Here is a 144179-nt window from a genome sequence, read left to right on the forward strand (position 1 = left end):
AAATGGTGGAAAGTGGGGAGCTGGTTTGTAAGTATGATAGAACAATAAAAAATATTATGATTATGGACAAAAATAAGTAAGGTTATGAGTAACTGCAGAAAAAACAAACCCATGTTGCTTGTGGTTTAAAGTGGTATTAATGTAACGACTAGTGGAACTTTTGTTTGTTGTGATGTCATACATCGAACGACGTTGGTAAGATGGTAGATGTAGTGTGTCTCATGTTGGGCGGATACTGCACACTCACATACTGAATGAGTGTACTGCTTTAATGGTTGGGCCATGTGCACTGGAACCAGTATGCACTGTTCAAATATTCGAAAACGCTCCAAGATAATTAACTTTTTGCTCATCAGTTTCTAATCTTTGCCTGTTGTATTTAGTCTATCATTTGTCTCTGTTTTTGTGTTTTTCATTGTTCAAGGTTAGTTCCTGGTTTGTTTTTGTCTCTTTTATCATTGTCTTAAGAGTTTGGGTTTTTTAATTCATTTATTCATTCATTCATTGTCTAACCGCTTTTGCAGTTCAGAGTTGTGGTGGGTCCGGACCCTACACTGAATCACTGGGTGCAAGATGGGAACACACACTGGAGGGGGCACCAGTCCTTCACAGGGCGACACCCACTCACACATTCACTCATACACTCACACCTGTGGACAATTTTGAATCACCAATCCACCTACCAGCATGTGTCTTTGGACTGTGGGAGGAAACCGGAGCACCCACCGTGCCACCCACTGTGAACATAATTTTTAATATTTTATATGTCTGTTTGATGTGAACCAAAGCAGGTGGGTAAATTGTGGCAGAACACCTGTTGTATAAAATGGCTGCCTGTAGTTTTCAACAACATAAACCAGGAACATCCAATTACATTTTTCATTTCTAAAATGTCCTAAAATCTGTCCAACTGATCTGAATTGTGTTGAGAAAAGTTCTGTGGATGTTTTTACCCCAAAAATCTGTTAGTCACATTAGTCTCGTAGCTGATATGTTTGGACACAAAGCATGTCTTGGTTGACTTCCTCTGTTGATATTTCACTGAACCATTATTTTAATAACTGATCTTATGTTTGATGCATGACACACTCTCTCTCTAGTTTGTGTGTTTTTATATTAGGTAATTTTGTGATAGGCAGCCATTCTTAAGCTTATAAAATATTTCTACCAATTACAGCTGAACAAAGGTTTTCGCTGCTGGCTGTCAGAAGATAATCCTATGATGTATGGACTCATTGTTCTCTTAAAGTAATCACAGTACAGGTCTAGTTTATATTGTGTAGACTTATGCTGAGAGCATCTAATGAAGCCCTGATAAATTCCACAAAGCACTTCGTGCCTTGCCTCAGATTGAGTTCTTCCCAAAATAAAAGAACATCCAATTATTTACGGTGCTCCTAAAATAACCACAATTTCTTCTATAACACAAACTCTCCCATGCATCACATTCACAAATAAATCTTGATATAATTCATCACTTCACACAAACATGAATAATGAGTTGCATCTGTTCAACCATGGACAAACTTCATTTTTTTCTGTGTATATGATATTAGGATAATTATAATGAGGTTTAACTCATAATAAATATAAAAATTTATCATTTCAGATGTTAAGTCAATTATGAGGAATTTCTTCTTATTACCTGTTATTCGCAATGGTTGGATTGGACTTATTTACTTACATTGGATCACATGAGGGCTAGTGTTCAAAAGTACTTGTGAACTAACATCATTTAAATTGCCAATAATAAATTAATCTAATATGACATGATGACATTACAACATAGTTTGTTGCATTATTATATTCTCCCACAGTGCTGATTCATGAATGAAACATTGTCTTTTGGCGAATCTTCCTAATTGACCCAGAGAGAAAAACTTTGCATATTTAAGTGAGATGCGTCAGCCAAGAAAATGGAATGTCACTTTTTTTAAATACTTCATCACTGCTCCACAAACATCAAAGAGAGTTTACACTTAAAAGTAATTGCAAACTGCCAACTCAAAGCAATTGAAAGAGAAGCAGTTTTCATTTACTTTGGTAATGATAAGATCTCAAGGCTTAAGGCAGTCATGAGTGTGTGATTTGGAACAGAACATGTTTGCAAAATCGGGATAAAAAAATTACAATATTTGATATCTGGAAATTTAATATTGGTATTTTCTTTTTCTTTTTTTTTATATTGGTGACAGATGATGTTTTCAAATGATGTAGAATAACATATTTATATTTTTGGGCAGCAACAAAATATCCATTCTAAAAAAATCAAAAATGTTACAGACATTTCATTGTTTGTGTTAGAAATACCTGCTTATTCCTTCCCAAAAGGTTTCTGAATAACTGCACAGTCTGTGCCATTTAATGAGTTCCCATGTTTATTTTTATGTATTGAGTGCACTCAGGGATGTCTCCTTTTTTAATTAATTAATTTATTTTTTAACAGCAGGAAAGCCAATATTTAAACTTTCAGCAAAATAAGCAGCTATTTGCAACACTTTCATCATTTCTAACACAATTAAAAATATACAAGTTTTGACACACATTCTGTATGAGATTTTTAATTTTCTGGCGCTTGCATCACCTTTATAAAAGGTTCAGATACAATCTAGAATATAAAAAGCAGCTTGTGCATTGACCCATAGTGAAAGAGCTCTCTTTGACGACAACAACAAAATCTCCTGCTGCTCTGATGTTTCTTCTGGAAAAGAAAGGGCACCAGGAATCTTAAATGTGTTTTGAGATTTAGTAGATATCTTAGTGGAGCCTCACACTGTGCTCAGGTACCACTTTGCAAATGAGCTAAAGATGGAAACTCTATGATATCTCACCCAAAATGGAGGCATGCTCTTAAATGATGCCCTTATTTCCTGTATATCCCTTAGGGAGTGGCAATTTGTTATCATCATTGTCCATTGTGTGGGTGGATGCAGGAGCCCGTATGTCAACTGAGGATAACTAAGAGCCTAAGAGTTTTTTCATTTTTATGCTGTGAGGTACTATTATAATTTATATCTTGGCCAGATTTATTTGATGCCTCCTTTTTTGTCTAATGCTGTTTCACCTTAAGTATTCTACCCCAGTGAACAAACAATGCTATATCAAGCAGAGTTCTTGTGTGAGTATAATAACACTACATTCATCTATGCCTTGATTAGAGATTGTAATGTAAATGAATTGTGCATGTAAATGCATGTAAACTGTGAATTACCGTTAAGTCTTCTGAGCCATCGACGAGCAAGTATTGAGCAATAACCAGCTACAATGGACACACAAGAGAAGAGGACACTGCAGTGACATTGCCGATCAGTCATCAGTTTCTCTTCAGTGACAGTGGCAGCACAAAATGCTGCAGAGACAAACTGACCTTCAAACCATGGAGCTGTCAGTGTTGCTAAACGAAGCAGAGCATTATTATTAATGAAATCCCATTCGCAAAGAATGTGTCCTATGTACAAAACATTCCTGCAGACCAAGCTGTGATTAAAAAAATCGAATACATCATAAAAAATAATGGAGGAGATAAAATAATTAACCCGACTGGATGTTTGATCAGCAACGAGCTGTCTTCACTGCATCAGTCCAGCATGAATGAAGTTAATGATGTAGAAAAACAAGCTCAAGATGGGCATGGCATGATCAGCATGAATTATGTTTTTTTTTTTTTTGCAGTCTGACAGTTTTAGAGCTTAAGGCCATGCACTTCATGGACTTGAGGCATTACAGAAAATGAGGGTTCATAAGCATCTATCTCCAAAACATCAGACTCTGATTTACAGTCATTTACATTAATCAGCCACAGCACACAAGTAGGACACGAGGATATCCACAGACTGCTTGTGGTTTTCTATGGCAATAGCAAATCAGAACAAACAGATATTACTTATGTAGTAGTTAGAGCAATGTTAAAATTCACACTGTTTTTTATTGTGTCCATTTTGTCAACTACACTGACCATACAGGAGCATTTTGTAGTTGTACAATAACAGATTGAAGTCCTCCTGCTTCCCCCACAGGACAACCATAGAGCAGGTATGATTTGGTTGGTGGATCATACTAGGCACTGCAGTGACACTCACTTTGTGGTGTTAGTGTGTGTTGTGCGTGTAATTCTCAGGTTTCTGCAATATATATTTTTGTTTAGTAAATCTACTTGAGTAAATGTAACTAGCTACTACTCTCTACTGTCAAATAACCTCTATTTTGATTGGCTGCTCTAAAGTCTGCCACATTCAAAAAGCATTCAAAAGCTAAAAACTTTGGACCTCAGAAGCTTTTAAAGTTTCTATGCTATTCAGAACTTCTTTAGAATTACTTGAATGGGCAGGCTATTGCCTCTGCATCACATCATACAATAAAATGGTTTAGAAGAGTAGACTAGGCTAGTCACCTGAAGACAATAAAAGTACTATATGGTAATACATGGGTCACCTGCATTTCAAAGTTGTTATAGAGCTTCGGCCACATTTTGATTTATCCATAAACAATTTGAAGTAGACTCCAGTGAGCTTGAAATTAGCTTCAAATAAAATAAAAAAATTAAAAAAAGAGGCACACTTTTAAAACACATGAAAGAAGCTCTAAAGAAAGTGTTATAAATGCAAGCTTTCTTTAGAAGTACAAACATAGGCTAGAACCTAAGGACATGGGAATTGAAGTTAAAAGAAAGCTTTGACAGAAGACGTGACTGTTAATTTTAAGTTGTTTTCGAAAGGACTATTTGATGGGAAGGTCATTCTAAGACTAGCAGAATTAATCTAAAATCTTCTATACTTAATCTCACTATTTAGGGCATGGTAATTACAATGCCAGTTTTTGCTGGAAAACAATTGTGAAAGGCACAGTACAGTAGCATATTATATACATGAGTCATAAGATCATACTGCTCCATCAAGGTGAACCAATAATTGAGTGATAGCCAGGAGAAATGAATCCAGGGTGACACTTTGAGCTCATACTATAGGAAAGATACCCATCAATTTATAAATTGCATTTCTGTGTTAACATAACAAGGATATTGGAGCCTACAGTAACTAGAACGACTTATTTTTAGCTGCAGAGAACTTTGTACCTCTTGCTGCTTTTTTGATATACAAATAATATCATTTTTCAGCACCCTTTCTGAAAGAACAGGAATTATTCTGCTGTGCAAATAGCTTAGAAATACCAGATGCTTCATTGCACAATAAAAATCCTAGGTAATACATTTCAATACATACATTTCAGAACAACAAATCATTTAGGTTTATGAATGTCCACTGTTGGAATGGAAATCTGCATCTTTAGTGGTATTTACAGCAGTGGATAAAATCCATTGCATTCATTCAGTATTCAGTATTAATGTATTATGACATTATCCATATGTGATGTTCGATAGTTTCTCTTAGAGGTTTTTAAAAGAGTCTAAAATAATACTGCTAGTGTACAGGGATATAAAATATAAAATTTAACAACATTGGTATAATGATTACTAATTCAGATTAATTACTAATTTAGCAATTACTGGACTTGTTGTGTTTATTTAGCAAAAGAGTAGGTTATTCCTTAGTGTTACAGTCTGTCACTGTGGGCTCTGTGTTACTGTGGCTTAGTCTGCTCAGAAAATGACCCCTGTTCTGAATGTGTACAATTTGAATGTCTGAATATCTTCAGTGTGATAATTGGAATAACTTGTGAATAACTTAAAAAAAGAAATAGGGGATTCATATAGTTTTAATTTTGGTATTCAACACGTGCCTCACAGTCAGACACTTCCATGGCATTTTTAAAATATAAATGATGAATTCTCAATTACAGGAACTCATCGGAAACTCATGAGTATTAATGACCCATAAAATTCCCATCTGTCATTTTATAGAAAATGAACCAGGACCAATTAAACTTTGATGTTTAAGAAGCTGGTCAGGAACATTCTGCGTGATAATGTCAGCTATGTTCAATGTGCATGCAAGACATTCTTATAAATGTCAGTGGGCTTTTTAGAGAGATGAGAACAATTGACTGGTATATGTTAAACGCGCAGTATCAGCAGAGAACACCTTTTCAGGAAGCAATCACTGTAATCTGCCCATAAAACGGTGATTATGCTTTCTTGAGAATATTCAAGGTCACTGAGTCCCATGCCAAATAGCCATTTAAAATGCATCAAGCTATTACAGCGCATTTAAGAACAAGCTTCAATGCTAACATAATTCACAATCCCATACTTTCACTCACAGCCCATTTAAAAATATATAATTCATAAACCCCAGGCCTATCATCTCCTTTCTTTCTTGTGATAGTTGCAAATTGTTGAAAGGTTAAATAGAATATTATCTGAAGGTTAGATAGCTGAGACAATGCTGTGCAAAACAGAGTGTAACTGGGCAGTATCTCTGATATTAAGCAATTGGAATGAGGAAACGCACATACTTGGACACATGAGCAAGCTGTGCAGACCGTGAGATGCATTCTCAATGAGATCTGGCCAAAGGTGTCTGTGTGTGTTTTTATATGGAAAATATACAGCTTTCCAGGCGGCATTGGGGTGCAACAGGTAGTGTCACTATGACACAGCTCCAGGGTCCTTGGGTTGTGGGTTCGGCCCTGCTTTGGGTGACTGTCTGGTAAAAGTTTGGTGTGTTCCCAGTGTCTTTGTGGGTTTCCTCCCATAATCCAAAAACACATGTTGATAGGTGGATTGACTGTTCAGATGTGTCTACAGATGTTAATGTGTGATGCCCAGTCATGGACTGGCACACCGTTCAGGATGTGTTGGACCCAGTGTTTCCAGGTAGGCCCTCAACCCACCATGACCCTGAACTGCATAAGCAGTTACAGACAATTCCTGTAGTGATGCACAAACACCTGAACATCCACATGATGTAAATGAAAACATGGCTCATCAGACCACGCCACTTTCTTTCATTATCCATGGTCCAGTTCTTCAATGTAGGTGCTTTTGATGGTGGAAATGGTTAACATGGGAACAGATTTGCAGCTACACAGTAACACCTACTGTGTAGTCTGACTTGTTTCTATCATGTCTTTTTCAGACATTCTTGATTCACAGCTCTTCTGTGGCATTGGACCAGAAGGACTAACCATAGATATCCATCCTTATCACAGAGCCCTGTCCAACCATGACCCTGTTGCTGGTTTAAAAGTTGCCTTTCCTTGTATCACTTTTGGTAGTTACTAACCACTTCATAAGTGGAGCACCCCAATTGACATGCCTTTTCATTCAATACCTTTGGAATGTGTTGGAGTGACATTTGTGATCAAAATAGTTGTCAAACATCACTCCTGAATCAAAGGAACCCAACACCCACAGGCTTCCAAAAACCTAGGATCTATTACTATAATAAAGGGGGACAAAATTCCTTTTAATACCCCCATTTTAGAAGAAACATTGAATGACAATGTGTCAACCAATATTTTTGACTATAAAAAGTAGATGGAACCACATAAATAATCTTTAAATGTATCATTAGCAGAAGGAGTTGTGGAGGATATTTTAATATTCAGTGCTGTTTTCATCCCCAGCCTCAGAGTTTGAGTGACAGATGAATCAGGAGCTGCAGTGGAGCAGATATGAGCTCTGGGAATTTTCCACAGTTTGATAATTAGACACACGCAGGTGATGAGCAATGTGGGCAAACATTACATCTCATCATGAGGGAGCAAATGAAAGAAAACAGACCTCCAATCATGCAGAATGTAATCAAGCTTTTCACCTGTGTTAGCTACATAACTGTCCTATCTGACGAATGAAGCTCATGGACATTGTCAATGCAATCATCTGTTCCCTAAACTAAATAGATCTTCTTTTTATTTATTTTTTGTATTATTCAAGCATTATCTAGCATATGCAAGCTTTTAATTAAGCTTAGATAATTTAGAAAAAACATTAACATGATTATTATATACAATACAATATAATAATAATATATTATTATATTTCATCCACTGCAAATGTATTCCCTTGTGTCAGCTTTATAAAGGGCTCATATTCTAGTTTTTCTTGTATTTCAAATTTTCCTTTGATTGTCTTAGTGACAAGAGGTTTTATGTACCAGTCAGTCATAATTAACCTCTAAAAAAAGCTATTATTGCTACTATGCTTTTAAGACTGATATATGCAAATGTCTTGTTTTTAATATCTGATTAGAATTAGAGAAAAGTAATCTAAATTGAAACAATTTTTATAACTTCAGTTTGAATCAGTGGAGCTGGTTCATGCAGCTCATTTCCATATGCACTATATGGACAAATGTATTGGGACAGACCTCCTAATCACTGAATTCTGTTTTTTCTTTCATCCCATTGCTATGGGTGTATAAAATAAAGCACGAAGCCAGGCAGTCTGAATTTACAAACATGTGTGAAGGAATGTGACATCCAAAGGACCTCACTGAATTCAAGTGTGGTACTGTAGTAGGGTTCCATCATTGCAAAATTTATTGTGAAATTCCTTCCTATATAGAAAATCCAAGATCAACCTTGAGTGTTATTATTGGAAAATGGCAGCATTTAGGAACCACAGCAACTCAGCTACAAAGTGGCAGACCATGTAAATGTCTAGAACAATGTCACAGAGTGCTGAGGGGCATATTGCATAAAAATAGACAATGCTCTGCTGACTCAATAATGGCAGAGTACGAATCCTGTTGTCATAGCTGGAAAGGGGGAAGGAACCAAATCCATATTAATGCCTGTATATTTGGGATGTTATGCAAGCTCCTGTAAGTGTAATGTGTTTATATCCCAAATCTTCTGTCCTTTCAGTGTATGAACATCTCATAATATATTATTTTGTACGTTTTTTTTTTTTTATCCAATGGTATCTTCCCTTTAAAAACACTGCATTTCGGCTAGGTTTCTTCCTTGGCTCCATGCAAACATCTTCACTGTTTGTGAAAAAATCTATTTCTTGTGACCTAAAGGTCAAAAGGTTTATGCTAACAATGTCCAAATGCCTTTTGACAGTTCGGGTCTAGAAGTGGAGAGAAAAAGGTGAAGGAGAAAAACAGAGAACAAAAAAACATCAGCACTGAAGGGTAGAGCAGTAAACAGGCAGCGAGGCGAAATGTCGACAATATTCCATGCTTCATTGCTTCATGCTTCATTAGAGCAGAGTGGCAGTGTGTGTTATAAAAGACCCATCCACCCAGAGAGAGAGAGAGAGAGAGAGAGAGAGAGGTATTTGGATGGTGGATTATTTTATTCTCAGTCCAACAGTGGCTTTGAAGACTTTAAAAACTCTAGCAGCACTGCGTCTGTCGTTGTCTGATCTACTCATACCAGTATTACACACACTAATCACCACCACATTAATGTCACTGCAGCACTGATGAGTGAGTCTAGATACAAGGTAGGTGATCTTAATCCAGAAACTGTACACTCTCAATTAATTAACTTACTGAACCTTCACAATTTAAAAGAAACGCAGTCTCAGTACAAAGTAAATATTCCATGTAAGTGACATCTAACTAGCCAGTGAAACATAATCTGATGTTTTCTGTGTGGCTGTGGGGACAGGCAGTACTCGCACTTCAAGCTAGATGTACTTTTGAAATGTCTGTGAGATGATAAGCATCAGGTTCAATGTGTTCATGTGTGTCTCTGCTAGTGTTCACTTTGTGTGTGGATCCCGACAGCACACATCTGCATGTGTTCCCATACCTCTGGCTGTGTGACATCTGTCTCTTTCCATTCCTTTGATTATGCCTCCTCCAATCTCACCCATTTCTCTGATTGACCTCACCACTCTGTCCTTGTTCCTTCTCCTGCGAAGATCCTCTGGGAGAACATATCCCTTAAAGCATGCCCATATCAGAGAGAGGCTAACGTGACAAATAGCATTAGACAGTGAATGCATGGTGATGGAAAGAAAGTGGCTGAGTGGGTGCTATTTAGCAAAACAAATAAATCCTGCTTGTCTGTTGACGCCAGCACCTCCTGTGGGGTGTTAGCTCTTCTAAATAGCATCTTCTCTCTTTATAATCTCCATGTTTATCTTTATATTTTATCAGGAGCTTGGCTTACTGGGCCAATTTTTATCTCTAAATTCTTTGTGAAGCATTAAATGCACACATTTTGGTGCACTGCTCAAGCAACACCCACACTGAACTGAGGATCTATAATGACAATAATCTTTGAGTTAAGCTGGGTTTCATTTTTCATTGAAAGTAAGCATGGTATAATAAGTGTATCTCATTCTGTACATTCAGTGACCAGGAAGCTTCTTAAAGGAAATGTAGAGCATTCTGGGGAACTACAGTTTTCACATCAAAATAAACTCCCCCTGTTTGTTTTCATTCAGATTCCCAATATCTTTTAAGGTGAAACGTAATGTTTGAGTAAGAAACCGATTGCAGCTGGTATGTGGCTGAAGCTAATTTTTAAAATTATTATTATTCACTGTTTTAATTACCACCGAAGCTCATTTGTAACTTGACCTGTTTAGTTTCGTTGCACTTTTGGTATGTGTTTATGTTCATGAGTTAACATTTAGTCTCCACCTTAAGTGATCTGAAACAGCAAAAATAAGTCAATATCACCCACCTATGGAGCAGAAATAGAGCAACATCGTCACTTCTGTTCATGCTTTTCAACGTTGGAAGTCTCTCCACCGTCCAAATCTCAACAGTTCCCATTAAGATAGAGAACACCTGAGCCATTTTTGGCTGAGATCCTTTGCTTTTCTTCTCTTTTTATCGAGCTAGGTCTGCATAAAATCACTGGACCTTTTTCCAATGTGCAAAAAGGAAAACCAGAAAGCTAGCAAATTGTGAAGAAACATACTCTGACATCTATGAAAAAAAAACACCTTCAACTGGCTCTGGGGATATATTACTGGAAAGAAAATGAAGTTCTTCATCAGCTTAAATAAAGTGCAACATAAAAGTACAAACTCCTTAGTGAAGAGAATTTGGTACAAACATAAGGTTACACTGGGTAACTGGGTTACAGCTCCTTCATACCGCCCCCCGCGCGCACACACACACCACACACACACACACACACACACACACCAAACATTCCCTTCTTCTAAAAGGAATGTGAGCCACTGAACTTAAAAGGCCAATCACAGAGGCATCTCAGCAAAGGCTTTTTAATGTCATAGTATAAGAAGGAATTATGCTAATGATGAGCTCATTTTAATCAGTTATTACCAAGCACATACAGTCAAGGCAGCATTAGACATACACTGATACATACCATATATTATACATTCACTGCCATTAGCAGGACAGGGGCCTCCCTCTGGGCCACTTCTCAGTAGCCCACGCCTGATATACATCTATAGAAGCAAGGGGCATCCCTGCTTTGGATTTTCTTGGAGCAATGGAGCAGCAAAACTTCTCTAACCCCCTCCTATACTGCAGTACTCCATACCCAATTTAAGAGGGTGGGAACTATCTATATTACTGAGAAATCTCATGTTAGCTGCTTGTGTCCATGAGCTTGTTCCTTCTGTCATGATCTTCTGTCGAATGCTTTGATTCTCAGTCACAGTCTAAAAACACACTAAGTATGTGAGTTGGTGACTCCAAAATATCCATAGATTTGAGTTTATAAGAAAATGTGTGAGTGTATTGTGCCCCGCGATGTACTGGCTCTCCTTCCGCTTATCCAATTCAAATAAGGCGGAAACTGCGATGCTATTTGTTAAAACTTGCCAGATTGAAAATACAGAACAACAGTGAAGCAGGATCTGTACCCTGGAGCTGTGTGACAACAACACTATTTGCTGCACCACTGTGCTGCCCTCAGGCTATATTTTGTTGAATAAAATGACAAATGTAATTTTTAATACTATGCAACATTTTCATTGTTTCCGCTTAATCCATTTCAGTGTCGTGGTACTATACAACAGTTACCCTAAAATAACAAAAGGAGAATGCTTGAATTTGAATTGAATGCAAATGAAACAATATGGCTATCTCATTTAGTGCACAAAGTATTCTTACTTATCGGCACTGATCATGGACCGATCTGCAGATTACACTTAACGCTTAGTAACATTTGAAAGTGCTACAAGAGTATCCTACAACTGCATTGGCATTTGTTTGTTCAGAAGTTGACTTCTTGAGGCCCTTAACTGGTTTCTGGTTTGAATTGATCATATTCTGCCCATGTACAAAACGTTCACAAAACCATAATGGCAACAATGTGCTGTGGGAATTGTATTTAAATTGCATTTCTCTTAATTTTCTCTGTATATGCATTTGAAGGCGCAAAAGCAAGGGTTGAGAGATGCCCTTTATCCAATGGCAGCATGTGCAGCAAGTACTGCACAGTGCAAACCACTACTGAAGTGAGCAGGGAAAGGAACCAGAGTTACACACTGATATAATATTTTGGATTTTATGTGCAAGCAGTAAGGTGTTCCTATACGTAACATTTGTAAATTAAATATTAATTTCAGACATGTTAGGAGTGCATACTGTAGGCATAATTAGCACAGTGTCTAAATCTACAACTTTTGTGCTGCCTCTGTGCTCTGCAGTAGCTACAGGGAAGATTGTACACCATGAAAAAGAAGACTGAGAGGGATAAAGAGAGTCATGTTCTACAGGGCAGCTGCTGTGTTCAACTGAGAGTGATACAGAACATCACACATAAAGAAAACCTAGTATTCAGTAGACCCTAGCATTTTGTGATTCGGGAGCAGTGTTTCCACTCTGACAATCCCACTGCCGTCTGTGGATTACTGCAGACAGGAATTAAAGGGAGACTTTTGAAAAAGCGGAGCAAGTATTAAAAGCAAGCATCTGTTCCAAAAAGTTTTACTCTTGCTGTATATAATGATTAAATGGTTTTCAAAAATGATCATTGTTCAGATCTCCTTTGGAGCAAGGTTGCTTTCATCAAGCATCTGCTAACTCACAGAGGTCTGATCTTCACAGCTTTTATTTAATCTACAGCTTGGGAACCATTGGAACCACCAAAAACACAAGAAGATTTTCATGCAAGTCTTAAAAATAGAAGTATAAAATGTAGTCATTTATTTTTTGATCAAGAAAACCCATAACATCTGTGGCAAAATATATCAACATCAAGAACAGACAGTTGATTTTGAAGAATATATATATATATATTATTATTATTTTTTATCAATGGGTTGGCAGTGTATAAATGTGTGAATAGGCCTCTTAAAGAAGAGGGATCTATCAACACATACAGGGATCTTCATAACACATGCCTGCAGAAGTGTATTTCTCTTAGAAGGTCAGAATGAATTGTTGCTGCTCATTGAGGCAGGAAAGGAATTTGGACTGCAATAAATCACAGTCAGACCGACAACACAAATGAGGGGTTTTGTGCCCACCTCCAAAAGTCACAAAGTGCAGTTTTTAGCATACTGTTCCCAGAGTAGCAACAACAGAGGCTAATTTTACTCCCTATTGCAGGTCAGTGGAGCATCAGAGGGATTTTGAAGCTGTAATTATGTGGTAAAAAAAAATACTACCTAGTGTTGCTATAAATGTACAGTAAATGAACATGCACGAAACTTAATCAAATTTGCGGCACAGTGGCACAGCAGGTAGTGTTGCAGTCACACAGCTCCAGGGACCTGGAGGTTGTGAGTTCGATTCCCGCTCCAGGTGACTGTCTGTGAGGAGTTGGTGTGTTCTCTCTGTGTCTGCGTGGGTTTCCTCCCACAGTCCAAAAACACACGTTGGTAGGTGGATTGGTGACTCAAAAAAAGTGTCCGTAGGTGTGAGTGTGTGAGTGAATGTGTGTGTTGCCCTGTGAAGGACTGGCGCCCCCTCCAGGGTGTATTCCCGCCTTGGTAAGCAGGCTCTGGACCCACCGTAACCCTGAACTGGATAAGCGGTTACAGATAATGGATGGATGGATGGATGCTTTTCTAATACTCCTATAACTAACATCAGTTTGTTTAATCCATAAACAGGATAAAGATACACATCGATCACAAGCTTATCCACTGATATAAGGATGAGAAAATAAAGACATCAGTGCCTTAATCCTGAATTCAGAAATAACAGGCTAACAAAATTCAGCAACTACTGTCTAGGAAATCAATGCTTACACATGACATTAGAACATCAAGACCAGCCATTTTCTTCTAATCAGCTTATAAGTCAAACTACTGCAATGCGGCTTTTTACACTGGAAGCATGAGGTCACCTACAGCGGTCTGCTCACACATGATCCTTTTTATCACACACTGCCCACCAGAGCAAAACCTGACCATGCAATACAAATAATTGTTTAAAGAAATACACACCTTGGCTGCAGATCCTGTGTGTGAGGAGGAGCAGGAAGAGGACAGACAGGACTGTTAAAGGAATGTAAGTGAAGGATTATCACAGCCAATACTCAGATAGATTTTCACATTTCAATGTGTGTATCTCTGTGTAATTATGAGGTACTGTAATCCATGCTAGGAAATACAGGGGAAGTTAAGAAAAGTTAAAAGAAGAAGGATGACAGGAAAAAGAATACACACATGTGGAGTGGGACAAGAGGGGAAGAGCAAAATGGCAAGCTTTTCAAGCAGAATTGGTAATGACTTTCAGCGGGTGTGCAGTGACACATTGACACATTTTTTATGCCATAGCACTTTTGAAAGGCCTAATGATAGCCAATGGTTCTATTACAGAAAAGACCAATAAATGGGTCACAATGTTTTTAAGATTTCATCTTTGCCCATATATAAATGATTCTATCAAATAATGTCTGAAGGATATTTATTCACCTAACATATAAAAAAACCTGAAATCATAATTAGCCTTCAAAATGCAGCCCAGTGGAATATGAATATTAAGTGTTATGATACACTCAGCACAGTATTGAATAGGATTTTCAATATTGTGTTCACATATGTGTCTCCATGTCTTTGCACACCTTATTAATTAGAATAGAGCTGGAGTTGGGAGAAGAGTGGCGTTTGACTTTAGTGTGCTGGAATGAGCTATTGATTGGTGCAGGTTGTTTGTGAACTTTAATATATTGCAATCACATTAGATAATTGAATAGAATTGAATTGAATTCTAGCTCTCGGTGATGGATGGTCACAGGGTCACATCATTCACTATGTCACATGCATGCAGTGGCGGAATAGTACAGTGGTAAATTAACTCATCACATAAATTAACTCTCTTCAGGGTTAACACTTCTGCTATGTTTAAGGATTTTATCCAATGCTCCACCGCTTTTCAGTACAAAGCACAATATATATATATATATATATATATCTTCTGCATCTTGCATCTGTTAAGAAGCCAGCCATCTCTCATCTGATTACAAGTAGTCTGTTCAGTTTACATTACTTTTAATATATCTGAAAAGTGGAGTCTGCTAAAGGAATGTAAAGATATTGCAATACTTGAACACTCCCCATGCATTAGTTGTGTGTGTATATATATAATTTTTTTGTACAGACCTACAATGTATAATAAAAACATATTTAACATTTTCCATTAAATTGATTTAGTTCTTTTACATTATATTAGTTTGAAATATGAATTTGTACAGAAGCACTACTTTTATAAAATGAATAAAGATTAATGGGATGGAACGTATTATAAAGTCTTTGCAAAAATATAAGAATTTCAGGATATCTATAAATTCTTTTTATTTGGTTTGGTTTATCTACTCAAACAGCTAAACTATGGTTTTTTATAATAAATAAACCTCAGATAACCTTTTAACCTTTTAGATAGTTTGTTTATATTTTGCATTACATTTTATATTTACATAATGTAGCCAATTACAAATGACCACTTTTCTAAGCCAGAATGATACAAACTCAGTAGGTGACATGAGGACATTCTAGTTTGAGCTGCTTTGAAAACAAAGACCTTAAGGCACAGCTATGGAAACACTATTAAAATCAAAGTTGAAAATAGGGCTGCTGAAATGCTGTCACATTCAAAGCAGGTACTGTGTGCCTCCCAGCTGTTCAGTATAGTCCATACCAAGCATGTGTCCTGTCACTTCAGCCTTGATTGGGCCAATTAATGTCACAATCCTACATGTGTCTTTATAATGAATTACCCAGACAGAAGCCAGGAGCACCTCCAGGTACAACCTGTCCATTTATATTTATTTGGCACATGCTCTTGTCGTCTAAGAGCTGCATAAAGTGGTCTTAGAGCAACATGAGCAAAGGACAGTTTATATCGTGTTACATACTTTTATGCCTTCAACACCACCACCAAGCCAAGATAGTAAAGCCCGCTCACTCAGAATTGTACAGGCCTCTCGTTCATGACTGATACAGACGCTAGAGTCATTGATTAATAAAAGGAGAGTGACTTGAATTTTCAATCCACAGGTTTATCCATATTTTAGCCTATAGAACATATTGCTTGCTATGTCAAGGTACACACTTAAAAATGATGGTTCTTGAAGGGTTCTTTAGCGAAGAAAATGATTTTATATAAAACCCTGAGCACATGAAGAACCCTTTGCATGATTAATGTAAGGGGCTGCCCGCGCCATGGTCCTCCCACAAACAGGGGGCGACCATGCCTCAGGTCACCTGGTAATCAACCAGATTGACAACAGCTGTGGCTTACCCTTTATTTGGGACTGTCTTTGGCCAGTCTCTTGAGTTTGTCAAAACCAGACCTTGCTGGTTATTGGTATTTCCCAACAAAAGAAACTTCTGCTTTCTTTTGTGTCGCTTAAATGTTGGTTTTAACTTCCCACAATACCTCTTCTCTCTGTCCTCTTGGGACTCTATATCCCACTGATTAGCTATTTCTCTTAACTTTAACAAAAAAAATTGTTTGAAATACTGTGTGTTTCTTTATTACTTACTATTTTTGAGAGTTTACTTCCACCTTAAGTGTTAACCCTTTAAAGCCTGACACATGAAATAATAATACAATAAAACTGATTGTTTTTAATCACACATTATGTGACCCTTTAACTAAAAATCTAAATGTTGTTAATTTATTAATTGTGGATCATGTAAATTCTGAAAGCATCATATTTAGACATTTACCAATATTTTTTTCTATAATTGGTCTTTCATTTAGTTCACTGCAACAGTTAAAACAGTTCTTCAGACATTTTTTTTTTACCATTTCTTTCTTTAATTTTGATGAATTTCAATGAAACAATCGATATCAAATGATTGTCTCTGTTATTAAGAACTTATCAGGAAAACATAATATTGAGCTGTTGAGAAACACTGCTCCAGAGGTACTTGACCTATTAGTACTCTGTTCTTCATTCTGACCTTTTTACATTTCATATCCTGGTGGTAATAAAAACAGCAAAGCCACAAAGGCTTTTTTTTGTTCATCTGCACAACAATGTTTCCATATTTAGAGGAACTACGGTTGTTTCTGTTACTGTCTGAAACTTGGCTTAAGGTATGAGGTCATTCAACAGACCTCCCATACTCTTCTGTATCATCTTCTTCCTCTAAATGTGTCTCACAAAGTTTAATGTTGAACCTGTTCTGGTGCAATATAGAATCCTTTTGCACATTGTCCATGAATATGACTTCCACAATGCAAAGAATGCTTTAATCATGCAATGTTCTCTATCAGTACAGCACTGTACTAAAATCAATGGGTAGGGAGAAGAGGGGGTGGTTTCCTACCCTCCTCCAAATGATACAAAGTGCAGTACTACAGTGCTGAGCCTGGAGTAGCAAATGCAGAGGCCCTATTCTTCCAGTTACAGGAAGAATACACAACAATTCAATAGCTGTAATTTTAAGGTAAAATATTAATGTTCCTTTAAATGTTCATGGTTCTATATAGAAACATTTTCTTCACTAAAGAACAGTTGAATAACTACTGTTATTAAGAATGTAGAACATCTTTATTTGCCTGTGAAGTGTTTAATATAAATATGGTTAGACTGATAGATCTGTCTTTTACATATACTGTTCAAAGGTTCATCATTTGCTCATCAGTTATATATTTTCTTTTGGCATTGAGCACTTTGATGGAGACATGCAACTTTCTTAACTAAACATAACAGGGGTTTATCAGTCTGCGTACTTGTGTGTTGTTGCATTCTCATGTTTTTTGCAGAATGATTTGCTTCCACTACTCAGGTTTTATTCCAGTATTCAGGAATAGGTGTCTACACTGCCCGAACAAAAAGGTAATGTACAGATACATTGTTGTAACTAAAGGTACAAACAGTGCATTTAGGTACATTACATTCTCTTCTCCAGAAGGCGACGTGAAAATTTGTAACTTTTCAATACAATATAAGTCCTGGAGATGAAACTGGGTGGATGAAATCAACACACCCTTAATAACAATTAGAGGCGGCACGGTGGCGCAGCAGGTAGTGTCGCAGTCACACAGCTCCAGGGACCTGGAGGTTTTGGGTTCAAGTCCCGCTCTGGATGACTGTCTGTGTGGTGTGTTCTCCCTGTGTCTGCGTGGGTTTCCTCCGGGTGCTCCGAAACACACGTTGGTAGGAGGATTGGTTGCTCAAACGTGTCTGTAGGTGTGAGTGTGTGTGTTGCCCTGTGAAGGACTGGCGCCCCCTCCAGGGTGTATTCCTGCCTTGCGCCCAATGATTCCAGGTAGGCTCTCGACCCACCGCGACCCTGAACTGGATAAGCGGTTACAGATAATGAATGAATGAATGTTCCCTAATTAAAGTTACTAAAGGTAGCTAAATGTACCATTGAAGGTTACACCACAGTGATATTTTTCACAGACACATTTTTCTGAGAGTAAATGGTAACTTGGGTTTTCCTGATTTGCCTCAAATACAGAGGATGCACTGATGTTTGACTAGGATTTAGTTCTGTGAATTTCTGTAAGATCAGGTACATTTCAACAGATCTGTTAGTTTGGTAGAAACACGGTCTAATGTAAAATTTGTTATATAACTTTGCTTGTATCGTAGCCTTAACAAATACAAAGCACATCTATAAATGTGTACTCTGATCTTACATGATGCCACATGCTGCACTCCACTTTTATTTTCACTTGCATGCGTGCCCGCGCACACACACACATCAGGTTCCACTGACCATCCTTGGCAAGGAATGCCACATGATTGGATAGGTTGTGTAAACAAAATTATAAACCCTTTATAAAACTCATCCTACTTTTATTTTTAATTTTTTTTATCTCTCCTATGTCTATGGAGTAGTTTTGGGTTGTGACACTCACTCAAAGCTGAAGCAGAGCAGAGGTGACAGGTGCTTCGAGAGAGAGCCAGCACAAATCCATTAAACATGGAAATGCTTTCTCAGCACTCTCATCTTCCTACCTGCCATCATCACATAGATTATCTTTCCACATATATACATTATTCATCAAAGCCTAAGCTGAGGTGGTACAAAAATCTTAAGGGGTCATGGGGTGGGGGGCTTTTCAAGGATGTGATGGCCTTAATGATTTAAACCTTCTAGTAATATATATATATATAACTGTGTACCAGCTCTGCCTCAACACAACCCAATTTATGGTCTCAAACACATTAAGAAGGTGAGCAGTTCTACGAATTAACTCTTGATGAGGCCACAGCTGTTCACTGAAAACCATTCCTGGTGACGACTTCAAGAAGCTGACTGAGAGAACACAGAGAGTACAAAGCTGTCATCAAATCTAAAGGTGGCTGCTTTGAAGAATCTAAATTATAAAACAAATTCTGGTTTGTTTAACAATTTTTTTTGTTTACTACATAATTCCATATGTGTTCCTTCGTAGTTGTAATGTCTTCTGTATTCATTTTCAATGTAGAGAATAAGGAAAAACAATTGAATGAGTCCAAAATTTTGACTGATACTGTACATTCACAATATGTGGAAAATGGCCCAAAACAAAGGAAACCCTCCCTGAGTACATTTGACTGGTAGTGTGTGTGTGTGTGTGTGTGTGTGTGTGTGTTTACCCACATTAAAATAATCCATCACAAGTGTAACCTGATCAAAATAAATTTTTACTCTAGGGTGGAAGAAAATAAATACTTTGACAGACTACAGTAAGATAGAGAGGAGAGACTGAGAGAGAGAGAGAGAGAGAGAGAGAGAGAGACAGACTACAGTAAGATAGAGAGGAGAGACTGATAGAGAATATAAGGCTAAGTGAAAACAGAGAAAGAGAAACAAAGGAGAAAAGAGAGAGAGGTCTTTGTTAAAGCGGGTGGGTCTTATTATTAATGAATTGACTTGCGAGGGCTGTAGTAGGAGCAGAGATCACATGTACATCTAAAAGCTTTTCTGATAATAAATTGGGCTGACAGTAGAACTAATGACATTAATAATTCTACCTAATTTTTTCCAACCATGCTTTAACAATATTGGCCTCCGGCACCTGCAGCAGCTGTGTCAGTGTCACCATCTGCCTGTCCTGCAGACACTGTAGAGTTCAATAATGTTTTACATATGACGGCTTCCACTGGAACAGAGTATGGTTGGCTAATCCTCAAGTTAAAGTTAATGAAAAACAAACAGCTTTCAAGCCCTGAGCCACAAGTGATTTCAAAGTAACAGTGTTAATATTAACAATGCTTTCAACTCAAATGAACACAGATGTATGTAAATGTGTGTTTGTAAGAGTGTGTGAGGAAAAACAGGGTAATCCAATAAGGCCCACAAACAGTTTGACTTATTTAAAGGAACAATATATAAAATTACAGTTTCAAAATCATTATGATTCTTCACTGAGCTGTAATAGGAACAACAGAGCTTCTTTTATCTCTACTCTGTGTTCAGCACTACAGAAACTGCACTATGCAATATGTATGTGATTTGGCCTGTGTGACTGCACTATGCAATATGTATGTGATGTGGTCCATTTTTTTGAGAATACTAGCAGCTTCTTTCCTTTTCCCAGTAAAAGAAACATGTTTTTTTATGAATGTTATTATTATCATTTCTTATTTTACTGAGGTTAAGATTTAGATCAGTTCTAATGATCAGAATTGTCCCAAATATAAAAATATACCATATCCTCTGTGTGTGTGTGTGTGTGTGGAGGGTGATGGACAGCCTGCTTTCACTTTCGCTCAGAAGTTAAGAGCAGTCGTGCTGCTGACAGGCCTGAATCGATGTGTGTTAACTGGCATCAGAAACTTGTTCTGTATGTGCCTCGGGGGCAAATGTAGATGGTGGCGCTGCTGAGACACAAACGGACACAGACAGCACTGCCATGGTAGCACCCACAAATGAATCAAGAGGTCATTCTGAGGCCAGAGATTTCAATGTAATGAAGCTTGTTAGCTCTTCAGGGCTGTTCATTCAATACTCACCCCCAGCCTGACCCCCTCCAAGCCCACATGCAGCACTGAGTGGACAAACAGTGAGAGGAAAACAAAGGGAATCTCCACTGACTAGACCTCCTACACAAGTTTCATTTTGCACTCGTCATTATGGCACTGCTGAATTTTTCAGCGGTGTTCATTCAGTGGAATGAGTTCTCTCACATGTTCAAAACCTTCTCTGTACAGTATGCTGGCCACTGCTGAAGTGCACTGAAACAGATGCTTTGTAGCTGTTTATCGATGGTTATTGTCTATGTTTGATGGCATAATAGCCAACAAAATACGATGTTTGCAGTACCATTTTACACAAGAATTTGAGGATACATTTTAGTGAAAAGCCTAAATGAAATCCAGGCAAATACAATCTGGATATTGAACACGCATTGATTCAAGGTTAAAGGGTAGCTAGGATTGCTCACCCTTACAGGTGCAGAGTGTAATTTATTTTTACAACGCTGTTCTGCCCACATCCAAATGTTAGATAGTTCAGTTAGTGCTGAGCCCGGAGTAGCAGCAACAGAAGCTCTATTCTCCCTAATACAGCTGAGTGGAGCATCACAATGAAATTCATTCATTGTCTGAAACATAATTCTGGGTTAGCTCTGGACACACTGCAAATCTGAAGTGGCTACAGAAGAAGGATGGATAAATAAATGAGTGAATGAATGAATGGATGAACAAATGAACAAAATATAGGAGAATCACAATTGAGTATTCTGAGCCATCAATGAGCAACATTCAAAGCAAAGAAATGATCATTGCAGGATTCATGTGGTTACCTTTGACTACTCTACTATTAAAATCAGTGGAATAGCTTAGTGCGTTTTCACACCTGTAGTTCGTTTTTCTGGTCCCAATCAGTTAAGAAGTTTGTGATCTTTGAGCGTTTTCCCCTTGGTTTGCTTTGTTATCACACACCGAAAAAACATACGGCTAAATTCTTTGTTTACTTGCCTACTGTATCCAATATGCAAAGCACACCCTGGCTACGAATGCCATTTAGCACCACCCTGCAGCGTACACCTTATTGTTGAGTCGGATCACATTCTCATTCTCACCAGAAACAAACCACACCAGAGTTCCACCAGAGTCTGATGGAGATCCAGATAACATCCTCTCAAGGGTTTGTTTTGGTCCGCTTCCGAGTGCAATTACTTTCACACCTGCCCAAACGAACCGCACCAAGGATGAAAAGGATTTAACCGGACTTAAATGTGCAGGTGTGAAAACCCCCTTTAGTTTTAATTCCCTTAGTTACTTATCTGTACCAAGGCCTCCCTCTACCTTTTCCTAAATAACTGCTGACAACTGTTATTTTTCATTATCTAAAGATTTTTTAAAAATGAATTGATCAATTCAGCAAAACATGCTTAGATCAACTTGCTGATGTGTTTTCTTGGCACTTGTTCAATGAAAAAGTGCTTAAAATGTTCTTGTTATCTGGTGGAGATCTAGATAACATCAGTCATGAAATCATAAATGTGTGCCAGGACTGCATATAAATGCACTTCTATTTTTATGCAGAATCATCAACAAAACTTTGTGTAAATAGATTTATTTTTCTTACAGAAGCAACGTAAGGGAAATGTCAGCAAATGTTGATGTCCAGTATAGTTCATTGACAGTTTTGCCAATGCTGAGGCATAAATACTTATTAAATGCATATACAGGGACTATAACCACCTGGATCAAAATAACAAAATAACAGAAATTAAATATTTTATAATAAAGTGTAACATGCATTTAAATTAATGAAATGCAGATATTCTTCTGGAGTAAAATACATAATCTACAAATGTCTGTATTTAGCACCATATTAGCACTAGTATATATATTACATAATAATTATTTTATCTTGCTCAAGCTGAAATAGACATCTGAAAACGTATACATGGCACTCAAATATAATGTTTTTAAAAGTAATAAATATAATGGAGTGCTGTATATTTACAGTGACTTTTTCAACTAGGAATATATATATATATATATATATATATATATATAATAAACATGAACAAAAAAAAGCTACTAAAGCTAGTCTGTGTGCATTATTTCCAATAGAGCCTAGAGAGGAAATGAAGGAGTGTGAAATAACACAGAAATGAGAAAAATAATGAAAATCACAGGTTTTGCGCTGAATATTCAGCACATTAAAAAAACTTTTTTTTTTCTTCTATGACTTATCATTCAAGTATTTCTTATTTTTGGCTTTTTAAAGCATTCCTAGGGGGGCTTTACATCCTGTGGCTGACTTTAGGCATTGGGCTTGATTCTCATATCTCATGTGTAGCTGTCCTAGAGCTGCATATATTATATCCATAATAGCTGCACCTTAAAGTAGTGGAACCTATTGATTAAAACAAGTGACCACAAACATTTAGGGACAAAGTGCAGTGTTCCTGCAGCAGTCATGTTTGACCTTCTATAAAAGAAGTGTCATTCTTCCAATTTATTTTTAGAATCCTGATGGAATTCTTCTGAGTATTTCTCTCTTAGAAAACAGATTCTAACCACAACTCCACTGTACCATTTATAAATATACGTTGATTGTGTCGTTAATAATTGCAGTGAGATGCCAGATAATAAAGTGATAAAGGATGAAAAGAATGGTGGAAGTTAAAAGATACCGCTAAGAAGCAATCGTCACTCTGTCAATAATTTTACAATGACATTCACTGGACAGAAGGACATCAGCTGCCAGTATTAACGATGAAAAAAGTGGCCAGTGTTAGATTTTGGACTTGTGTGAGAACAAAGCTGGTGTCAGCACATGTCTTTTACCATTTGTTCCTTGACATTTACCTGACTTTTAAAAAGCTTCCTGAGCTGCCTCTGGTGGTGTTGGGTTTAATTCAGTTTCCACCATTCATCCATCCCCATACTCCACAACTGTCTCACAGCACCCTGACACTTTGTGTTCTATAAAAAGCAGAGTTTTCCCAAGGTACACATGAAATCAAGAATCTTTCAAACTAATCAACCTTTCACCAGGAGGTAACATGCGAATAGGCACGGCCCAAAAAAAAAAAAACATGTCTCTCCCTGTAGATATTACATATTCCTGCTTTTGAAATGAACTGGGGGAATGTATCTAAATACACAACAGTGTATTAAAAGGAATATTTACATAGTAATAAAACAAGTCAACTCATTTATTAATTTGATAATTTTTGATATTTGACAAAAGACCCTTTAAACTCTGACTGGAAAAATTTTTTGGAAAAAAATATATATGGATGCAAAACTAAATAGCTTTTATTATTATTATTATTATTATTATTATTATTATTATTATTATAAAAAAGAACTGAATTTTGTCCTAAGCATGACTCATGTTTAAAAAACAGAAGCAGGGAGGCGAAAACACAAACTAGAAATCAACTGAACAGGAACGAACAGGAAACAGCCATGAACCCGGCAGAATAGGGAAACATGGCAGGAAACATGACACACTGTCACGCAGCTCCAGGATCTTGGATTGTGGGTTTGAGCCCCGCCTTTCTGATGAGCTTGAAGTGATCTCACTGTCTGTCTGTGTCATCTGGGTGCTCCATTTTCCTCCCACAATCCAAAAGCACATGTTGGGTGGAACTTTTCAGGTGGAATTTGTGAGTGTGTGATATCTTATGATGGACTGGCTGCCTTTCTCAGTCCAGCAGTGACACTGAGGGCTTTAAACACTCTAGAAGCCCTGTTATGTCTGATCCACTCGTACTAGCACAACACACACTATCACATCACCACCATGTCAGTGTCACAGCAGCACTAATAATGATCCAGCACCCAAATCATACCTGCTTTCTGGGTGTCCTTATCATTGAAGAGCAGGGTGAAATGGAGATAAGAATGTATGTAGAGATACAGGTGGACTACGCTCTGTAGACACAAGCAAGGTGATCCTAACCCATTAATCATTCAGTGTAGAGACAAAAGGTTCTGTTCTGACAGCCACAAATAGCTTTTACAGGATAGTGTGTGGGCCTCAGTGAGTGTGATTATGTAGAATATGACGGAGAGCAGAACACTGTACTCAGAATGGAGGAATACGTCTTTATTCGTACAGCATGGTAAAGTGCACTGGTTCTGTGAAAAGCAGAAATGAACCTGTTTGTCTCAGGAGAACGAAGTGGAACCGAGAGTAAAATAAAGACACGCTCATCAGTTCAGGTAACACACTGAGGCGTGATTGATGCACTCCAAGACTTGAACAGCACATTGTGTTACAGTAGATAAGGCCCAGCAGAGCTCTGCCATCCCTCCAAGGACACACTAATCCTGTCTGTCACACAGGGGCGCTGGGAGGGGGAGAGCAGGGAGCTTATGGAAAATTTCAGGACGAAGCTTTAGCAAGATATTTTCAGAATTCTGTATTTAGATTAAGTTAAAGGCTTTAATCGTTTACCATGGTATAAGAATAAAGAATGTGGGGGTTTTTATAATAGCAAGTTGTGTGTGTAATTGTTAGTACATGATTTGTATATATTGTGTATTTACAGTTTTTAGACAATATCAGATTTAAGTGTGCGAAGTAGTCTTAGTAGAACTTAGTAGTATTTCTACCATAAAATTACAGCTTCAAAGTCACTGTGATTATTCACTAACCTGTAATAGTGAGAATAGGGCTTTTGTTGTTGTTGTTGTTGTCCAGGCTCAGCACTGCAAAAACTGTACTATGTAACTATCAGAAGAAACTGTACTATGTAACACTAGATTTCAAGACAGTGCTGTAAAAGTGATTACACGCTGCTGTTGTAGGAGAAGCTTACAAAAATACTAAATCGTACCCTGTGTTCCTTTAACTGAAACAAAATCAGTTAAAATGTTTTTGCAATGTAAATTAATTTTAGCACCAATTAATTTCACAGTGCCGGTGAATCAGCTTGAATGTGACCCCGGTTCCATTCTTATCTCTACCATCTCTACATGAATGCATCCCATACTTCCTCTTGTATCAGCACCATTGGCTACACTATTCTCCCAGGTAATAGCCCAGAACACTTAGACTAGAGTGGGACTCTCTGGTGGTCAGGATTAGTGAATGTGTTAATGGAAGGAAGGGTAGTGTAAAGGACACTTGAGCCAGACTAAGGACCCTCAGGAGTCTGACCATAAAGAAGACATTTCATGTCAGTTCACCAGTACTGAGAGAGCGAGAGAGAGAGAGAGAGAGAGAGAGAAATGGATAGATACAGATAGAAAGGGGCGAGGGAAATATAGGTAAGGAAACAGAAACAGAAAAAGAAAGTGAGACGAAGAGGAAATGAGAAAAAGAGAAAATGGAAACATGAGAAGCAATTTACATAAACATAGATGCATATGTATAAAAGATAGAAGGTTAACTGGAGTAGCCAAGCACGCATTTACCTTCAGTAATGTGTGCATGTATCCAAATCAGGGCATTAGGGAACAACATGGACATGTTTTGTCTGTCTGGAATGAAAATGACACAACTAAGCATCCTTTATGCCTTGCAGTGCCACGCAGACACAAAATCTGGGACAGGAGACAGGACTGAAGATAAAAACATGCATGCATCTGATTATTTTTGTGCCTTACCTTTAGCTTTATTCATTTTAAACATCTGCTCCTGAAATCCACCCACACAAATGCAAAGCGCTAAAGCCAGGGTGACTGAGTCTTCTGCTCTGCCTTCTAAAGAAACACCTCTAATCCTTGGGCTGGATTTTCAACCCCCATTTCAGCTTTAGATTGAGTTGTAGACATGGCCTGGTTTAGTGCAATGTTTTTCTAAGACAAAAAAAATGATTTGTACATCCATGGGCATTCCTGTATGTTTCTGAAAAGCATTGGGATTTATGGTACTTGTGATGTTTCTTACTGTCCTATTCAATAGCATTTGTAGGATTTGAAAGCAGGGTTTTCTTGGGCTCTCGTGATATTTGCTTCAGTCCATCAACTATTCACCCAACACAAAACAGCTTGGAGAATACAAGAATAGCCCTTGTAGTTATGGATAATGTAGAAAAGCAATGACAGATTTTCACATCACTTAGTCACAAGAGTCAATGAGCAGCCATTCAGTTAGAATCTAGCTCTAACAAATCAAGTACTGCCAGCACCAGACATCCTCAAGCTCTGAGGGTTTGAAGTCTACAAGGAAACAAGATAAGTTCCACAATAATTGGGATTTGTCCAAAAATGTGTATATATTTCACTAAAAAGAACATTCAAGATATTTTTAACATTTGTACCTGTTGCCTTATGACCACTTGTAGTTATGTTACATTCAGTAAGTGAGCTCCTGTCCACTGGTGTCACTGTTTCACTAAATCCACTCAAACACTCTGTTTTACTCCTAAAGAAGAGCTACAAAAACTCTGATGTTTTATATTTGCAAGAGTTACAAAAGCACAAAATGGTGCCATCTCTATCCTTTGGAGTTTACAGTTAGGTTAACGGTTAAGTTTAGGGGTTGGATTAAGATTAGAGTTAGGTTTAAAGTTTAACTGTTAAGTTTAAAATTAGAGTAATGATTAGGATAAGCTAACACTGGAGTTAGGGTTAGGTTTAGGGGAAGATTTCACTCTGATTTTTAATATTAGATTTCCAGAAATTTAGTTGAACCTCCACAAATGCAAATAGTACAAACGTTACGAATGACAATTACAGTAAGTACAAACTCTGGGAATGGTCTTTAAGTAAAATATCTATTAAATCATCTTTAGACCAGGCTGTTCCCAAAGAATTCACAGGAATAAGCCACATGAAGTCTTCCAAACGGATTCAGTACACATTAGTAAGTGATTTCAATGCGATCGAAAAAACCCATATAAAATCTGTGTCTATGCATTTCTTTGCAGTGTGAACAACCCCTTTGTTTACCCAAAGGCTGCACATGTTTCTTTTTTTCTTTTTTTTTTGTAAAAAATTACAAGCTGGATTCCTGAGACCAGTGCAGAGACTCCTGCACCCAAACTGTCGCCTGTTTTTATCTTCAGATGGAGAAACAACATTTTGCACTTATTCAAATGGTGACCTACTTCATGCGTCACGCTGCGGATGGTGAAATATACTTAACATTGCTCTTATTACCTAAATACCCCTAGAACATCATGAAAGGATGAGGACACTCTGGAGCTCCCACATACTTTTAACAAATTCTGATTTGAAAAAGCGGATTTAAACAAGCATGAAATTGCAGTGTTTACACATGGCATTATCTTGTTTTTTGGTTTTATGTATTTATTTATTTATTTTGCTTGCTCTGCATGTCTGACAACACTGTGAGGGATCCTGCAGTGTATCTTGTTGATTTGTAAGCAGTCACAAATATATACAAAATGGAGCACATATCAAAGGCAAAGTGGAGCACATCATCTTAAATGTAATGCAAATGAAGGCAAACCAGGACAAGAAAATCTTCAAAAGCAACGAGTGTATGTTTGTAAGTGTATCCTACATATTCACTCCTAAAGTAATTCTCCATATTTACCCTGCCTTTCACATACTGAACCTTATTGCAGTAGACAGACTCAGATATATACTGAAGACTATATGATCTGTAGCCGTGTCCAGGGTGTGTTCCATCCTTGAACCCAGTAATTTTGTGTAGGCTCTGGACCCGCTGCAACCCTGAAGAGGATATAGCTGTTACAGGAAATGAATGAATGAATGAATGAATGAATGAATGAATGAATACTCAGTAGAATTGTGCCTGGCTCTATGGGTTCATATATGTTCCTTAGCATCAGTTCCAGAGCTTGAAAATCCTCCCCCTACACCTACACATAATTCTAAGTATATTTAATGCATTATACTTCACATACACTGATAGCAAAGTAATATTATAGTATGTATATTCCCTGAATTGACTTTCAGCAATGTAAATCGTGAAACATTACACCCACTGTGAAATCAGATATTCATTTGTACATGCACAGGGTGTTCAATCTTTAGAAAGAAGCATGAAATGAAATGGAATGCTCTGGAGCAGCTGCACATGAGCTTGTCACCATGGAGAGACTCTAACAAGAGACTCTGGAGAGACTCTGACAAGAATTGGGCCAGTGCGATGCTTTTACTGCAGTGATGAAGGGAAATGCATTCAAGCAGCAGCGCTTCAGATGTACGAACAGTGGGCAGTGTGTACCATGTTTTTTTTTTTTCTTGGACTGGGGAGAGAGAGTGAGAGAGTGTTGCGAGGCTGTAATACTGACCCAGTTCCAGGAGCTGAGTCTAGGCTCATCTGTGCTGCTTGGGGAGGAAACTAAAGCAGAGAAATGAGGTAGCATATGGATGTGTTATATCAACAAGAGACTCCGTTGTATGCTCATGCTGCTTTCAATTATATCTTTTAAACTTTCATTCACTTAAGTTTCCTAAAAGGGCATTTTGCATAAAACCACTTTTTCAATCTCTTCTGAATTATACGCTCAGTGACAGTTATTGATGAGATATTACTGGACATGTACAGGTTGATACTGCCTCACAGGTTCACACTGCTTTTCAACACCACCACAACAGCAGTCAACGATGATATATTTTTAGATGCAAAGCAGCACATGGAACTGGCCTGTAGCTCAATATTTCACATATTCACTCATTCACTCTTCTTCAACAACATGCTCCACAAAGGGCACTGTTCAGTGACTCGCATCACTGACAACATAAGAATGTCCTGAATAAAAAATATACAGTCCCAGTGAACACAGAACTTATTAATTATTTATTTTTAACATGTGTAGTGGACATATAAACTTCAGTCAATTGAAAAGGTCTTATTACATCTTTCCCTCTGCATGTCTGGAGAAGGCGATGGAGCTATGCATATTAGAAGAAGGAGTAGTATAGAGATATGCCAAAGGCTGCTGGGTGTTCGCCAGGTTAAAATAAAATGTTATATAGTATGTTGTCTTTACCTTGTTTGGGACGAATAATGCTAGAATGTCAATACAAGGGATTGAAGTTATTTAAAGAAACACAGTATAAATGTAAAGGATGGGCATGAAGGCAGATGTTGAGAAAACAAAAATATTGAGGCATTAATTTGGCTTAGAGAGGGAGACTTAGGGAGAGATAGAGACTAGAGAGAGAGAGGGGCATATATAGACAGTGAAAGATACAGAGATATAGGAGCGAGGGAAACATATGTAAGGAAACAGACAGGGAAATAAAGTGAGACTAAGCAGAAATGAGACAGAGAAAATAATTTTAGTGATTACGATTTAGCATTTCTTTCCCAACATAACATTTTACATTACACTTTTTAAACATAAACAAACTCTGCATGCAAATAAATCACATCACTGCATTTTTTGTGCTGTATTATTTCACATCCACACGATCATGAGAATTTACACAGTGTTATTCTGATGGTAAATATCCTTCTAGCCTGTGTTTGTTTTGCCTCTTTTAGTCTTTTGTTTAGATTTTTTGTCTGCTGCAGTTTTTGAGAAAATATTCTCAAAAAAACAACAACAAAAAATAAACAAACGTCTTTGTGCCCCCCATTGTTAACGTATAATATATGAATAACGTATAAATAATAGTCACCATGTTCTGCTAAAGTCAGTAAATTGAGCAGAATCTGGAATCAGATGCCTGTCCAGTTTCGGACAATCCTCCTTCAAATGCATATCAAGCAAGTTCATGTTGAGTATTTCTACACAACACCAAATAAAATGCTCATTTAGGTTGGGTTGCCAGTGTCATACATAACACATCATGAGTTTATCTGATATGTGCCTGAAGCTGCAGCAAAGGCTTAGCATACCTCAAGTCCTCAGTTGGAGGATTTATTACTCTGTCCTTCTCTGGACATATCTCACAAAACTGTAGAATAGATTGTACTTGTTTATTCTTGATTTACAAATACAACTTATGAATATACGCAAATGTAAGCCCTGGTTTTACACCCTTCAAAAGAGAAGGCAGATGTGTGAGAAATGTATTGTGATGTGAGCTCTGCCAGGTAATATATTTTTTTCTTTGTTTGTTAGGCATAACTGCCGGAAAGAAACTGAAATCAGGTCAGTGTGTGCATCTGTGCCGCAGCACAACCACATGGACACTTTCCTCAAGGCAAACCATGGAAGAGAACATTTTATGAAATGCTAATTAGAGTCTCCAGGAATGTTTTTCTGCTAAATATTTTCCACCCCGCTTCCCACCTCCCCTGCTAATTAAAATAACATGGTAAAGAACACATGCTGTACAGCACACTCAACAAGTTTTAGGACAGTGAATTCAAAATCATTATGCCAACCCAGTTTCTGGAAATGTTGAGATGCTGCACTAAAGGTAAATAAACACAAATAAATTATTTGCAAATCATTTAAGCCCTATATTTAGGATCCCCCACCCCCTTTTTTATGTGTGTAATATATGCTGCCAATAACACATTCCAATATCGGGCAACAAAGAGTTAAAGGCAGATTTGTGTAATGGTACAAAAAAATTGAAATTAGATTAAGAAACTTGCAAAATCCATTGCTCACACATACTAATCAAAACCATGTATCCAGAAATGTTACCACTTTCTCTGGGTCTGACGTGAAGTGAAAAAGTGTCCTGTGCTCCAATGAATCAAAATGCAATCAAAATTATTTATCTGAATATTATATTCCTGGCTGTATCAATTTCAATTTTAAAAAATAATCTGATTAAGAGAATGAATATGGGCTGAGGATGTAGTGACATTGCAGGACTTCTAATTCCACAACGGACTGTATCTCTTGTCTGAAGATCATTCCATCATATTCTGCCTCAAACCTGAATTGTCATTGGTATTAAGTGCCTCAGAAAACAGATTTAGTGGCTTTCAGGTGGACCAAATAGTTAAATATGGGATCCTGGACACATGGGACAACTGTTAAGGATCCCAGCTGTCATCTGAGTCTTTTCTTCAGTCTCTTGTAAAATCTCTGTCTTTAAATAGCTCCCTACACTAATGAGCTGAGACCTTGTTGTCCCTGTAATGTCAGGTCCAGCTTCAGTGCAATTATCTGGTTTTGACATTCATCAGACCAATTTTTAGCTTAGTTTAGTGACTGGAATACAGGGGTGCACTGTCAAAACAGGAGCTTTCTCACTGGGTGGTTATGGATTAATCTTGACAACATATATATAATCAGTAATTAGGATCATATGCCCTGCCCAATTCAATTGCATTCAGTGAAAAATAGCTTTGTCAATATCTCATAAAATTACTAAATATTTAAACTAAAGGAGAAATTATTATTATTATTATTATTATTATTATTATTATTATTCATTATCTGTAAGTGCTTATCCAGTTCATTACCCATGATTGTGTGAGTAATGAGATAAAGGGTCCACTAAAGATATTATTGGGCCACATCACAGTGCCCAGTGTGATTATCAGTTGTGATAGCACTGTATACATCATACTACCACTACACTGCATTAATTACATTATTGAGTGTAACATATATTTTATAACATTTTGATGTACTTTTACTTCATTGTCATTTAGATCTTTCAGCTTCTTAAATTCATATGCTTATTCCATTCTCACGATTCCATTTTGGGGGTTATCAATAAACTGTAGATGACAAAAACACTCCAGCCTCTCCATTTTTATTTATTTATTTTTTGTGTGTGTGTGTGTAAGGTTTAATGCTTAACCTGCTACTTTTGTGTTGTTATGATTGTATCAAAACAACAACAGTTGTTTATGGCTTTAGGTTAGTCTACCCACTTCAGGTTCTTTATTCTGTTACCGTAGCATCACATTCACAGATATAAGGCTAAACTCCTCCCTCACGCTGTGATTGGCTGGTAGTATTCCCGTTTGTGAGTAGGAGATGGAATTGGACTGAATATGGGTGGGATAAAACAACAACAGCTGCGCTAAATTGCCCTCATTTCCCGTGAGTGGAATTACAGAAAAGGGAGCCATAAATTCACAAACGCGCACGTGAGACACGAGCGCTCCTTTACCATGACCGGAGGTGTTGTGAGCGCGCGCTGGAACGGAATAATGCTCCGAGCAAACTTCCGCGCGCGATGAATCCCTTCAACGAAAATGGGACTGAGACGCACGCGGAGAGAAACCTATTCGCCACCGGGACTTACCGAGTCCTCGCCTTCACCATCGGCACCATCGGCGTGCTGGGCTTCTGCAACAACGTAGTGGTCATTTTACTTTATTATCGATTCAAGCGGCTACGGACTCCAACTAACTTACTGCTGGTCAACATCAGCGTCAGTGACTTGCTCGTGTCCCTCATCGGCGTCAACTTCACCTTCGTCTCGTGCGTAAAGCGAGGATGGGTTTGGGACGCGGCCACCTGCGTTTGGGACGGATTCAGCAACAGCTTGTTCGGTCAGTGCTCTTTCTCTCCGTGCAAAAGTTGTTCAAAAACTCACTTTTAAACTGTTTCTTGCTGGTTTTAACATGGGTTATTGGGGATAAAACACAATGTGACTTGTTCAAATATTATTACCTTTTTAAATTAACACTACGTATAGTTTTAAAATTAAAATGACAGCTTCAAAATGTTTGTGGTGCTTCACTGACCTGTAATAGGGAGAGCAGAACCTCTGTTGTTGCTACTCTGGCTCAGCACTGTAGAAACTGCACTATGTAAGTTTCGGAGAAGGGTAAGAAACCACCCTTGATTTCAGACAGCTTTGCTTTAAAAGTTACACTGCAACTGTACGGGGACCAGAAGAGTAAAAGTACCGAATCATACCTCGAATTATTTTAATAGTCATATATATATATATATACACACACAATAATATCATTAAATAACCCCTAAACACTCTTCTTTTTTTAATCAGAACAGTATATTTGTAGTTTGCTAAAAAGAAAAAAACCTTATTCCTCTGCCCACTCCTGCACTACAGAAATGCTCAGTAATGACATTGACTACTTATTTCACTCATGATAGGACTTCTTGCTCCTGCACCACTCGGACATGATAGCAAAGATATCCCTGTAGCATTTTCATTTAAGTCGTTTGCCATTGTGGGTACTAACTAACTAACTAAATAAATAAATAAATAACCTGCTCCTCTTTATCCTCTCACGGTATCATCTTTGATTGATTAGCGCATAAAGAAAGAGCTGAATTATTTAGGGTCTTTTAAGCCCACCTGGCTCTGGTGTCAAAAGCCTGAGCTTCGTGAATGGCTCATCAACCACTCGTCTCCCTTTTGACTTTTGTACAATTCACTGTGCATAGTGGAGACTCGGGTGAAAAGAATATCACAGAAGTGCGCAATGTGATTAATGCCTTCCTCAGCTGCAGCAGCATTAACTGAGCACTACACTCCTTCAGTCTTCCACAATAATTAATCATCAGAGCAGTATGTAACTTTCAGGCAATCCAGGGGAGTTAGAATCAACTAAAATAAATAGATTTTGAATTATATTAATTTGTTGAGAGTTAATTATCAGCAGCCAAAATAGTATAATCACATCTGTCCTTATGTAAATTTGTTTTCATGGTGTTATAATTCAGGTTAAAAAGAATCGATGAACAGCACAGTAAATTATGCTACAGACAGTTGCACATGCGCGTGAGTAACATATAGAATGCTTCATAAATATTATGTAGTGGAAAGTAATGTAGAGTTACAGCCCTATGTGCACATTTTGAACACCTCTGGATTTCCAAGTGAAAAATTATACATGGTCTACAGCATTGTATTTATAATTAGAAATGTATTGTGCAAATAGAAATATGTACAGTTATGTACAGGCGTGTCTTCGAAATAAAATTGCTAAAATGTAGACCACTCTATAAATGGAGGACAAAGTTGGCCATATCAAAGACATGTTTGTGTTTATGGCTAATTCTTTTAATATAGTTTGCAGGTTTTTGTATGGGGATAAAAATACCCTGATGTGCTGCAATGCTGTATATCAAAGAGGTCAGAGAGAGAGAGAGAGAGAGGCTGATGTGATGTGATGGCACATGACAGTGACACATACATTTTGCCCTTTGACAAGGCTTCTGTGGAGCGTGTGACACAGTAACCCACATTATTTGTCGGGTCCATCATTTCCTGCTCCGCCGGAGAGGCGAATGACGGATTGGTTTTAACCTGGAGCTGTCATCTCTCCTTCCCACTGTGGGGTGATTATAGGGAGGGTTTGTGTTTGACTGGTGTTTACAGAGGACAAATTATAGCAACAGCAATAAAGCGCCCTAGAGAATGATAATACAATAGCACAATAATGAGAATCAGCATAGCCCATGGGCTTATCACATCCAGACAGGTATTGCATTAAAGCAGCATAAACAGGTTTGACAGGAGATGCTCCAAACAGATGTTGCTAAGGCCATTAAAAGTGGCTGCTGTCGGAGCGTGTTTGAGAGGATATATTAAGACGTCTCTCTGCTGAGGATCGATGGAGTACTCAGAGCCAGTGTACACGATCCTTCATCAGTCTGTTAGCTCAAGGTCACATAGGATCAGGATCATTTACCTGCTCAATCGCCCACTGTGGAAGACAATTACACAGCTCGCTGACTTATGCATATGTAGATAAGTCCAGGTCTATCCACACAACATTTCAGCAGTGCTGTATGCCGTGGTACATGGCTGTATGCAGTATGTGTGGCATGAGGTCAGTGACTCACTCGCTGAATAATTTGCTGAAGAGGAAAGATCTAATCCAATATGTTTCTCTAACTAGTCCCATAAATTAATTCAGGCTTAATAATAACACAAAACCAGCCAGTATTCATAACTGACTGTTTTATACATGATCAAACACTACATTTTTACTGTCCAAAAAAAGTCTTTTTGGAAGGCAATTATATTCTGATAATCTTCAGCCATGTAGAAGCAATATTTAGATATTGGTGCTATACTCACCAACCTAATATTAACTGGTGCAACACCAGTACTGTAATATGTTAAGTTTACTGGGTTAGGAATATATAATGTCAAAATTGCATTCATTTTAAACAGACCCTACCAGGATCATACTTTTCCTTTGGCATAGTATCTTTCCAAATTTCACCAGTGCCAAAGAAACAGCCTCTGACTTGGAGGTTTCCACATAGGTACTTTATTAAACTCTCAGCGTAGTCTAGTTGGAATTCTTCTCTAGATTTTCTCACACGATGCCTCTTGACACAAAAAAAGTATTACATGTTGAGGTCAGTGTATTTGTGTTTATTTATTTATTGTCCGTATCCTGCAAATGCATTGCCACAGATTACTCAAAAGAGCAAGCTCCACATCTGTCTGCCTCTGTGGTTCAGACTTGTGCAGATGTGGGTAAATGGGTCAGCATGTCTCTCCCTCTTTAGGTTTGTTTTAGATGCTACAGGTAAATGCACAGATTTTTTTTTTCTTTTGCCTTTATTTAGGGCAAATTGTAATCACCAGCCATGCACATCAATTGATTTTCTGACAGCACTGCAGGGTGTAAAAAGGTTCTAGAATCCCATGGTGGGAATAGCATGAGTGAGAGAAGGAGAAAAAGCAAGAGACAGACAGACGGCAGACTCTTTGCCCTAGATTTTGGCATCTACTATGTTAATGTGTAGCAACATTAATGCTTTTAGCACCAGTAAACATAACTCCACTTGATCCCTGTTGAAACCTTGGATCTATTTCCAGCTTTGAAGAGATTTTTCAGAAGAGATTATGTGTTTGGTTTTCACTTTTACATCGAATAAGAAGCTGTTTTCTAAATTATCAACCTTGTTTCATTTTTATCATCATCTCTACTCACAGGTATTGTGTCCATCATGACACTCTCTGCCTTGGCTTATGAGCGTTACATTCGAGTAGTCCATGCTCAGGTGGTGGACTTCCCCTGGGCCTGGAGAGCCATCACCCACATCTGGCTGTACTCGCTGGCCTGGACGGGGGCTCCTCTGCTGGGGTGGAATAGGTACACTCTGGAGGTCCACCAGCTGGGCTGCTCTTTGGACTGGGCTTCAAAAGACCCCAATGATGCATCTTTCATCCTCTTCTTCCTGCTTGGCTGCTTCTTCATCCCTGTGGGGGTCATGGCTTACTGCTATGGGAATATTCTGTACACAGTGCACATGGTGAGGCAAACTTAAATTTATAAAGATTCTGTTCATGTGGTAACCAATTGCTTACAATGTGTTTTTTGGATGTTCGACCCACATATGCATTCTTCCTTAGCCAATGTTCTTCAGCCTGAGAAATATCATCACAAGTTTGTTTATATTAATTTACAAGTCTTAGAATGTTAATCATTACAGTGACACAAATGCAACCATGCTAATCCCCTAAGGCACCAGGGGGACCCAAGTATTTGTTTATGAAATTGTCAGATGTGATATAAGACCAGAAATTTACCTTGTTTCTAAAAGCACTTTTTAAAAATTCACAAGATGTTTCATCACCATGTGCTAGCTCTCCATTCTGTTTGTGTGCTGGAAAAATATTCAATGTTTTTATGCAGCCCTGGCTCTGTAAATAGGGGAAAAAGAGTCTTGGCCTCTAAATGGCATCTAGAGGCTTCTGGATGGTGGAGAGACTTCCAAACATTGAAAATCATGAAAAAAAATTAGGATGTTGCTCAATTTCTGCTCCATATATAGGTAATACTGACTTAAATTTGCTGTTTCACATTACTAACAGTGGAACCGACTTCAAATTTGTGACACCGCAAATTGAAACTAACTGCATGAAAGTAAACACATACCAAAAATGATACAAACCTCAACAGCTCAAGTAACAACTGGGGTTCTCTGGCAATTCAAACAGTGATTTAAAACGTACAAGTTAAACTTCAGCCATGTACAAACAGTAGGTTTTGGGCATAGATTTCACCATTTCTGTCCATTATGAGTTTTTTCCATTGAACCATATGTCTTTACACATGTACCTTCCCTGGTTTTCCATGTCCCAGTTCCTTGTCATTTTTCATTCTGTTTTAATAGATGGAACACTGCTGCACCTGGTCTGGAGGTGTCTGTGGTAAACAATGATGTTCCACAAATAGTCTGTACTTTCTATCAGAAAAGCCCTGATCCATGCCAACAACGTCCATTATCAACAACATAGCTTGAAGCTGTTGATGAAATATGGGAGATTTTATTTATCAGTGCATTAAAGGGCTCTGATAAGCATGAGCAAGTGCACACTAGAGAGTTAAGCACCCTCTGTTTTGACCAGCTCTGTTTTTATGAATTATTTATGACTCATAGGAAGCAAGGCATTACATCTGCTCAGTCTGCTCAGTCTGAACAGTCTACCAGCTTCAGTTAAGTCACTGGAGACCCACTCCACCCCATGTACAAAAACACCCCACATTCATGCTGATTCTCATGTACATATATTCACATAAACACGCACAGGCAACAGCCCTGGAACACAACAGTGGGATTCATCAGTACATTCACTTTTTTAGCATGCCTGATTTATGTTCGCAATTTCCCCTCTCTGTCAAAATAGCATTTTTAAAATGACACTGACATTCATTCTCACCGCACTCTGTCTGCCCCATTTGGGTGCGCTTTGAAAATGTCTTGACAGATTATAGAATAAGTCATAAGTGTGTCAGGAGCCAGATGGTGGTGGCGGGGATGGATTACCAGATGCGGTGTAAGGAGGGTTTACAATCTGTCTGTCTATTAAAAAAATGTCTAATAAAAAATGTGTCTGAAGTTTCTTCTAGACAACATGATAATCTGATGGAAAGACAGAGAAGACTTTAGCTGAAGTCTCTGGCTGCTCAGATATTTCTCCTGAGAATAGGGTTGGAGAGATCAGTGAAGTCTCACACTGTGCACAGATTTGCTGAGAAAATAACCGAGAACCATCCATGTTGATTTGTATCTGAACATGACATTTTTCCAGTTATTTCTCATATATCTCTTAAGATCTCTCAGATTTAAATTTCCGTGTTGACTGATACAATATCACCTCCTAAGGGAATTGCACTCTTGTTATCAAGTCTCCTGACCCAATAAAGAGGAACATATAAACAGTAAAATTCTCCTCTGGGGAAAACAAAGAAAATGGGGCACATGCATCATTGTTCAGTCTGCAAGCAGTTAAAGGACATGAGTAGTCATTACATGCTCTGTTTTAATGAAACCACAGCCATAATTATCTTCTGATTATAACTGCATCCCTGTCCTGTGCAGTTATTAATGCATCATAGATACACAACATCACCTCTAGTTTGAGTTTGAATTACTCTTCAGAATATTACCAAAACACCCTCTACTGGTGACCTACTTCTGTGCCAGTAATTATGACTGTTGAAATGTATGCCATTCTCAGCCACAGTCTGACACAGCAACTTCTTACTGCTGACCTTGAACAGCTGTGTCCTTCATAATGATGAGATTCAGGCTGTAATTAAAGAATCATGTGGAGAAAGACTGGTATTAATTGAAAGAGGCTTCCTCCAGGGAATAGTTCCCTTGAAGACAGACACTGAACAAAATGTAGCGGACAAAGCCAGGTCATATTCAAATGAAGTTGCAGGTGATATTTGGTCTGGCCCAGATCCAACATGATTTTTTTTTCGTCTGCCTTATTAACTCAGTAGATTATTTCCTTACTGTGGGAACAGAGATTGGGTGTATTGTATTTTAGTACTGTGTGAATTTGTAGTCTATTAAAAATATTGAAACTACCTTTATACATATTTAATATACAGTATTGCCACTCTATAACAACAAATCTCCTTCAAAACTAACTGTACAATATTAATTAGTCAAACTGCATACATACCTGATAAATAGGACATTTTCACAAGCCTCAACAATTACATTTTATTTAATTTTCAGTATTTAATCATATGACCCTTACATTGCAGCTTTCATACTTTTTGAGACTGCAATGAAAAGGTATTTGCATTTTCTGCTCCACAGTATCAAGTATGAAATGTTGAATTGTGGTGTGAGGGGCTTTTTTTTAAATGGTACACATTCCTTTAGAACTATAGCACTGTTATCTTTTCTTTATATGATATAGAGATTTTTGGTGATTTACCAAATCAAGCAGAGTTGTTAGAAGTAGTACCACTTAGTCTATTTCTATTAATATATTTTTGGCTAAATTCTTGAAAAAAAATCTTTTCATGTTCCCTTTACATTTTATCTAATCTACAGGGTGGGCCATTTATATAGATACACCTTAATAAAATGGGAATATTTGGTGATATTAACTTCCGGTTTGTGGGTGGTGATTAAGAGGGGAAGAGGGCCATGTGACACATCAAACGTATTGGGAATTTCACAAGAAAAACAATGGTGTGCTTGGTTTTAACATAATTGTCATTGCAAACCTCTTCTCCCACTCTTCACACACTGATAGTAACACCGCAGGAGAAATGCTAGCACAGGCTTCCAGTATCTGTAGTTTCAGGTGCTGCATGTCTCGTATCTTCACAGCATAGAAAATTGCCTTCAGATGACCCCAAAGATAAAAGTCTAAGGGGGTCAGATCGGGAGAGCTTGGGGGCCATTCAACTAGTCCACGACGACCAATCCACTTTTCAGGAAACTGTTCATCTAGGAATGCTCGGACCTGACACCCATAATGTGGTGGTGCACCAACTTCCTGGAAAAACTCAGGGAACGTGTTAGGTTCAGTGCATAAAGAGGAAAACACATCATCATGTAGCAATTTCGCATATCCAGTGGCCTTGAGGTTTCCATTGACGCATATCTTTGTACACCATATACCACACCATACCATCAAGATGTGCAGCACCTGAAACTACAGATACTGGAAGCCTGTGCTAGCATTTCTCCTGCGGTGTTGCTATACTTTTGCACAGTAATGTACAATGTATAGAGGGAGTATGATGTTTCCTAATATTGTGATGATTAAATGGTAATTGATCGTTGTATCTTAAATCCTTTACCTCTTTTATGATTGATTCTAGCTACGGTCCATCGAGGATCTGCAGACAGTGCAGATAATTAAGATCCTGCGATATGAGAAGAAGGTGGCAGCCATGTTCCTGCTGATGATTTTCTGTTATCTGCTGTGCTGGACACCCTACGCTGTGGTTTCCATGCTGGAGGCTTTTGGAAAACAAAGCATCGTCTCCCCCACTGTCGCCATTATCCCCTCCTTCTTCGCCAAGTCCAGCACAGCCTACAACCCTGTTATATACGCCTTCATGAGCAGGAAGGTGAGGAAGGATATTTTGAGTGAACTGGAGTTTTACATTTTATTTGCTTAATGTTTAAACATTTATGTCAAAATGTATGAAATTCCTAAGTATATCGATCCTGTTAAATATTCAAATAATGCAATTTTACTTACCTACCCCAAGTTCTCTGAATCAGACATGAGATATTTCAATATGGGAAACCATAAAAACACCAATGGCAAGACATGTGGCAGTGTACAAACTGATTAAGCTAATTATATGTACCCAAGCTCTTCCTACATTAAATAAAAAGTGGGAAGACTGGAGAGATACAGTGGAACCTCTACTAACGAACGCCTATACTAACGAACTTTCCAAGCTACGAACTGGGCATTTGAATATTTTTGCCTCCACCAACGAACCATGACTCTAGAAACGAACCCGAGCCTCCGCTGAGCCGGCGGCTGGAAATGGCCACTGGCCCCAATAGGCGAGTCTCCCAGCGCGCCCAGACTTGAGTGAGTTTTAAGATTAGCAAATTGTAGTTTTAGCAATTTAGCATTAGTGTAAATAGCAGACATCGAAATTGGGCTAAGTTAAGCCGTATCTATGCTTCGTCTCCCCACATTCACCCACCTAATCTCCGGTATTCCACCCACCTCCCATCATACAGCCAGTACCTGTGTTACTCCTCCAGCCAGTCGTCACGTCTTCAAGGTAGCGATATTTAACCACTTAAAACTTTTTCTTTTTTATTACAGTTACCACTGTATTTCTTTTATTTTTAGTAATGCTATATGTATTTGTTTTACTAATTTGAGAGTTATGTAAACATATATCAGTGCAAAAAGGGTGACTTTCGGGGTGGGGGCTGGAACGCATTTTTTAAATGGGGAAAATTGACTCGAGAAACGAACTTTTCCACTTACGAACTGGGTCACGGAATGGATCAAGTTCGTAGGTAGAGGTTCCACTGTATTTCACTTCTGATTCAGAAACTCAGGATAATGTGAGTAATGTTCTCTTTCATCATTAATTCATTCATACAGCCAACTCCCGTACTGCATGCTTTCTGCACTAGCCAATGGAACAAACATGGTTCATAATTGACCAAAATACAGTCCAACATGTGAGGACTGACCTGTGCCTCCTCAGAGGCCAAAAGTGTGACCCATTGTACAGTCCTGACTAATGTGCTGACGTCAAGACCATGCGTCATGCCTGGACTTAAACAACAGCTACATGAGCAAAGGCCATGAAGGTTAATAGAATAACCATAACTATTAATGTTTGGGGGCCTTCTCTGCAGCTGCCTCAGTGGTCAGGAAATGTTGGTTTTCTGGAGAGAAGACTACAACTCGGAGCCACTTCTTCAGAGTAAATTCCAGCATAGCAAGGCAGTGGGCACGTAATATGCGTCATGCCTATGGACATGATGCACCTGAGGCCTGTCACAATAGCCATTTGGGTGGTCGATATATTGTCCCAGAAATAATTGAGATAAAAGATATTATTGTAATTTTAAGGCCATGCTATACAGATAATATAATAGCATAATAATGCACTTGCATCCCTTTAACAAGCAATGAATTTTTAGCAAAAACGTAGTTAATGAGAATATTCAGACATTGGAATTGGAATATATAAATGTTTCAATATTTTGACAGGTTAGCTATCGAGAATAGCTTGCCTTATTGCATTAGCCACAGGGGCTAATTCCACAAGATGCATAACTATGTTATAGCTTGTTTTGATATGTAAAAAAGCTCCCATAGTGTGGGTAGCTTTCGTTGATGAGTTGGCTTACAAGCAACTTGCCGTTATGTGTTATATAGTGGGGTTTACTTGCTTGGATCCAGTCTCATTTTACTAAGTATATTCCATTTTGATAACATCATTGTTTAAATGTACAAATTAAATGTTGTATGTCGATCATGTGTATGTCTCCTTGGTTAGTTTCGGCGGTGCATGATGCAGATGCTGTGCTCACGCCTGGTTCGCCTGCAGCGTAGCATCAAGGACCGCCCCCTGACCTGCAGTAATCGTCCCATTCGACCCATCGTGATGTCACATAGCCGTGACGACCGGCCCAAGAAGAGAGTGACTTTCAACTCTTCCTCCATTGTTTTCATCATCACCAGCAATGACACACACCCCCTGGGCATCAGCTCGAAATGCAGTCAGGCCTCAGAAGTGAACATCATTCAAGTGCGACCTGTCTGACCCTGTCCAGGGACCCCATCACCATGGTGACAAAACACTTAGTTCCACATCCTCCTTACTGTGAAGAAATTTCTTGTAAAGCCAAACTAATTTTGATCTGATCAGACTTTACTGACTGCTATGAAAACATATGACCATTTGGCCACACTGACCTGTTTCACATATCTATGAAAAGTATTTATTCAATACTGCTGAGGTTTCAGCATCTGAATGATTTACATGTGGAAGTAGTATTGGTTACTGTTGTAGTTTAATCAACTGTGTATATTTATTGTTTATTTATAAAGAATGCAAATATCAAAATGTAGGCCCTAATTCTCTTTTAGCTTTGAAGGTAAAGAGGAAAAAAGGAAAGAAAGTCTGTTACCTACTTCAACTTCTGTCTACTGTGGGACATATGGACCCTTTTTATGTGCACAGTTTTGTGAATGGAACTACTGCTGATATCCAATGTTAAAAAGCTTATATAACTGCACTTTAAAGGACTTTATAGCGAAGACTAGCTTTATGTATCTTTATGGCAGCATTGAATAATCTGTTTCTTTAATTCACACCTCATATTTGTCAATAACAGGAAATGTTCTCAGTTTTCAAGTTTTCTGTCAGTATGCAATTCACAATTGTGCCTGTCTCTGATTAGCTATCACAGTTCCTGAGCTAAATGGCAGCAGTGAGTACCTCAAGGCCTTTAAAGAAACACTACGTGGTATTTTTACTTTAAAATTACAGGCAATTGTCTTACTCAGAAAAAGTATTTCAGAATTCCTCAGAGGCTTTGCAGAGCAACAAAGAAACCCTGCTAGGCTACTGTTCAATAGCACCTCAAGACCTTTAAAGCAACACTACGTGGTATTTTTACTTTAAAATTACAGGCAAAATAATTGTGATGCTTCACTGACCTGTAATACGGAGAAAAGAGCACTGCAGAAATTGCACTATGTAACTTTTGGAGGAGGGTAGGAAACCTACCTCTGCCCTCTTCCTTGTTATATGGACAGTGCTGTAAAAGTAAATTACACTCTGCAACTCTATGGGAGCCCAGAAGCAGAAAATGCCAAATCTTAACTAGTGTTGCTTTAATAGTGAACTATTTAAGATTCTGAAAAGGAAGGATAGCATTCCTTGTTTGGAAATAAAAACAGAACACATGACTGAACAGGAATTTGTCAGTGGTCATGTATTAGGTGGGTACTTGTGTTGCATAAACATAAAAAAGGGTCCATTAGTCCTGTACATATGATCAGCAGAAAGAATTTGACTTTGATAGGTGATGAAAGACATTGTAAATAGAAAGAACTGTGTTTCTAACAGGACTCCTTGATCAAGTATGAAACCAATAAAGAGACATTCTATTTAGATACATAAACGTCTTTTCACTTTTCGTTTACTGGACCTCTCTCTCTTCAGTGTGCCAGAGTTATATGCAGATACTGTGAAATAATCTTTTATTTGGCATTATTTAAAAATGGTATAAGGAATGGAAAACTGAGATAAATAAGGTCTATATTAGAATTAACACCAGCACTCGATCCCCAAAAACCCAGGCAGCGCCATTCTGAATAGCTCTGATTAAGGCTAGAGGACAGGACTTCAGAAAGAATTAACATTGCTGACATGGACACACCTCATCCATACTCTGTGTGCTCAAGCTATGGGGTTAAGGAGACTTGTGAGTGGAAAATTAAGTAATGAAAGATAATATGTAAACAACATAAGGTGAGCATAATATGTCCATAGCTCTTAATATAATATCTCTTTAGAAATGCTAGGAAGACAGAATAGCAAGAATAATTTGCACTATATGGGGATGTCCATAACCTGAAGTCATATAATTTGCCCACTCAAAGTCAGTTTCATTTGTGGGTTATAAGGCAGTAGTTTTTAAATGGTCCACAACACTAGAGATAAGAGCAGACACCAAGTTACATACTTCAGGATTGCACTAAGAATTTACCTAAATCTAACAAAAGCATTTATTCTGGAATTATCTGGAATATCAGTAAGCTTAACATACCACATATAATGCTACAATGGTCCAAAAAGGTAAAGTATCATATAACATACTGTTTTTATTGTTTACTCAGACATGACCTGTTAATAAAGCATAAACACTGCATGTTGAAAACACGCTAATGCCGATACATGCATGAACCTCCAGTGAGGTCTGAGCATTTAAATAGGCAAAATCCCATTTCTGTAATTACTGCCAACATTGAATTATCCCGCTAAGAATTAATGCTGCACTGGGCTGGTCAATAAAATCCCAGCCCTTGTCTGGCCTTCACTCAGTTCAGATGTTTTTTTTTTTTTTTTTGCGCATTGTTTTGTTTTTTTAAACACTATCATCTCCTGAATACAAGTGCATAACTGACATCATTCTCTACCCAAATTAACTGATTTGATGTAATTCATGATGTGGGGGGTGGGGTCAATTCTGATACTTCAGAATTTTTGGAACATATGTTGGAACTGAGAGGCTGAAACAAAGCTAGACATCACGTTGGGACCAGGGGAAAGTTTTTAGTTTCTCTGGCACCTTTTTGACCTCAGGATGACTAGGACTTGCTGGAGAATGCTGTCTTCCACTGTAATCTTTACTTTGTGAGCCACTTGAGAGCAATAACTTGTTTCCACAGCTGCTGTAGTGCAGTAAGGTGAGGTTTCTTGGGACAGAATTGTAAATAATAGTAAGACACTCCCAGTATAGAAATTGTCCCAAAGATCCACAGTCCCCGAGTGATCACCTGCAGAGGACAAAGAACACCTTTAATATTGGAACATAATTCATATTGCTTCACATTCCAAAGCTTTTTCTCTGCTATCTTTACATCTGATTTAGCCTTGCATTGCCAGACTCGTTTGGGAGAATCTAGTGCCTTTCGGCACTTAATGTGGCCAAAAACCGTCTAATACTGCAGGAAAGGAAATTTGACCGACACTCAAAAGGACCAATCACAAGTCTGCTATTTTGGCATGATGAGTAGAAGGAGGCAGTCTTTATGATTCATGTGAGACCAATACATGGAAATGCGTATACGCAGATGTACTGAAAGCCAGTCAGAATGCAGCAGGCTGAATCCTGTCAGTGAGGCCAGATTAGTGTACCGAAAGTAGCAGACCCTCCCTCAACTTGTGGGCAGAGCATCTATGGATAAAACTGCATCTGATTCAAATAATCTGCTCATTAAAAACCCCTTATTAATTTGAATTGGGTGTATAAAAACAATAGATTTATAGTACATAATACAGGGTAGTGGGCCTCCATGACATAAGCTGGGAAGCCATCATAAAAGGCCAACCTATAGTTCTTTAAATAACTTTTTAAATTGTATTAATGTTTTTCCAATAGTAAAGTGTTTGAAATGGGTTTGAGAGGTTCAGCATCATGCTTTGGTTTGTTTGTTGTTGTTTTTTTTTTTACTTTGTTTTTTTGGAGAGCTGACTGGCATGGTATTTTCAAATTTAAAAAAGAGAGAGAAAAAACTAAATCAAAAGAGACAAAAAAGAGAAATAACAGCTTAAAAGTATAGTTAAAAAATCTATACAAAAAAAGAAGCAAAAGAGAAAATACAAAATAGAAATAAAGCTCCAAAGAAAAAAAAGGATTTACGGGGTCCTCCAAACATCCCGTTACACTTACATTTGTTAAACACTTGAATGAACATTTTTAATTGTGATAAAGCACACTTTATAAAGTGCACACTCCTGCCTTTTCTTCTCTCCCTGATTACCTTAGGCCTGTCTCAGAATAAAGAGCTCAGTGGCAGCGACAGAGAAGCCTTTGGACATGACATTGTCCCAATGACAGAGTCATTCAAGGCAGTTTTTGCAATCTGAATAAAATGACCACTGACCTTCTCTGTCACCATCTAAAGTGGTTGATAAGCTGATGCTTAGGGGCTTGTTTTCCAGGTGGCTCTGAGACACCACTTTCCATTCCCACTAACCTTGTGCTATGTGTTCTACTCAGAAAAAGCATTTCTGAATTCCTCAGAGGCTTTGCACAGCAGCAAAGAAAACCTGCTAGGCTACTGGTCAATAGCACACCTACTCAAAGACCTGAAGAATCTCACACACACTTCTTATTTTATTTTTACCTTGTTCTGCCATTGCCACTGGATCACTGCTTCATGATACCGTGTTCTGGTGAAGGTAATCTAAGAGAAAATCATCAGAAATATGAATGTAGCACAGTACGCAGCACTTTTATGTTTTTTTTTTTTTTTTTTTTGAAATTTTCCAGAGTAGAATTCCTAAGGTTGGGAAGTTCCCAATCTAATTTACCATTGTGTAGAGAGGGACGATTGTCCTTGGCATGAAAAAATGGAGTGTGTTGTCCAAGTATTTGCGGAATAGGAAATATCTGGTGTTGACATGTGCTCTCATCTATGACACAAGGTTGGAAGAAAAAGATTGTAATTAATACAGTTGTACAGTAATGTTACAAACTGATTGGCAGCTTATAAGTTTAGTTCAGACAAGCAGGCTTTATTAAGGCTTTTTTATATTTGTATAAACATCTACCAATTTCAAATACATCTGGGTTCAAGGAGAATGTGTTCATTTGTAAGCTTCTAAAATTACAACTATGCACTGTGGAAATCTGCAGAGCCATGCATCATGCAAACACTAGTCATCTGACATATTTGAGGATAGGACAGATCCTAACAATTCTTGACCAAATCAAATGGAGCAATCTGAGGATCATTTGCCAGAAGAGGCAGAATATTACTAGCAATTTCTAACAATCTTCAAAATACTGCCAACATAATGATACTAACAGCAGAAAAAAATAATTCAAATCAACACTTATTTACTTTTTTCCATAGAAGAGGCAGAAGCTTTCTGGTGAAATCACCACAGAATTTCATGTGTGTTATCCTTGGGCTACTAAAAAGGAGTGAACGACAGCCCTTGAATCCTATCTACCTGCAATCTAGGATTTAACACACAGCCATTTTGTTAGGAAGGGGAAAACAAGACACACACCCAAAAATCTGAATTCATGAAACTGTTGAATCCTGAGCTGGCAAAAAGTTTTCACATTCATTAACATATTCCTTTCCTGTCTCTAAAACTGTGAATATTTTTAGCAGGTTGCGTACATGAAGGAAAGTTTTAATATTTATATGTAAATTATCTCAAAGTTCAACTAAGCTAATCCTCTGCTCTATTCCTTAATTCTGTTATCAGTTCTTCACCCCACCCACTTAATTGTGCCCTGTCTAGAGCAGAACTCTACCTACTGGACTACAATACAATGGATATTAATTGCGTGTCAGATTTATGGAAGCCCTGCTGAAGAATGTGCTTAATGAGTGGAGGATGCAGATATTCACTGAACTTTTACGTTACATGTTATTGTATAAAACAGATAATGCACATAAATATAGAACAGGAACTAACCACACATTACATTGAGAACTAGGTTTTAGAAGTAAACATTTACTAAAATGGTTGTACTTTCAGTTGAACACTGATATAAAAGATATCTTGGCAAGTGAACATGTCTGAAATGTAGTCAATTTGTTATACGTCTCATTGTGAGATTACTGTAAGAATATGATGAGATTCGACATATATGTTGTTTTATCCAAACATAATCCTTAAAACAAGCCAAATTATCTGCCAATGAACTTAATAATAATAATAAAAAAGAGTAAAATATCTAGGAACAATATAATAATAACACAATAATATATTTTAAATTATACTCTTACACCCATGAGTTTTTAAGTATATAAACTATATTTAAGATGTGTTCTTCTAATAGGACACCAGCATATATTTATATTGTTATTCTTTTAATCACCTCAATGTAGTTGTACATAGCTAATTCAGCCATAGCCTGATCATCTGGAACACGCACTCTTGTGTATTCAGGGAGCACAGCAGCTGCAGAAAAACACACATAATTAAAATAAATATTCTGTGCATTTCTATGAAAAACAAGACCCTTAAGAATACTTTGCTTGGTTTCAACACAAGATGTACCTGTAAGCGCATATTATTCAGTAAATTTCATAAACACTGTCACAAAGAATACATTCTGGTTAACCTGGAAATTAAATGATATATATTTGGACAGTAAGTAAAAATGTTATACTATATTTGGACTTATTTGTGCTTTTGGCTTGACCTAGTACAACGGGTAACAGTGGAGAATGGTTTTAAAAATGCATGACATTACTCAACAGAGTCGTGAAATTGAAACTGACATACCAAAGTCTTCATTATACAGATCCATGATCTCACTGAAGACTAGGCAGTCTTCAAAGCCCTAAGAAACACAGGTGGATAATGAAAGCACGGTTAGGAAGTTACCAGATTACAGGTTTCCATTACACATTGCTGATTACATCCATATGAATATAGTTCAGTTTTCTGTGTTGCTCTCCTGTTGTACTTCTCCTGTTGTACTCCCAATGTTAAAGTCTAAGGGCAATGTTAAAATATAATATATTTTCAAAATCTTCTGTGGTAAAATATCATATTCACATGAACATTATGCATTATGTGACAAAAGTAAGTTCAACCACACGAAAATAAATTATGGTGTTTTAACTATATTTTACAGCTTTTTTTTCCCTTCTCTACTCACCGCATTCATGCCTTGGCCATAGAACGGCACCATGGCATGAGCAGCATCACCCATTAGGACACACCTGTCCAGCAAGTGATAAGGAGAGCACTTCACCCACACCATGGCCTGAGCAGGCAGCTGGAAAAAATCCCTCTTCAGGGCATCCCTAAAAACAACCCACAATAATTAGAGCCATCATTAATCATTAATGGAAATTTGGTAACTTCATACAGAAATACAACATTTTTTTCCAAGCCTCTTATATTTACTGTGCTAATCTAATTAGTTCATTCATTTTGACACTAATCCATTCCGCTCTTTTGAACAGTGAGCCTAAAGCAGCCTGAAACAATCTGATAATGCACAACTGCAAAATAAATTCTCCATATCCATGACTAGTAACATCATATTCATACCATATTCATGCTATTGTAATAGCAATGAAATGTGTTATAAATGTATGTAGAACTACATTTTGCTATAAAATATTTGTAACAATAAGCATAATCAAAACTCAGCATTGCATGTGAAATTGAAAACCTCTGTTCTTACTCAAGCTAGAACATCAAACAGAACACCAAATTCAGCCGTTTGTCAGCACTTGAGTCGAACAAACTTTTATTCCTATAGGGATTTAAAGAGCTGCACAGCTCAACAGTTTTCATATCTACCTGTCACTGGCTGCATTTTGTCCTTTGCAAATTAAAAACTGAACTGAGGGCAGTGGATCTGCTTACATGCAATTTCACACTTCAGAGAGTGCAGCAAGCATGTCGCAGTTGAGAGTCTCAATAGAAGCACAAGACAGGTAGGAGAAGCAGAAGAGGGAGAAGAAACTACTTACATTCCAAAGAGAGGTATGGAATCAGGGAAGTTCCTTTGAAAGAAGTTGATTACTTCATCACCTGTTCTGATTTTCTCAAAATCCTCAAATGGCATAAACAGCGTGCAGGTGAAGGTCTTGTCCTTTTAAACATATTACAGATGGATTTAAGTTGCAATTAAACTGAGCCTCCACATACACACATACAAATATATTATATATTTTAATACATAAAGTTCCCTTCTCAAACTCAAAAATGTTTTACAAGCGTTAATCGACAGCAGTCATGACACACGATAGCTTATATCTAAAACCTTAAATTTTCTTTCACAAGAGAGCAATGTTATTTAGCATTTTCATTGTTAGAATTCATAATTCTGGGATAGAGAAGATGAGTGCAGCAGGGCATGTTACCTAAAATGCAATATGCAATGTTTATAGGGCTTCTTGCTATTGCTAATTTGCATTTTATGTTGTAAGAAATATATTTTGATATCATTTTTATAATCTGGATCATCTGGAAAAAGAATCAAAGGTCAAAACTGCATGTCCAGAAGTCTGCAGACACACCTTATAGTCACTAATTACTGTGACATTCTACATACTGCATATACAACTTTTATAGTGGTGATCAGCCTGTGGCACTGGTAGGTGTTATAGAAGTCCTGGTTGCTTTGATAGTGGCCTTCAGCTAGTCTGAATTGCTAGGTCTGGTGTCCCTTATCTTCCTCTTGACAATACCCAATTAATATGAATTGCAAAATTTACTTTCATCTGAAAACAAGACTTTGGACAACTGAGCAACAGTCCAGTCTATTTTCTCCTTGGCCCAGGTAAGACGCTTCTCGTGTTTTGTCTCTGGGTCATGAGTGGCTTGACACAAGGAATGCGACAGTTGTATCCCATATCCTGGTGGCTCTTGAAGCACTCTCTGTAGGACTCTTTGTAAATCTCCCCCAAATTTTTAAATGGCCTTCTCTTGACACTTCTTTCAAAGCTGTGGTTATCCCTGTTGTTTGTGCACCTTTTTCTACCACATTTTTCCTTCCACTCAATTTTGCATTAACATGCTTGGATACAGCAGGAGGGCGTCAGTGACTGCCTTCAGGACGTCTGTCAAATCAGCAGTCTTCCTCATGATTGTGTAGCCTACTGAACCAGACTAAGGGACCATTTGAAAGGCTTAGGAAATCTTTGCAGGTGTTTTGTGTTGATTATTCAAAATTTCTGAGATAATGACTTTTGGGATTTCATTGGCTTTTAATAATATGATTTTTTTATTGAATGAATGAAATAAATTAACTTTTTGATTATTTTCTAATTTATTGAGATGCATTTGTAAAAGCCATAGGCATGGAACTGTAGTACACTGGAAGTGTACTCTGGGGTGGTCAAACACTTATTAGTACTCTTGAAATGAGTTGGAGTGCCCGACCTCACTAATATGTTTGTGGTTAAATGCAATCGAATTATCACCAAGTTTTCCAAAATGTAGTCTAATACCTTCCTAGAACACTAGATGCAGTTACTGAAGAGAAACTCTATCTGTTTATAACACTCAGCACAGAATAAATATTGGATGAAAATGTGTCCAAAAGCATTTGATCATATAGTTTAGATGTTTTTAAATCAAGCCTGTGTTAATCTGTGTTAACAAAATATTTAAAAACTCTACAGTTGGCTATAATGAGTACACTATTTATTTTAGTTTAGGAACTGTCTAAGACTTACCAAGTTAGGCAAAGCAATCATCATAAATGTGTTCCTGGGCCAGATGTGTAGAAAATTGGGCTCCATTGCAAACTGAAACAGGGATGACATTACATTGTAAATCAAAGTAGCCACCAGCCTTCAATGATGCATTGAATCATCTAAGTGCTTAGAAATAGTATTCTACAAACAGATATGGAACAGAATTAAGATATTTGCTTTGTTTTTAATTAAATACACACATACACAACAGAATGGCACATACGCAATAGGAGAGATCTGATCCGGTTTCCAGCACTTACATCACCATTCCTAGGGGGCATAGTGAGCTCGAGGTATCCATGAGGAATGTAGGTCTGGCTGTAATCAAAGCGGCTTCGACGTAAGAACTGCTTCCTGGTGGTAGAGAAGGCACCATCGCAGCCCACAATGAGATCTGCCTGGAACTCCCTTTCAGCTCCATCAGGCCTAGAATCAATGTTTATAACATTTTCAGTTGAAAATGAATGTATTAACTTTTGGTCAGTCAGTACTAATCAGAACTTTTCAGCTCCGTAAGTATGTCTTAGGATCAAAGAACATCAAAATTTGCTTTTAAAGGTGTACTCAAAGTACCAATACTATTTCTCAGGTTTAAATATTGCAACATAAATTGAATTTTTTGGGCATTTTCAATCACAACATCTATAAAACATATACAGACTCACATTAATTTTAACTTATCATGTCCTAAACGCTGAGATGACTAATCCTCACTCATACCTAGCAATATTTACTACATTTGCATGTTATGAATAACGCCTGGCCATTTATTAAAACAGCTAAAAATAAACCAGCACATTTATTGCTTAGGGGATTGTTCATTCCCAGCTGGAGACTCTACTTGCATCTACAACATCCTGTTTTTCTAACAAAATCTTTTTATCACTCAGTCCAATCTGAATATTTTTATTTATGCATAATTTATTTATGAATGTAAATGAGGAAAAACGCCAAGCTCAGATTATTTACCCACTGAAAGTCATGACCCCAGTTTCTGGGCTCCAGTCAAGCAGCTTGTGGTCAAAGTTCAGTTTTGTATTTGGAAATGCTTCTGCCGCTTAAGTGATAAGACAAATGAAACAGTGAAAAAAAAATGTTAATCTTGAGAACTGTGTTATTTTTTGTATACATTTTGTCTAAAACATATTTTCACACACAAACCAAATTAAATGTGAGACAAAAATATTAAACTTGTTTAGATTGTTTTCATTAGTAAATAACTGGAGTCACATATCTGTGAGATGCAAAAAAAATACGTAAACCATTACTTTCAGTACTTGATGTGACCCCTATATGCAGCAAAAATGTTCCTCAAAAAGATGTCTTTCAAAAGCCCTCTTGCTTGTCAAATTGATCTTTCACAAACTGCAGATGGAAAGCAATGTTCTTTTTCAAGAGTAGTGGCATTGTCCATGCAATACTGCCATGCACACAACTGCTATTGTGCGCTCTTCTGATGAACATTTAATATTAACACGCTTCATGAACATCAACATTTTAGCTTGGAAGATACACTGTTTCTCTGTGACATTGGTAAACCACACCTGAGGATCATAACATTGCTCCTCCAATTTTACACAAACTGGCTGAGGACTGGTGAAGTCCAAACTCACTGGAGATGGATATGTTACCTATATCAGCCTAATGAGCAGCAACAACACTTTCTGTGATTACCAGAACATTCTCATGCCATAAAACATTCACAAGCATGTGTTGTGAAGATGATACTTTAATACAACAGGACACACACTCATGCCTAATTGTCATCCTACTGATTAAAAAAAAAAAAGAATCTGACTATAATTTAAATAATAAATAACTGCTAATCTCACAGCCTCACATACTTTGGTGGCATAATGCTGTAAGTAAAATAAATTAATGACTTAAAGCATTACCTGTCATAGAAAAAAAATACAGATCATAAAACAAAGGAATAAATCATAATCAAATAAAAATGCTTGGAAATACCTGTTAGTAGCTCCTTATTAAGGTTGGTTCTGCCTACAGAGAGGATATACTGAAAGGGAAAGACAAGTTTATTTATTTATTTATAAAAAGTTACACTTATATAGTGCCTGTCAAGAAACCCAAGGACGCTTTAAAATTAACACTCAACATTCAATCTACACACACATTGCTGGCGAGAAGCGGCAGCCAAACACGCACAGTGTACTCTCAACCAGGAACGACCGTTCACCTGGAGGACTGCATCAGGCACTAGGGTTTCAACCAGGATAGAGCACCAATCCATATCTGGGCACACATATTCACTCATTCACTCCCACACATACACAAATTCACTTATACACCAGGACGGTTATTAGAGAAGCCAATTCACCTAACCTCCACATTTTTGGACTGTGGGAGGAAACCAGAGACCCCAGAGGAAACCCATGCAGACACGGGGAGCACATGGAAACTCCACCCAGATGGAACTTGAACCCAAGATCCCAGCGCTGAGAGGCGAATGTGCTAATTAAGCCACCGTGCCGCCAAGTGATATTGATTCTTAACAGATGAAATCCAGCTCATGTGTTTTTTCAAGACTCCTAACGTTGAAAATTAAGCTGGTTAATTGCTTGCATAGGCCAAGTACACCAGGTCTGTAATGAATGGATTTCAATGAGAAGTTAAATCTCAGATGGCCCACTAGTCCCTAAATAAAACACAGTAGTAAAAAATGATGGCATATACAAACAAATGGGGCCCTAATTGTATAAATGAGAGAGATTTGGCCTAAGGCTAAATGTTAAATGTATCTCTTTGTCATGCTTTTGTCCTGTCTAGTGTGCTCCTGCTCTGTCTGTCTCATTTCCTTCTTTACCATGTGCTAGAAGCACATGGCTCTGTTACTGTTTTGTACCTGCCTCCCTCCTTGTCTCCGCCTTAGCTCCACCCTCTTGTTGTGCCTCCTTTATGGTCCTGCCCCCTAGTTATCTGTCCTAGGTGGTCCTTGTCTGTGGTGTGTATTTAAGTTCCCTTGTTTCACTGTTTGGATTGTTGTTGCACTAGTCTATTTGTTTCTCTCCCTAGACTGTTAGTACTGTTGTATATCTCCCTCTAGTCTGTTTGTCTCTCTCTTTTATCTGTTGGTATCTTCTCTGTAACTATCTGGTCTGCCTTCTATTACTTGTGCTTGTCTGGTCTGTATCTAATTCTCTAAATAGACCTCTCTGTCTTCCTGTCTAGGCCTGTCTCAGTTCATTCTTTGGTCTCAATAAATCTGATGTGTTACAGCGATTGTATCCGCCTCAGTCAGTTGACCCGGTCGTGACACTCTTGGACATTATGCGCTTTTTGGACATTAAGGCCATTAATTCATGACTTTTTACCGGAAGGCTGCATATATCTTCGATCTATAGTGTTTTAATGTGGTGTTTTTAAGGCAACATAACACTTCCAAATGCCTTACATTTTAAAAGCCTACATAAACATTTGATAAACACTTTTCCAATTGGGCATAATTTTCAATTAGCTTAATTGTTGTTGTTTAAGTCTAAGTAAAGATTTATTTATACATGTTGAAAAGTATTTTTCTCACAGTCTGCCTTGTAACACTTTCTTGGATAAAACTATGTGGACATTGCAGCTCAGTGTTTGACACTGTGACATAATCCAGGTAATATGGGATAGCTTGCCAAGTCAAGTTGGCCTGATCTTTTTGGCTGAGAGAGGCGTTGTTTGTGGCATAACGTTATACACTACTGTGGTAATAATAATACAATACATTTATGAAGTGCTTTTCAAGAATCCAAAGACAGTTACAAATTTCAGGTAATATAGCAACAGACGGACAACATAAAGACAACATGAAAAAACAAACATTTATGAGACTGGGAGAATATGAGTTTTATACTGAGACCTAAAAGAAAACCGTGTTTGATTGCTGGATTTGTGAGGGAAGAGTGTTCCAGGCTCCTAGGCTGTGAATATTCAAAGAGGGAATGGATAGTCAGCCAGTGGTGGAAGATCTAAGGGTGCGTGAGGGTCTGTAGGGCTGAAGAAGTCCTGATGGGTAGGAAGGGGCAAGTTTATTTAAGGCTTTGTATGTGAGCAGCACGATTTTATACTGAATATGGTATTTTACAGTGAGCCAGTGAAGATCAAAACGGTGCAATGTGTTGATGCGAGTGAGTGTGGTTAAGAAGGTGGGCTGCTGAGTTTGGAAAGGAATTAATACCAGAGAGGAGAGGGTTACAATAATAAAACAGTTTGAGATTAATGCATGGATGAGTTTTTCAGCTTGTTTACCAACCAGTCATTGATTACTTTAAACAGGGTAGTTTCAGTGCAGTGAAATGGATAGAAACCTGACTGAAATGGATCAAAAAGGTTATTTGATTCAAGAAAGGTTTTAAGCGTGTTGGCCACTTCTTTTTCAAGAATGGTGAAATGAAGGGCAGGTTAGAGATAGGGCAAATATTTTTTTCTTGAAGTTGTTTAAATGATTCTACACAAGACCAGTTTTTTAAGGATCTTAGTTACTGCTGCAACTTTGTAGATTGGGGGGACGTGGCCATGAAGCAAAGACTGATTAATAATGGCAGAGTGGCCGCCGCACAGACAGCTAGGTATCCGCTACGCACACAGCGCAGACCGGAGTCGTTAGAGATGTTTGCCTCCGCAATAACAGCTGGGTAGCCGCTACGCTTCCGGTTACAGTCGGTTCGAGAACGTAGTGTTAGCGCTGGCACCCGCCGTCTAAAGGCTGGTTTATATATCTGCGTTCAGTCGACGCAGAGCCTACGCTGTTGCGAGCGTTTATACTTCTGCGTCGCTCTGCAATTACACCCAAACACCATTAAGGCTGAATCTCAAACATTTTCATCTACACTTTGAAGATTTTTAAGGCCAAACTAAAAAGAAAGAGCAAGAAATCACAATAAACACCAATGTATACAGATACAGCCCAAGCTTCCAGAAGGTATGCAACTGCTCCCTGGGTCGTGTCTGGATAGGGCTGCCCACAGCTCCGTGCATGTGTGCTTACTGCCCCCTAGTGTTCACTAGTGTGTGTAAATGTGTGTTTCACTGCATGGATTGGGTTAAATGCAGAGAACAAATTCCTCTGTGTGCGAGAACAGTGGCCAATATAGTGATTCTAATTCTAATTTTAATTCTACGCTGATATCTTAAAACAAATGATGAAAACCAAAAGTTTCTTATAATTTCTGAGTTCTGCTACTTTATATTGTAACGACTGTGGATACAGGCATTCAAATTAAGCGTAGAGAACATATAATATGCATTCTCTGGGGTAATGGAGCACCATTCTGTATTTCATTCTACATTCGGTATGTAGTCAATTTCTCACAGAAATGTTAAAATATATAAGTATTGATTAATTACTTTGATTTAAGAAGAAATGTTGAGCATGTGTTCATAAACATTTGGCCACACAGTGTATGTTCAACTCAAGAGCTGAAGATCTGTAATAGATGGTGTGGAGCCACAGATATCTCACAAAGAATGACCTGGGAGGCTCAGTGAAATGTTCCTGTTCCACAGTGAGAGTTCACATCATGTCTGCCCTTCATACACAGAGTGAACTTTAATCCAGCACTTAAGCACTTGTATTTAAAAGCATTTCCTGGCTTTGAGAGAAGGCCATTTCGAGTCAGACAGACAGATTTTCTGCTTTTGCCTGTTTCCCTCTTTTAGTCTCTCTCCTCTCTGCACATCTCTGTCCTTTTTTTAGCAAGATGATTAGTTAGTTACAAGTGCTAATAAGCTGATGATTTAACTGCAGCTGCACTTCTTAGAAAAATTGTTCAGGATTCAATATAATTCCATCAGTTGTGATCTCTATGTAATTATGTTCTGCCTCAGCTTACTAAACATGAGTAATTCTACTCGCAAAAGGATGGAAATCAGGGCATCTGAAGTATGATGTCAAATGGCTTTTTACATTCATAATTAGCCTTGGGGTCTAGAAAATAAGTGGTTCCTGCAGCTGGTAAATGTAGCTAGGCCTATCACAATAATTAAATTATTGATTTATCATACAAAGCATGGGCATTATTTTTTATTTTATTTCTGCTGAACCCAGTATTACCCATTGCGTTTACTTGGGTGTTTCTTTAAATAAGTGTGAACATAACCAAAATTTTAGGCAATTTTATTTATTTAGGATATTTAAAAAATGTTTTAATGTCAGAATATACCTAACTATGCTTTTGCTAAAAGTTCATTGCTCTTTAAACGTGTAATAAATTGCATTGTCATACTATTATATTAACATTATGACAATAATATAATTTATTGCAATTATTTCTGGAACAAAATATCACCACAAAAAAATTCTATTGTGACAGGCTTAAATGCAGGTATTTTATAAATCCATGTATGCCCACCTTCAGTCAATAAATATATGTGCATTAAAATATGTTTGGAATTTACAGGATTCACATATGGAAATGAATTAGGAAGTAAACTGTAAGAGAAACTGTGTTAAAGAAGCATTTTATTATATGCAACAATATTTCTATATAACTGAACATTTACAGTTGAACTGGCCTACAATATTAATTTGGTTTATAAACTTTCCCTATGTAAATCCCTATGGCACCAGAAGTACTTATGCTGCATGGGAACAGCTTTTATTTTAAATCCTGACAGCAAGCAAACTCTTATTCCTAAAGGACTCTGTTTTGCCATCACTGACAATGATTAACAAATGACAAAATGAGGCCGTTCTGTTGACTAAGTAAAGGGAGTTAAGGCCATAGATCATGGTCTTAATGTCATTTACCTGTAAGTTATGCAAGATCACATATATGTCATTGATGAAAATAATGTATATGTATGGTGAGGAACCTATAAGAAAGCATCATTTTGTATTAAACCTGCCAAAAACGGAAAGTGAGAATACATCTTAATATCACCTTAATAATGAATTTCACAGTTTATGTTCACCCTGAATGTAAATGCTGTGTACAGATGGCTAAATATATGACATCAGTAAATCACTAAATAATGTCAACCACCAGAGAGTTCACTATCAGCCACATGTCTGCAAAGCAATGATTTGCTAATTGCAATCACTAAGCACTAATTCCTGTCTGAAGTGAAGGTTGATTTCCACAACAAATCTGCAGTATGTGTAGAGATAAGAGATGGGCGGTGTTTAAAATATTAATTCAGAAAAACTGTATCCTGAGCATCTAAGGCCGGTGCTGCTTTTTAACTATTTGATATGGAGGTCCACATACAGAGTTCAGTGTTAACATTAGTAACATGTAGGCTTATATTGAACAATAATAAAGCCATAATATTAAAACCCATCTTCCTAATATTGCATAGCCCCCCTAATGACTTCAAAACCACCATGAAATAACATTGCCAGGAAGGGGCGTACTTGATCTTTAAAATGTTTAGGTAGGTGGTATTTGTCAAAGTAATGTCCACTTGAATGTGAGGACCCAAGATTTCCCAGCCAAACATTGTCCAGAGTGCCCTGTGAAGGACATCCCCCCTCCAGGATGTATTCCCACCTTGCGCCCAATGATTCCAGGTAGGCTCTGGACCCACCGTGACCCTGAACTGGATAAGCGCTTACAGGTAATGGATGGATGGACATTGTCCAGAGCATCACACTGACACTGGCTGCTTGCCTTGTTCCCACAGGTCTGGTTCTGATGCACACCTCCCCATTACGTGCATTCAGTGGTGGATATGTGTCAGCATGGGCTCACAGAAGGGTCAGTAGCTACATAGATTCATACACAGCAAGCTTTGATGCACTGTGTGTTGTCTTATATATATAACTTTTCCCTATGGCACTAGAAGTACTTATGCTGCATGGGAACAGCTTTTATTTTAAATCCTGACAGTAAGCAAACTCTTATTCCTAAAGGATTCTGTTTTGCTGTCACTGACTATGATTAACAAATGACAAAATGAGGCCGTTCTCTGAAGTTCACTGCCAGCATGAAAATTTTCACTTATTTCTGCTAGGGAGCTCTCAATGTGCAAGCCTTCACTCCTGTATTTGCTAAAAGACCTTGTGTATGAAGTTATTAGTATATAAATACATAAATATCAAGCGAAATTTCTTTTAGTTCAGGGCTGATATGTAAGCCCAAGTACTGTAGCTATGTCTGAATTGAATAGGTGCTGCTATCTGGTAGTTTTATTTACAAATACTTAAATTCAGTGTTGAATTATTTTAATATTTATTAAAGTCTGATCTATATACCAACATTACATGGTTAAACATTCTAATGTTTCAAAACCAAGTAATTTTAGAGAGATTTTCAAATGAGAAACTGAAACAAGAGCATTTGCTTGCCTGAGTAGTAGAGAAAACATCAGTTTATATTACCTGCCCCTTTTTTCCGTATGGTATGGGTGAACGTGCTCCACTCAGACTGTGGATCATGCGAGCATTCATTGGGATGCCCATAGATACAATCTGCATGAGACAGACACACGAGGAAGAAACTCAAATCAAAACATTAAAGGAGATGTTGAAAGGTCATATTTAAAAAGCTAGTGACACTGTCACAGCTGAGACATGCATAACACAACTGCTGACCTCTCAGTTTAAAACAAATAATTCTACTGGTAGAAGTCATAAATGAAGAAGAGGTACATCACTGCAATGTCTCCTCTGGGGAAGGTAGAATGGCTGTAAGGTATGACTGGACTTGACTCTCTTTGTAGTGTCTCTCTTTGTTTAAACTGATATTCACACACTGTCATATTTCATTCATTCACTGGCTGCCTGTGATGGAGTAAGATACTGTACATACCTTCTCTTCAATCCCTATATGTTTTAAAGCTTGGCGTCCCCTATGGGAGAGGGCAAGATTGATGCTTCTGCCTTTCACTACTTTCGCAGAGCGAATATCTGATAAACAAGAAAAATGTCAGTCAATGAAGCAGCATAATTATCTTTGGTTAAAAATACAAGTTCTGGACCTTATTAGACTTCTTTAATGCTCCAATTAATCAGTATTTGGATTATTAATTAAAATCCATATATTTTATCAGCCCATATGACCTAACAGCTTTCTAGTATTTCCTCACCTTCTCGGGATTCAAAGAGATAAACATCAAAACCTCTTTTTGCAAAGAAGGAAGTATTTAAGGCTCCAACCTAAATTAAAAGATGACATATAGAAGCAAATTTCACTTGTTTTTAAACACATTGAAAAGACATTATAATTGTAATAAATGTCAGAAGCTTTGAATATCATTAATAAAATCCTCTGCACAGGTGTCCTCTAACAAGAAACAAGTTTTTATATTATTGAAGACAGTGATTCTAAACTTCAGTAGTGTAGTTAAACTGACAAACATTTTCTGAGTTTTATAATCACTTTGTAAATTACTGACCCCTTATACCACTTACATATATTAAAAACACAACCAACCTCTTTTATAGAGGTTGATCATAATCACACAAGTATCCATTAAGATATTAAAATACCCTTCACTACCAAAAGGAACTGGAAGATCATATTTAACTAGGCTACTGTTTCTGATTTATGGGTCAGTCCTATCAGCTGAATTACAGACTCAGTGTATCAACAGATGAATTCATACGTTTAAAAAAAATTAGTGCATATGAACTTACCAAACCACCTCCTACTATTGCCACCTTTTTCTTGTTGGATGTCTTTTTCTGCTTGGCTGAAGTATCCATGCTGGCACTATCCATATTTGTCTGTAATAGCTCAGAATTTTGCTCGCTGCCTCAGTGGATATAAACAACCTGCTGAGACAAGATACTCTGCGTTAAAAAAATGGCAAAGTCTAATGAAGAGAAGTAGAAAGACACTCAGCTCTTCTTCTTTGTCAGTTCTATGTCCACGGCGACCTGCTCATATGTAAATATACAGAGTGCAGCAATGTGTTACATAGTAAGGGTTCAAAGCACGTAGAAGTCAAAGATCAATCTGCTGCACTGGCTTATTTTATGGAAGAGACCATACTTTTTTATGGAGGAGAATGCTTTAGCTCAGCATTAAAATAAACCCTAAACACATACTATACGTGATATCAATTCATGTGTGTGGACACCTGCTCACAACTAATGAAAGGAAGGCTACTAATATGTATATTCTCCCTCTTTGCCTTAGCAACAGCTGTAAGGCTTTGATGGTACTCAGCCACAAGAATAGTGAGATCAGATACTGATGGTGTATGATTGCTTCTGGATAACTTAAACAACAACAACATGAATGTAATACTACCGTAGATGATGGGCATTTAGTATTATTAGTTTATGTTCATAAATTCCAGAAATCAAGTAAGAGGAAGGTTTCACTTTCATACACAGGTGTTGCAATTAAAGCAACGCTAGGTAAGATTTGGTATTTTTGCTCCTTGGCTTCCAACAACAGTGTAATTGGCTTTTACATCACTATTCTGAAATCACAGGTGGGGTGGCTTCCTGCCAGCCTCCAAAAGTTACATAGTGCACGTTCTGTAGTACTGAGCCTGGAGTAGCAACAACAGAATCTAGGGCTGGGCAATTTATCAAAAAATTAATCAAAATTGACATTCAGAAATTCTAATCGCCATAATCTTGTCTATAATGACTGTATCCATTTTTTTAACTCTTTTATTATTTTTTTTTAATTCTGTTATGTCCCCAATGTGTTGTAATGTATTGTTCCTTTAAAACCACACTATCACTCTGTAGTCACATGATTCTGTCTCCATCTGCCACATGGAAGCAACATGGAGGAGAACCTAAATGCTGAGGCCGACCGAGTGACTCGAGCAGCTCATACCAAAGCAAAACACAGCATCTGGGGTTTGGACGTGTTGTGTTTTGACTTTAATTTGGTCGACACTGAACAAAAAGAAGTCAAATGTAAAAATGGAGAAAAAAAAACATTTCAGCGACTAAAGCACAATCACACAGCAAATATAAACTGTGCTCAAAAAAAATAGAAGAACGAGTTCCCAGCCACATTCGAAAAACTATCCCAGCTTTAATACTGGAGCATATTTACAGTACAAGCCTTGTCACTGAACTATGAGTGTCAAATGTAAATTTGACACTCATTTACACTATGAGTGTAAATGATTTTAAACCTGTAATTCTAATGTAAAAATACTACCTAGTGATGCTTTAACCTGTAAAATGTATGCATTTCCACAGTAGGACAAACTCCCAAAACCTCTAAAACTGAGCCACAGATCTCCTGCTCGCCTTATCAGATTGCTACAGTTTCCCATATCCTAGTCATAAAATAATAATAATAATAAGCAATGGCTAAAATATTATCCTTCTACCTATAAACACTAACAAATCATGCTTTATACCATATTAGGACTAATACCACCAAAATTTAAAAGCTAGAAGAGCCTCTTCCTCCACCGTGTAGACACCTTGATGATCTTGATATAGGCACCTGCATCAAATTCAACAAAAGCAATAGGAAGCATGGCCTCTATATATTGTCAGACACATACAGATAATTTAACTGAAACACTGTGCTGAGACACTATGTCATTTCGTTGCAATTTTTTTGAAAAAAGCCATGATACTGTATGTCTTTCAAAGAAATCTATGCAGCCCCTGACAGTAGGATGTCACTGGCAAATGAGATGGTTTATCTACCTGCCATGGTAAGTCAAGGTGGCTTTCCCAACTCAAATTTAGGAGGGCTGACAGTTAGATTTTCTTTGTGAATGTATGACTGTTAGATTTCTCTTGGTCACCACATGCATTAAAACACTAAAGATTTACATGGCACTGACACATACCTGGAGCGATTCACATCCCAGAAAGAATCACTTTGTACTGCAAAAAGTTGTCAAAGATAATGACAGCAGACCGTTGCTGAGTTCGTGGGGTCAATGATTCAAACCTGCCTGTAACATCTAAGATTAAATTTGACCACAAATATGTCAGATCATATTCACACAATTATTTTGTGGGAAAGGGTGATAAGAACAGAACAACTTGTCCCTCTGTTTGATACAAAAGGAAAACTCTAATTTTCCATGTGCGTGACAGACAGGTTCTTCATGAACACAGAAAACCACTAATAATCATTCAAACAACTAGCCTGGATTGATCAAAAAATATTATTTGAAAACATTAAAACCATGTTGAGTCAATCTGTAACCTATACTAACTACCTGATCTCTTCTGCCTTAATCAATTTAAATCGTATTCACAGTGCTCACCTGCGTCCGTCTTCAGAACAAGAAGTCCGTTTAATTTTCTCTGCAGATGCACTCCCGTCAAAATCTCCCTGATCACAATGATTCAATCTTTCCGAATAGAGCTATGTCATCTAGGGAAAGTTCCTGTATTTCTTCATGCTTCAATATGCATGGGGGAAAAAAAACAATACTAGCTTTTATGCAGTATTTGCAACCCAGAGTTAAACTGATGTCACTTTTGTTTTCACTTCTGTAAAAACAGTTTATTAGGTTCTCCCTATAAACTTACTGATGTGTATTCATAAAACAATTGAGCTTATCATGGTCCATTTTTTTAAAGTGAATATAAATTTTAAAAAAGTGAATAAAAACTACAAAATCTCATTAACCAAACAGCACCTCTTTAGTGAAATGTTTCACAATATATGACAGTAAATTACATATTCCCCACCTGTCTCTTATCAAGCCTCCCACTGTGCATTTATAATAAATTAAATATAATTTCAATTGAAAATTAAGTGTTATTAAAGGACAAAAATTAAACCAAAGCTCCAGCCTCAAGTCACTTACCAGGCTTGAGTACACAACCTCCAGATGGATAGTAAATCCATTTTGACAGATGAAAGATAAGGGAAAATAAGCAAAGCCAATTCTCTGACAATGTCCCGACTGACAGAGGACCCTCAAGAGTTCTCTCAAGGTTTAAACAACCAACTCTCACTGTCACTAACTCCTACAAAGCAAGGGATAGAAAAAGCACCGTGAAAAATCCCGGAAGGGCACACAATTGTTGCTTTGATGTCACAGTTTTAAAAAGGGAAGCACAAGTTGGAAAGGGCATTTAGAAGTGATATATTTATATAATGTCATACAAAGGAAATAACAACAGCGAACAGAAAGTGGAGCTCTGGGACCTCTCTGAGTGACAAGAAAAAATATTTTAAATTATATCCCGTGGATTTTTTCCCGTTTTACATTCTACCACAGCAAGACACCGGTGTCAATCCAGCCTCCACTTGGAAAAGCTTGGACAAACTATCCCCCTCATTGTTTTAGTATGAATATTACGGTAAGCGCGTGTAGGTGAACGGATTTCAAAAGAAAAGCCAAAAGTCACTGACAGGAAAAAATATATATATATTTTTAATTAATAAATGAATGAATGTTTGCCATTTAGTGGATGTGATGAAGATATCAGGTCATATCAATTCAAAATTCTAAATTTAAACCATTATTTAAGAGAAATCTTTAGTTTGCACATAATAATTTCATTGCAGAACGAAAGAACACACCCTAAATATAAAACTCAGTTAATATCACGTCATTCTGGTGTGCTATTTCAGAATAAGACCACTGTAAAATTTTCAGTTATATTTGCTGTATTCTTAAATTGTTATTAAAAGGAATCCTCTTGATATTAAGAGAGTGATCTATACAGATTAAGTAATATGAACGTTAAAGTAGGGTGACCAGACGTCCTCTTTTACCCGGACATGTCCTCTTTTTTAGACTAAAAAAATGTCCGGGCGGAATCTCACAAACGTCCGGGATTTTGTTTTTCTAGAGCTTACATAGAACTTCGAGAAACGTTTCGTTCACAAACTAGTCCCGCCCTCCTCTACTCCGTTTGGTTCGCTTGAGTGAGAAGGGGGCGTGGTGAAGTAGTCTAAAATCTTCTGATTGGACAGTCTGACTGTAGAGCTACCGTTATTGGTCAATAACCTTCTCTTTAAACATTTAATTGGTCAGTCTGCACGTCAGTAGTCCTTGTTTACGTCAGGCAAAGCTCATGTACCTACCCTCATCTCGAGCAGCTATGCCGAAACGTAAATGTAAGTTCTCGGATGAATTAAAAAAGAAATTCCCATGTTTTGTGTAGCAAATAAAGGTGTAAAGGACCTAAAAGCACACATAGGTTCAGCTAGGCATACAACGACAGCGAGGGACGTGACCTCATCAACCCGAGACGTGTCCTCTTTTTCACCATCTCAGATCTGGTCACCCTACGTAAAAGTGTTCAATTAAGAAGTCTTAAGTGTGCAAACTGGAAGATTTGATTTAATAATAGTTTAAATATAGAGTTAAATTTATAAATGTTGTCATTTAAAAGGCTGAAATTCTGGAATGGCTCACCAGAATTATTTGACATAAAATGAGTGACATATTCAGGTGGTTTACTTTCATTATGAAGTGAAAGTGGTGTGTGCAAACTGGAGGATTCTTTTTAATAACAATCTCAACATCAAGAGCAAATATAACTGAAATGTGATTATTTACACTGGTACTATTCTGAAATGGCACACCAGAATGCCTTGAAATTAAGCGTGTGACATATTCAGGTGGTGTACTGTCATTATGCAGTGAAACTGGTGTGTGCAAACTGGAGAAATTATTTTAATAACAATCCCAACATACAGCAAATATAACTGAAATGTGAAAATTTTAAGGGCTACTCTTCTCAAATGACACACCAAAATGACTTGATAATAAGTGAGTGCCATATTCACATAGTGTACTTTCATTCTCTAGTAAAATTGATTGGTGCAAACTAAATCTAAACTAAAATATAAGTTTGGAATTAAATGAACAAATATAGGACAACACAAATGGATTTTTTAAATGACACACGAATCACCTAATATTAATTAACTGGCATATTCATGCAGAGTAATTTTGTTCTGCAGTGAAATTGTTCTGTTCAAACTGCAGCTTTCCTTGTAATAATTATTTAAAGTTAAAGAGATAGTAAAACATAAAAGGCCTTTATTTTGAAATGACACACCAGAATGACCTGATATTAAGTGAGTAACATAATCAGCTGGGGTACTACCATTATGAAGTGAAAGTGGTGTGTGCAAACTGGAGGAATCCCTTTAATAACATGTTAAGAATTGAATACATTTAAAATAAAAATGATAGAAGTATGATTATTTAAATAACCTTAATTTTGAAATGACACAGCAGAACAGATATTTTCATCATATTTAATGAATAGCAAGTCTTTTAGTTATCTTACAATTTTCACAAAGGAATGTTGAAATCCGTTCACCTACATGCTATTACCATAATGTTCAGAATACACAGCTCTACCAAGCAGTGAAGGGACTAGTTTGACCAAGCTTTTCCAAGTGGAGGCTGGCTTGACCACAGTAAAAAAACAGGCAGGGGTGCTGGGGTCCCAAAATTCCCATTCCATCCAGAACATGACCAGTCACAGTCCACTGAGCTTCAGTTAGTGTGAGTTAACAGTTAGACACAAAACCACGACAAAACAACTTTTTTTTAGCTATTTAAACATGAGATTTGTCACCCTGGACACAGAATCAGTCCATTGCACAGCACCTTACACTTACTCAGTAATTCATATTCTCACACACGTAAACAAAATTTAGTGATACATGCAGTGCCATGAGGTTTTGTAATTTTTGTCTTAATCCATTTTTTTCATCATCATGAGACCTTTCCTTCTTAAAGGCTTCTTAACAACCATAGACCAGATGTCTCCTTAAATGTTATGTGTGGTTTATCTGAGGTTTCTGCTGTACATGTGGACTTATGCATAGAATGCTGTACATATCAGTGAAAGACTGGAACAAGGGCTGATTTAGGAGTGTCAGGACAAGACTTTAATCTTTCAATATAGGTTCATGTTAAAAAAATGTTTGAATATATTGTTTTAACATATTTTATGTTGTCAGTCATTATCTGTAAGCACTTATCCAGTTCAGGGTCGCAGTGGGTCCAGAGCCTACCTGGAATCATTGGGCGCAAGGTGGGAATACACGCTGGAGGGGGCGCCAGTCCTTCACAGGGCAACACAGACACACACAAACATTCACTCACACCTACGGACACTTTTGAGTCACCAATCCACCTACCAACATGTGTTTTTGGACTGTGGGAGGAAACCGGAGCACCCGGAGGAAACCCACACGGACACAGGGAGAACACAGCAACTCTTCACAGACGGTCACCCGGAGCGGGAATCAAACCCACAACTTCCAGGCCCCTGGAGCTGTGTGACTGTGACACTACCTGCTGCGCCACCGTGCCGCCCTATTTTATGTTGTTTTATTCTGAATTCTAGAGGATGGGTGTAGAGAATATGAGATAGTAGCAGCACTTCACATTAATTATACCAGTCACAAACTTGTATTTAAGAAGAGGCTTAAACACTTAACTTTTTTTAAGACTAATAGCATGAATGAGTAGTGCACTGAATGAAAAGTAACAAACAGACTGTCCCTTTAACATGATGTAACACAGCCAGGTCAAAGTCTGAGTGGCGGCACTGATGTCCTGCATGCACAAAATCTACAAGTGTGCTACGAGACACTACCCTGCCTGCCTACTAAATCAAACACAGGACAATGGAGATTCCCATGTTTACTGTAGATGCATTTACTAATTTACCTTTCAAAGGCAACCCTGCAGCAGTCTGCCTGATAGAGAATGTAAGTCACTTTCCATTCATATTGAGCATTGTTTTAGTCATGTTTGTTAACTAAATATATGTTATGTTTTATTATCAGAATAACCAAACTAGAATATAGCATGTGTAAATGTTTGTGACAAATGTAGGAACTTCCAGAGGAGCTTTATCAGAAAATTGCAGCTGAGATGAATTTATCTGAGACTGCATTCGTCAGAAAGCTGAAATCAACAGATTACTTTTGTTCAGGTAACTGTCTGTGTAAAACACAACTCGTATGAAATAAAGAACTAAAACGGCTTTCTTTGACTGAACTGGTTTATCCTAATCATGGAAATGACCATGTTTCAAATATGTTTCATAACATGAAGAAATAACTTTTGGAGAAAATAACTGATTGCTCCTTTAAAGCAGATTTAAACTTTATTTTATTTGCAGAAGATTAAACACTTTTTAAAATCATTACAGAGAAGTTCTGAGAAAAAAACAGCACTGTGGCTTACAGAGTTTAAATAAAATAACTGGAAATGCATGCATCGTAACATATTTTGAATGCAGTCAAACTTTAATAGAAGTCATACTATGATACAAAATGGCATTAACCTGTTAGTCTCTAGCTATTTTTCATAATTTGTCTGAAATTACACGAACAAAATTGAATGACTATTACTTTATTGTTTTGTTTTGTTTTTTGCACTTTAAATGACTTTAGAGGCATCAACTGGGATCCACATATGTGGACTTATATGTAGAAATGTACCAGAAAAGTTCTCAGTGTTCCAAATATATTTATTTTGATATTTATTCAAATCTAAATAGAGGATCACATGTGGTGTCTCATAGTGGGGCTTCTTCTTTTTTTTTTTTTTTCTTTTGGGCATCGAAATTAGTTTTTTTAGTAAAAAAAATAATAATGTTTGTTTTATGAATTTCTACATATATACATTGCATGGTTTATGTTTGGGCTATGAGCCATATTGTGCAATATTAGGTTCTAACAACCAATAATGGACTTACTAGGTGTGTAACTATTAGTTCTTTTTGAAAAATTGGGGTAATAAATATTCAAAGTGTCAAAAATTGTGTATAACAGTGCTTAAGGAGTTAAATGAATGGTTAGGGGGTCCCTCTTCTGGTCGATAAATGGTATTGCACGATAATGTGCAATTCCCCTTAAAATAGAGAAGCTGAAAAATGTATGGTTTTTTTTAAAATAAGTATTGTACATGGTTTCTTGAGGCAGATTCCTCATTATTTTCTCTTTATATTTACATAAATTACACCACTCCAATGGAAAGAAGACAGTTCCAGCTTTCATGTGACTCCTTCATCATGCAACTATCATATAAAATAAAAAAACTATGAAGCAGAGAATGTGAAAATTAAATGTGTGAAACCACCAGTGGTTCATTGGAGCCAATTATTATATATCCTGTTTTCAAAGGATCAAGGTTTGGTTTGCGCTGGTTCACCCCTACAAATGAGATTGCGCTTTGTGGTCATGCAACAATGGCCTCAGCAGCTGTACTCTTTTACAGAAAAGGTAAGAAATATCCTCCCATACTTAATGTTTAATAACCATGCCTTATAAATGCAGTAGTGGTACACTTACAATTGTATATTCTACAGAAAACAGTAACCCTGAGGTGGTGTTTGAGACTCTGAGCGGACAGTTGCGGGTTCGTCAGCATGGAGAATCCTTAGTAATGGATTTTCCACTCAACAAACCAGAGGTTCAGGTACAGACCCTGAAATATTTACTTCTCTGTAAACAGTACTCAGTAAAGCAACAGAGGTCTTTTAATCAAGATCTTGATACAGTGTCTGGTTCAGAATGATGTAATTACTGATAATAAACTAAACTGCTAACTAAAGTAACTGATTGGCTACTTAGCAGATGGCCTAACTTAAAAAATCTGACAAGAAACAAGGTTTAAGGCCAGGATGTGAGGACCTTTCTTGTCTAGGATTAAGAGGTTACAGTGCATTACATATTTATGTTTCTTTACTTACAGGACCTCAACAAATTCAACAAACTCCTTAAGGTAAATTACAAATGCATCATGTTTGTGGTCTTCAAGCTACTAGTCTCTATAGTGATGCCAGAGACTAAATACTATGGTTATTTAAAATATTTTTTAAACAATATCTAAGAAAACAGTTTTTTAATGTAATATATGAATATGACAAGAACAATTTAAGAGTTATTATTAAAGGTTTGTGAGAATCTCTTGCTGCATCTTATCACAGAATCATAACATATTGTTATAACTCATTTCCAGGCTGCTGTGGGAGATTTACCTGTTCAGGAGGTTTGCTACTGTAAAACAACAAAAAAACTTCTAGTGCGTTTGGCTGACACATGTCAAAGGTATTGCTACAGAATGAAGGCTATCACTAAGGAGACTGTATGATATGCTCTGAAATGCCACGTGTACACTATTTTTGGAGCCGCTTTGTAGCTAAATGTGTAGCGGAGGCATTTATTTACATTGAGGGTATGGAAAAAATGAGCAGTTCGTGCTAAAAACACTTTCACTGTCCAAAAAAAGAGGAGCGATAAAGAAAATGTACAGCAGGAAATACATTTTTTGGTTGTTTGTTTGTTTTTTGTATAGTAAATATATAACAAAGTATAGCAAACCTTATTATTTTGTAAAGCAATTTAATTGAGTTAAGATTTCCACATCTGAGCGTCCAGAACTCTGGGCAGTTGTATCATAGATGTATAGACTTTACAAAAGTATTATAATAATAGGCATATATTATTCCAAATAAAATAACAAAATAATAAGCAAAAACATGATCTAAGTTATTTTTTCTTGAAGGTCAGCACTTACCTCTTTGAGCCCGGTGCCAGAGACCCTACTGAAAACTGAAAACAGTGGAAGGGTTAAGAGTGTAATCATCACAATCAAAGGAGCACCGAATTCTCAACCTGGATATGACTTCTTCTCCCGCAATTTTGCTCCATGGAACGGCATTCCAGAGGATCCAGTGACAGGTAAATTACGTCTGTTGAATATAACAACTGGAGAAACACTGAACGTAGGGCTACACGATTGCTGTTGTAAACCTATAATACACTGTGAAATTAGATCATGTTTGTTCTGAGGATAATAAATGAATCTTCTTTCTTGAAGGTTCTGCTCATACAGTCCTTGCTGCCTATTGGTCTGAGAAACTGGGAAAGAAAAAAATGTTAGGTATGTATTCATGTCTGTTGCCCATAACTTTTTGATAACATTATGCAAAATTAAAAAGAAAGAATGCAATGGAATCAGATCTTGTTAGTTTCACACAGAAGTACACAGAATTCAGAGTTCAGGGTCGCGGTGGGTCCAGAGCCTACCTGGAATCATTGGGCGCAAGGCAGGAATACACCCTGGAGGGGGCGCCAGTCCTTCACAGGGCAACACACACACATACACATTCACTCACACACTCACAACTACGGACACTTTTCAGTCACCAGTCCACGTACCAACATGCGTTTTTGGACCATGGGAGGAAACCGGAGCACCCGGAGGAAATCCACGCAGACACAGTGAGAACACACCAACTCCTCACAGACAGTCACCTGGAGCAGGAATCGAACTCCTTGAAAATGATTAAAAAAACAGCATATGGTTTCTAATTTTTAGGTCATTAGCTCTTATTCTCTTTACAAGCTGAAGAGAAATCAGAGCTCTGCTACTAGCTTTCTTGTTCACAACTGGTATCAATAACACGTTACATCAATTCTCAAGGCTCTGTACCAGATTCATATAAGTACATCAGTTAGTTAAACATTTTCTACCCACATAAAAAGCTCTTAATACATTTGCATCTTCCGATTAGAGGTATCAGAGTAGAAATGGCATGTCCTGAAGCTATGAGTTTACTTTTCACATTTTAGTAGTTTTGAAGTTCCATCCATCCATCCATTATCTGTAACCGCTTATCCAATTTAGGGTCGCGGGGGGTCCAGAGCCTACCTGGAATCATTGGGCGCAAGGCGGGAATACACCCTGGAGGGGACGCCAGTCCTTCACAGGGCAACACAGACACACACACATTCACTCACACACTCACACCTACGGACACTTTCGAGTCGCCAATCCACCTGCAACGTGTGTTTTTGGACTGTGGGAGGAAACCGGAGCACCCGGAGGAAACCCACGCGGACACGGGGAGAACACACCAACTCCTCACAGACAGTCACCCGGAGCTGGAATCGAACCCACAACCTCCAGGCCCCTGGAGCTGTGTGACTGCGACACTACCTGCTGCGCGACCGTGCCGCCCCCTAGTTTTGAAGTTGTAGCCTTTATATAATTAATTCATAAGAAAATCCAACTCAAAACCATCACCCTTCTATTCTCATCTTTGTTTGTGCTGCAGCTTATCAGTGCTCTAGGCGTGGTGGTGAGCTAGAGCTGGAGCTGAGAGATGATGCAAGAGTGGACATCTCAGGTCGAGCGGTGGTCATCATACAAGGAACCCTGAAACTCTAGAGAAAGCTGCAAAAACACCCTAGAGGCATTTATCAGTGATATTGCAGGTTACTGGACATTTAAAATGCAGAGGCTATCCTTACATCATCTGCCAAACTTAGGACAAACAACATACAAAAACTTACAACACTGTACAATTCTGTGACATTATTTCCATACAAACAAGCTGCTGTTCAAACATGTTACTAGCTGTCCACAGGAAAACACGTTTCTCCAAAATAGTAACTTTATAGAACTAGGGGAAATCATTCATAAATTTATTCATAAAAAAATTTTGGAGCATTTCTTTTAGTCCATTCATCATGACTATTTCACACAATATGAAGGACAGATGCTGTGTTCAAATTATTTAGTAAAATGAAAATCCACAAAATGGAGGTATGGTTTTTTTTGGACGGCAGCAAATATTCATTTTTTTTATCCATCACTTTGACAACTACCAACAAATTTGTGGAAAACAATATAGGTTTTAAGGGGATTAAACTGAATTATTATGCCTCTTATAATTTATTAAAGTCTATTCTTTACATGACTATTCTCATAAAAGAAAAATTGCAATAAAATTCCATCTTGCATGTCATTATCCACAGAGTATAACACAATACATTCACTGACGTACACAATACAGTGCAAATGACTAAAAGAAGTCAGGAAAAAAAGACAAACCTATACACACATAGTAAATGGTATCCAGAAAAGCCTATCCCTGAATCTAGTGGTCCTAGGTCTGATGGTTCTGTATGGTTTCTTCCAAAGTAGAAGAGTGAACAGTGTGTAACTGGAGTTCTTTTACTTTGGTTTTGGAACTGTGTTTATTACCCTTAATGTATTGATTTTTTTTATTAATAATAGACCAACCAAATTCAGTAATGTTGGTTGCCCTGTTGGAGGAGTTGTATTAAATATTGAGCAATTAGTAAAATTCAAATGTTCAACCTTTACAGACTCATTGGCAATTGTGGTCTAACCTCACTTATCACATAGTTTACACTATGTAGTTATGTAGCTACTGAACAGATTAAGTTATAATCCAAAAGAGGTTTGCAATGGATGCTTCTTCAGAGAGGCTCATACACTCTTGTAAAAAAAAAATAGAATTTTATGGAATGTAGGTGCTGTTCTGCCCTCAAACTGCTTTATTACATCCACTGTTATGTTTACATAGTCACAAAAGAAACTTTGGAAATAAAAACTCTTTTGTAATGTAATGTAATTGTAATGGCCCTGTGAACACAGCATGTGATATGACAGAATCTGTGGAAACATGAACTGTGGTTATACAGACATGTGAAAATTAGAACACCCCATGAAAGCCTTCGTCTTTTTAAACATATGTACATTTGACTTTCATTTGAACAGCACTACGAAATGGAGCTTATACAAATAAAACTGAAGAAATTACTTATAAACATAGGTTGTACAGTGTAATTGTCTTTGGCAGAGAGGATTTTGCAAATTTTTCATGGGTGCAACCCACACACTCAGCTCCACTGCTCATCCCACAGATGCATGTTCCTTACAAATGTGGCACCATTGAAAAGGGAAATTAACAGGCTTTTCAACTGTATAAAAATTATTGGCAAGAAGCATTGTTACAACAAATAAATAATCTATAAACACAAATTTCTATATAAATATTTATAGTAATATTAGAAATAACCAGACATTGTTAATATACACACCAACATTCAGTGTTTAAACAAACACAACTTTATGAATTAAACTCTGCACTTTGGGATATTATATTTGTATTACACCTTCTGTAATATTAATGGATGGCAGATTCTTGATAATATGACAACTAAAAAATAAAAATGTCATAGGACACATACCCCAAAGTTCATGTTTCCACATTCTGTCATATCACATGCTATGTTCACAGGGCCGTTACAAAACATCTCCACAGTAAAATTTCTCCATCTTCATGATATCAATAGTCTGCTATATTGTGTCTTTAGTGAGACTTTCAGATTTTTGAGACACTTTGAAAATAAAGAGATAATATCCAGAAGGAAGGAAGCTAAACGTGTAGTTTTTCCACAGTATTGGAGTTGTGTTCGTATTTCGCCCTCTAGCGGCGACAGGATGCAACTAGTGCAGCATTTAAGGTCAAAGAGAAAATCCAAATGAATCGGTTGCTCATCCTTGGTGTCCCGGATGTGTATCTGAACTCTGTAACTCGTATTTTGGTGTCTGAATTTCGTCTACCGAATTTGAGCAACTTCGAAATATATTGTTTGAATTTTTTTTTTAGCTTGAATTTTTTTTTATCTGAATTTATTAACCTTGAATAATAACAGTGAAAACATGTTCTTTAAAATTCACGAGTTCTGTTCAAGAGCAGTTATATTCAGATGCATAATTTCGGTGCAAAAAAATTCAGTGCTACAAATTCAAAGGTGGTAATATTTCAAAGTCTGATGAGACAGATTTGCTTCCATAGGCTTTTCCATAACCAGCAATCTGATTGGCTCTTATTGCGGAAGGGGCAGTATTTTATCCGTTAACAGCAAGCTGATTGTCTCATTATGCTGAACTTTCCCCGTGATAAAATCACAGTAATGCACGGCCTCTTATAATAATAATAATAATAATAATTTATCTGAGAAGTGACTGAGATAAACGATATATAAAATTATAAGACAGCAAAATAGAGACTAAAACAATAACATAAGAATAATACCACAGTAGTGTAAGGAAAGGCCATTTAAAAAAAAGGTCTTTAACCCTAACCCTAACCCTAACAATGATCTCCCACTTGCTAGTATCCGCCTACTTACTGTGTATGTCCCTTTCACACGCTGGTCTCCAGCCTGCAGAGATATATATACTTGGGGTGTGTTGTGTGGGGGGTGGGGGCTCGCTCAGCTGTGTCCTGAAGACTAAACAGTCTCGATGGACTGAAGTTCAAGTGGATGATGCAAATCTGAACTTTTCCTGAGGTTTTCTTCAAGAACAGAGCAGAATTAATGATGGAGATTCCACTGTTTACTGTGGACTCTTTCGCCCGTTCAGCTTTCGAGGGCAATCCAGCAGCGGTTTGTCTGTTAGAGAAAGTAAGTCGCTCCATTTCACATTTTATGTTTTCACCCAAACTTTAATACTCCCTCTTCCCTGCGTTTATATAACTGCCTTCAGTTTCAGTATAGTAATTTATACTCAAATGTTTGTTTTAGGCGTTGCCAGAAGAGCTTTATCAGAAAATTGCATCAGAAATGAACTTGTCAGAAACAGCATTCATCATGAAGTTGAAATCTACAGATGATTTTACCTCAGGTACAGACCTTTCTTTCTGTCCCGGAGGATTTTTAACATATCAAAGCCACAGTGAAATCAATACATGAGGTAAAATAGAGGTAAAGTGTGGAGTAAAGCTGATCCAGAACTAATAATTCATCATCAGTACTTGATGTCAGTAATATTCTTACTAATGGCTGGATGCCCTGGAATTCCCAGAGTTCCAGTATCTAGTGTAAATAATTCTCAGAAGTGTACAACATTATAATACAGCAATATATGAAAAAACTAACTATTAAACACCTTAAAGTCAAATGAAATGCTAGTCAAGCAGCTGTCTACAATCATTTGGTCATGTATTATGTTTCAAATGGATATTTGATGTTGTATTTACTGTACTCCAGGTGTGCTGGGCTACATTGCATTAAAATAACGGACATGCACATATTTTACCATTTATAATATTGTATTCATTCCCAATTTGTAATATCTTATAAGTATTTTTTATATAAATAGATATATACCACATGTATATGAAAGTCAACTCACAATATCAGCCTTGACCCACTATCCTTCACAAGGCCTTACTGAGGTGAATTTAGGGGAAGCACCAAAAATGTGCAGTTCTCCAGGACCATGGTTGGGAACTAAAACATATAACATAACACCATTTTGTGTGGATTTGTGCACAGAAATGGCTGCCAGAGGAGTTGAATCACTGGTGTTTATTAATTTGAATAGTAAGACTAACAGTAGAGTGACTTCTGATGTTTAGAGAAACGTCATAACTACACCAACTAAATTATATTTATTCAGTTTGTCGTCGTTTGTGCTGGTACCGTTTTTAAAGAATTAGACATTATATCTTATTACCTGTTACGTAACGCAGCCCCTCGTTAGTGGTCAAAACTTTCTTTTAACGGCACAAACGAGGCACGAACGAATGAGACCACTTTGGCGCGATTTGGCCACTAATGAGGCGCTGCGTTGCGTAACAGGTAATAAGATATAATGTCTAATTCTTTAAAAACGGTACCAGCACAAACGATGGTTTTTGCGGCACAAACGCAGCACTAGCGAAAGGACACGTTTTTATTCCGTTTCTCATCATATGAGGGGCCAGCTTCACGGAGGTCTTTTTGTCACAGCGTAACTAGGAAAGAAACTCAGTATCAGATGTCTCTGAGCCAACATCATGCAGCATGCATAATTTAAATCTGAAACATAAAACAAACAAATAAATAAATACACGTGCCTGAAATGCAACGACTGTTCCCATAGAGCTTGTTTTCCAAGAGTTTTCCACTATAAATATCTGCACTTTTGCCTAGTAAGTGCTATTACATTTACATCAGGTAGACCTAAAGTCCATAAATACAAGTAATGTGTCAGTTATGTATGGACTTCACACAACAAATATTTTTAGACCTACAATAAAGTAACTATTCATAGAGGTTAATGTAGGTTTATGTCAGTTGTCCTAAGAGGGTTATATGTGTAATGTAGCCTTATGAACGATCACCTACATTAAAGTGTCATTTTGTCTTTTTAAGGAGCAAGATTCAGCCTGCGCTGGTTCACCCCTATACATGAGATTATACTTTGTGGCCACGCAACACTGGCTTCAGCAGCAGTACTCTTTTACAAAAAAGGTACGAAAAATGTATGATATATTTTATAATCAACCAAATATATTCAATAGAAGTACAATTATAATTTTCCACAGAAAACAGTAACGCTGAGGTGGCGTTTGAGACTCTGAGTGGAGAGGTGCGTGTTCGTAAGCAGGAGGAGGTTTTAGTACTGGATTTTCCAAACAACAAACCAGAGGTTCAGGTACTGACAGTGAAATCAGTAGTGCTAGTTGACATGACAATTTCTGTTCCTGATCTGATCATGATCAAATCCTTGTTTCATTAAAAAGTTTTTTATTTAACGAGGTTCAGATGTAATTTTGCACTGATTACACTTAGTTATAGATGTTAAACTGCATTTTGTTGGCCTATATTGTACTTGCAAAAAAATGTGTGTGTGTGTGTGTTTATACAATTGTCTTGCAGGACAAAAGTGAATATCATGACCTCCTTAAGGTATGTTTGCCAGTTAATTTGGACGTAATTATTAAGAGGCATAGAACATAAATGATACTTAGAACCTATACTAAAATTAAATCTCACTACTCTTACATCAGGACAGAAAAAGCATGCTATTCCTGACATTACCCTTATTCAGACATGATCCTGTCCAGCCCAGGAATAACTTTCGCCTGCTGACAGGGGACTTTCCCCCTGCTGATTCTTTAACCTGTGAAGAATCTTTGTCTATATTTTGACATGGGTAGGTTTAAAAGATGACAGAAATTATTTATTATTTAACATGATGAAGTGTTTATTAACACGGGTAAGATCTAGGTAATGGATGACAACCTCAAAGAATAGTGAACTGCTATGAGGAGCGACTTGGAAAGGAATTAAAAAACACATTCATATACAGCATATCACTATTTACTGTATAATGTATATTGTTTTTATTCCAATATTTAGCGTGATTGTTTGTTTGATTTTGAGCAGATTAACACTTAATAACTCACATATACACAAATAAATAACTTTTTAAATTTCATTTTCTCTGGTGCCTAAAACTATTACACAGCAATGTATATATTTACAGGCTGCTTTTGGAGAAATGTGCATTGAGGAAGTCTGCCTCTGTAAAAAAACAAAGAACTTGCTAGTGCATCTGGCTGATCCATGCGACAGGTACTGTTATGCAGTGAAGGGTATATTTCCCATGCCAATATTTGAATAGTTTATTAGTCAACTTTAACTGAAGGTCAGATGTTAGAAAAAACGACTTAATTCAGATTACATAATACATTAATATCTTTAATTTAATACTGTTTGTTGAAGGTCAGTGCTTATGTCGATTAAGCCAGAGGCTGAGAAACTACTAAGACATGAAGATGGAACTAAGATCAGAGGTATGATCCCCACAATAAAGGGGGAATCCAAGTATGACTTCTTCTCCCGGTACTTTTCTCCCTGGCATGGGGTCTATGAAGATCCTGTCTGCGGTAAGTTTAAATCTTAAAGCAGCCATATTCTGTATTTATTGCTGGAATATTGTAGGCTTCCGATTGATAAACGTTTGTTATATAGATATTCATTCATTGATTCATTCATTCATTGTCTGTAACCACTTATCCAGTTCAGGGTTGCCGGGGGTCAGGAACCTACTCAGAACCATTGGGCGCAAGGCAGGAACACTCCCTGGAGGGGGCGTCAGTCCTTCACAGGGCGACACACACACACACCTATGGACACTTTTAACTAGCCAGTCCCCCTACCAGCGTGTGTTTTTGGAATGTGGGAGGAAACTGGAGCACCTGGAGGAAACCCACGTGGAAATAGGGAGAACACACCAAACTTCTCACAGTCAGTCACCCGGAGCAGATCCCAAAACCACAACCACAGGACCTTGGAGCTGTGTGACAGCAACACTACACAACACTACACAACACAAAACTTCCACCCTAAGAAATACCTTTGAATTAACAGGTTGTTTTTTCTTAACCATTAAGATATATACTAATAAAGTTATTACATTCATTCATTGTCTGTAACCACTTTTACAGTTCAGGGTCGTGGTGGGTCCAGGGCCTACCCAGAATCATTGGGAGCAAGGCAGTAACACATACAGGAGAAAGCCAGTCCTTCACAGGGCAGCACACACACACACACACACACACACGCATTCACTCACACACTCACACCTATGGACACTTCTGAGTCGCCAGTCCACCTACTAACATGTGTTTTTGGACTGTGGGAGGAAGCCCATGCAGACACAGGGAGAACTCCTCACAGACAGTCACCCGGAGCGGGAATCGAACCCACAACCTCCAGGTCCCTGGAGCTGTGTGACTGTGACGCTACCTGCTGCAGCACTGTGCCACCCTAAAGTTATAACAATTTTAATATATTTTTTCCTCTTTTTTTGGCAAAGGGTCTGCACATACGGTCCTGGGTCCCTATTGGTCTGAAAAACTAGGAAAGAAGAAACTGCTAGGTAAGTGACTTTACTTTGCTAGGAAAAAGTCTTTACTGACGTTATATTTCAGCAGTGGCCAACTTCTGCATTTATCTCCATTTATTTAGATATAAATATCAGGCAATGTTATGACAATCTAGAACTGTTTTAAAGTATACAACAAACTTTATCTACTTAATTCACTCTGATAGCATGTTAAGCGGCAATTTCACTTTTTGTATATTTTAAAACTCTCTATTTATTTCACCTCTTATGTCCTGTAGGTCTCTTTTGTTTAGACAAATTTTTATTTTAATAGGCTCTTTTTCTTAATCTCATGTTCAGTACTTTGTTCTTTGTGGGTTTTTTCAATGCAGCTTATCAGTGTTCTAGGCGTGGAGGTGAACTACAGGTGGAGCTGAGAGATGATGGTAGAGTGGAAATTGCTGGTCGAGCAGTGGTTGTCATTCAAGGAACCTTAAAAATCTAGAGAAAAGGCTCATAAGAGAGCTCTTTGTGAAAGCAGATAATCCAAGAAGTCACAGGCTTGCGCTAATTCATCAGTTAACAGTTGAATAAGTTTGTGAAATAAATCTATACTCATTTCGATGGTTATAATAGTTATAATTATCAGGTTAATATTTCATATATTATATCCAATCCCACACTTGGTACAAGTCTGTATTCATTTTACAGCCTGAAAATACTCAACTTGTGGTTAACACTCTAAATGATTATAAGTACGATGTACAATCCACAATACATTAAAAATAGAATTATAATAATTATAACTATAGAATCAGCAATAATTTTACATCATAGCTGAATTTTTATTCGCCAATAAGTTTCTTGTATCTGAAAATGGAAAAAGATTAAAAAGATGGTCAAATTTTTTGTTTGTGATATAAATGAAAAAGAAGAACTTTTTCTCTAATTGTTATTTTCTGCAAGAAATGCCATGTCAAAAATTATTCTTACCCTTTTACAGCAGTCAACGACAGCCTTTATTTGCCATCACAGCAATTAATCTTTTCTTATAATTGTATAAATGGGAATTTGGACCACATTTTGTTCGCGACAGTCTCCAGGTCTTTGAAAACTTCCTTGTCATAACTCTGGCCTTTTGATCCTTTCTAAGATTCTTGATGGGATCCAGGTCTGGAGTCTGTGTAGGCCACTCAAAAATGCATTTCTTGACTATTTTGTCTGTAGGTTTGGGACCATTGTCTTGTTTGAAGGTCCAGTGCTGCCCAAGGCCAAACTGCCTGATGGTTTCTTCCAGAATCTTAATAGGCTCTCAGAAAAATTGTCACTGTAGTGGTACTCTCAAGGGTACATATTATGTACCTTTAATTAATTAATCTTTGTGTAGAGCGACCTTGGGTATTAGAAAGGTGCTATATAAATCTAACTTATTATTATTATTATTATTATTATTATAATTAGGGAACATTATTGTACAATATTCTATATTAATTGTAGATATTTAAGATGTTAATTTCAAATTCCCCATTTAATCTCTAGGACTTATATTTAGTTAATTTACTTTTTTTTACAGAGTTCTATTGTACCTTACAAAATGTACCTTCAGGGAACACAACTGGACATTAACATCACTGTTGTACCTTTTAAAGGTACATATATACTATTTGTAACTTTAATGACAATACTGTATCCACTGGCAGTCACACTGGCACCGTTAATGAATAACGCCTAGTACACTTCTAAACATTTACTTGCTACCAACATGCTTTACCATAGCAAACAATAGCCGTATTCTTTTGTCTAAATGGGTCCATTTTTATCTCACCCCACCACAGATTTGATGACCAAAATATTGTATTGTCCAGCTGAGCTTTTGCATGCCTATCTTAGATCAGTGGAGCCTTCCTTAGTCAGAGTCCATGTATGCTTTACAGGATTCCAGATCCTAGCTCCAAATGAGCAAGCCAAGGCCATAGTAAAAAGGAAAAACTACCACAGAACACAGGCAAGAAATCATTATTTAACCATGGCTAAAACAATAAACCAAGTACAGAAGAATTTTTAAAAGACAAGCTGATATATAACTAGCCTCTCAATATTAAACCCGCATTGGCCTCCCACTGGCACTGTTAATTAATGCTCAGTGACACCAGCTCCATGTGGACTTTACACTTCTTTGTGACAATATCAGGGTATAAAATAGTTTGGACCTGGCATTTTTAAATAAAATATTTAAAAACTTTGTAAATAAAATCCTAGGAAATGTATCATTAGAAATGTATTACTAACATCTGTAGCACAATGTTTTGCTAAATTTTGTCACTTGTATGTGATTTAGAGCCAGAAGAATCCTATTGGTAAAATAAAGACTCACTATCAAACTGTGGAATGTGTTTAACTGTATTTATTTTACACATGAACATCCACATAACATATACTGCAACTTTAAATGACTTGATTTGTCCTAACACAAATCTAAATGATTCTCTTAAAGTCATCAGTAACATACTTAAAGCAGCAAAGACTTCATTAAAATAATATACTAAAAATTACATTTTACGATCTGAAAAAAAGCTATTTAGTTTTATATTTTATCATTTCCCAATTATTGTAATTTTAATGCTATACAAATGAAGCTCTGGTCAGTAGAGAGCACTTGCTGCTGAACTCCAAAATCCATCCACCAGAACATCCATTGGCTCAGGAGCCGTTAAATGCTTTCCTGTCTTTGGCTCACTATTGAAACACATGCATGAATTACAGCATGCTTCATGTGCATTATATGCAAATGAGGGTAAAGTGGGATGTGCCCAGATTCTCTACAACTTTTGGTGTACACGCTCAGTAAAACTGTCAGTGTGGTTGAATCCTAAATCATACATATTCAGTACTGTTAGTAGGGAACATAATTGTGTCATTTTGTGTAATATTTTTTTATTTAAAATTTCCTTCTGGAGGTGTCCTTTAGGGAACACAACTGGACTTTAAAACCACTGTTGTATTTTTAAAGATACTTTAACAAAGTTTGTACCTTTAGTGACAATAATGTACCTCTACCACCCCCTTTTTTCTGACAGTTTATAAACATGCTATGAGTGCTAAACATGTCATTTTATTAGTATATTTACCTTAAATAGTAAAGGAAAACTGGAATAAGAAGCTATTTAAAGTGTAATGAAAAATATCACATCTTCATTCACTCATTGTCTGTAACCACTTATCCAGTTTAGGGTCACGGTGGGTCCGGAGCATACCTGGAAATCACTGGGTGCAAGATAGGAAAACACTGTGGAGGGGGCGCCAGTCCTTCACAGGGCCACACACACCTATGGACACTTTTGAGTAGCCAATCCACCTACCAACATTTTTTTTTTTGGACAATGGGAGGAAACCCACGCAAACACAGGGAGAACACACCAGATTCCTTACAGTCAACTGGAGTTGGACATTTTCATTGCTGCAGTGACAGTGACGCGGTGGTTGTGTGTTAGTGTGTGTTGTGATGGTACAGTGTAACAGACAGATGCGTTCCTGGAACTTTTCAAAAAAGGTAGTGTCACTCTACCTTGGAAAGTAGATGCAAAGTCAGAGACAGTAGTTCATCTGTTGCTGCAGTTTGTGTTATGTCATTCTCTAGTCATGCATCAGTGGTCATGGGACACTTTTGGCTGGATATTTTTGGTTGGTAGACTATCCTCAGTCCAGCATTTACACTGAAGTGTTTAAATTCCATAAGCACTGCTGTGACTGATCCAATTCTACCAGCCCGACACACAGTAACACACCACCATCAAGTGTCAAAGCAATGCTGAGAATGATCCCCACCCAAATAAGAAATTAGAGTCTGTATTTTTAGAAATACACAAGTCGTCCATATGGTAAGAGTGGAGCTGATAAATTTGACAACGAATGAAGGAGAAAAGGTCATTATAATGTTTTTTCTGATCTGGATAAATATGTAGAAAGAATATGCTTATAATACTGATAGTAGAATGCAAAAGGATTAAACACTGACACCTACTGGCGACACAGCCACACTGCAGCATGATTTCATTTAATAAAGTGGAACCACAAACAAGATTCGAAGGACCAAAGTTCAAGTGGACGACACAATCTGACATTAATCGAGGTTTTCTTCAAGAACAGAGCTGAATTTATGATGGAGATTCCACTTTTCACTGTGGACGCTTTTGCCCGTTCCTGTTTTGACGGAAATCCAGCAGCGGTTTGTCTGTTAGAGAAAGTAAGCTGCTCCATTTCTATCGTCTGTTGGAAAATTTAACTTCCATTTTCAACGCCCCCGCGTTAATATAATCTTCAACCTATTTTTACAAATATCTCAAACTAAAAGGTTTGTTTTAGGCGCTGCCAGAAGAGCTTTATCAGAACATTGCTGCTGAGATGAACGTGTCAGCAACAGCATTTATCATGAAGCTGAGTTCTACAGATGATTTTTCCTCAGGTACTGGACAGTCTTCTGAAAGGTTTTTTGGTTGTATTTTTCTACATATAAAAATACTGTTTATTTTACAAAGTCACCAAATCAAACTTTAAATTACAAATATTACTTCCCTGAAATGGAGTGAATACATGTTAAGAACATTTTTGTAATATTGTTTACTTAGAGTGACCAGATCTGAGATGGTGCCGCTGTATACTTAACTGAACCTATGTGTGCTTTTATGGCCTTTACACCTTTATTTGCTACACAAAACATGGGAATTTCTTTTTTTAAAAATTAACAAGGACTACTGACGTGCAGACTGACCAATTAAATCTTTACAGAGAAGGTTATCGACCAATAACGGTAGCGCTACAGTCAGACCGTCCAATCCGAAGATTTTAGGCTACTTCACCACGCCCCCTTCTCACTCAAGCGAACCAATCGGAGTAGGGGAGGGCGGGACTAGTTTGTGAACGAAACGCTTCTCGAAGTTCTATGTAAGCTGTAGAAAAACAAACTCCCGGACGTTTGTGAAATTCCGCCCCGACATTTTTTTTAATACTAAATAAGAGGACATGTCCGGGTAAAAGAGGACGTCTGGTCACCCTTTGTTTACTATAAATACTTGCAAATATGCTTATAGGTGAGTTTTGTTTCAAATCATGTCAAATCTGTGTACCGGAAAAAAGAGCAAAAACAAGATTTTCAAGGTAAATTTTTTAATTTTGTTTTATTTATTTTTAAAGGAGCAACATTCAGCCTTCGTTGGTTCACCCCTAAACATGAAATTGACCTTTGTGGACATGCAACGCTTGCTTCAGCAGCTGTGCTCTTTTACCACAGAGGTATCATACTCTTAAAATATCCTGATGTTCAAAAACATCAGGATTTACAATTATGTGTCTGTATTAATATTCTACAGAAAACACTAACACTGAGGTGGTATTTAAGACTTTAAGTGGAGAGCTGCGGGTTCGTCAGCGTGGAGAATCTTTAGTGATGGACTTTCCACTCAGTAAACCAGAAGTTCAGGTAGACTCAAGTTTCCTTTTCCTGAATCAAAAGTGCTGGGTTATATGACAATGTACTTAAATTAGTATACTGTATATGGACCAAGACCTTTAATATTAATACTAAGTGCTAATATAGCACTTAGTATAGGCCCATGGCAGTATTTTCACCAAGGAACTGCTTGCTCACTGTGTGTTTCCATTCAAGTAAATACTGTAATATATAACTGCCATTTTACCCACTCTTAATAACCTGTGCTAATTTGTAATAAGTTAGTTTGTAGTGTAAGTGGTGACAGTGTATCTATGTTTTCATTTTGTTTTATAAAAGGACCAAAGTGAATACAAGGACATCTTAAAGGTAAGCTAGGTAAGGCACATATATGGTTTAAAAAATCATAGCTCTTATAAAAGGCCACAAAAATCATGCCAGACATGATCCTGTACACCACATGTTTCCCCTATTCACAACTCTCAGGCTATCAGAAATCATAGTACATGGTTTAAGGCTACACTTCTGTTTTTAATTTGAATGGTAGAGCTTTATGGATGGGTTTCAAGGAAGGAAACATACTGCCCAAAATTTTAGATATCATCTCTCAAGGTTTTGAAATTTACTGCTGGAAAATCTTTCCTAAATCCTATCAAATAAATATATTCCTAACACTTTACAGGCTGCTGTGGGAGATATGGACATTAAGGAGGTCTGTCTCTCTGAAACCTCAAAAAAATTGCTCGTGCGTCTGACTGACACATGTGACAGGTACTGTAAGACAGGGAAAACGATCTTTCACATGACTTTTAAAACTAAAGTGTCAAGTTTGGGCTGAAGGTTAATTGTTAGGAACAGAAATCAGATTCTACAGTACATGTAAACTAACATTAAAAACTCTTGGTTTAAGGTCAGCATTCAGATCTATGAAGCCAGTGGCTGAGGATTTGCTCAGACATGAAGATGGAAGGAAGTTTCAAGGTATTATTGTCACAATGAAGGGGGAATCTGTGCCTCTTGTGAAATATGACTTTGTCTCCCGCTACTTTGCTCCCTGGCATGGGGTCTTTGAAGATCCTGTGTGTGGTAAGTTTCTTTCCTAATTTTCCTCACCCTGAGTTACACTAGTTGGTACAGTATACAGAAAAGGATAGATTTTAGCTTGATTTAATTCTTTAAGGCAAGTGATACACTAAAAATCTCTATTTGCTGAGAGTTCTGCTTTTTTCATACCAATCTAAAGTATAATTTATACAGTTGTGTGATCAAATTTAATCATAATGAAGAATGAATTCATTTTTAATTTTCCAACATTTCCATATCCAATAGAATTAAACAGACAGCTTTTGTTACTGTTCTTTTAAGTACTTTAGAGTACACTAGATTACTATTACAGTAATTTGTATATAAGATTTTAAAAGACAATCTTGTTCCAAGGCTCTGCACATACAGTCCTTGCTGCTTATTGGTCTGAGAAACTGAGGAAAAAGAAAATGCTAGGTAAGTAACTGAAGTCTGGTTATCTGCATGCTCCTAATATAAGTCTCAATGAAGTTCCATCAAAGCCAGATACATCAAGTTTTTCAATATAAGTTGTTTTTGCTTTTCCCTTTCCTATAACTGTACTGCTGGCTGTTGCCCATATAACTCCTCTTGTTTTAGAAGGGTATAACAATCTAATCGCTTCATTCACTTGCACAGAAAATTAAGTGGCAGTCAAGGTTTATTTCAAAGAACCTTTTTCACGTTCAAGTCTGGACAATTTAACTGTTGCTCTGATGCCCTATTCAAATAAACCCATTTTCTTTGTTTGTGCTGCAGCTCATCAGTGCTCCAAACGTGGAGGTGAGCTAGAGCTAGAAGTGAAAGATGAAAGTAGAGTGGATATTGCTGGTCAAGCAGTGGTCATCTTTCAGGGAACCCTCAAACTCTAAAGAAATGTCATCAGACCAAGCTGATTTTCACTTGGATTTTGGGAACTGTTTGTTAATGCATTCTCCATTTCAAAGTGTGAATCAAGTGTTCCTAACATCACTTATCCATTAAATGGGGAACTAACATTTAAAAAAAATGTATGCTGTGTGAATTATTTTGGTTGTTGAGTGGTTTTTGACCAAAGCTTGTCATGAAGTCACAAATCATTTAAATAATAGCTTTATTATCTGAAAAAAATGAATATTAAAAACAGATACAAAAACTGTACAAATGTCTCTTTAAAACAGCATGAGTTGACAGTAAAGCAACTGAGGTTGAAACAGAGGTATGAAATGTATCCAGCAGAAATCAGTCAGTGTTAAATTCACATCCATCAGGTTTTCAGTCACAGATCAATGACTCATCTATGAGGTATTAATGAACATAGCTGTTGTTCTATTGAAGGTTACTACTCTCTTTCACTGTCAAATATACCACAAGCTTTTGACTTTTGTACCTAATAACAATGACAAGCTGCATAATAACTGGAGCTTCACAGTACTGAGGATGTGAGTATTGGGTTTCACACTAAAAAGGAGGCACTTACAGAATTTGAGAGGTAGTATACTGAAGAAATCACTTTTCTCATTGTCAGGAGTTCTTTCACAGGTAGATTCCAGGCAGTTTTTCATGAGCAGCAGGTGGTAGCTTGAAGATGTGGCACGTGTTAAGGAACAGACCCTTAATTAAGAAATCAGGCAATGTTTAAAAGGTCATTTAAGCTATGTTTTACATCTCTATACATACTCCCATCTGCTTAAGCACCAGTAAAAGCTTGAAGACATTTTGCCATTTACAGTGCCTTGCGAAAGTATTCAGCCCCCTTGAACTTTTCAAACTTTTGCCACATTTCAGGCTTCAAACATAAAGATATAAAATTGTAATTTTTTGTGAAGAATCAACAACAAATGGGACACAATCGTGAAGTGGAATGAAATTTATTGGATGTGTCAAACTTTTTTAACAAATAAAAAACTGAAAATTGGGGTAAATAACAATATTATTTGGCCCCTTTATTTTCAGTGCAGCAAACTCACTTCAGAAGTTCAGTGAGGATCTCTGAATGATCCAGTGTTGTCCCAAATGACTGATTATGATAAATAGAATCCACCTGTGTGTAATCAAGTCTCCGTATAAATGCACCTGCTCTGTGATTGTCTCAGAGTTCTGTTCAAAGTGCAGAGAGCATCATGAAGACCAAGGAACACACCAGGCAGGTCAGAGATACTGTTGTGGAGAAGTTTAAAGCCAGCTTTGGATACAAAAAAGATTTCCCAAGCTTTAAACATCCCAAGGAGCACTGTGCAAGCAATCATATTGAAATGGAAGGAGTATCAGACCACTGCAAATCTACCAAGACCCGGCCGTCCCTCTAAACTTTCATCTTGAACAAGGAGAAGACTGATCAGAGGCCCATGATCACTCTGGATGAACTGCAGAGATCTACAGCTGAGGTGGGAGAGTCTGTCCATAGGACAACAATCAGTCGTACACTGCACAAATCTGGCCTTTATGGAAGAGTGGCAAGAAGAAAGCCATTTCACAAAGATTTCCATAAAAAGTCTAGTTTAAAGTTTTCCACAAGCCACCTGGGAGACACACCAAACATGTGGAAGAAGGTGGTCTGGTCAGATGAAAGCAAAATCGAACTGTTTGGCCACAATGCAAAACCATATGTTTGGTGTAAAAGCAACACAGCTCATCACCCTGAACACACCATCCCCACTGTCAAACATGGTGGTGGCAGCATCATGGTTTGGGCCTGCTTTTCGTCAGCAGGGACAGGGAAGATGAATGGGGACAAGGAAGACGGATGGGGCCAAATACAGGACCATTCTAGAAGAAAACCTGTTGGAGTCTGCAAGAGACCTGAGACTTGGACAGAGATTTATCTTCCAACAAGACAATGATCCAAAACATAAAGCCAAATCTACAATGGAATGGTTCACAAATAAACGTATCCAGGTGTTGGAACGGCCAAGTCAAAGTCCAGACCTGAATCCAATCGAGAAACTGTGGAAAGAGCTGAAGACTGCTGTTCACAAATGATCTCCATCCAACATCACTGAGCTCAAGCTGGTTTGCAAGGAAGAATGGGCAAGAATTTCAGTCTCTCGATGTGCAAAACTGATAGAGACATACCCCAAGCGACTAGCAGCTGTAATTGCAGCAAAATGTGGCTCTACAAAGTATTAATGCAAGGGGGCCGAATAATGTTGCACGCCCCACTTTTTTTTTTTGTTAAACAAAGTTTGACACATCCAATAAACTTCATTCCACTACATGATTGTGTCCCACTTGTTGATTCTTCACAAAAAATTACAGTTTTATATCTTTATGTTTGAAGCCTGAAATGTGGCAAAAGTTTGAAAAGTTCAAAGGGGCAGAATACTTTCACAAGGCACTCTACCTAAGGGCCCTTATCAAGTCCTTGGTTACAACCAAACGGATGGTCTATAGAGCAGTGGTCAGAAATCTTTCAGACTCACCACAAGTTTTAGTTCCAGTTTAAAGAAATGGTTCACCAAACTACAAATTTTCACTCTTTCTCTAAATGATGATCAGTCAAGCTACTAAATAGAACAGAAATAATATAGCTAACACATTATGGAAGTCTGTGACTCATTAAATCTTTGTGGAGGACACAGACTTACATTATTCCCTATAAACACTCGCCATGTAGCTCCACTGTGAAACTAAGACACCAAATAAATCTTGGCCTATGTTCGGCATAAGGGGAAAATTGTGTAATCAGACATTTTTGGTGAACCATTTCTTTCAATAAAATACAAATAATGCTGCTGATGAACTTTTTTTGGCTTAATAACAGCAAAAATCATTAACTGAAATAAACTGGTACTTTCACAAGTTTTAGTTATAACAGCTGTAAAGGATATCATGTTCTCCTGCTGCATGTGGGTGAGAAGTTTCTCCAGGGGAGCATAGAGGCGCAAAGTTGTAGCAGACCCCAGCATCAGCAGCTTGTGTTTAGCTCTAGTGATGGCCACATTCAGCCTACGCCAGTCTTTCAGAAGTTCTCCCAGCTAACAGACAATAGATCAAAAAATGGCAACTCAAATGAAAAATTGTACATCTCAATACAAAAACACTATCTACAACCAATCAGCCACAACATTAAAACCTCAGGTAATGTCAACAACAACGATTATCTGATTACAATTGTGTAATTTGGAGGTGCAATATGTAGTGACGCATATAACACAGCTCCAGGATTCTGAGGTTGTGGGTTTAGTCTCGCTTCAGGTCACTGCCTGTGAGGAGTTTGGGTGTGTTCTCCCTGTGTCTGTGTGGGTTCCCTCCAGGTGCTTTGATTTCCTCCTACTGTCCAAAAACACACATTGGTAGGTGGATTCAAAAGTGTTCTATGAGCTTCTAATGCTTCCATGTAGGCTTCGATGTTCCCAATATTCAGTGTTTAGAAACTGCAAAGGGTGGATCAAGGAAAAAACTGGTGACAGTATCATGGGTGCTCAATGCTCACAGATGCCTACAAGGAGCAATAGCCAGCTCATTTGGTGCAATCCCACAGAGGTTTACTGTTACAATAACTGTTGAAAAAAGGTAATGCTTGCTTAGTATGGGTCTGTGTAAACACACATCGATCAGAGTGCCCATGCTGACCCTGTCCACTGCCGAAGGTGCCTATACTGGACATGAGTACATAAAAACAAGACCATGGGACAACAGATAAAGGTCGTCTGGTCTGATGACTTTGTTTTTTTGCATTATTTGGATGGCCCTGTGCATCTGTATCACTTACATGGGAAAAAGATGGCACCAGGATTCCTCGGAAGAGGAAAGTCTGGCTAAGACAGTAGGATTGATTGGGAAGAGTTCTAGGGTCCTGGCATTCATGGAGATGTTATCATACATACAACCTACCTAAACATAGTTGCTGACTAATTACAACCTGTCATGGCAACCTTATTCTCTAATGGTAGTGTCCTATTTCAGCAGGAAAAGCATCTTGTCATACAGCAAAATTGGTCTGAAATGGTTTAAGGAACAAGGAGTTCAAAGAGTTAACCAACTTTTCCAAATTTCAATCTCAAACACCTCCAGCATGTGCTGGAAAAAAGGTCCAATCCAGGAAGGCAACTTAAAGGAATACAATGGAAGAATTAGCTTTTTTTTGTCTCCTGAGCACCCACCTGCAACTGAGAGTAATACATAGACAATGTTTTATTCCAAAGATGACAACTGAAATGTGACACATCCTTATTAAACCAGTCACCAGCATTCACTTACATTGCCTTCTGCATGGCTCCTGACGAAGGACACGATAATGACACTCTTGTCTCTTCCCTGGTATTTGTCAACAGTGTTCACCTCCACATCTTTGAACATTGCTCCCTGCAGCAGGCTGGAGATTGTCTTCAGCTGCTGCCGGTATGGAGCGATAACACCGATGTCACTGGCCTTGCAGCCTGCCTATAAGATCAGTACAAGAGTATTGCTTTAGGTTTTAACCTACATTATACAGTTTTAGCCTGCTGCTTTTTAAAAATTTTTTAACAGAAATACAGTACAGTCCATGAATCTAACAATTAAATTTGGATAAACTAGGTTTTAATAACCAGGGGACATGTTCATATGATGGATCTCTATTCAGTACTTGTGGGATGAGTTGGAGTCATGTTTGTAATTGAGAACTAATTCTCCAGCATCTGAATTTGACCTCACTCATTTATTTGCCTGGATGCAATCATTTAAGGCTGCATGTACACTGGATGCAAACATTTAAGGCTTTAAGCAGACGCTCTTATCCAGAGTGACCTACAAAATTGCTTCGATGTTTAGCTAGTTTGTATACTATAGAATCCAAAAGATAAGTTTAGATGACGCCAAACAGAAAAGTCAATATACATACATAACACTTAATGCTTAAATATTATACTTTGCCTGAATGTCAAATCAATAATATAAATAAATATTGGGGCGGCAGTGGGGGAGAAACACCCCATTAATACCCTTGATTTCAGAAGAATCACTGGAAAAGTGAGGGTCAATATGCATTTGGCCATCTTATAGACTTCCGTTATTTCTCATTGCTTTATTGACAGGAACACATCCTTAAATTGCACTTCTCTCAAGATTTATAAATGTGGGTCCAGGTTTACCAAGATTTTGACTGTTCGTGATTTTCGCTAAAGGGTTAAAATAGATGTGCAGGTATGTTTTTTTTAGCCACAGAGCTCAACCATTCACAATATAGAGAGGTATGTTTTACTCAACATACAACTGATATATATCACAAAGTTTCTCACCTTAAGCAGCAGACTGATGAGGGCATGCACCAAAATGGCCTCTGTACGATTACTAATACCACCTTTCTCTGTCATCTCTAAGGCAGGAACCTTTAGAGAAGCCAAAAGTAGAGCATAAGCCTTAATAAATGAAAGGTCCGGTTTGTTTTCTTTTTTTTTACCGAAATGTAGCAAAAAATACTTACAGAAATGGCTATTCAGATAATGGAATTAAACAAAAAACACACTACCAAATTCATATTTTAAAGTGCTCACTTAAGCAAAAAATTACTCTGGAACATATAATGAACTGTGAGGTTACACTGCATGGTTTTTGCACCTATATTAATATTTTGCTAGGAGGTGTCTCATAATGAAACCAAAATGTCAAACTCTTTCCTTCATATTAAAAATATCACATGGACAGCATTGAGGCTGGAATAGTAGAGGATGAATAAATCTAACCTCCGAGGTGTCCAGGAAGCAGACAGGTTTTTCTTGCTCCAGTGCACCAAGGGCCCAGTTGTTACAATTAGGCTGACACTCATACAACTCCAGCTCCCTCACTACTACATCCTTGTAAGGCAGCTGCAGGAGGGCTGAGGCTGTTCGCTCTGAGCCACACACTAGTCTGCCCTCATACATCAGGGCATTACTCAGTGACATGATCACACTGCAGCAGACAGGAAACACAAAGAATTTACAGCTAGTAATAAACGTGTAAATATATTTTTTTCCTAAATGCAGATAAAAATGACAAATTTATTTACAAGAGCAAGGAGAGAGCTTGGTTAAATTTATTTGACTTTTGATCAGTGAACAGGATTGGTTGCCACCAAAAGGATTGTCAAGTAATGCATAATGTAGGCCTATTTGTACAACTAATACAAAAAATGACCATATATATATATAATATATATAAAATTCATGATCCCACCTGTTCATTCTGTATTGGACGTTCAGCTGAACCACAGCTTCTTTGTGGTGTTCAAGCCGCTTGAACAAACTCTCATCCATGCCCAGTGCCCTGAGGAAGATTTACACAACAAACTCACACCGCAACTTTGTTTGATTACAAAAATTAACACCCTAAAGAGACAAGGGAACATATATTTTTTTAAATGCTGCTACAATGTCTACATTACAGCGAGAATCTAACAAGTAACTATAAGATTATCTTTTAAATTTCAAAACTGACAGCAACTGTGTATGTTTTTTAGTTCTCATATGGACTGAGAATGTGACAATCCAACACCCAACAAAGCAACTCTTAAAAACAGTGTGCTCTTTGCTTCCACAGACTGAACATTATTTATATACATGTACAAGTACTAGCTGTATCAAGAAAACTGAAATGTCTTTTACTGCGCAGTTTGGAATGTACCTAGCTTCTGCATTCTGAACAATGGGAGGCAGCTGCTGGTGGTCACCCACAAGAACAAAGCGCTGGGCATAGAAGAGTGGCCCCAGACAGACAGGTTGGCTGATCTGAGATGCCTCATCCACAATGCAGAAATCAAAGCGCCGTCTGCTGAAGATGGGGTGCTTCACACCCATACAAGTAGTGGCCACAACAAGCTGAGGTGTGGAAGGTGAAGAAAACTGCTTTTAAAACAGCATTTAAAATTTTTCACTTTTCTTTTTGTTTTTATTGTTTGTAAAACATTGCACCAAATAAGCAGCTACAAAACCAAACCAACCACTCTTCCAGTGCAAAACACTGTTCTTTAAGTTTTTGTATTACAACAGATTTATGTAATTGTTTGATTTGCTAACCAACAACACAAAGTGGAATCTACACACTCCTTGAGTGTTTGTTGATTTAAAAAAAAAAAAAAAAAAAAAAGGGAACAAATGTAAATATTGTAGTTCACCTCTTTGCTGTAGAGATTCTCAAGCTGCTCGAGTGTATGGATGCCACTGGCTCGACTGTGCTCCTCGGTGAAAGGCAGGATGTCTCTGTGGACTTTCTGAGCTCGGCCCAGGCGCAGGAACCCGATTCTGAACTTCTTCAGCTTCAGCAGGATGTTGTCCACAGCAGAATGTGTGTAACTGGTCAGGAGCACACTGAAGCCACAGGCATGCAAAATACGCACCTGAAAGATAAAGAGACAAGTGAGGAGAAATTCAAATGTAATCACCTAATCAATGAGGTTAAACTGAAGACAGAATGGTACTACTGGTACCAACAGTGATTACATTACTCGTACCAGGGTACAAATTGTGGTAGTCTTCCCAGTGCCAGGCATTCCTACAATAAGTGTGTAGTCTTTGGACAGCAACACTTTTTTCATGGCTTGCTTTTGTGGCTTGTTGAGCCCTGAGAGGCAGAATGTGTATCAGTGTACAAGTACCCATGAAGCAGAAAAATATCAGAGCAATAACAAGAAACCAAAGAGCAATTTAATGAGCATTTTAAAGTCCACAAATACCTTTCAGAATGTTGGCTACAGTGTCCTTGGCATCTCGAGGCAGCACACTACTGAGGCTATCAATGAACTGGGGTGGCCTGTATTCCACAATCAGCTGCCTCAGTTTCTCACTGCCAAAACGCAAAAGATAGATAGATAGATTAGATAGATTAGACAGACAGATAGATAGACAGAAAGATACTTTATTGATCCACAGGGGAAATTCAAGAATACAAATTGTGTATCACCAAACTGAAATTTTGAGTAAACATGGATATTACTTTTAGAACTGTGAAAATATACTACACCAAAAGTTGCCACCTTGCCTCTTAAGCAAAAGCAACAGAGTCAAATCCATCATTTATTACAGAACCCAGCTAGATTTGGCTCAAAATGGCTGTGGTTTTGTATTGTGTTGTGTTTCTATGACTTCTTTCATCAACCAGCTGACCTGGTTGGAGTGTTTTCCATCAGCATGGATAGATTCCCCAGATGAGTGCTCAAACCTCCAGCACCCTCGTCCTGGTCCAGACGGAATACCATACCCGAGGAATACTTGGAGAGATTCCTAAAGAATTAAGAATATGAAAAATCAATGCTGAATCAAATTATCTACAGTAAAAGTTTGCTCTTCCAATCAGTTCATTACAAAACATCTGTTTATGTCAGACAAAAAATAAAATAAAAATGACCAAACTATGTGATGAATGTTTGCATAAAAAGCTGAGACTGCATAAGGTTTTCCAGGAAAACTGGAAGTCCTTGAAGAAACTGCATTAACACCTAGTCTAGATGGATTGTGGAAATGAGAGTAGAAAATAGACTAATGAAACCAAAGTGGAAATGCATATAGTGACTAAACTTAAACAAAGTAAACAGCAAACTGCAAACAGAAAAAAATTCATGAAGTGTTAAAACAGAGTATGCCATAGACTTACTTGTCCAGAGAACAGGTCACTCTTGCATTGGCTATGGCGGTGACATATCCTGTGGCTAGACCAAAGAACCTGGAGTTCTGGTCACTGACTGCTACTCTGTCACCGACGATGAGACTAATGAGAGTGTGCTCCCTGTCCATGCGCTCAAAGTGATGCATGTACACACCCTCAGAGAGCACAGTCACATTGTCTGCTAGCACCATGTTTCCGACGCAGCCACCATTCTTCTCCCTGGGAGGATATAAAGAAATGTGGTTGAGCTGGAGGTCAACTGTGTAGTGAAAATCATACATTGGCACTGAACTGGGTCCAAAAGGAAACTGTCCAGTAGAAGGGCTGTAACTAATGAAATAGTTTGATTAAATTTCCACTCTATTAAGTTTCATACACGGCATAGAGCCAAGGTTTAAGAACCTATCATTTCATTTTGCCAAACCTGTGTGAACCATTACATTGATAATATTTGGGAAAATATAAACGTGTGCTGCAATTTCCTTCAGAATCAATATTATTTATATTCAAAGATTTTTGAGCCCACCTCTCCTGAGCTGACTGGAGCCAGATGTTGCGGCGGCCTCCCTTGCTCTCCATGGTGAGAGCTTCCAGGCTGCAAAGCAGGAGCCAATGACGGAAGTACTGCAAGTGGACCAGGCTCAGGTGTTCACTCTCCAACTGCAGAGATGCCTGCAAGTCCTCAGGAAGACACTCACCTGGAGCCCTTTCCATAGCTCTACACAGGGTAATGAAGTGTGAAATTTGACATACAAAATGTAAAATACGTAAAATAATTACAGCCTATTTTTAAAGTACCTGTTGTAAACTGCACAGTTTCTTCTTTGAGGGCAGTATTTGCAGGCCTGCCGGTCAGAAACTATGGCAGGTAATGGTGCCATTTGGCTTTTTCCCTCCACCTTGACAATGGTTTTACCAACATGATGAGCTAGTGTGTTCCTTAGTTTGATAAGCTCTGTTATATGCCCAAGAGAAATTACAGTGTTATTAGAAATAAATGCAAGTAGAGTAAACATGCATTTTTAAAACAGCTAGATTAATAAAATTAATTAAAACAAACTAGGAGACAAACCTCTTCTATCCATGTGGTTGCCCACTATGGGGTGCATATTTCCAGTCCTCAAGTAGACAAGGAAACCTGCCTCAGCATCTGCCCGTCTCTCAGAACTCATTAGAGTATATAAGATAACCTGAAGAATACAGCAATAAAAAGACATTAAGTTTAAATAACCTTATGGTAAGGTATGTTAGACCACCCTCACGTATCTGCCCCAAAATCCTTGTAGTTCTTACAAACTTCCTGCCATCTTCAAGATATCACCACAAGGTTTTTGCCATTCACAATCATTTTTTTTCATGATTTAGACAGGAAACATCTCTCTCTACAGACTATGCACTAAAGGTTACATTTCCTTTTACTTTGGTTGGAGTGTGCTATTGTTTCACGGATTCTCAGGTTTCTATAACAACTCTGCTATGGAATCATTTAGCATTGATCTGACTGTTACATGTTCCTCAGTATTACCTGACTGCGATGCTCAATGGAGTTGGACTCTTTGCCAGTTTTCAGCTCCAAAGGTACAATCTTTTCCATGTGCCTCCTACCACGCCGGTGGATCCTCACCCCTGCAGTCACATCAATCTTCCCCTTCAGACCAAACCGTGAAGACCAGATGTTCTCTTCAATGTCAGCAAAGTCTGTCACTGTGACACTGCATGTGGAGTCCTCTGCACTCAAGGGCCCATCACTGGGACTAATAACACAAAGAGATAAAATCGCACCATGGAAGGGCACATTTCTGACAGCACTGCAAACAAACAAGCATAATTTACATGTTCCAAAAAGTTATTTTTAATTAATTATTCTGTGTTTATAATAAAACAGAGATGCTCACAGTTTAAGTGTGAGTTGTTTCTGTCCTGCCTGTGGAGACGTGTTGAGGTAGTCTTTTGCCCAATCAGACAAAGCAGGGAGATATTCCTCTACTTCCTGCTTCATGTCTGCTTGTGTCAGCTTCAAACTGTACCTGATAGAATAAGAAAAACAGATCTCATTTAATAACTTTAAAGAAAGCCTTTAAACAGAAATAATGCATTTACTGCTCTTACATTTGTCCAAGATAGTTAGGGTTTAGGAGAGCATCATTGGCAAGTTTCTCCAGCTTCTGTGAAGAGAAATCCAAGGACATGGCAGCTTTTTGAAAAATATCATGAACTATGGTCCCATTCAACATCTGTTTGCTGCCACCATCAAAGGTCTGTGGAAACAAAAGTTAAGCATTTGGGTGTTTGTCATAAGCTTATTCATCAAAAACCTTCTTCAAACATTAATTTCTGATAAGGTTTGAAGTTTGAAAAAACTAAGTATTATTCGTAATTGACAATACCTTAAACATTTCTCCAAGTACAGCTCGTCTCATGCAGCGGATACTGCTAGCAATGCTGGTTCCAGAAACGAGCAAGTCAGGCAGCAGCACCAGGTAACCAGAGTTCCTGTCAATCACCCATATGCCGGAAACACTATCCCCTTCCAAGTGAATTATGTCCCCCACGGCAACTGGAGTTGTCTCCCTTAAGAAAAAGGTAAAATAATGGTGAGTTCAATAGACCGGAAAATCAGAAGGAAAGAGGTCCATTGTCTTTATAAACAGAACATATTTTTCTTACCAACCATCCTTCAGAATGCACATTTCTGTGGGTTGTGAAGTCTTTGAATATGTGATCGTTAAATGTTTCTCAACGTAGCCTTGAGATCCAATAGTTTCTTGAACATCTAAGACCCAGTACCGATTATGGAGTCCACTGGCTAGTATAGCATATTCAGGAATGCCTAATTGCTTTCTATGGGTCAGAGAAAAACATTATGTTACTAAATAGTTGGGAACATACAATCATTCACAGTGAGAGCTTCATTAATAACAGAACCAGAAAACAAATGTAACTTTTAAATAAAAAACTCTAACTGAATTGCAAGACATACTCAAATTCGGGCTTTTGGGGTTTTGGCTCTCCAAAACTCTCCTCCATCCCATCATTGAACCAGCTGTCCTCCAAAACAGTGAAGTTCTCCTCAGAGGTTTTGAGAGCCTGTTCAGCAACATCAAGTTTTTCCACTTTGTTTTCAGGGAGGTCCTGAAAAGATTTCTTCTCATTGATTGGACACTTGAGAACACTCTCCTTTTCAGCAGAGTCGTCATTACATATCCATGAACTGTAGGACACCATAAGATCACACTGATTGTCCCTTGACAGTTCAGCCACTTCTGACTTTGGCTGTACGAGGATAGGAACCGCATTCTCTTTCTCGTCTTCACTTGAGCTACTTTTGGGTTGACTGGCTCTTGAGAGGTTTGAGGTAGATCCTGTAGCACAAAATGACTTCTCTGACATCTTTCCCACATTCATCTCACACAGTTTTGAGCCTGCCCTCGTCTTCTTAGAAAGAATCCTCTCAGATTTCTCAAAGCTCTTTGAGCAGTCTTTCTTGAATGTGTCGTTTTTAAAATCAGAAGATTCCCGAATCATTTGAAGGAATTTGCTTAAGCCATCTCCTGGTGATCTTGCATCGTTTTCAGAATCTACTGGAAGTGGCCTGGTTCGAGGGCGCTTTGCTTTATGAAGGGTTTCAGAACCATGCATCAATCTCTTCACAGAACCAAAATGACTAATTCCATCAAATGTGTCTCCAGATTTTGGGCTCTTCTTGTCTTGTGGCTGCATTGATCTGCTGGTCATCAGGTTAGCTCTACAGCTGAAGTTTCTGGAGCGTGGGCTTTGGAAGATGGGGGAGCTCAGATCATTAGGGGACATTTTCGATGAGCGTTGAGCTTTCGTCTGATACTCTGGTGTCTCTGGGATGGTCAAGGGAGACAGTGGGATGTTTGTGGTTTCCTTGGTACATGTCTTCACATCAAAAACTATAGCTGAAACTGAGCACAAGGATGTAGCTTTTTTGGGAGACTTTGGAGTCACCTGTTTAAACATGAGAAGGCAGAGTATAATATGGAAATTTATTTCACCTGAATAATAATAAAAAACGATGAATGCTACTAATTTGGTCACATTCTCACATCTAAATGCAAAACATCCTATGGATATGTAGTATTTTGGATACATATATTTCGTTACATGTAAATAACTGCAGCCTGGCTAGTTTCATTTCTTGGAGTCGATTGCTTTGGTTTATGCTTTCAGAAAGCTTGAAATGGCTGATGAATTTTTCATGTTTAATGGTCTTTCTTGCTGTATTTGATGTCCTTTAGTGTTTGAATACAGAATATTAGCTATTATTGTTGCTGTCCAATTATAAAAAATTATAAGTTTACTGCATTATTTAGACACAGCAGCCCTCTTTCACATCTTGTGAAAATTTCATGATAAATGGATCAAGAGAAATGCCCCAAAATTACTTGGGATTAAATCTTAATTTGAGTTTTGAATTTTTCCTTTTTCTGTTAAGCTGCTATTTTGGGAGATACATGTTTTTAATGGGAGAACAATATTGTAAATCCTGTAAAATATCTTTTTTGAAGGTGGTTATTGATAGAAGATGATTTCAAATTTAATTGCTATTATTTTATATTAATTAAGGTCTAGGCCTCTTTTTATTATTGGTATAACCTAGAAGAAACTGCTTTAATATTAAACAGTAAACGTAGAGTGCCTGACTGAGTTTAGTTTTGGTCATGTGCAGAGCACAATGTCTGGCTGCCTCTGACTCATTTGTTATGTATAAATTAAATATCCTCCGGGTGCTCCAGTTTCCTCCCACAGTCCAAAAACACACGTTGGTAGGTGGATTGGCGACTCAAAAGTGTCCGTAGGGGTGAGTGTGAGTGTGTGTTGCCCTGTGAAGAACTGGCGCCCCCTCCAGGGTGTGTTCCTGCCTTGCGCCCAATAATTCCGGGTAAACTGTTACAGATGAACGAATGAATGAATAAACCTAGTGTGATAAAACTTAAAATACAGATAAAGTTTTGTGTGTGTGTAGCTTTTTTCCGGGTGTGTCAGTTTTAGGGCACTATTGAACGCGTCGCCTCTTTTTTAGTGGCCGAATCACTACTTTACTTAGATAATACTTTACTTAGACACTCACCTTTGAAAAAAATGTAGAAATGTTGGATCCACTGCTCATCTGTAAAATATACAGAGACCACTATAAAAACACTGACACTTCTAGAACAGTTGTAGTTTTCTTCAGTGTAGACTGGGTGGCTGTTATCGCCGTTTGTAGCTAATGTTTAAAAGAAAACTATTTTCTTTCAGCTTGTTTTCCGAATCTTCATTTCCACATTAAATAATGCGAAAAGTACTTATTCACCGGAATCATCGCAATGAAACTACCGCACAGTTTAAGGTGGAAATTTAAAAAAATTAAAAGATACCTGCGAATAAGGAACGAAAGACTGCATCTAGAAATAGAATCAATACTGTTACTCACCGAGGTTTTCTTACACTTGTTTTTCATCATCGTCGACATTGTACTTTAAGAAAATCAACGGTAATCCAAATTGAAGCAGTTTTTAGCTTTATTTTCCTGAGCTGTTACTTTAAAGTCAGAGCTTATTTGAATATATCAATAGTACCTACAGTAGTTGGGTTAATGTTATGGGGCGAAATAAAATCCATCAGATCGATTATTTATCCAAGCTCGATTACACTCATTCTGAAGTGTTTACACGCCATAAACAAAGCAGCACCTATAAAAGACATAAAAAAGAAACAGAACCGCGCCATATAGATGTACAGGTCTAAAACCCTCTCTTCATTCAAACTCGCGGGAACGGATATGAACACAAACAACGAACACTGAAACACATCGCCCCCTGGTGTTACAGAAGTACAACATGAGGGATCCGATTTTGCGCCCTACTCCCTACCTAGTACACTACGTACGTTCTAAAATAATGTCTTCTGCAGCCAAACAGTGTGGAATAGAGCCTTTTGAGATTCAGTAATTTCTTCAAAATGCCATACAAAAAAAGTGCTCTATTTAATGCATGAATCACTATTTAATTTTCTAAATAGTGCACTATAAGAACTATATGTGACTAGGCAATCGTTTTAAATTCACCCTACACATTTCAAACAAGTTGTTATTCAAAATTAATCACAAAACATCTGTGCGTGACCTCAGAAATTCAAAGTTTTACTTATTCACCACAGTATGTCTTGTCATGTGAAGCTACCATTTTGGAAACACAAAGACAGCACTTTGTTGTTTTACAGTTGCAAACAGCAGCCAATCTCTAGCTCTGCATTTTCTGTTAGACCCCTTTCACCTGTTCCTCAATAGTTAGGACCCCCACAGACCCAGGAAGCAGAAAATATTTGGGGAATGGATCCATCTTGCTGAGAATTATCCACCACCAAAATAAAACCTGCTCTCTGGTGGTATTGTGAGGTCCTGTCCATTGAAGAACAGGGTTAAACGGGTGCTAACACAGTACGCAGATCAACAAACTACCATCTATTCTCTGTTATCCAGAAGATTAAATATGTACTGTACAATGTATCCAGAAAAGTAGAGGTTTTTACTGCAGGAAAATTGCCCATTAATGCTACTGCTTTCAGAAGAAATATTTAGAAGAGAATGTGTTGAAATTCTTTTTGAAATAGAGTGTATTTTCCTTTCATGTCTTATCAAAGATTAATTTGACTTTGAAAGAAATGATATTTGACAGTTTTTGTGGGAAGAGTTTTTTAAGTTTACTGTTTGGGTTTTCATCTAAGGTTAATGACTTATGATAAATATGGAAAAGTGATCCAGGCATAGCATAATAGAATTGAAACCTGAGCTTCAGCTCTAAAACATTCATGGCAATCCATCGCAGTCCAGTCAGTAGGAGGTCAGAAGCTTGTATGGAGTCTGTACAGCAAACACTGAGATGTCCCGTCTGCATGGACTTCTTTACTGACCCTGTACTGCTGCCTTGTGGACATAACTTCTGCCGAGTATGTATTCGTATTGTGTGGAACATGGAGGGTCCAGGAGAAAGTTCAGATCTACCTTTCTTCTGCCCTGAATGTCAGATTCTCCTCCCATCTGGTCTGAAGCTGGAAACCAACACAGATCTCCAACAAAAGGTTCAGCATGCTGGCGCTCAAGGATATGGACAAGAGAAGTCACCACCGCCAACATCAGCATCTCCTGTGATGTGTGACCACTGCATTGAGAGAAGTTCTGTGGCTGTGAAAACCTGTCTGAGCTGTGATGCACCTCTTTGCTCAGCTCACACTCTACATCACTTGGAAAAGGAGGTCCTTAGGGGACACACACTCATTGAAGTGACTGAAAATCCACAAGGCAAGGCAAGGCAAGGCAAGGCAAGGCAAGTTTATTTATAGAGCACCTTTCATACAGAAGCAATTCAAAGTGCTTTACAGAAAAAGAAATTACATTAAAAGCCAGAGTAAAATCATAAATTCCAATAAGACAATTACATAAAAAGAGTAAAATGATTAAAATGATTAAAACAATTTAAAATGACAATAAATGAAAAGAAATAAAAGAAATAAAATGCCGTTACAGAAAAGTGCAGAATATTTTAAACTGAGCTGTAAGCCTGCTCAAACAAGAGAGTTTTAAGTCTTGATTTAAATGTGTCTAACGTTGGGGCACTTCTAATATTCTCAGACAGCTGGTTCCATTTAAAAGTGGCATAGTAGCTAAATGCTGCCTCTCCATGTTTAGTTTTGACCCGAGGCAGGACTAACTGACTAGTTCCTAAAGATCTGAGATCTCTGCTCGGCTCATATCTCTGTAGCAGATCTGATAAATACGCTGGTCCTACCCCATTGAGACATTTATAAACCAGTAATAACACCTTAAAGTCTATTCTATAACAGACTGGTATCCAGTGTAAGGATTTGAGGATGGGGGTGATATGATCTCTTCTTTTGCTCCGAGTGAGAACTCTGGCAGCTGCATTTTGAATCAGCTGAAGCTGTTTAATGGTCTTTTTTGGAAGTCCAGCTAAGAGACCATTACAGTAATCAATCCTGCTAGAAATAAAAGCATGGATAAGTTTCTCTAGGTCTGGTTTAGTCAGAAAATCTCTAATCTTACTGATGTTCTTAAGATGGTAAAATGCTGATCTAGTAACCGCTTTAATATGACTACTAAAACTGAGATCTGAGTCCATTGATACACCAAGGTTGCGAGCCAGTTCTTTAGATTTGAGGGCTCTCGAGTCCAGATACGTAGCCAATCTTTGTCTCTCAGTGCTATTCCCAAATAGTATAATCTCAGTTTTATCTTTATTCAGCTGCAGAAAATTGTGTCCCATCCAGTTTGTGATGTGTTCAAGGCACTTGCTTAATAAGTCAACTGGGCCAGAGTCGTTTGGGGACAGGGCCATGTAAATCTGAGTATCATCTGCATAGCTGTGATAGGACAGCCCATAGTTCTGTAGAATCTGGCCAAGAGGAAGCATATATAAATTAAATAAAAGTGGACCAAGAATAGAGCCCTGGGGGACACCACAGGTTACTGGCATGTTCTCTGAAATATTATTTTCTATTTCTACAAAGTAGTTCCTGCCTTCCAGGTAAGAAATGAACCACTTCAGGACTGTTCCTGAGAGTCCAACCCAGTTTGCGAGTCTATCTATAAGAATCTTATGGTCAATGGTATCAAAGGCAGCACTAAGGTCAAGAAGTAATAGAAGAGATACCTTTCCAGCCTCTGTATTTAAGCGGATGTCATTAATTACCTTGATTAGAGCAGTCTCAGTGCTGTGATTAGACCGGAACCCGGACTGGAATTTGTCTAGGCTACTGTTTATGGACAAGAAACCAGTGATTTGCCTGAAAACTATTTTCTCAATGATTTTGCCCATGAACGGTAGATTAGAAATTGGCCTGTAGTTACTTATCAGAGAAGATTCTAAATTTTTCTTTTTTAGAAGAGGCTTTACAACTGCAGTTTTTAGTGAGCTCGGAAAAACCCCCGACATGAGTGAGGTGTTTACAATGTGGAGTATGTCTGGTGCTATAGTGTGAAACACACTCTTTAAAAAATTGGTTGGTAGTGTGTCAAGACTGCAAGTGGATGATTTGAGATGATTAACTGTGTCAGTTAAAATATTACTATCAACAGTACTGAACTCTGACATTTTAACTAAGGAGTTTTTATGAGGTGATGGAGAGGGTACAGACTCATTGTTGGATATAGATGTACTAATCGCTTGTCTGATATTCTGGATTTTAGTGTTAAAAAAGAATGCAAACTCATTACATCTCTCAGTTGATACTAATTCAGGGGCCATTGGTGTGGGTGAGTTAGTAAGTCTGTCGACCACGGTGAAGAGGATTTTGCTGTTGTTAGTGTTATTGTTGATGATACTAGAGAAATAGGATTGTCGTGTTTTGCATATTGTCGCGTTGTATTGACGTAGCCTATCTTTGTAGATTTCTTTGTGAATATGAAGACTTGTTTTACGCCATCTGCGTTCTGCCTTGCGACACTCCCTCTTTTGGATTTGAACAACAGAAGCATTTCTCCATGGTGCTTTCTGTTTGCAAGACAAGGCCTTCATTTTAACTGGCGCAATCTCATCCATTACACTGACAATTTTTGTATTAAAACTATTCAGCAAATCATCAACAGAGTTGGATCGTTCACATGGTGTAGTGCACAATTTACTCATGAAAAGTGTAGCTGTGCAGTCCTTTATAATCCTTTTCTTGACACAAACTCTTCTATCTCTGATGACTGGTGAGGCCCACATATCAAAGAACACACAGTAGTGATCTGACAGTGCGACGTCCTTCACAGTCACTGATATGTTGAGACTCTTTGAGATAACAATATCCAGCGTGTGACCATGACAATGAGTACTCCCTGTAACATGCTGTGAAAGACCAAAAGAGTCCAATATGGCAAGTAGTTCCTTGGCAAAACAGTCCTTGGGATTGTCGATATGTATGTTAAAGTCACCAGCAATAACAAAATGGTCAAAGTCTGTAGAAATAAAGGACAGCATCTCTGTAAATTCATCAATAAAATTAGCGCTGTACTTCGGAGGCCTGTAGACAGTTACTAGTAATATCTGTGGTGTCCCTTTCAAAACTACACAGAGATTCTCAAATGTTGTGAAGTCTCCAAATGATAACTGCTTGCACTGAAAAGAACCATGGAACAAAGCAGCTAGACCTCCACCTTTTCTGCTGGCACGAGATGCATTTAAAAAATGAAAATCTGGAGGAGCCGACTCCAATAAAACAGTTGCAGCACTACATTCATTTAGCCAAGTCTCAGTTAAAAGTATAAAATCAAGCCCATGTGCTGTAATAAAATCATTAATTAAGTGTGATTTGTTTGTGAGAGATCTGATATTTAGAAGAGCTAACTTAGTAACTTGTGCACTTTGCCACAGAATCTCTGTTTCACATTTTATTTGCTGTAGATTGGCTACATTCACAGAATCTGACCTGAACTCTCTGTTCTTTCTCTCTCTGATAAGTACTGGAATGGGAGAGATTACAGGCATCAAAGGTCCAAGCTTGTTTTGAAAACATGTACTGCTGACATCATCACTGCAGCAGCCAGGACCCGAAAAACATCACTTTTCTTTGCCCTTATCAGCTGACGAAGCTGTGTGAAGCTCCTGCTGGCGATGGGGCCGTGAGCGAAGCTGCCTTTCCGGGGGTTGAGGAGCTTGTCTTTTCCGTTGAGGTGCTCTAGGTGGTGATGGAGTGTGATTATTCTTAGGGGACAGTCTGGGGGACTGCAGTGGAGAAGTGGCAGTAGATGATGGTGGAGTAGAAGCTGGGGTGGTTCTTCTTTGCACCTGAGGGCTGGCTGACAGGGAAAGTGACAGCCTTGTCCCAGCCGAAACCAGCTTCTCCATGGCTGCTGGGAGGTTCAGGTGGGGTGATGTGGGGGGGGAGATAGAGGACAAGGAGGATTCCTCTTGGGGTTTTGGTGTCTCTGGCAGCTGATAGAGTTGGTCATTGCCACTCATGTCCAGTGTCTGCTGCTCCCTCAGGTCGTCCTCAGTGGAGAGAGGATGTTCCGGCTCTGACATGGTGTCATCAGCTTGTACAGGAGAGTCCCTGGATGTTGATGCTGATGCGCCACCCCCAAGAGAAGTAGATAGATTGCACACTGAGAAAATGAGATTGTCTGTCAGAAGTTTAACACCCCTCTTGTTTGTGTGCAGTCCGTCTCTCCTAAAAAGTTCTCTCTTCCCAAAAAACAAGTTAAAATTGTCAATGAAGTTCAGTCCATTTGACCTGCAGCTGTTCTGTAGCCATGTGTTTAATCCCAGTAACCTTGAGAACATATTGGTGCCTCCTGCAGGTAGAGGTCCACTGATGAAAAATTGTATGTTGAACCTACTGAGTGTGTTAATGAGGTCATTAAAGTCTCTTTTTAAAACTTCAGACTCCTGCTTGATAGTGTCATTCTTTCCAACGTGTACAATAATCCTCTTCACATTGGTGTACTCAGCCAGTACAGCTGGAAACTTTGCAGTAAGTTCAGGCACGGTGATGTTTGGCTCGCATCTCACTATGAGTTTTGGGTTTGTTACCCCATTAACAGTGTCATCTCCAAAGATCAGGGTGTCTGCAGTAGGTTTGTTAGAGTTTTGAGACTGACTGACACTTCTGGCACTTTCTGTGCTGTGTTCACTGCGTTTGTGATTCTCACGAAGGGCATGCAGTGGTTCAAACCTGTTTTTCAGCTGCAGTGAATAAGACCGGTTTTCTGGTTTGGGTCTGTGCTGTGCTCTCTCAGCAGCAGTGTTAGGTTTAGCAGCTGAAATCCCTGGACCAGCTGTGGTACCAGGAGTAGAGGACGAGACTACAGAGCTATACAAAGCACGGCGCTTGGGTCTAGCTTCAATCTGCACCCATTGCCCGTCTCTAGTTGTACTCACAGCAGTGATGCCATTTACTCGATCCTCTGGTCTAGATCTGTGTCCCTCCACTGTCCGCTGCTCCGTTAGGTCCTCAGCCCACTGTCTGCTGCCCGTACTCCCACTCACTGTTACTCCTCGCGCAGGTCCGACATGCCAGTCCTTAAACTCTGATAACAGGTTCCGAAAATCCCTTTCCAAAGCTGACATTCTCTGTAGAAGTCCGTAGCAATTCTGACAGCACATGTGTTGAACAAAATGAAGAGGCATTTCACAAGTTTCTTCTACTGTAGCCTGATGAAATATCCTGGTTGTTGGAACAGTCCTGGTTCTTAGAGCAATCACACTACTTTAAAAAGTATCAAAAGCAGAAAATATCCAGTTTTGGCTTCGTAGTGCTGCTGATATGTGTATATTTAAAAGCTCAGATACTCTATCACAGGAAAAACAAGTCGGTTTTGAAAAAATAAAAGGAAAGAAATAGAAGATAGCAGAGCTAAGCAGCAAAGCGTCTGAACGGCAAGGAAGCAGGAAGCAAGCCCTATAAGTGCTTGCACAGGCCTATAAGTGCAGACAGCATGGTGAGGAGCTGAAGCTGTTCTGTCAGGACGATCAGGCCGTAGTGTGTTCTCTCTGTGTGGTGGTGGGATCACATAAGGGTCATGAGATTGTCCACCTGCAAGAAGCATGCTCAGATTTCAAGGTACAAAATGCCTGCAAAATCCTGACTATATGGCAAATGGCAATATTATATGCTTACTATGAATGATTAATAACCGTAAAAACAGAAATAACCATTGTTAAAAACCTAATATGTCAATAGATAATTATTTTTTTTAATGGTAAATGTTCATAAAAACAGAGCATAGCCTTATAATATTTTTAGATAAAAAATATTTATGAAATATTATAGATATATAGACCATCTGCTCTTACAGCAAATAAACACTGCATACTTTTATAATGAAATGTCTAAAGGAAATTAAAAATACACTAAAAAACTGTAAAATTACTTAATTTTAAAGTAAAAATGTTTTTAATTCTCCTGTAAAGATATTTTATCATCAATATTTCATTTCAACATGCTGTTTTTAGCACTTGTTTAGAGACTAACAAAATATACCATGTGCTTTTTCCCTTTTACGAGCTCCCTTTAGAAAATACTGCAGGAAAGAGAATTCCAGCTCTTGGAGAGGAGACACGTGGCTGAAACTGCATTGCAGGACATTACACCACTTCTTTTAAAAGCCTCTGTAAATTTTCTTCAAAAATTGATTATAAATTAAGTTATTAATAGCTCTCAATGTGTGTTAACTATAAGGATGTTATTTGATTTTCAGTGTACTGCAAATGCCTTTAAACTCAGAATAACAGATCTATACCGCCAAATGAAGGCCCTGATTGAGAAGGATGAGCAGCTGATGATGGATATTCTAGAAACAGAACAGTTTTACGTGAACAAGTATCTGGAGTCCAAGAGAGAGGCTCTGGAGGGTCATATCAGAGACATTAATGATCTACTGAATACAAGCAAATATCTCCTCCAGGAAAATAGTCACTTGAAGTTCTTGCAGGTGAATAACACACTTTATTATAAGTGTTTTATTTCTTTAGATATTGGTTTATCTCTACTCTTTGTTTTCCTGTTATGAACATATTTATGTTATATCATTTTGCAGCAGCTCAAATCGCAAAGGCTTGGGTAAGTTACATACTGTTAGGACAGTTTAGTGCCAGTATTTACTGATGATGAAAGGAATCACACTTATATAAGGCTTTTCTAAACACAACATTGCTTTACATTCTTTGGAACTTGTGAATGGACTGTGTGAATGTGTGATGCCCTATGGACTTGTTGTGAATAAATGAATGAATGAATGAATGAATGAATGAATGAATGAATACTTCTGGTCTCATTTGAATCTCATTTAAATATTTTTTTATTGCGTACACAGGGAAAGCCTCAAATTCTGCACTTCGTTATCACTGGAGAAAGAATACTGCACCTCACACAAAATGGAAACAGTAGAACAGCTGGCTGATAGCTTGTATGAATCTGTGTTCCAGAACACAAGGCGACTGTGGGCAAGTATGTACACACTCCATTTGGAAATATGAAATTCTGTTTCTGCCTTCTGTAGCACTGCTCAGATATACCTTACATGTGCTGGACTCTTTATCAGACACAAACATCATGTTAGAACACCTTTACAATTAGAGACTTTTAACATTTGAGTGAGCTGTTGAGACACAATCTGTTATTCATACTCGCATCTTCAGTAGTCAGTTTCCTGTAAGAACCACTGTTGGGCTGCCTGTTTTTGGTTGGTGGACAATTCTTAACATGGCGGTGTACAAAAACCCCAACACCCTGTACCCTCATATCAGCAGCACACACAGTAACATCCTATCTAGATCTGATCAGTGGTGATCCTATGGCGGTCCCAATTCCATTGTAGATATAGGTTTGCTGTTCAACCCAGTAAAATTGCTGGACTCTTGAACATTGGCTTAATTCTTTTCCATTTTATGTCAATTTGTATATGCTCTTCATACAGATTCATCTGTTCACCCTAATCTTATCAATTACAGTAATATCATGTTTCTGGAACATTGGTCTTTATATTAAAGGTAATCTAAACATACTAAACCAATTTTGGGGCGGCACGGTGCCGTAGCAGGTAGTGTCGCAGTCATACAGCTCCAGGGGCCTGGAGGTTGTGGGTTCGATTCCCGCTCCGGGTGACTGTCTGTGAGGAGTTGGTGTGTTCTCCCCGTGTCCGTGTGGGTTTCCTCCGGCTGCTCCGGTTTCCTCCCACAGTTCAAAAGGTGGATTGGTGACTCAGAAGTGTCCGTAGGTGTGAGTGAATGTGTGTCTGTATTGCCCTGTGAAGGACTGGGGCCCCCTCCAGGTTGTATTCCTGCCTTGCGCCCAATGATTCCAGCTAGGCTCTGGACCCACCGTGACCCTGAACTGGATAAGCAGTTACAGATTATGAATGAATAAATACATTTTTTATCATAAATGATTTAATTTGAATTAAAAAGCTATATTTAAGAATATTACTTTTAAACCACTTAAAGAATCGAAGTGGAATCTTGTTTAAAGAGACATATGCACTTTTAAAAATGTTACATACATAGGCTAATGCCATTTCAGGAGCTGATGTATTGCAACCTTATATAGACAGTGATAAAAAAATAAAGAATTCCAAAAAAAAACCTAGGGTATTTAGATACAAATCATATTGCGATATGCTTCTTACTGCTAAAATGACAACTCTGTGTTTGTTACTTTCAGATCTCAGAGAAATACATTTAGATGCAGAGTCAGCACATCCAAGACTAAACGTTTCGCCAGACCTGTTGGAGGTCTGCTGGAGGAAGCAGACAAGCCAGGACAGAGGAGTTTCAGAACAAACAAACACTGAGTACAGCATTCTGGCCAGAGAGGATTTCTCCAGTGGCTGCCACTACTGGGAAGTTGCTGTCTGGGAGAAACCGTACTGGCTTATTGGTTTGTCATACATGTCTGATACAGAGACAGATGAAAAGAATACCTATACTTCTTTTAGCTTTCTGAACAAGGCTTTCTGCTATATTTACCATGGGAATGGAAAATATCTTATATGTAATGGCCATGAGGAGACAGTGCTGCCAATGGGGAAAAGAATTCATAAACTTGGGGTATGGGTGGACTTCCAAAGGGGAAGGCTGTCCTTCTATGATGGAGACACACTGACATTGCTTCATTCATTCATAGTAGAATTTCTGGGGCCCGTCAAACCTATATTCAACCCTTGCATTGGTTTAAATGAGCAGAACATGCAACCTCTGATTTTATTCAAACTTAAAAGCCAAAAGTAGGTCATACTCTAAAGTAGCATGGCATTATTGCCGTACTGCACTCCTTTTAATGTAAAGCATATGTGTATTTATTGCCGTTTTTAACCATTAAATCCTTGAATTAGAGAGTCATGCATTTTTAATTAACACTGGTTCTCAGTTCAGCACTGCCTCCAGTCTCTAGGTACAGATATTTTAATTTCATAAAAAAACATCAATGTTAAACCAGTTTTTATAGTTCTATGTGTAAAAAAGCACCCTCTGGCTGGGAATTAATTGATTGGCTTTCAAGAGCTCTTAGTACAATTGAATTTTGACCCCACAACTATAATCTGTGGATATTCTACATCACTGGCGGCTTTTCCATATTCTGTACAACAAGTGGTGATGGCTGGTATGACTGTGGCCAAAAAATGTATTCTTCTTGACTGGAAATTGCCTTATGCTCAATCATTTAAATGCTGTTCTCTTTGAGATGCTCAATTTTGTTTTAATGGAGCATTTATGCAGTCGTGTGCACAAGACTATCTCAACCAATCTTGGAACCTATTTTTAATTATTTTAAGGGACAGTGATGTGTGCATGTTTTTTTTTAATAGTAAACGTATAGATAATATTCTATTATATTCTAATATTATTTATTTTTTTATGTATGATGGTGTTTTTTTTGTGATTGTTGGTTGAGGGTTTGGGATTTGAACTGTTGTTTCTATGTTTGTTAACTGAAAAATATGATCAAATAAAAGATAGTTTAAAAAGTCCCCTCTATTGCTCCACAGAGATCATGCAATTCTACTATCAGTAGATTCAAATTTATGTATGTGGCCAAGTCAGAGCATGAGCCCACCGAGCTCTAAGAACACTTTTGCACATTTTAAAGCACAATAAATGTTTAATGTTTATTTGTTTAACTGTATTAATAAAAACATAATGCATTAACATAACCTGTGCAAAGTTTTATGCACTCTGTGTGGTGATTTATATTTATTTTTTGCCACTATGTTGAACTCTGCAAACTTTCTTTCAGCAAAACATGTCATATGACCAGGGTTCTTCATATACTTTTGCATATAATTGTGCAGCAGGTATTGTCGCGGTCACACAGCTCCAGGGACAGGTTGCGGGTTCGATACCCGCTCCGGGAAGCTGAGTGAATGTGTGTGTGTGTGTTGCCCTGTGAAGGACTGGCGCCCCCTCCAGGGTGTATTCCCGCCTTGCACCCAATGATTCCAGGTAGGCTCTGGACCCACCACGACCCTGAATCGGATAAGCGGTTACAGATAATGAATGAATGAATGAATGAATGAATGAAAATTTAACTTGACCATGCTGTCTCGTATTTGCCAAAATAAAAAAATTAAAATATATATATTGCATAGCAAAATGGTGCTGAACACTAGGTTCTATAAAATAAAGCACGGTATTGTATTCAATACAAACATAAACATGGTTATATTCAGAAGGCTTAAAACAACTCACATATTGATAAAAGACACCAGCAGTATTTGTGTCTACATCTACGTGGTCCGTTATAACATAGTTCACCATACGGTGGCGCTACTTCAGCATTACGGTGAGGGAAAGAAAGAGAAGAAGAGAAGCAGGGGGAAAGTTGAGTGCATATTTTATCTGTAATTTTTACAGACATTGCCCTGCTGTAAATTTTATTCATGCTTAATACATTTGTCCTGATATTTGCTGGCAGCGGTAGGAGTCTCTGTCAATGTTCAAATATACTGTCCTGAGATTTAGGTGTTGTATTTCGGTGTGTGTGCTGGAGAGATGAAGCTGAGCTGTGTGCTTAGCTCTGCGTTCAGAACTGTGTTTGACTTCGGTCAGAGAGAAACAGCGAACTGGTTTCCCGGACACATGGCCAAAGGTTGGTCTCTCAGGAACACCTCACTCACTCTGTGTGTATTCAGTCAGACTCACACCGAGGACAGTAAGAGAATTAAACACACATCACCCTTAATGTTATCTGCCACAGAGTGCCACTGTAGTTTAAATCTGGCCATTCTATAGACACACCCCCATTGTATATTTAACAGTGATGTTGGATGGATATTTTTAGTTGGTGGATGTTCAAAAACTCCAGGAGCACTTCTGTGTCTGATCCGTAGTAATACAACGTCACTGTCACTGCACTGCTGAATATGATCTACCACTCACATAATACCTGCCCTGACCATTGAAGAACATTATGAAATATAACATTTATTTTACCTTTAAGGCAATGTGGACCCTGCAGTATTGAGAACTAGGGAAAAATAGTTGGTCTTGTTGGTCTAATGTAGTATACTGCACCAAGTCAAGCTGGACAAAGCTGTATGAAGATATATCATCATATTGAGATTACTCTGAGGCCAAATGTAGGCACTTAAAAATCCTCCTCAGTATTTACAGTCATTGAAAATGAAAACAATGTTCCATTGTGTGACGAGTTAGTAACAAAACTACTAACATTTCTTTGCTTTAATTTGTAAAAATACTGATTGTAGTCTATTTTTAATTCAAATGGTTATATTTCTTCTATCATATACATTACACTGTAGACGGAGGCTAAATTTGAGCCTTGTTCATGTAACCATCTCTTTATCTGACTCTCAACAGGACTCAAGCAAATGAGAGCCAGTCTGAGGAAAGTTGACTGCATCATTGAAATCCATGACGCCAGAATATCCTTTTTAACAGAATATGTAATTAGGCTAAATCCCAAATGGCCCTATGTAGTGCACTGTGTTGGTAATGAAATGATAGCATCTTTGCCAATAATGATTCATTTATTCATTGTCTGTAATCACACACACCCATTCACACCCACAAGAACACACCTACTCACACCTATGAGCACATTTGAGTTGCCGCTCCACCTAATAATGTGTTTTTGGACCTGGGGAGGAAACCCGAGCACCCGGAGGAAACCCACGTGGACATCGGGAGAACACACCACTCCCCCCCCCCCCCCCCCATTATGGTAAATGTAAAGACATATTCAGCTGCAAGACACCTCTTCTGACATACATGGTTTGGGTTTAGAAACTAGGGAGCCATTTGAAATTTAGCCAATATTCCATAGAGTTGTAGCAGATATAGTATGCTCTCAATGCTTTCTTAAAGCAATATACTGTAAACACAGGCTCTATATGCTTTATTAAGCTAAATATTTAACTGAAGTGGTTTTGCAAGTACATCAACTAGTCTTTCCTTAACTGGCAAACATCCCATTTTCTGGAAGGAATCGTTTGTTTCAAGAGAGTCTTGATGTCCGGCCACATTTACTCGTATTAAATAAGATGGATTTGGCGGACACATCAAAAAAAAGGGTATGTATGAATTTAACCTTCATTCATTCATTGATTCATTATCTGTAAGCGCTTATCCAGTTCAGGGTCACGGTGGGTCCAGAGCCTACCCGGAATCATTGGGCGCAAGGCGGGAATACACCCTGGAGGGGGCGCCAGTCCTTCACAGGGCTTTACCCTTCATTATATTTTTAAAAACATAATAATATAATATAACATAAAACATAAATGAACTGTTTAAGTTAGACATTCATGTACTTTGGTATGAACTTTTTAATGCACTGAGTAATGTTTTAGTACTGTATTCATTCTGAAACACTGGTTGTAGATCTACATATAATATTTTCTTTTTCTTCAGAATATTCTGAAACAGCTTGAGAGAGATGGTGTTAAGAACATTCTGTTCACAGACAGTCTAAAGCAAAGAGATGAGAGCATCAAAAAGGTAAATTCAGACAACAGTCAAATGTGATCAACTTATACATTTCTAACTGCATAGATTTATACAGGTATACATATATATTTGTTTACAGTTATTTTTACAGTTTTATATATGTATATGTTTTATATATTTCGTCGTTACTTTTCTCTTTGTGGTGTAACAGATTGTTCCTACTGTGACTGAACTAATAGAGAATTCACCTCGTTTTCACAGAGAAGAGGTAAGATTCTCAGAAAGCCCTGCTTTTTTTTTTTTTTTTAAAGTCCATGTTATACATACAACTCCTTAATCATAATTAAGCACGTACCATCATACTCAAAAGTGTCCATAGGTGTGAGTGAATGTGTAAGTGTGGGTCACCCTGTCAAGTACTGGCACCCACTCCATGGAGTGTTCACACCTTGCAGCCAGTGATTCCGGGTAGGCTCCGGTCCCACCGTGACCCTGAATTTGATAAACGGTTACAAAGAGTGAATGTATAACACTACATTGACCAATGGTGTTTGTTTAGGGATTATAGGATACTGTATTGACATTTAAGTGCTTCCATCTTTCTTGACTATCTCAGTGAACTGATGGTTAAATATATTTCTACAAGAGCGCTTAGATCTTCAAACATACACATGGTCCTCACTCTATACAGCTAATGTCTGTGAGGCCACAAATTAAATAAAATTAATTTTAGGAACTCAACAAGTTTTAAAAGTTTTATTTACTACTGACCTTTTTTTTTTAAAAAAAATGATGTTAATCTGTATATTAAGCCTTGCTACTTTTTTAGCTTTTTATTTATTTATTTTTCTTCTGTACTTATAATAGAAGCCTGTTACTTTTATCTCTTGTAAAGCAATTTAAATGGCCCTCTTGAAATGCACTATATAAATTATTATTATTATTATATTAGTAGTAGTAGTAGTAGTAGTAGTAGTATTAATACCACAATAAACACAAATGTCTAAGCAAATTTGTTTGTTTTCTTTCCATTAATGCTTAGGACAGACACTACTGCCTGATGGTGATTGGAGTTCCAAATGTGGGGAAGTCCTCACTAATAAATGCTTTAAGAAGAACAAATATGAAAAAAGGTCATTTATGTATTTTGGTTTCTCACAATTGTCTGTCATGGTGTCCTACATTCAGTAAATTAAAATTTTATTGATATGCATTAAATGTTAAATTAATTTTTAAATTGTAATGAATAAAACTAATGTTGGGATTTAGGCAAAGCATCCAGGGTTGGAGGTGAACCAGGAATTACTAAAGCTGTCTTGACCAAAATTCAGGTAGGCTCATTTTACTGTGAGCTGTGTTGATTAATCATTTTTGGAACAAAATTTAAGATCTCCATTTTTGCCATTTACAAAAGTATCAACACTAACTAATACATTTCAGACCAGCTAAATATTAAATTCTACATGCATTTGTGCTTGGCTGGCCCTTCTTTAAATATGAACACTTTTGCTTTCAGGTTTGTGAAAGACCTATCATGTATTTGCTGGACACACCAGGAGTGCTGCCTCCAAAAATTGAGAACATAGAGACTGGAATGAAGCTTGCTTTATGTGGTAAGACTTTATTGAGGGGCTGGTCCTTAACATTAACAAATAAATTCAGCTGCTTTGATGTATTCTGTATTATTTTGACTGTGTATTTTTGTTACAACAGGTACAATATTAGACCATTTAGTTGGTGAGGACATCATAGCAGATTATCTACTTTTCTCACTTAACAGGTTGCAGTGTTTTGGGTAAGAAGAATGCAGATAAATAATTTTTTGTGGCCATTTCATAGAGATGCACCACAGAAATTATTATTTATTTATTTTTTGCATTGACATTTTGGTAATGACATTGCTAATAATAAGCATGATACTAATATCTTAAAAACATTAAAATTAAGGAACTGTGGTTATACTCTTGTCTCTCCAGCTATGTGGAAAAGTATGAGCTGGAAGGACCATGTGATGACATACAGCAGGTGTTGAAGTGTATCGCTGTGAAGTTAGGCAAGACTCAACGTGTGAAAGCTATTACTGGAGTAGGTGAGTAGGTGTTGTAAAAGCAGCTAAAGTATTATTACTCAGACATCAGGCATCACAATTTGAACAACTTGCTAATACACATCCATAAGTTGCATACACAGTGGTTCAGTAAAAAAACAGTCAAATGTATTATAACAGTGACTCAATATTTTGTGGTATTATGTTGTGACTGTCTCTTAAAACAATAAAGCATAATGTGAAACTTGTCTGAGATAGCTAACACTTGATTTTACTCCTTAACTTTAAATCTGTAGGTGACATCACCATCAAAGTGCCTAACTACAGCGCTGCTGCCTATGACTTCATCAGGTCTTTCCGTAAAGGAGAGCTTGGCAAAGTCATGCTGGACTGAAACCACAAAACTATTTGCTTCTGTTAACAATTCATGATATTCATGGACAGTACAAAAAGAGCAGGTTTGAAACTGCAGGTTGAGAGGTACTTGCGTTAAACATCTTAACTAAATTCTATTGCAAAGAGATGCTTTGGTGCTGTTAACCAAGATTGTACAGTTGTCTCTTGTGATACACTGGAAATGCTATATGAAATATCATTTGAAAATCAAGAACAATAAAATATCTATTTACATAAATTGGATTGTCCTATTTAATATTAAAACAGCACCGTAAATGTTCTCATTTAAAAATAATTACTCATGTCATGTAAACATTACAGTCAACCATACAGGGGTCAGGATAAAAAAAACAAAAAAGGAAACGACCCAGTAACACCACTCTTAGAATATTCATCTTCAAGGATAATGAAATTAAGCAATCGATTCACAAATGCATATAAACAAAGCTGCAGTAGTCAATCATCTCTTCCTAAACTAAAGAGAAATCTGTAAATATATACTATATGTAAGTAAAGGGGTAACACAAGCAGCTTTTTATATTCCAAATTATATAGTTCATAATGTAATAGCTAGGAAAGTGGTAAATAATTCTATTAAATTTAACATTTTTTCCCTCCCATTCATATTCAGTTGTGGTACAACAATTGTTTATAAATCTTACTATAAAGAGGTCTGTGAGATTTAGCTGAATGTTTATATGTTAAGTTACTAAAACACTCTTACAGAGCAGTACAAAACTTAATACTGAACAGTATCCTATTACAAGTGTAAAAATATACAAACTACTGAAACTTTACATCCATACAATGTAGGAAGGAAAAATAGACATGTTGAAAATGGTATCTATCTATCTATCTGTCTGTCTGTCTAAAGGAATGATATTTGAGGTGGATATGGATTGCGTTGCTCTATGTATGTATTCAAGCAGGACATTGCACACACATTCTGTGCACATAATAACGAAACACTAATGTAGCTAAACATTTACAAAATCTTAACAGCTTTTTTTTATATGATCTGCATAAGTGATAATGTAGGTACACTGATAGTTATTTGCTACTGCTTCTGCTGAAGCAAAAATATGCACACACAAAAAAAAAAAATCATAAAAGCTTTTTAGTAGCTTATCTTCAGGTATTGTGGTTCTCTCTGCTCTCTGTCTTATGTGGCCAGTTTCCTCTGTAAAATGCAAACAACAGGGCACACTATTACAAATCACACATTGCACAGTAACTTATAGGATTTAGCTTATACTTCAAGGTCGCAAAGCTGGAGCTCAAGAAATCAGAAAGTTTATTGGCAGTAGTAGTGAGAATAGTCCACTATATGCGAAATCATGCGTTACTGCATTTGATGTCCTGCCAAAACAAAGCTCCCAGTCTGTTCTGTTGCAGTAATTATCGTCCCCTCTCTCCGAGCTGTCGTCTGGACGGCGCTGGGCAGAAGCATACCATCCTCCAGCTCCCAAAGCCACTGCAGCTCCAGCTGCAGCGGCTCCAGCCACTCGCACAGAGGATGAGCCTCGAGCATGCGAAGAGCGTCCACCTCTTGCACTGCCCCTGGCTGAGCCCCTCGCTCCCCCTCGGCCGCCCTTACACATCACCTGGTCACACAGGAAAGCTGATAGCAAAAGGAATATCCAGCAGGTAGCTACAGCTCTGTTCATTCTGGATCACCCTGAAAATGTAAGGCAGTAGATTCTTTGTTAGACAAAATGTCCCTTTACAATGAGGAATGAAGACATGAGAACTGCCCCTGAAAAGGGTTAGTTGCTTTTACAGTTGTGTTTATATATATATTGAACATGGCTACCATCTTGAAAGCCACTATACTAGATCGCAAGATTTACAATGGGAATATGGTCATGTGGCATATCAACGAAATAAAAGAGTGATTTTGACTCACCCTGTATTGTTTTCTATGCAAAGAAGCTCAAACTGCTGTCATCTGGCATATACATTGGCCTGGGAATATTCAGGGGAATTATTTACATTGCACCTACTGAGAGGATGGTATGAAGGTTTTGAGCATGTTTTGCCCCATTAGCAATCAAGCCTTGATGAACATGCTGACTTATCTGGAGCATGCCTCCATGTATAGCTCCCCTGTGACAAACTAACCTTCCAAGCTGATAGAATATGCTTCAGCGTGCCAACCCCTGTACATAATCCACAACTAGCGTCTTCATCTATCCACTGTCCAAGATTTTGTGGTGTTGGAAGGACGTCGTAAGTTGTTCCCAGCAAAAAATTGAATACAACTTGCCTCCTTCGCCCACAACTCTTGCCAGGAAATCTTCTGCTTCTCTACATTCTCCCATCAAAGCCACTGGCCTTGTTTTGCCTATGACGCTGCTGTTTCGCACTGTGCCTCCTCTTTGTGCTAGTGGATAAATTTAGTCATCATTTGCCTACTCTCTGGTGATGTGGCCTTACTAAATTTTTTTCCAAAACTAACTCTCAAATAACTAACTCTCAAATATAGCCCTGTGCAAAATATGTTGCGCATTATATATTTTTTTCTTTTATCTAATTCATTAATCGGGGGGCACGGTGGCGCAGCAGGTAGTGTCGCAGTCACACAGCTCCAGGGACCTGGAGGTTGTGGGTTCGATTCCCGCTCCGGGTGACTGTCTGTGAGGAGTTGGTGTGTTCTCCCCGTGTCCGCATGGGTTTCCTCCCACGGTCCAAAAACACACGTTGGTAGGTGGATTGGTGACTCCAAAGTGTCTGTAGGTGTGAGTGTATGTGTGTGTATGTCTGTGTTGCCCTGTGAAGGTCTGGCGCCCCCCCCCAGGGTGTATTCCCTGCCTTGCGCCCAATGATTCCAGGTAGGTTCTGGACCCACCGCGACCCTGAACTGGATAAGCGGTTACAGATAATGAATGAATGAATAAATCATTAATCACAGAAAAAATGTCCACTAAATTTCCAGGTAGGCTCTACATCATATGAACCTAATATGAATGGTGCAATTTCAGGGGCACTGACAGCTTACACTGGTAAAACAATCAAGAATGTATTTGACTTCAACCAAGGGGCTCTTCTGACATATCACTTGGAATCAATGAGATTCATTCTGTAAAAAAAATATTCTTCTGAATATTTCTAAATAATCTCCAATATGTGTGGCACGGTGGTGCTGTCATACAGTTTCATGGTTCTGATTATGTGGGTTCAAACGCTGTCTCAGGCTACTGACTGAGGAGTTTTGTGCATTATCCCATTGTCTGAATGGGTTTTCTCCAGGTACACAATCAAAACATACATGTGGGTAGGTGGATTGGCTGTTCAAAATTTCCATTGGTGTGAGTGTGTGTTGCCTTGGACTGGTACCCTGTCCATGGTGGTTTCCTGCCTTGTGCCCAGTGATTCTGGGTAGGTTCTGCGTCCACCACTACCCTGAACAGGATAAAGTGGTTACAGAAAATAAATTAATGAACGCATTACCACTAACACCACTTTGGGGAAATATCTAATTTGCTCAAAAAACCTAGCTGTAACCATAACATGACAACAATATTAAAATTTAGCTTTTAAAAGCACACTCAGGGGACTAACGGTATATAATTTTACAGAGCAGGAGCTTAGTGGGTTAACTATTCTCAACCATAGGAAAACTGGTATCACCAGTTCCTTCAACACCACAACCAGCAAAAGAAGAAACACAATTAATTTATACCTAAAAGTAAATTGCACATCAAAATGGGGACAATAGGGAAAAAGCCCAGTTCTCTCTGGTTGCTTATACTACAAACCAAGCATCTTTTAAGGTGGAACAATGTGTTTGAGTAGAAAAAACGGAATGTTTGTAAGTTGCTGAAGTTTAACTTTTCTGTAAGTTTATATTCACTGTTTGAATTACTACAGAAAGTAATTTGTAACTCGAGTTGTTTAGTTTTGTAGCACTTTCAATAATGAAGTTGGCCGTCTCCTGGGTTTGGAGACATTTCCACCTTAAGTGATCCAAAACAGCAAAAACATGTCTACTTTACCCACTTATGCAGCATTACCTATCATGAACAATATCCTCACTTCGGTTCATGCTTTTCAATGTTTGGAGTTCTTTCTATTGTCTAAAATTACTCCGAATGCCTCTGCCATGAGCAAAGATTAAGAGAGAAAGACTAGCATACTAGATTGAGCAAGTTTGTCTTTTCAGTCATTTACAGACACCGGGGATTTGTAAACACATCAGACAGGTTTCCAGCACGGAAACAGACTGGAGAGCTAGCAAATGGTGAAGAAACATCATCTGAATTATATAAAAAGTGTTTTTTGATTTCATTCATGAACTATGACTTTAAGCTTTTCTTTATGCACTCACGTTCACATTGATCTAGTGCTGTGATCGGAGATTCTTTGATTAAGAGGCAGGACATTCCTAAAAAAAAATTCACTTTTATCTCTTTTTAAGATTCTTCCCTATCAACTTAGGCTGACTGGAAATATAACTGATTGGGCTGTCTTATTTTACAGCTTGTGGCATGGTAGGTGTTTCAGATTCCTCCCAATAATTGTGCCATGCACTGATAAAGGGTTTTTTTCTCTCTCCATATATCTCCCTAAATATGCACTGGGCAAATTCACCAAATTGCCTGTCTGTGTTGTTGTAGTTAACCTACCTACAGTGCAGAAAAATGTATATTTCTTAGACACAGAATGCACTTGTGCTGATGCTATTGTTAAAGTAGTCTCTTTCGTAATCATGTTTTTCATATTTACAAGTTGATTTGAACCAAAATCTCCTACTGCACCAACTATTGTGGTATCATTTATTTGACTGAAATGAGACAGAGTGTAATTAAATTGATTGGGCCAGATTCCCAGACAGGGATTAAGTCTAGTCCTGGGCTATATCCATTTTTCAACTGAAAAATCACCATTCAGAATGCTGTGTAGTCAAGGACTATGATTAATCCCTGTCTGGGAAACCACACCTTTATGTTTTTATTTTAAAGTTTGTGTGGAACAAATAAATGATTAATGCTACTTTAATACACACAATTCAGACGAATATGCGACGGCACACAGTTTGTTTAATCTCTATAACTGTCAATAAAATAAAACCACTGAATACACTCAACGCCAAGTGTTGGCAGGATGGTATACGGACTACTTTTTGATGCCCTAGATTTAAAAAGAAATATTGAAACGGTTGGTGCCATACCATTAGCATAAAACCGTTGACAATATTCACTGCAAATAAAACTGGCTCAATTATTTCAGCCTTTCGTGGGCTGAGGCTGGATTTCATCCAATAATTAGCATTATTTAAATATCGGTTTGAGCAGAAGAATCTAAAATGATAGCCTGCTGTGTTTGTGTTGAGAGGACTATAGCTGTATTCGGCGAGGCTCAAGAGCGAAAAAAAAAATACCGTGATAAAAATAGGTCAGTGGAAAAGCAGGCGCTCTGCGGTTTTTGGGGGGTTTTCTCCACGAAGGGTGAACGTTAACATACCACAGCTTTTTGTGTTATAAATGTGAGAGTGAATGCAACTACAGGGCCTTCGATATCGTCTTGTTTAAGTGCTGACATAGTCCGAAATGACACCCAGACTAATTAAGCTAATTTGTAACCAATAATCTTCTCATTACAGCTTCGCCACAGAAAACAATCTCCGCTCCAACGCTTTATCGATTACCGACAGTATTTCAGCGGTCCATTCACAGTTGAACCGTTTCTTTATAATCTTACACGGTGGAGAGGCAACATAAGAGAGAGAGAGAGCTACAAACAGCGATAGTAACGTTAGAGACGCTCCAGTGTTTTTCATGCTAAACCAATGTGCAGTCATTTACAAACAAGAACCTGCTAATTTCCACTTACCTCTTTTTTAGCCGGTCTCCAGAACAGACGCGTTTCCCCTTCTTTTCCCTCTCTATCATGTGATAAATGCACTCGGACCAGTGTAATGTGTGTGGACTGATATTAAACCGCTCCAGAGCACAGCGATGGCGATGGGGTTCACACAAGAGAAAACTACAGCACACGCCTGCGTGAAATATAACAGAAAACCCATCTTCTGATACAAACTGATCAAAAGCAGATAGAATAAATACAATCTACATGGTCCTGCAATGACTAAGTCAGTCCAACATGTTTGAATGAGCAGTTATTTTACTGCCAAAACGTAACAAATAATATGTATTCATATTATAGTATTCTTACATTTTCCATAGATGAGATGAATAATACAACCACTAATAAACATGCTGTTTTATAGAGCCATATATTTCAGCTCCATAGAGTGGGTTCCCAACATGGAGGCGACACGTTTAGTACAGAATTTCTGATGCATACAAGCCACTGAGGGTCATTACAGTGGTTGTTTTATATCATGAAGCAGAATCATTGGATAAACTTGCCAAATGGTCCAAATTTCTCCATGTCCAAAATCAAGAGTAGGCAAGAGGTGTATAATAGGGGATGTCTGACAAATACGTAGCTTGGTATTGTGTATTATACTTCCGTGAAGTGGCTTAAGGGAATGCTTAGGCTGCATCGAGGTAAATAGATGTGAGTTGATGCAAAATAGCTCAAAATACACCCTTCTGTAATGTATGTGTTTTTGTGTGTTTTGACTGAAACTGTATACATCAGGCTTTTTTTATTATTAAAATCTTACCATACTTGGAAACATTTTTGAGCTAATATCTAATTATAGCTGAGGTAAAATATAATATAATCCACATTGCATATATACAATAATGACCTGATTTTAATCCACTTTACACTGAGATAATTCACCTCATATCTATATGGGTCTTGAAGAATGGGGAGCTGTAAAAAAGCCATTACTGTGGAAAGGAAATGTACAAAAACAACAAAAAGAAATTCTGTAAATCAATTAAAGGTACTAATGTTCACAGAACAATGGTCTGTCCGCCCCAGAGCCCACACCTCAAAATCACTGAAAGTGAAGAGTAAACTTGTGGACAAATATTCCTGTAGATTTCTTACAAAAACTGATGGCAAGTTAATTAGGGCTAAAAAAGCAAGTGCATAGTGATGTCTGCTTCTCCACAGCACAGTATTAATATTTGTATACATTTAATAGATCCATGCAAATTTTTTACAATTTCCTCTTGAAAATAGATCATGAATTGATTTATTTTCCTGAGTCCAACAGTGAAAACGTGTTAAATAATACATATTTATTTGTCTGGTTCTTTAAAATAAATAATACACATTCTAAACATCACCATCATGTTTGTTTACATCATTACAGTGACAAAGACTGCACGTTGGCAGGCCTCCTTCTGTGCAGTTTGAAATCAGGGCATCATACACATTTCAGAACAATATTACAGTGTCACTCTTAGGACCGATTCCAGATTTGATCTGCTTTAGTTGTACATGCAATATACTCTCCTTCTCGCTCGCCGTCTTTTTCTCTCTATCTGTCTCTCTCTTTCTCACACACACACAATCATGCTGAAAGTGATCTTATTGCTAAAGTAAGTGCTGAAATTATACTTTAAATCAATAAATTATTTATAAAGAACACATTATTAAAGCATGCATTTTGAGATGCATATATCACCAATAAAATTGTGGCACATTTCATTCTAATATTCTACTTCAATTGTCCAAATTAGTTTAGTCACTATTTCTACCTGTGTTTTTCTTTACACTTTTCCAGGATTTCATTGAGGCTAGTTGTTGCAAACACCAATATTGGGTAGAAATATTGTATATACTGCAGACTGAGTGTGAGTAGTGTTCAGAAAGGCTCAAATAATCAGTTTATTATAAATATCATTAAAGAGCAGGGGCTTATGGCAGAGGCTTTTTTCTCTTGGAAAAAAAAGTGATCTCTCTGTTCATCTATAATGTTCATGTTAATAATGAAACAGCTTCATTGCGAAGATGTAATTACATGTTTACTCCAGTAGATGGTGGAAGAATCCACCACTTATTACCTCCAGTCACAGCGCTCCTACTGTCAGGAAGTGAGAATATGGACGGGCATCACATTGTCTTAAAAACAGTCAATTCAAATTCAAATGCTTAAAGATTTAGGGAATATTATGTTTTAATATCATATAATAACCTGCTCTTTGACTACTATGGTCCTGTCCAGAATGGATTAAAACAATTGCAGGCATTTAGGAGACACTCCATATAAAATGACAATGAAATGATCTCTACTGTTGTAAACATGATGACAGTGTTGCTGCAGAAGTGTCTACTCTTAAATATTCTGGTTTAAACATTAATGTTACAGCTAGGAAATCAAAAACGTTATTGCAGCTTGATAACTGACAGTTGTCTTCATATCTTCACTAAAATTCCCCTGTAGAGGAGGACATTAACGTAACGCTGCAGTTAGAAAGGTCGCTATGTATTTATATGTCTGTATATCTTGACTTAGCTTAGCTTAGCTTGTTATTGAAATGATTGTCATCTCTGCATTTCGTTTTGGCTTGAACCTGGAGAACTTAAAACTGGAACTATGTTTTCATCAAGAATTTGTTCAATAATTGAGGTATAAGTTATGCTAATGCTATCCGGGTGGTATTTATAAGATGTCAGCTTACACTATTGAAGTTTAAGATTAGTGGAAAAACAGGAATTAAGTAAATTATGGATTCTCTTATATTACATAAAACTACAGACAACATATCATTACTGTCTAAAGAGAAACATGCCTCCAAAATAGTAACTTTATAGGAAAAGGTAAAAAAAAATATCTTTCAACGGAAGTCAATGTAAAAAATGTTATATTCTAAGTGGCTTTAGGGTCTTTCCATCAGTCCCTTCATCATGTGTTCACCCCAGTGTGTTCAAATGATGTAGTAAACTAAAAATCGACTAAAAAAATTGAGATACCTGTTTTACAATATATAAAAATAACCCTAGTTCTAGACTGGAATGCCCCTTTTATTAAACATGAATCAAAGTGCAGGTCATAATTCAACAATAATTCCCCAAATCCTATGCTTTGTCTCTTTTGGCTGCAAAGTTTCATTATCAGAGTTGCTTAAGTTGAGTACTTTGGATCATGCTTATAATTTATTAACTGAGCCATTACAGGTCAGAGGAGTTCAGAGGAAATAATGTATCTGGGTGAGAAAGAGCACTTGTTTACAAAAGTGAAATTGATCCATACTGCATTAGCGAGAGTCCACAGTGTTTAGGGGTTCAAAAGAAGCACAACAAAGGTTTGGTATTGCCATAACCAAAAAAAAGTAGCAGAAATTTACTCTTCTATGCAAATTTGGATACCAGACAATTAGCCCTTAACGTCTACTAAAATTTTCTTATGTAATATATGAGGTGCTGGAATTTAAAGGAAGACTTAGGCACATGTTCTGTCTTCAGTGATCACCCACTGCTGTAATCCTAGGACAGATGTTAATAGGTGTTTAAAAAAAATCAAATACTTTTTCTTTAGCGACTCTTCGTAAGTCTTCATTTGGCCTGCAGAAAAGTCTGTTAATCAATTATTGAAGCTTTTGCTATCTATAACCTGGTATGCACTATCTTTTTGAGGCTTAAAATAGGGAAAGCAATGTTCTTTTGATAGTCAGTCCACTGCAGTAGTGGTGCGAGTACAACAGCCTGGAGGACGCAGAGCAGCCATTAAGCCCCTCCTACTCCTCTGGCTTTTCCCTATGCTGTTCTGAGATGTATTTGTGTCCTGTCGAGCGAGCTTTGCCGCCTTTACTGCGGTCTCCTTGATCTGCAGCTCGAGGTGCTTCTGGATGGCCAGGCCCAGCTCCTCAGGGTCCACTGAAGCCCCGTAAACCTCCCACGTCATTCCTTCTGCGTCCCACTTTACCTCCTTCACTGGAGACTTCTGAGATGTTACTTTGCCCATACCATTCTTCTCTTCCACCAGGCAGACCTCTGGGAAGACATGTTGAGGAGGCCTTTCAGAAGCTGTCTGAACTCCCACCTGAACTCCGACATCCCTCAAGTCCTTGCTGGAGGTCATGGTCCCCGCATCTCTAGTGCTTCTACCTTCATCCCCAGCTTGTCGACTCTCAGTCTGGCGTAAAGGACCTGGCCAGTTGCAGTCAAGGTTGCAGCAGCGGAGCAAACGTTTGGCATCCAGCCCCGTCTCACTGACAGAGGAAATTAATGGAGGGAGTGTCAGTAGGGCAGGACCACCAATCTGGCCCCTGCAGTCCCCCTCCATGCCTGTTAACCGTGGCAACAGCTGGGCAGGAGCTGGAATGGGCTGAGGATGACAGTAAGCAGCAAAAGTGTCTTCAAGAGTCCCATGATTGTACAAGCTGCAGCAGACAGCTTCTTCAAACCCCGGCTGTTTCACATCCATGCCAATATCTCCTGAAAACTGAGGAGGGCCAGATTTGCAGATATGTATGCAGCGTCTTTGCTGGTTTGGGCTGCCTGAGGCACTGCTGCCTGCTCTGCAGAAGGTAGTGGTGTTGCTCTGCAGTTGCCCGGCCTGCTTGCAAATCAAAGATTGGACAGGTGCTTCTTGATTCTTACCCAAACAATTAGAGCCACCAGTTTCACAGTGAAGAGGTACAGGGCCTTCTTTCTGTATCTGGAGACTGTCTGAGTGGCTCCTCTGGACAGACAGTTTGACCAAAGCCAAGTTCTCCTCTCTTAAGTCTGTGTGCGAGGATGAAGCATTTTCCTTGAAAGCCAGAGGCACCTGTTCATTTCTATGGTTCATGCACTCTCCCAGCTGCAATTCTACCCCCTCAGTTATGTGAACCTCTGCAATACTGTGAGGACGTGGCACATTTCGAACAGCTAAACGGTCAACGTGGTGCGTTACTGGGGCTCTCACTTTGGCTTTTATATGGCCCTCATCTTCCAGCATTTTTTCCGAGCATGAAATCTCACCGGAACACTTGCTGAGCTCTTCAGGCTGGACCTGGCTCTTCACCAGCTCAGTGGAGGTCTGTGAGAGCAGTAGAGTGCTGTCATTATTGATGGTGGGCTGGGATGGAATAGTGTCATCTGGTGCAAGTGGTTCTGACACTAAGCGCTCACTCTCCGCCATCGAAAACTGGAAAAAGATGGAATATAATCAGTTTCATTTTTTCTAAAATGCACTGCTTTCCTGTACCATACATTTTAGTGACTTCCATGTTCTATCTTACCTACATTTACTCATGAAAGAGATAAAGCATAACATTATAAACGTTACATAGTCACATAAACATATAATACATATCTGACACTTCAACATGCACCAAAAATATTTTCCAAAATAATTGAAATACTCTCCATAATTAAGTAAATGATTCGAGACTCTAATGCCAGAGACCTTTTTTGGTAATAGATTTATGATAAATTGTTGGCCTAACATCCATTCAGTGCTTTTGCATGCATTGGCAGGGAAGTGTAATGCAAAATATTCCCAGAGGAAAACTCAGATAAACACATTATAATTTGTATTTAATGGTGTATATTGATGTATTTCACATTAAATCACAATGAATGTCTCAACAAATGCAATATGCAGAAATTTTAAAAAATCAGTGGAATTCCCTTTAAATATTATAATACAAATAAAATTCACAGATTACACAGGGCAAGATAACATGATATATAAGTGTGTGCGTGTGTGTGTGTGTGAGAGAGAGAGAGAGAAAGAGAGAGAGAGAGAGAGAGAATGCGATATGAATGTTGTGTTGTAGGGAGTGCAGCAGACTGATACACATGACAATATTACTTAATGATTATCCAGCTGATTACTGATTGATTAATGAGGTGTGTTAAAGCAGGGAAAATGTGTAGCACATTGTGACTTGGGAAGTTTGGAAACACTGCCTGATAATATAAACGTATTACATATTTTACATACATTGTCATATAAGTTAAAAGTCCAAATGGAAACATCAAGTGTAACTGTATTCAACTTTATCAACAGGTACAATTCAGTGTGAGATATTCACTTAAGAGGGCGGCACGATGGCGCAGCAGGTAGTGTTGCTGTCACAAGCTCCAGGGACCTGAAGGCTGTGGGTTCAAGTGCAAAGTGACTGTCTGTGAGGACTTTGGTGTGTTCTCTCTGTGTCCGTGTGGGTTTCCTCCGGGTGCTCCGTTTTCCTCCCACAGTCCAGAAACACACGTTGGTAGGTGGATTGGTGATTCAAAAGTGTCCGTAGGTGTGAGAGTGTGAGTGAATGTGTGTGTGTGTTACCCTGTGAAGGACTGGCGCCCCCTCCAGGGTGTGTTCCCACCTTGCGCCCAGTGATTCCGGGTGGGTTCCGGACCCACCTCGACCCTGAACTGGATAAGAACTTACAGAATGAATGAAATAATATAAATATGCCCTTAAGAAAGCAAAATATGTATTAACTGGATTTATGAGATAATACTACTAGAAACTCATTAGGCTTTTTAAATAAATTAACTAAATTTATAGGAATTGAAAAGACAATCTATTCATATTTTTAAATAGTTCAAAACATTTTCTAGGTTTCCACTCCACAAGGTCAGTGAAATATCTTTCCAGAAAATGAATATTCAAATTATAGGTCATCTCCAAATAATGCACCAAGATTAAACAAATAAGATTAGCTCAGGATTAGCCTTTGTTGATCCATCAAATAACAAAAGAAATTCAGGATTGTATGCTTTAAATGAGTAGTACAAGGGGACAGATATCCACACTGGTAGATTCTGAGAATTGGTATCTATCTTGTGCAATTACACAAGATAAGATTAAAATATGCACAGATCAGCCATAACATTAAAATGGCTCCTTTGTTTCTTCACTCACTGTGCATTTTAGCAGATCCACTGAGCAACTTTAGAGGAGCACATTGAAGTTCTAAAATTACAGACTGTTGTCCTTTTGTTGCTCTGCATACTTTGTTAGGTCAGAAACCACATAGGACAACCAAAAAATAGATATTTGTTTGGTAAATTATTCTAAACCCATCTGTGACACTGGCATTGTGATGATGTGTAAGTTATACTTATAATAGTCTCTCAAATAAATATACTCATCCAACAGAGTCCTGTGGGCAGTGTTCTGTGACCACTGATGAAGGATTTAAGCAAGGGTAAACAATCTTATCCACATAGGGTTGATGTTGATGAAGGTTTTCATTCCAATAACATAGAAGCACTTGTTTAATCAACTAGTCTCAGTCTTTAGACAGCTATACAGGGTGTGCTCCCCATTAAAACTGGTGATCCCCAGACTAAAGAATGACTTACCCAAAGTGAGCAGCCTCACATGTGCTGCTATCTGTATGACTTTTCATCTACAAGGTGGACCGACATGGTAAGTGTGTCTAATGCAGTAGCCAGTGCATGGGCACTTGTTTTAAAACTCTAGCGATATTGCTGTGTCTGATTCACTCACACCAGTTCAACAGACACAAACATGCCACCAGCACATTAGAGTTACTGCAGCACTGAGAATGATCCCTTACCCAAATCACACCTCCTCTGTGGTGGTCTTGTGGGAGTCTTGACCATTAAAGAACAAGGTAAATATGTGCTAACAAAGTATGCAGGGCAAAACATGGACTACAGTCCATTATTGGTGATTTACAAAGTTTAGATACAGTAAGTAAAACTAACAAAATTGAAAAAAAAACATTCTAGCTGATCTGTATATATATATATGATTAGTATTACTAGTCATATATTAGCATACGCATAATACATTTTATATTCACTTGACTACCATAGGTGTTTTTGGCTACATTTAGGTTTGTCAGCATTTACTATCTCACCCCAAACTCAGTTAGTTCCAAATGCAAACCACTAGCAGAGTCAAAGTATAATCTATTATATGATGTGAACAGATAATATAAGAGACATGAGGACAAGAAGTTCTCAAGGCCTGGTAAAGAGTAACCAGTAAGAACAGAACTAAACCAAAAAACTTTGAAAAAAAAAAACCCTACAAAAACATGAAAGAACAGTGTTTGTGCCATTTAAGAATAAACATTAAAATGTGCTCTGTGTAAAATACACAGAACGTAAAGCTAAAGTAACTGACACTATCACCTCCGGAGCATAAATAAAGAACTCTCTTCCTGCAGTTTTCTTTAAAAGACTTGTTCCCAGAGAAAAAGCAGTAGGAAACACCTGGGGGACTTGTTTTCCAGTATCAGATTCTGTGTGGTTGTTTCTTATATTTGTTTTTAAGTGTTTTTTAGTATCAGCATTCCTAAAGTGCTAAATATAGAGATATCAGATAACACCACTCTTTCACATGCTGCTTAGTTAGCAATGAGGAGAGCCATTAACCACCCACATTGCCCCAGGTGCTAGTTTAATTCAATGAGAATTGGCTGACTTAGTGGCAAAGGCTGTTTTTGAGGTCAATAAACTACAATTTAGCCAATTTACTCAAGCTTACGAGCTGCTGGTTTTCAACATCTTGCCGACTGGGACTAGACATTCTAAACCTCCTTAGTGTTATATTGTTGTGCCCTGTAGAGCATGAAAAGCTGTTTCCTAATACTATTATGGACGTTGGAAGTTAGTAGAAATACCACATATAAATCTATTTTTATTAAATTAAATATAATATATAATATATTGTGAATTGATTAAATGGATTAGTGTATATCACGTGGTTTTTAAACCTTAATAATGGCATTAAGTTCATTTCTGTATAGAGTGAGAGCAGAGGTAGTGCCCATGAAACACACTTTCTCAGGGTCTGCATGAATTATTCTATAGGAGCTAAAAATACCTGATAAGAGAAGGTCCCATCCATGTGCATCCACACACACACACACAAACATTCTAAGGTGCCATACAGTCAGCTCTCCTCCAGTTACTGCTTCAACCTCATGAGTGATATTATGTGCCTTACCGCACTTATAAGTAATCATCTCTACCCTGTGCAGAGTCCTACTTTCTTCTTTTTCCTGATCTTTCGCTCAGTGAAGTGTGTGATACATTTATTTACTCTACGAGAGATGTTATAATCCTTAAAGTGCTATTATATTAAATGACTAGTGTAATTCATATTAATGTATTCCATATTACACACAGTGTTAATTAAAAGTCATCCTTACCCTGCGCTGCAATAATCAGATGAGCCTTGTTTTCTTCTTTTTCTTGATCTTTCGCTTTGTGCTGCCTTTCCCCTCTCTCGCTCGTTCTCTCTCTTTCTCTCTCTCTCCTGCCTCTCTTTAATGTCGGCTTGCAGTCATCCCAGCGTCAGTGCATGCAGGACCTTGAAAGGGGACAAGCAGTCAGGCAGCGGTGTCTCCTTCCATACAGACACACACACACACACATCCACAGGTGAACCCTCCTCTCTCCTCTTTCTCCTCCTCCCTCCCCCCCTTCTCACTTAGTCCATCAGACCCCACCCATTCAGGCCCATAGTCTCCTCCCCCCACTGCTCCTCTAATGTTTCTCCTCCAGCAGCAGAAAGGATGGATAGAGGGAGTCTCGGGATAATCTCCTCTTTCATCTGATTACAAACCCGCCTCGCTTGCCCATCTTCAAATCCCTGGCCTACAGGGAGTTTAAAAGAGTGTGTGTGTGGGAAACAGAGACAGACAGAGATAGACGTAATAGAAATACAGTGACAGAAAGGGCGAGGGAGAGAGAGTGAGTGAGCAAATGAGGGGTGAGATAAAGACGAGAAGGAGCACGCAAGCCAAAAAAAAAACAAAACAACGGGTTTGTTTATAGTGAGGTGAAAGGGTGTAATGAGGCTGACTGTAAAGTGAAAAAAAAAGAGACAGATGATGATGATGATGAAAGGATATGGTGATGACAGGTAGTTATACTGCCAACAATTCTCTATCTTCGGACACCTGAGAAAAAGAGAATCAGGAAAAGAAGAGAAAGCAAGTGCCTGCAAATAATACATTTTAAAGTGTAACACGGATCATCCGTCTGCATCCAAGCAGCCCAAACATCTCGCGTGTTTGTGTGTGTGTACACACTCACCACAGGACTTTCTCATACCCCTTTTACCTCTCACAATCTCAGACAGCTCTGCCCTCTCCCACCATCACTCTCCTCACTGTTGCTATGGCAACAGCATTGCTCAATGGGACCGGGATGAATTCTGTTTATTTCATTTATTTATTTATTTCCTCCCATTTTTTTCTTTTTTTGTCTTTGCTGCGAGACAACAGCAAAGAATCACATGCTTAGTGCTGGCTCACAGTCAGCAGGTGATGACCGAAAATCTCATTTTCGCATCTGTCACAAGGGGGTTCCAGTGTATAAATATGATATAATAAATTCAAGGAATTTTTGAGAGGCCTTATACACAGCTTTTTAATGTGGACAAATAGGCCACAGCATTGTTTTTATGCATGTTAAAATTACAGTCATAAAAATAAAAGCCAAAAGCAGTTCTTTGGGCAATGTCTTAAAAGAACTACTTTTGGTTCCTAAAGAACCTTCACTGATATTTTACTATAGGTCATCTTTCAAAATGCTATATGACACAGATTTATATGACAACTGACATAAACGTGCATAAATATCTTTAGAGTCTTAGTTATACAAGCATTAGTAGTCATTACACTTTCTGTTAACACTGACTATAGCCGTTTTTGGACACTTTTTGTATTAAAAATTTATAGATGCTTGCATAGGTTTATGTCACCCTTTAGAGGGCAAAACACACACTTTTGAGTCACCAATCCATATACCAACGTGTGTTTTTGGACTGTGCAAGAAAAGCAGAGCACCTGGAGGAAACCCACACGGACACAGGGAGAACACACCAAACTCCTCACAGACAGTCACCCAGAGCAGGACTTGAACCCACAACCTCCAGGTCCCTGGAGCTATGTGACTGCGACACTACCTGCTGCACCACAGTGTTACACACTGTAGATTGAATTTAGCTAAAGACAGCCCACGAGTGCACACCGACACATGTGGCAATGATAAAAAACTAATTTCAGCAATGGATACTGAAAGAACAGAAATGTTTGAAAATAAGTGAAATAAGACGGTTCTACACCGTTTAGAAGCACAGCTGGCGCTAACAGGCACTTGTGGTTTAGCACACCACAGCAGATTTTTCAGCAAACTGAGGCGCAAAGCACACATATTAGGATAAAGCCATATACCTATGGGCACAATGTCAAGTGAAGGATGTACTGAGTATTTTTTCTGTTTACAGCTTTCTTTCTGTGTTTTTACCCAAACTCAGCACTGAACCTACCACTGCGGTGGGCTACCCGTTTTCAGACCGTGACATCAGCAGTCATTGAGCTCCCACAGAGCCCCCTCTCTGGTAGTTGGAACATTTTAGCCAACAATTCCTAAATGTTTCCTAGGGCTCACACCATCACACTATACTGCCCCACTGGAAGTATGAAAGGGATCACACTAGTGTTGGTTGATGTTACCGCTAATTAGTATAATGGTTATTGAACATTTTACCTCGATTATAATTAATTTTTTATTCATTCATTATCTTTAACCGCTTATCCAGTTCCGGGTCGCGGTTGCTTCAGAGCCTACCTGGAATCATTGGGCACAAGGCAGGAATACACCCTGGAGAGCAACACACACACACACACATACACTTTTTGAGTCGCCAATTCACCTACCAGCGTGTGTTTTTTGATCGTGGGAGGAAACTGGAGCACCCGGAGGAAACCCACATGGACACAGGGAGAACACACCAACTCCTCACAGACCCACAAGCTCAAGGTCCCTGGAGCTGTGTGATGGGAACACTACATGCTGTGCCACCCTGCTGCCCTCGGTCATGATTAATGAACATTTTTAGACCCTTGACAAGGTGTGTACTGTAACTATGCTCAAGTATTAAAGGAAATGTGGTCTGTGGTGATGGGGAACTGGTTGTTCTGGTTGTTTACGCTCAGAAGCTCTGTGTCTTTTAAGGTTTTATTCACTATTTGAATTACCTCATAAACTCAACTCAAATTGTTTAGTTTTTTAGGACTTCTGGTCTGTTTACTTTCATGCAGTTAGCTGTCTCCTGTATTTATAGTGGTTCCTACTTAAATAATCTGAAAAAGCAAAAATGTGCCAGTATTACCCACCTAAGGAACAGGAATAATACAATATCCTCATCTCTTTTTATGATTTTCAACATTTGGAGCGCTCTTTGCATTTTTCTGCCTTGAGAGGGGAGGGATAGAGGAGGCCTAACATGTCTGACTGAGCCACTTTGGTTTTTTACTCATTTGCTGACAGTGGTGCTTCGTTAACACATTAAACATTCAGGTATGCAAACAGTCTGTGGAGCTAGCAAATGGTGAGGAAACAGTTTTATAGAAATAGTTTTTTAATTACAAACATGAACGCCATGTTTACAGTTGGGATTTTTTTTCAAATATTGCTGGGAGCTTGTCAGTTTACATGCACGGTTCATATTTGGTGATGTGTTTGTTCTTCAAGTGTTGAAACAGAAAGGTCGTTGAATCTGTTTTTCTCAGTGTTTATAAGTTCAGTGTCATCTTCACTAAAGTCAAAACACGTCCAAATGACAGACACTGCATTTTTCTTTGGAACATGCTGTTCGAGTTGCTTGGCTGGCCTTCCTGTTTAAGTTCTTCTACACATTACTTCCATGTGGCAGATTGGACTTTTAATCGAAGTTTAAGTGGATTAGAACTTCTGAATTTTTATTAATTTTTGATTAATGGCCCAGCCCTATTACACTTTAGCTAATTATGCAACATCAGTATGGGCAAGAACACTAACTCCCAGTTCTATTATGTCAGCTAACAGTTTCCCATGTAGGATAGCGTTGTGTTGAATGATGAGGGTCAAGTGGCGAAGTGCTCTCTCTTGGAAACCCAGCATTTGGATGGGAATGGCACCTCTGGGGATCATACCACTGATCTCTAAACAATACGATCAGTGCTTAGATTTTCACAGACAAAGCAACATTATGGTTTATCGTCATTTCCTGTTTGTGAGGAATAATGGCATTAACTGTTCATCTAAATAAAGATATTTGAGTATCTGTATCCCTAAGGAAACTTGCTATGCACCACAGAGTCTGGGTGTCTTGCAGGGTGAATTACAGATGCTGTCATCTGTCAGGGATTGAGAATCAGAATCAGAAAGCCTGTGAGTTATGTTCGTAATCCACTTGTATAAAGCAGGATCGTCATGACATGGCAGGGAGGTTACAAGAAGTAAGAAGTTACCAGTTTTATGTAATCTCATTACACTGTCCACATACAGTCAGCACAGGTCTTGAAGCACAAACTTACCATTCTTTACCACTTCTTTTAAGAACTGGTGTCTTGTTTTTTAGAGCCTATATGAACATGTCTGTTATTACTCTTAATAAAAACTTAGATCTGCATTTCAGAGAGCTCTGTTAATTAAAATAAATCATCTCTATAAAAATCACTCACATTTTATATCTTCCTGTAAATTGTTTTAATTATTATAATTATTTCTTATAAAGTCACATAACCCTTTGAATTTGGTTAAAAGCTCTTAATGAACAGAGCAATAGATATCCTCTTAAATCAGGAAATTTGGATTGTTTTTCAGCTTTTTGGATATGGTTATGGATACTTTTCCTTTTCAAGTAAAGTTATCATTCTGGAGACATGTTGTTTTGTTAAGACAGTGGCAATAAGTATGTTTTCTAATTGTAAGATTGTCAGCTGTAGTGTTTTTACATTAGCATCTGTCTCTGTGTAAAGCAACGTATATGTGTTTGTTTGTTCAAAAGAAGGATTAGCATCAGGAGTCGTATTGGGACAGCCTCAACATCTGGAGTGGAGTTAAACCAGATGCGCTTGGATTAAATAAAAGAAAACATAAATACGCTTAGAAATTTCTAGCCAACAGACTTTTGTCCAGTGACAAGAAAAAAATCAATTAGTATTTGACAAAATTGAAAATATTTAAAGTAAAAATAAATAAATTTGTGTAAACAAATCACGTTATATTCTACATATAATTTGTATGTATTATGTACACATCAGTCTTAAATATTCTTGAATAGTTATTAAATATCCTTAATCTGTGGTTTGGTGTTGTTCCTGACTTCTGAGAGCACTGCAGCAGCAGCAGCACATGAGCTTAGTGTCAACTTGCTCAAGGCCAAGTGTGGGTGGAGTGGTATAAATATCCCATCAGCAAATGAAACTTGCTTGGAGTTTTGAAGCTCCATCCAATCCGCCTTTGGTCTGATTGTAATGGCATTTGCGACTCAAAATTAATCTTTAAACATTAGTAACTGACTTCACTAGTGTTCTAGTAAATGCCATACATCTTCTCCAAAATATTCCAACATCAAATATAAGGCTTTCCCAGAAAATTGGAAGCGGTTAATGCAGCAAAAAAGGATATGCCTCTTGAAAATGCCTTGATTTTCGAAAATAAATATTGGATGAGCTCTCTATATAGTGTAAATAGCTTCATATAATTTTTATTAGATGGCCTAAAGCTTCTGCATATTACTGTACTTCAATAGAATAATATAATTATCTGTTGGGAGGCCAAAAACAAAGTGTGCTATGTGACCTCATTCTGAGAAAAAGTGAAAAACAACATCCCACCACTGATGAAAAAAAAGAATACTGCTGGCTCAGTGGAGAAGATGAACAACTTTATCCTGAACACACACATGGCTTACTTACACACAGCCAGTTACATCACCACAGACAAGAATCTGTACATCGTTTCATTGCTTTACAGTACATTTCTGATATGCACTTACTATTTGGACATTTCCCTATAGCCTCATATTTTTAGACAACCATTCAGTTTTATGTACATTTTTATTTATTTATTTATTTAATCTAAAATGACTAGCATCGATGGAAAGTTTGCCCCCATTTTCTGCAGTAATAGCCTCAACTCTTCTGGGAAGGCTTTTACTCTAGGTGTTAGAGCACTGCTGTTGAGATTGGTTTTCATTCTGCCACAAAAACCTTTGAATGTTCAGGCGCTGGTGACTCATTCTGATTTATAAACTGTTTCAGTGCTGATGTAAGATCCATGACAATTTTTCAGCTTTTTATTTATATGCCTTTGTTTCAGCCGAGCAGTTTCCTTACTATTTGTGAAAGCTAACAACTGTGAAATATACGTTGCGAAAAATGTGCTGAAATAATTGAGATCATGTGATTAAATAAAAACATTGACTGGACTTATTGTACTTCATAATGATATGCTTAACATTTTTTAAATAAAGCATTAAAAAAGGTTAAACCTCAAACAGAGTGACAGGATGTATCCACAGAGAATACATAAGCCTAATGATTAAAGTCATATATAAGTTACAACAAGAAAAGGAAGCGAGAATACCTTAGGGAAGTATGAAGACAGTTAATGATTGACTGTGACTAGCCTAGTCTGCAACAAATCTGCCTTCTACACAAAAGACTAGGGTTTGATTCCCAGCTTGTGCAGTCAACAAAAAAGTGCTTGGGCAAGACTCCTAACACTCTATTTGCCTACCTCTGTAAGATGTTTAAATTGTAACTCAGCATATATAGGAGTGTCTGCCAGATGTCAAAGATGTAAATGCTGTTTTATGGATGGTATTTCTGAGAAAACTGAAATGATATAATGAAGTTACACATAGCCGTGTGGTTCTCTTGTCCCAATCCGCATATACAGATTATAAAAAGCTATATCTAAGTACATCTAACTTGATCTCTGAACTTCACTTAACAATTGCATGCTGTATCCTGGCGATGTTGACATTGGCAGCTAACAATGGCTCCAGCTCATAAAGTATTTGACACTTCCATGTACACAGTTCACGCCAAAGAAAACCAGACAAAACCAACACGAGTAGAATATTCCACCAGCCTAGTTTCTCTCTATATTAGAACATAAGAATCTGATCAATGTAAAGTGGCAGCAATAAAGGATACATTTAATTTTCACTTTAAGCCATGAACTGAGCAATGTTATGTTACCCTTACCTCAGATTATAGGGATTCCAAGCACAGCTGTAGTGTGTGGAGGTTGCCTTGAGATTACTACGTTCATACTACACCTTTTGGTCTATATGACGCTCCTACAGACAGGTGAGTCATGGCTGTTCGTGTCATGCTTAACCTTCCTCCCTCTCTCTCTCTCTCTCTCTCTCTCTCTTTCCCCTGGAGCAAGGGTTTTTCATAGGCCCCTTTTCACATGACCTACTGCAGACACGCCCACCTGGGCTTCTTTGTGTGCTCACATTCTCACCCGCACAGGTGGCGTGCAAAATAAAGTGTACAAAGGGATTTCACAAGGACCTTAATCCCTGAGACGTCCACAAAAAGAGGCCTCAAGCTGTGGGTTGTAGTCAGCTGCTTCATCTTTCAAAGCAGTAGTCCTGGTATTGTGGCTAGTGTTAATTAGATCTTTGTAGAAAAAGGATCTCCTGGCTTTCCGTTGACAAAATCTACCTAGAGGCTCAACTCTGAAGAGACAAAACCTTCACTACATTCATGTTTAGTTATTCATGTTTATTTGCCCCTGAAAATATAAAGACAAAAGTCTTTATGCTTGCAACTACTTATCATTTCAAATGTTCAATATTTAATGTATGCACAGCTTTCTTTTATTCCAGCTTTGATTGTTTTCAGGAGATTTTATTTACTTTTTTACACACCTTAATGTTGGAGTCTGAGCTTCCTGTGTCCAGGGTTCTGAGAACATGCTTTGTTTTCTTCGCTGTTTTTAACTATTTCCATTTCTCTTGATAGTGGCACTCCTATTCTGACCAAGAGAATTATATATTTACTGTGAATAGTAGGTTTGTAGCAGGACCAAATAGGTAAATACATTTTTTTAAATGTGCTATTTAAATTATTAACCAAGGTCTTCCTGTGCTGACCTTCCTGCCTGTCTTTCACTGGGCGACAAACACTCACACACTCAAATCTCCAAAACTTTATAGAGGAAGGAATAACCTTCTTAAATTTTAGTGGAAGTCAGTGTACAAAGATTTTATTCCAGGTCCTTTTGGATCATTTAAATTTTTCCATTCATCATGAAGTTTACACACAGTGTAAAAGACAGTTGCTGTTTTCAAAAGATGTAGTAAACTAATGTAGGTATGTTTTTTTCTTTGGACAGTGATATTAAACCTGCAAAGTCCAGATCAACTATACCATCATTCATTCTTACCACAGACATGAGTGAGGAACAAAATATAGTTACTTCAGGACACAGTGCTACATTTAACACAGGAGAAGAGCAGACAGTTTTGCAAATGGGAAGTTAATGCAGACAATAGACTACCATTTGTAGTCTATCTAACGTATCTAACAATGTAAATGTCAAAACCAAACACTTACCTGCTTACTGATCCTGTGACATTTTATGTTCATCAAATCAGAGGTAGGCAATGCACAGCATTGTCCAACACCCACTGGGAAGTTAACTGAGTCCATGAGACTATCACTGCCAGTGATAGTCTCATTTAGATGTTTGTTATTGCTGTTGTTGTAGTGCCTGAATGTTGCTGTGCACTCATACAAACGTATTTGTTGATTCTGCAGCTGAAGCAGCAGTAATTCTGACATTTCGAATAAACAGATAATAAGGGCAGAATAATCAGTCTGATAAACCTTTTGTAATTAGCATTTCTTAGTGTGTTGAGCTTTCCAGTGATGCTGCATCTTGGTAGAATTGTGTGACTGGGGGATGTCTAGCTAATATTTAAACTTCTTCCTCCAGAGTCCCCCTTTCCAGGATTTTGAAAACAAAATATTGTAAATGACCACAATGTATTTATAGAAATAAAATCAGATCAAATCATGTTTGTCAAGAACTGTCAATGTGTATTTGAAACTGGCTAAATATAAAATAAAAAACAGAATATATTAACAATGATCTTCTCCATATTTCTACACATATTTCCATATTTCTGGGTTTTCTCTCTTCATCCATGCATCCACAAGCCACCTAAATTCCACAATGCTAAATTTCTCACATGACATTTTGATTCTTGTTGGTTATATAAATAAAATACAAAGCTAATAAGTTACACAGTGAAAAATAATAATGGTTCCAAATATGAATTTTAAAAAGCTAATAAATAGTAAATATATAAATAAATAAATATTAAGATTTTTTTTCTCTTCCTCCCCCTGGGAAACATTCCACAGCTGGTGGGTGCACATGAAATAAAATTAATATTACTTCAAATGTTAATATTTCACAGTATATTATGTATCCTTCGCTGATGTGTTGAGGCTTTTGATGGTCTGTATAATCACTGACAAGAGGAACACATAAGTGGACTCAGCTGGATGTAGTGTTTTGTGTGAAATAAAGGCACAGGAAAGTGATCTCTGGGCCTGTGGCCCATTTTCCCATCATCCCACAGAGCTTACCCATATGCTGCATTCAACCCACTCTCAGCAAAAGCATGCCCTCTGCCCACGAAACATAAACAAACCCACACAGGCACTGGAGCCCTTGGTGAACTTGGTGAGCTGCTGAGGGAAGGATTTGATCTTTTATTTATATATTAATACAGTACATATTCTCTGACTCTGTGGGCTGTGATTATTTTATTTGTATTATGCCCAAAAGAAAATATGCTGTGACATTAGGGTTGCTCTGTATTTCAGCATATGATTAGTTCAGAAACTACTGTAGGTTTAAAATGTAGAATATCAGACCATATTTTATTAGCAGTGCTATTGCTACTACTCTGTGCAGTATTGTATGTTTACAAATAAATACAAATAAATGAAAACTAAGTAAGATTTTGTATTTTTGCTCCTGGGCCCCACCTAGAGTTGCAGAGTGTAAATCACTTAAAAAAATAAGTCCTGCGATCAAGGGGGGATTGATAGTGCAGTTTCTGCTGTGCTGAGCTTACAATAGCAACAGCAAGTGGTCTACTCTTCCTATTACAGGTCAGTGAAGTATTATAATGATTTTGAAGCTGAAATTCTAAGGCAAAATACTAGTTCCTTTAACACTGAGATGGCTGATGCAACACACTGACAGTTTTAAATAATTTTTTCCCAAACCTTCTATCATTCTATCAGTCTAATTCAGGTTTATCTCCAACTGATCGGTCCATAAAGCTTTGTCCCAGAACTCTACATTCTTTTAAGAGGCATTCCTACGTAGGATTATCTGAGAAGCAGCCCAGTTGCTTTCAGAAATACAGGAAACTGATATATAAGAATCTGATATTTTATGTACTTTACCTTTCTCTATGGATTAGCAGGTAGAGCTTTTCCAAGCGGAAACACATTTGGCATCAAAATGGTTCCATGCTTCAAAGTTTGGACACCCAGCTGTATATGGTGCACATAAATGCACACAATGCAGAAACACACACACACACACACACACAGAAACATGCACCCAATTTGTTGCTCAATTGAATACTGCACGACACCTGTTTGCTTCTCTTGTGTGTTGGTTGGTGTTGTAACAGAATGTATGTGTTTCATTGTTGTACTGAATTTTATTCCCCTTTGTATGC

At 37.9% G+C, this 144179-nt stretch overlaps 9 protein-coding genes across 11 annotated transcripts; 5 read left to right on the forward strand and 4 right to left on the reverse strand.

Annotated features, from left to right (window-relative positions):
• Window positions 1-33076: 33076 nt before the first annotated feature.
• On the forward strand, window positions 33077-44763 carry opn3 (opsin 3). Its single transcript, XM_066679467.1, has 4 exons — window positions 33077-33517; window positions 36895-37214; window positions 41042-41293; window positions 43211-44763. The coding sequence occupies exons 1-4, from the start codon at window positions 33199-33201 to the stop codon at window positions 43475-43477; spliced, it is 1158 nt and encodes a 385-aa protein (XP_066535564.1). The 5' UTR covers window positions 33077-33198; the 3' UTR covers window positions 43478-44763.
• A 53-nt stretch (window positions 44764-44816) lies between these two features.
• LOC136705736 (kynurenine 3-monooxygenase) lies at window positions 44817-65794 on the reverse strand. The gene is made up of 18 exons (XM_066679466.1): window positions 65637-65794; window positions 65335-65497; window positions 64786-64923; window positions 62216-62353; window positions 61666-61735; window positions 61389-61486; window positions 60959-61048; window positions 54604-54652; window positions 53605-53692; window positions 52896-53061; window positions 52615-52686; window positions 50905-51026; window positions 50079-50226; window positions 49700-49757; window positions 49290-49372; window positions 47762-47863; window positions 47575-47634; window positions 44817-46221 (listed from the first exon to the last, which is right to left on the reverse strand). Exons 4-18 carry the CDS (start codon window positions 62297-62299, stop codon window positions 46072-46074), a joined length of 1440 nt encoding a protein of 479 aa, XP_066535563.1. The 5' UTR covers window positions 62300-62353; window positions 64786-64923; window positions 65335-65497; window positions 65637-65794; the 3' UTR covers window positions 44817-46071.
• Window positions 65795-69055: 3261 nt separating this feature from the next.
• LOC136705722 (phenazine biosynthesis-like domain-containing protein) lies at window positions 69056-75575 on the forward strand. Its single transcript, XM_066679434.1, has 9 exons — window positions 69056-69218; window positions 69346-69445; window positions 70641-70739; window positions 70826-70935; window positions 71212-71241; window positions 71479-71567; window positions 72025-72200; window positions 72340-72402; window positions 73580-75575. The coding sequence occupies exons 1-9, from the start codon at window positions 69135-69137 to the stop codon at window positions 73690-73692; spliced, it is 864 nt and encodes a 287-aa protein (XP_066535531.1). The 5' UTR covers window positions 69056-69134; the 3' UTR covers window positions 73693-75575.
• A 973-nt stretch (window positions 75576-76548) lies between these two features.
• On the forward strand, window positions 76549-81756 carry LOC136705330 (phenazine biosynthesis-like domain-containing protein 2). The gene is made up of 9 exons (XM_066678818.1): window positions 76549-76748; window positions 76869-76968; window positions 78483-78581; window positions 78656-78765; window positions 78990-79019; window positions 79600-79688; window positions 79839-80002; window positions 80935-80997; window positions 81336-81756. Exons 1-9 carry the CDS (start codon window positions 76662-76664, stop codon window positions 81446-81448), a joined length of 855 nt encoding a protein of 284 aa, XP_066534915.1. The 5' UTR covers window positions 76549-76661; the 3' UTR covers window positions 81449-81756.
• Window positions 81757-85017: 3261 nt separating this feature from the next.
• On the forward strand, window positions 85018-88436 carry LOC136705329 (phenazine biosynthesis-like domain-containing protein 1). 3 transcript variants are annotated; one of them, XM_066678814.1, is made up of 9 exons: window positions 85018-85186; window positions 85306-85405; window positions 86134-86232; window positions 86310-86419; window positions 86729-86758; window positions 87072-87160; window positions 87300-87475; window positions 87827-87889; window positions 88211-88436. In XM_066678814.1, exons 1-9 carry the CDS (start codon window positions 85100-85102, stop codon window positions 88321-88323), a joined length of 867 nt encoding a protein of 288 aa, XP_066534911.1. In that variant the 5' UTR covers window positions 85018-85099; the 3' UTR covers window positions 88324-88436. The 3 variants fall into 3 exon arrangements, with proteins under 3 accessions (XP_066534911.1, XP_066534914.1, XP_066534913.1); XM_066678817.1 differs by having other exon boundaries at window positions 85163-85186; window positions 86339-86419; XM_066678816.1 differs by lacking the exons at window positions 85018-85186; window positions 85306-85405 and adding an exon at window positions 85790-86030.
• Window positions 88437-88527: 91 nt separating this feature from the next.
• dna2 (DNA replication helicase/nuclease 2) lies at window positions 88528-102789 on the reverse strand. Its single transcript, XM_066680111.1, has 23 exons — window positions 102432-102789; window positions 102087-102125; window positions 99972-100963; window positions 99659-99832; window positions 99379-99562; window positions 99101-99249; window positions 98887-99018; window positions 98517-98745; window positions 98064-98181; window positions 97790-97946; window positions 97518-97709; window positions 96980-97210; window positions 96493-96609; window positions 96063-96172; window positions 95841-95950; window positions 95505-95726; window positions 95015-95208; window positions 94568-94657; window positions 94096-94303; window positions 93652-93741; window positions 92633-92815; window positions 91259-91407; window positions 88528-89018 (listed from the first exon to the last, which is right to left on the reverse strand). Exons 1-23 carry the CDS (start codon window positions 102468-102470, stop codon window positions 88967-88969), a joined length of 4161 nt encoding a protein of 1386 aa, XP_066536208.1. The 5' UTR covers window positions 102471-102789; the 3' UTR covers window positions 88528-88966.
• An 11492-nt stretch (window positions 102790-114281) lies between these two features.
• mtg1 (mitochondrial ribosome-associated GTPase 1) lies at window positions 114282-119067 on the forward strand. The gene is made up of 11 exons (XM_066679106.1): window positions 114282-114580; window positions 115312-115376; window positions 115920-116024; window positions 116362-116448; window positions 116609-116665; window positions 117440-117530; window positions 117667-117728; window positions 117914-118010; window positions 118111-118192; window positions 118374-118486; window positions 118741-119067. Exons 1-11 carry the CDS (start codon window positions 114484-114486, stop codon window positions 118836-118838), a joined length of 954 nt encoding a protein of 317 aa, XP_066535203.1. The 5' UTR covers window positions 114282-114483; the 3' UTR covers window positions 118839-119067.
• Window positions 119068-120002: 935 nt separating this feature from the next.
• sprn (shadow of prion protein) lies at window positions 120003-120507 on the reverse strand. Its single transcript, XM_066678274.1, has 2 exons — window positions 120187-120507; window positions 120003-120020 (listed from the first exon to the last, which is right to left on the reverse strand). The coding sequence occupies exons 1-2, from the start codon at window positions 120505-120507 to the stop codon at window positions 120003-120005; spliced, it is 339 nt and encodes a 112-aa protein (XP_066534371.1).
• Window positions 120508-127979: 7472 nt separating this feature from the next.
• On the reverse strand, window positions 127980-134027 carry si:dkey-191g9.7 (uncharacterized). The gene is made up of 2 exons (XM_066679840.1): window positions 133825-134027; window positions 127980-129836 (listed from the first exon to the last, which is right to left on the reverse strand). Exon 2 carries the CDS (start codon window positions 129828-129830, stop codon window positions 128376-128378), a length of 1455 nt encoding a protein of 484 aa, XP_066535937.1. The 5' UTR covers window positions 129831-129836; window positions 133825-134027; the 3' UTR covers window positions 127980-128375.
• Between the last annotated feature and the right edge of the window lie 10152 nt (window positions 134028-144179).

The sequence above is a fragment of the Hoplias malabaricus genome, chromosome 8 (assembly GCF_029633855.1).
Source record: "Hoplias malabaricus isolate fHopMal1 chromosome 8, fHopMal1.hap1, whole genome shotgun sequence".
In the NCBI taxonomy this organism is placed as follows: Eukaryota; Metazoa; Chordata; class Actinopteri; order Characiformes; family Erythrinidae; genus Hoplias; species Hoplias malabaricus.

Excerpts from the sequence above, each read along its gene's own strand:
- opn3 (XM_066679467.1), top strand. The coding sequence starts at position 33,199 with ATGAATCCCTTCAACGAAAATGGGACTGAGACGCACGCGGAGAGAAAC. Across the intron at positions 37,215-41,041 it reads TTCTGTACACAGTGCACATG|CTACGGTCCATCGAGGATCT; the intron begins GTGAGGCAAACT and ends GATTGATTCTAG. Across the intron at positions 41,294-43,210 it reads ACGCCTTCATGAGCAGGAAG|TTTCGGCGGTGCATGATGCA; the intron begins GTGAGGAAGGAT and ends CTCCTTGGTTAG.
- LOC136705736 (XM_066679466.1), bottom strand. The coding sequence starts at position 62,299 with ATGGATAGTGCCAGCATGGATACTTCAGCCAAGCAGAAAAAGACATCC. Across the intron at positions 52,687-52,895 it reads TGCCCCCTAGGAATGGTGAT|TTTGCAATGGAGCCCAATTT; the intron begins GTAAGTGCTGGA and ends TCCCTGTTTCAG. Across the intron at positions 49,758-50,078 it reads ATGGCCAAGGCATGAATGCG|GGCTTTGAAGACTGCCTAGT; the intron begins GTGAGTAGAGAA and ends TGTGTTTCTTAG.
- LOC136705722 (XM_066679434.1), top strand. The coding sequence starts at position 69,135 with ATGGAGATTCCCATGTTTACTGTAGATGCATTTACTAATTTACCTTTC. Across the intron at positions 69,219-69,345 it reads CAGTCTGCCTGATAGAGAAT|GAACTTCCAGAGGAGCTTTA; the intron begins GTAAGTCACTTT and ends TGACAAATGTAG. Across the intron at positions 70,936-71,211 it reads TCAACAAACCAGAGGTTCAG|GACCTCAACAAATTCAACAA; the intron begins GTACAGACCCTG and ends CTTTACTTACAG.
- LOC136705330 (XM_066678818.1), top strand. The coding sequence starts at position 76,662 with ATGATGGAGATTCCACTGTTTACTGTGGACTCTTTCGCCCGTTCAGCT. Across the intron at positions 78,582-78,655 it reads AGTACTCTTTTACAAAAAAG|AAAACAGTAACGCTGAGGTG; the intron begins GTACGAAAAATG and ends AATTTTCCACAG. Across the intron at positions 79,020-79,599 it reads AATATCATGACCTCCTTAAG|GCTGCTTTTGGAGAAATGTG; the intron begins GTATGTTTGCCA and ends ATATATTTACAG.
- LOC136705329 (XM_066678814.1), top strand. The coding sequence starts at position 85,100 with ATGATGGAGATTCCACTTTTCACTGTGGACGCTTTTGCCCGTTCCTGT. Across the intron at positions 85,406-86,133 it reads TACAGATGATTTTTCCTCAG|GAGCAACATTCAGCCTTCGT; the intron begins GTACTGGACAGT and ends TTATTTTTAAAG. Across the intron at positions 87,161-87,299 it reads CTGACTGACACATGTGACAG|GTCAGCATTCAGATCTATGA; the intron begins GTACTGTAAGAC and ends TCTTGGTTTAAG.
- dna2 (XM_066680111.1), bottom strand. The coding sequence starts at position 102,470 with ATGTCGACGATGATGAAAAACAAGTGTAAGAAAACCTCG. Across the intron at positions 98,746-98,886 it reads AAACAACTCACACTTAAACT|TCCCAGTGATGGGCCCTTGA; the intron begins GTGAGCATCTCT and ends TTGTGTTATTAG. Across the intron at positions 95,951-96,062 it reads TGTAGCCAACATTCTGAAAG|GGCTCAACAAGCCACAAAAG; the intron begins GTATTTGTGGAC and ends TCTGCCTCTCAG.
- mtg1 (XM_066679106.1), top strand. The coding sequence starts at position 114,484 with ATGAAGCTGAGCTGTGTGCTTAGCTCTGCGTTCAGAACTGTGTTTGAC. Across the intron at positions 115,377-115,919 it reads TTGAAATCCATGACGCCAGA|ATCCCATTTTCTGGAAGGAA; the intron begins ATATCCTTTTTA and ends TAACTGGCAAAC. Across the intron at positions 117,729-117,913 it reads CTGTCTTGACCAAAATTCAG|GTTTGTGAAAGACCTATCAT; the intron begins GTAGGCTCATTT and ends TTTTGCTTTCAG.
- sprn (XM_066678274.1), bottom strand. The coding sequence starts at position 120,507 with ATGAACAGAGCTGTAGCTACCTGCTGGATATTCCTTTTGCTATCAGCT.
- si:dkey-191g9.7 (XM_066679840.1), bottom strand. The coding sequence starts at position 129,830 with ATGGCGGAGAGTGAGCGCTTAGTGTCAGAACCACTTGCACCAGATGAC.